This window comes from Vigna angularis, chromosome 2 (genome assembly GCF_016808095.1).
Source record: "Vigna angularis cultivar LongXiaoDou No.4 chromosome 2, ASM1680809v1, whole genome shotgun sequence".
Lineage (NCBI taxonomy): Eukaryota > Viridiplantae > Streptophyta > Magnoliopsida > Fabales > Fabaceae > Vigna > Vigna angularis.
In genome coordinates, this window is record NC_068971.1 from 40,934,473 (window position 1) to 41,056,368 (window position 121,896).

A 121,896-nucleotide genomic window follows, 5' to 3' on the forward strand; every position below is an offset into this window, starting at 1 on the left:
AGTAAATATAACGCGATGAAAAGACAATGTGAGGAAAAAAATAACCATACGAGAAAACGGATGAATATTTATTATTTTTTATTATGAGTTTTCTGTGCTTCTTGTCATAAATTCAGTAATACTGTTATTAGTGTAGTAAAACACACCTTTAATTCAAATAGATACTACTGATAGAATATCTCTTCAAATTTCCAACAGGTATTCGTCCTCCCCACCTATTCACAGAAAGCAAAGATATGTGTGGATTTCAACCAATACGCTCTCGGACTCTAGGTGATGTTACCAATATCATCACATAATATGAAATCATTGGGTTGAAATAAGTTAACTTAATTAGTAACCATGTTTATTCTATACTGTATAAAACACTAATAAAGTTATTTTATTTAGCAGAAATTGTTACTGAAGTGTCTCGGGATAATATCTCGAAGGATGATAATGTCGACGTGGAAGTTCCTAACCAGGTATGTTTCTCTATTTGATTTGCATCCATCACATTTTGACATCTGATATTGAAATATTTTTATAGGAGATACAGAAGAAAATAAAAATGGTAAAATTAATATTGGATTCGAAGGAAGATGGAGAAATAACAATATCAGCATATGACACGGCATGGGTTGGTCTGGTGAAAAATGTTGGGGACACGAATTCTCCTCAGTTCCCTTCCTGTCTTGAATGGATTGCGAATAATCAGCTGCATGATGGTTCCTGGGGAGATGCTGAATTATTCATTGCCCATGATCGTATTCTTAACACGTTAGCTTGTGTGGTAGCATTAAGATCATGGAACATGCACCCCCAGAAGTGTGAGAAGGGTAATTTTACCTTCATGAATTTCATTGTTGCTTTCTAGAATTTCCTTTTTTCCGACTATTTCACTGTTTTATTTAGAAAGAATAAAAAGGTGAGAGAAGTCTACAAAATATATATTCTGATTGCGACATTATGGTACAACATATGGATTCATATGTAACAGGAATGCAGTTTTTTAAGGAGAATTTGTACAAGCTTCAGGATGAAAATCCAGAACACATGCCAATCGGGTTTGAAGTTACTTTCCCTTCTCTTCTCGATTTAGCTAGATGTTTGGATGTTGAAGTGCCAGATGACTCTCCTATCTTGAAAAACATCCTTGCAATGAGAGACCTGAAGCTTAAAAAGTATAAATCAATTCTTCTGACCTTTGATGCAATATTGATGTTTTCTTATGCATTTTTTTTTTCTAGTTTTACTTGTATATGTAGAAGTAGTGATTTTGTTGTTAGTTGACTCTAATATTTTACTTGCATAAATGTGTGGGATAGAATACCAAGAGAGATTCTGCACAAAGTGCCTACAACACTGCTCCATAGTTTGGAGGGAATGCAAAACTTGGACTGGAAACAGCTACTGAAGTTGCAGTGCCAAGATGGGTCATTCTTATTCTCTCCATCCTCCACAGCTTATGCTCTCATACAAACTAAGAATGAAAGTGCTCACAAATACCTGGATAAAACACTCCAGAAGTTCAATGGGGGAGGTAAACTTTTCTTCTTTAATTATGAAAAAAAGAAAATTTTCATTTTGTTTTAACACTTTCTTTTTTAATACAGTAATTTCCAATGTTTACTTCTTTTTTTCCTCTAATTAAAAATATCAAAATAAGAATTCTTTTTATTAAGTTATCTTTATTAGTTAGATTGACAAGAAAAAGCAGAGAAAAATTAGCGAGTTAAGTCGAATAATCATAATATTTATGTGTTTTACATGCAGTTCCTAATGTCTACCCGGTGGATTTGTTTGAACACACATGGATCTTCGACAGACTTGATCGTCTTGGAATTTCAAGATATTTTCAGTCAGAAATCAAAGATTGTGTGACCTATGTTTCAAGGTGTGTGAGATGTATTAGTACCAGTATAATTAAGAAATTAAAATTAAACGGTATTTTACAATCGTGATATACTAAATATTGTGCTACAATAATTTATCATATTTAATTACTTATTTTTTATTTAGAATAAATAGGATAAATGTGAGGAAAAAAAAGGAGCTTTTTTTGTGCATAGTTAATCACAACACAAGTTTTCAGATACTGGAGTGAGAAGGGTATTTGCTGGGCAAGGAATTCAGAGGTTCAAGATATAGATGACACAGCAATGGGATTCAGACTTCTAAGGTTACATGGCCACCAAGTTTCATCCAGTGAGTTATTATTTCTGTACTACAAAGTCAAATATATCTCTTAGTATACCTTCAGTTTGCACCTATCTTTCTTATTCCCAACTACACTGCTTTAATTTTTGATTCAAATTTTGGTAGGTGTGTTTGAGCACTTCAAGAAAAATGGCGAATTCTTCTGTTTTTCTGGACAGTCAAACCAAGCTGTGACAGGGATGTTCAATCTCTACCGAGCATCTCAATTACTATTTCAAGGAGAGGAGATTCTTGAGGATGCCAAGAACTTCTCAACCAAATTTTTAACTGAGAAACGTGAAGCAAATCAGCTCCTAGATAAATGGATCATTACCAAAGATTTACCTGGCGAGGTGTGTTAGAAATATTTATTTCATGATTATATATGACCATATAAAGTAATTGTATATAATTATTTAATCATAAATGATTGTTTTATAATTTTAATAAATTTATTAGACATGTGGGTTATGCGATTACTTTTGCCCCCACAGGTGAGTTATGCTCTGGACGTCCCCTGGTATGCTAGTCTGCCAAGAATGGAGACAAGATTTTACCTTGAACAATATGGTGGTAGCAGTGACGTTTGGATTGGCAAGACCCTTTATAGGTAACAACCTTGTAATCCTATTATTCTATAGTCTTGTAATAATACTAATATAATTAAACAAAACATGCATCATTAAAAAAATATCAAATATAACTATCAATTTTGTTACCTTTTGGTCAAATGACTATGGTGTCTATGGTTAGGTACTAAATACTACTCATTTGTCAATAGTCAAGAGCATTGAATCCCACTATCACTTTCAGCAAATATAATCTTTAATGAACATGTTAATATACTTATTCTTATATCTTCCCTTTGCGTATACAAGAAAATTATGTATCTAATATTATCTTCTTCTTTTTTTATATATGTATATTGTTTATCGTTTCTTTCCCTTTTTCTCTTTTCAGTGTCTATTCTTCACATTTTATAATCTTTTTATTACATAAATGAAAATTTTCTTACCTTATAACCCAACCTTTTAATGTAGACATAAATAGTTTATGATAAAATAATATGCAGTCTTTAACAAGTGATCTAAAATTCCCATTTTTTAAGTCAAAAGTTGAATTTAAACACAATACTCTATGATTCAAACTGCTGTATTTTTATTCATAAACGAACGCACTTAAATGTGTCAAATACATAATTTTGTTGTTATATCATAAGTCATCATATCACTTTTATCTCTTAATTTCTCTTTTTCATACATCGTAAAACAGACCAAAAAAACATACGATAAATTCTAAGCCTGATACCTTAACATAACCAAACACAACAGACAAATTCATTCGTTTCAAATGATGAAATGAAAACCAACAAATCTGCAGATGGATTAATTAACTTCACCAGAGATTTGTTAGAAATTACTGTTCAAATGATCCCTCAAAAGTCAGCAATCATATTTGTCATCATGTCCATAAATAATTTTCTGAATTAAATGTCCGAGACAGTTTAAAGCATAACTTCTTCTTTAACAGGATGCCTTTCGTGAACAATGATGTTTATCTCGAGCTTGCAAAATTGGACTACAGCATCTGTCAAGCAGTGCATTGTGTAGAATGGGAAAAAATCCAAAGGTGAGTGTATAATCAACCAGAAAACACTCCATTACATTGTATTCTACTAATGAATTTGAAAAATTGAGATAACAGCCAAATGAATTCCAATATTTGCAACGGCATTGTATATTAGGTGGTACTCGGACGCAGGGCTAGAGAGATTTGGATTGAGCAAACAAAGTCTACTACTTGCTTACTTTATAGCAGCAGCCAGCATATTTGAACCTGAGAGGTCTCGAGAGAGATTTGCATGGGCTAAAACTGCAGCGTTGCTCGAGACACTTGGGTCCTTCATAAAGGATGAACAAACTAGGAATGCTTTTGTAGATTTGTTCAACAACAGCATAAACGGACGAAACTTCTCCAACAAGTAATTAACCAAACTTCTCATTCATTGTTTGTCCTATATATATATATATATATATATATATATATATATATATATATATATCACATAGTTATTGTGCATGCTCGTCCGCTATGTGTTTCATTAATTTTGTGTTCCTTATGTTGCGCACAACTTCGTGCTTGTTAGAAGATAAATATATGTTGGAATAATAAGGATGGTGATGTAACAAAACATGTGTTCAACGTGTGTTGCAGGAAGTTGAACAAGAAGAAGAAGAAAGAGGAAGAACTCCTGGAGATTTTGCTGACAAACCTTGATTACCTTGGGTTCGAAATGCTTCGTAGTCATGGTCGTGAATTATCACATTATTTGAATCAAGCAGTGAGTGGAAACCCTTTCTAATGCACTTTCTGACAAATATCAGAAAATGAAAACGAAGTGTAACATCATTACTGATAAAGTGGAATATGAAACAGAAAATGTTTTCTTAGATTAACAAATTATTTAAAATTTCTATGTTTTATAAAATGATCAGTGGCAGGGTTGGCTATCAAGTTGGCAGAATGAAGGGAACAGCTTGGAAAGAGAAGCTGAGCTGATTGTGCAAATCATAAATGTAATGGCTGGCTATTGGTCAGAAGAACTGCGGCTCAATCCACAGTACCAGAGGTTGCTCCAAACCACTAATAGAGTCTGCCATGGCCTCCGTAATTATCAAATCAGCAAGGTCAGTAACAAAAGTTGGAAATCATTTTGTATATTTGAATAATCTTATGCTCAGATTAGGTTCCAGACCCTGAATTTTCATACATCTGCAATCATTGTCAGGCACATGATAGTGGAAGCAACAAGAGGATAACCTGCATGACTACCCATCAAATAGAATCAGACATGCGAGAACTTGTGCAATTGGTGCTCCAAAATTCCTCAGATGGTGTGCACACCAATGTGAAGAATTCATTCCTCACAGTGGCCAAGGGCTTCTATTACGGAGCATATTGTGACCCAGAGACCATAAACTCTCACATCCAGAAAGTGCTCTTTGAAAAAGTGATGTAAATCAGTAAAAATATATATAGGAAGTGCCACTGTTCATAATGTTATTTTCCCTTTTAGCTCCCTTGGAATAAGTGTGCTGAAACTGCTGTCTTTTTGTTTATATATAGCTGAGAATGCAATGAAATCAAAGGGAAAAAGAATCCAGCGTTAAAAAATTTATCAGGTGCTGAATTTTCTATTTGATTTTGACACAACAAACATCTCTACAATTATCTAACTCTAACAGTATAACATGTTCGACGAATATGGCTTAAAAATGTTTGATGAATATATTAAGAAGATTCCATCTCCGAAATTCCTATTCAAAAAGAACTATTTAATAGAAAGAAATCCCAAGACAAGATTTTATACTATAGTTTGATCTACAAATTTGCATCCAGTTATCAACAACTTGAGCTGGATTTTTCCTAAAAATATCAATAGTTAAAATTACAAGATTTATCTATGTAATTTACACTCTAGGTATACAAAAGAACTTAAAAAACCATTCAAGATTTATAAATTAAGTTAATGCTACACACAATTATCCTAATTTATCACCAACAAGGTAAAAACAATACAAAAGAAAGTATTACAAGGAAAACACAACGAAAAAAAAAACCTAGTCCGTGAAAATTTTACAATGTCATATATAGTCAAGAAGGAAAAACTTCAAAACTTATAATCTTTTATCTTTTCTTGGAAGGACACCAATTCAGCATTGTTTGCTCTCAGAACCTCTCCAAACCCATTCTCAATTTTTTGTGATATAAAAAATCTATTTTAAAAGAGAAAAGATGCATGATTTTAAAGAGGAAATGTGATCTGAGTATATTAATTCATTACATAAATAGCTTAATTAATTAAAAACGTTCATATTTTAAATCCAAAAACAAAAACTAGTTGTTTTAATCAATTATGTAAGTGATTTAATAAGAAAAAAACAATATTTCAGTTTTGTTACTAGATTAATGGATTATGTTATGAATTTAATTGATTAATACAAACAAAGAAAAACAATATTTTTGTCCTGAATTAACCTAATTGATTTTGTTAATAATCTAATTAATTAAAATGATAGTTTTTACAATTATGTTTTAAAAGTGATCCATTACGTATCATAACTAACCTTAATTAACTATAGTGTAATTAATTTGTTTTTATGAAATTCTTAACATGATTTTACAAGTCAACTAAACACATACACCTAATCTATTTAAAATCTACCAAAACTTTACCATTCAATGTTTGTGGACATCATAAAAAATAACAACATAAATAATTGGAGCAACCAAGTCAACCCTTTTGATCTTTTCAATCGGTTAGTTCACTTTGATACCCTATCGAAAACCAAATACTAACTTAATTTAGAAATCTTACTATGTTTATAAATATTATTTACAAGGTGCGGTTTTCGAGAGAAAAAACTCAAACAGTATCATCTTAGTGAAAAAATCTTTTACATTATATTTTGGTTGTAGTTATCATTTTCAATTTTATACATGTGAGATTTCAGTGTACCAATGTTAAACTTCTTTACTTATTGAGAGAATTCTAGTTCCGTTGTTATCAAATTTGATAAAGAGGAGAAAATTGGAAATAAATTAATAGAGTAAAAGTATATAAAAAGTAAAGTAAAAATTAAAAAATTTTATTAGACAATAAGAGTGGTAGAAAGAGAAATAAATAAAAAATATAATAATGGAATTATATGTCTCACAAATTTTTAATTTTTTCTCTTCCATTAAACTATTTATATTACTTTCGTTTGCAGCCACCTTTTATTTTATGTCAAGCTTTTATATTCTTTATTAAAGATTAGCATAATTCCATTTTATAATAATTATACTAAATTAACAGAAACATGTGTACCAAGAGCATATTTTTATTACATTAAAATAATATAATTTAATATATATATATATATATATATATATATATATATATATATATATATATATATATATATATATATATATAATTGTATAAAAGTAATATTATAATAATATATGCAGAAATCATTTTTAAATAAAGAAATTGTGTAACTATTTCTAATAAAAAGTTATTCAATTATTTATTTTATTAATTAAAAATAATTTTTATTTATTAAATGTAGTTATCCGTATAATTTTTTTTTTCAAATTCTTGATTTTTTGTGCATAAAATTGAAGTATAATTTATATGCCAAAATTGTTTATTCACTGAAGAGATCGAAAGTGGATTTAAGCCTTCCTTTTATTTAAGAATCCACTCAAATCATAAATTAAACCGATTCAGGTTAAAGAAAGAGTAGGAGAACTAAAAAAAACTATCTTTACCTCTACAATTCTTCATGTTTTTGTGTCAAAACCAGAACTTTGAATGTTTCCTGATTGTGTGTGCTTATAATAGCAAATGGTAAATCTCAAAATTCTGAAATGTCGAGTGTCAAAACTGTAAACATAAATCTATTTATAGACCCTGAGTAAATCAAACTAAGCTTCCACCATGACTAGATTCATTTATAGACCCTGAGTAAATTTGTTACGATAATTGAGTAAAAACTCAGCTAGAAGGAGTTCCACCAATCATCTGTGTTCTACAGAACTTTATTTAATAGAGATTCAAAAGCAATTTTATAATAATAATAGCTTCTCATTAGAAAGGTGACACAATTTTCTATTCAAATGATTAAGTTTTAATGGGAATCTTCCAAACAAATTTCCTATTCAAATAATTAACTTAAAAGCTAAAGAATATTATTAATTGGAGACACTGTACAGTAAAAAAGCTTAAACTCAAAAGTGAGGATCAAATTTCCATTTTCACAACAAAACAAATCTAGGTCTAGTCAACCCACTTAGAAGATGCGTTATGATTTGTACGAGTTCAGAAAAGTCCTCTTTTACAAGATAGCTGATAGAAATATGAATAAATTCATATTGCAATCTTGAAGTTCCGGGTATGCATAAACTAAAAATTACTCAGAGCAGGGAATTAAAAAAGGTTCAGAATCCATGTTTTAAAGATGATTCCAAGCCTAAGATTCTACCTCTAGAGGTAAGAAGCCACGTTGTGCTCAATTTCTTCTTTGGCCTGTTTATCAAATGCTTCTTCACCACAATATAAATCTAAAATTGACTTACATAGGAGTTTACTCTTGATGCTTCCCACTTCCTGTCCATCAACTACAAGAAACAAGATAAATTAATGTCAAAAATTCAAGTACCAATGTAAGAAAAATATAGAGCATTTGCATTAATAACATAAAGTGACTGAAAGACCTAATGCTAGCCGCTAAAAATTTGCATTGAACATTTATAAAGCACACTGTTGTACCAGTTCCACTTTGAAAGGTCTCCCATGTTAAACGCTTAAAAATGGGCTCCAGAGAATGAACTCACCACCAAGGTGTATTGCATGAGATATCAGATAATTCAAAGTTTGAATATAAAAGTGAAACCTTTACTTGAGGTAGTTGTACTAGCTATTACAGAAACCCTGATAGGTCAGTTACTATCTGACACCAATGCTAATTTCTCAAAAGATTCATTTCAAGTATAAAATGAGAAAATACCTCATCCATGTTTCAACATTACCTGAATTGTTTGAAACAACCTTTTCTCATAATCCAACTGTCAGTTGCAGAACATAAAAGAGTAATAGTTGTTTCATTCCACCCATTTCCTTATGTATCAATAAAATATCATCATTTATTTTTATCTCTGTTTAATACATACATGAAACCAATTTGGTATGGTGTATAATGGGGTACCCAATAAGTTAGATTCAGTTCTAAATTGAAGAATGTAGTAGAGAGAAGAAACATATTCATGAGTTCTCAATCGAATCTTTAACACCAGATTTTTCCTAGTACAAAACACATGAAGCAGGAAAAATATTTTGCACTTTTATAATTCTGAAACTTGAGATAGAAATGCAGACAGAGAAAGATCACTTACTTGAGGTGTTAAGAACATGGCCCTTCTCTCTTGAGAGATGAATTACAGATCCACGAGGTAATTTTATTTCATCTCTAAACTGGGAAGTGAACCTACACCAAAGCATTATAGAGATATCTTTGAGTTGCATAGTATTGCGTTGGATAGATATAGAATAGAGAAAAAGGCTAAAAAACGGCTTCTTTAGTTCAAATACTTGGAGAAGATGATAAGGGGCCAAATTTTCTCCTTTCATTTTTTTTTCTCCTCCTCTCCAATAATGGGAGATTTGGAGGGAACAGACAGTAGTTAACACTTAGGTTATGTCGAACTAAATTATATTTAACTTGAACATTTGATTGTAACTGTCTTATTTATCTAAAGTGTGGGTATGATGGCAAATAGCTTTATTTTCCTTCCTCTCCCCCTTTGCAAACCAAACTAGGTGTCCTTTTTTTAAAATTATTTCGTTCCTTTGAAGCAGCAAACAGTGCACCAAAGCTAGAGAAGGAAAGGAAAAGCAAACGGAAAAAAACTTCAAATTTAATACCAACCAAAAGCAAACTTACCCAACACTAAAAAGAGTTCTGAAGTGTTACAACTATATGCACATACTTACCTTTTAGACAAACATTTTGTAAGTTTTTGTGTGTGAAAGGGAGGTTTCAATTATAAATCTGCAATTTCACAAGTTTTACAGAAGTAATGCGTGTTTGGTTTCCTGTTGCATAGCAGAAAATTCATACCTGCACCCCCGTCAAGTGAAAAGCTATATGTACAAGCTTCTGGTTTTTTCACGTCTTCTATCCACGTTACAGGATTCGAATATGGAATCAAACACATACATGTGATGACTAATTCTATAATACGAAAATGAGATTGACAGTTGAAGGAACTATTCACCTTTGAAGCAATTCTTTATTGTCTGATCCCCCAAATTTCTGCAGCCTACTTCCTACAGACTCTTCAAATGCACTACGCACAGAACGAATGCTCAATCTCCCATACACAATTTGAAGCCTAACTGTCATGGGTATATCATTGTCCATAAGATCGTCAATAAACTCCTTATTGCCCTGCAATTCAGACGCGGAGAACTTCCCATATTTATCAGAAAGATGAGTCTTTATGTCATCATCATCAGCATAAACACCTTCAACAAACAACACAAATTTCCAAATACAATAAAAGTTAGGATTGTCCCTTGATCACTATTCCATATACATTTCAAAACTAACATCTTCCTTTTCCTTTCTTTCCAAACCCAGATCAAAGTCGTAGCAATTTACTAAAGTTAAGTTACAAAAAACATGCCGATACGGTATCGGAAAGGGATTCTACGTAGATTCTTTTGCATCTGAGTTATTATTTCATAAGACCAAAGTATTATTATCCTAAATTGGGAAAAGATCCTTTTTTGTTGTCGTTTTTGCATTTAAATCCGTGAGGGTGACAGCGGTGGTGGAGGGAAAGTAAAATGGCATACCAAATGCGTATACATCAATGTTCTTCAAACCCAAGACGCTTTTTTTTCGCAACCCAATTCCGCAGAGTTTTTGAGAAGAGGCTAGAACCGAAGGGAAGGAAATTCCAGTCTTTGATTCAAGCACGGAAACCCCACTGTCGGCCAAGCTGAGTGAACCCCAGAGAGGCAACGAGTGGCCAGAAGAGAAGACGGAATTCAGGGCATTCCTGAGAAAGGGGCGGTCGGAGGAGGAGGAGACAGCCACGACGGCGGCGGAGGCACCGGCGATGGCAGCACCAACAGCAAATGCGGTGAAGGGGCGAGGGAATTGAGGCGGTTGGGGCTGAGGAAAAGAGAAAGGGAAGCGCATGGACGCCATCTTGGCTTCGTTAGTTCCACCGATTCAGAGTGCAGACAAGCAAGGCATCACCGCAAGGAAATAACCACACGCGCGCCCGTAATTATTGTTATATTATTAAATTAATTGTTCTTTCACATATTACACTACATTCTCTTTTGGTTACATATTAATCTAGTGCTTATTATTATTAATTCAGTATTTTACAAATACAGAAATAAAGATTTTTAGTTAAATATTATTTTTACAGTATTTAATATATTTATAGCAAACAAATATTCTTATTTTAGGTTGTGTGATGCTGCATGTGTGTCTATTCTGAATGAGAGTGGTCTAGTGAAAGAGCTGCATCCGGTTAAGTAAAGTGTATTTAATAAAGAACATATTATAGTAGAGTTTTATCTATTAGTAAGAAGACTCTCATATCATAAAAGATGTCTTCAAGATTGAACTGATAGAAGAATGTTTTGTATAACTAGTTACCTAATAATATCCAATGTCTTGAGTCTTGGTGAAATATTAAATGTTGGACATGTCACATTTTTTTTTTCATGATTCACATATATTTGTGTGAATAAAAATTTAGGAAAGATAGATTAATAAATAATAAGTTGTTACTTGGATTTATATTTTTTAAAGACTTTTTTATGTTTATAGGCAAAAATGTTTTTAATATTATGGATATGAGACATTTTTTTTATTAACGTAAATGAGTAAGTCGTGTAGTCTTTATAGACTTCAAATGAAGAAGTTATGCAAGGGGTATACGACTTTCACACTGACACAATAAAAAAGGAAAAATTGTGTATCACACACGTTTTCAGGCAGAAATAATCGATTACACAATACAATGTTATAGTCATTAAGGGAGCCACAATTTCACTTGTAATCAATTATACAACTACTGTAATCAATTATCAATGCTGAAATTCGAATAAAAGGACTTGGTAATCAATTATAGCAACACCGATTACCAAAGGAAAAAGGCTTAAAACTAAGTTAGTGGATGAACTACATTCATGAAAATTTGAATTACTAAAGGGATTTGTGGATAAAAAAGTTGTCATGTTTCCTTTCTGTTCAAATTGAAATTTAAATATTGTGCTTATGAATTTGGTGTGTTATTTTGTTAATTTATTTTCTTTCGTATTTTAATTTTTTTTTCATCTCATATATCGTAATAAACTTTGTTTCAATGTATAATGGCCTTCAAGAATCATTTTCTGGTACATATGTCTCTTTTACGTCTTCAAGACAAACACATTATAAAGGACATTTGGGAGGACAATGAAATAGTCCTTCGTCCAAGAAGAAATGGAATTTGGATGCTAAAACATGCAGACGAACTTGATGAAGGGGTCAGAAATTTTTTTAGTGTAACATGTTTTGCACATATTTTAAAATTACAAAATATGGACATCAACCACCTGTTAGTGACGGTTATGATGGAAAGGTGGAGAATTGAAACTCCTACGTTCCACTTGCTCCTCGGGGAAAGCATCATAACACTAGAGGACGTAGCATTGCAACTGGATCTTCCAATTGAAGGGGAGGTTGTTATTGGCATCAGTAATGGACCATTACTGATAAACTGTCAACAACTGTTGGGGATGTTCCACCTAAGACTTTCGTCAGAGATAACATAATCAAACTGTCTTGGTTGAACAATACATATCGACAGTTTCCAGATGATGTTATTACTCAATACGCACAAACGTATATATTAACAATAAAAACCGTATTTGATAATTTTTTTGACACTATGTTTTATATTTCTTTGAAATTAATAAACAACATATATTCCAGTATCCACCATATCATGACCCTCATAGGTCTTCTTATGATCAGTTACAGTATCCACCCTCATATTCACACTTGGAATAAAATGTCCCACTAATTTCATCATATCCCCAAGTTATAAGCTCTTACACTTATTTTTTACCAACAACAATGTTCATTGGAGGTCCTTCAGCATTTAGTGTAGGTCCTTCGACATTTAGTGTGGGTCCTTCACAGATGTTTGCCACATCGAGCATGATTCCATTATCTACATACCAAGAAGGTACTTCATCACACAATTTTTATCGATCGACCATGCATTTTCAAACACCAAAACACCAAAGTCAGTCGATTAAAACTCAAGATAGTGATGGAGAAGCCAGATTCCCCACCATAACAACAGAAACGAGGACAACAACAAAGAAGACAACCAACTTGTGACATAGGGGGCATCGATTAAAGCTATGATTATAAAACAATTGTTTCATAATTATGAGTTTTGTACTTTTAATATTATATATGAATATTATAGTATTGTTCATTAAGGCTTATTTGACTCCAATTTTAACTTTACCTTCAACATTACGGTGTCTCCACTCTAAATACCACCCAATGCATTGCATATCCTGACTCCAAAACTCTCCTATTATGCTACTTCCTTTCAACTAATTACTCCTTTTCACCCCATCTTCAAGTAATTGATGGTATACATCTTTGGCAGCACAAGATGAACAACTTTGACACTCATAAAATTTGCATAACAGCCACATAAAACCTATCTAATTCCTACCTCACTGCCTTATTTGAAGATAGAGAAATGAAAAATGATGAACATAGTGTGAAATTTCTCTGTTAGACTTTAAAATACAATCTCCTTAAGGAAAAAGTCTCTAGAGCTTCTCACATACCAACGAACACAACCATCAACAACTTGTATTTTTGTCGACCCATAATTAATGCAAGTCAAACCAAAATGTATGAAGGTGTTGAAATACAAACAAACTAAGATGTTTTAAAAATCATTAATTTTAAAGTTTCACTTCTCCATTAACACAAATATAGAATTGTATGTTATCTTGTTAAGATATATTGAAGAAATAATGTAACTGAATTTAAAATTCAGAAAACAAAAATAAAATTCAAAACTAAATTTTCAAAATCAATTTATGAAAATGTAGATCTGGATTTCAAAATAAGGGAAATTCAGAATTGGATTTCAAAATCCAAGAAAATATAAAACGAGATTTTGAAATCTAAATTGTAAAAATGAAAAATCAAATTTTAAAATCTGAAATTTCAGAATTGGATTTCAAAACCCGAGCAAATCTAGAACCAAACTTGAAACTTTGATAAAATCCAGAATCGGATTTCAAAATCTAGATTTTGTTTCAAAAATCAGATTTCAAAATTTGAGAAAATCCAAAATGGGAATTTGAAATAAAGGATATAAAAAAAATAAAATTCGAAAAATCCATAACCAGACTAAAAAAATTCGGTTTTTGAAATTTAAAACTGGATTTTGAAATCCAAGAAAATTCAGAATTAGATTTAAAAATTCAAGAAGACTAGATATCAAGATTTCGAAATTCAAAAAAATCGAAAACTAAATTTTTAAATCCAGTTCATGAAAATATAGAACTAGATTTTGAAATCAAAAAATTCCAAAACTAAATTTCGAAATATAAAAAAAGTCATAACCAAGTTTTAAAATCCGAAAAAATATAGAATCAAATTTTAAAATCCGAAAAACTCCAAAATTGGATTTCTAAATCCAAAAATTCATAGTCAGATTTCAAATATGAAAAAACTAAAATTGGATTTCAAAATTTGAAAACCAGAGAGTCAGATTTCGAAATATGATTTTAGAAAATGTGAATTGAATTTCGTAATTTATGAATATCAAGATTTGGATTTTGAAATTCAATAAATCCATAACTAGATTTTGAAATAAGAGAAAATTCAAAATTGGATTTCAAAATCCACAAAATTCTGAAACCGGATATTTAAATCCGTGAAATATAGATAATTTGTAAAGTTATAATGATTATCACAATGAAATTTAGGATTGCAAAAGAAAAACCCGAGGTGCAAGAAGAAAGCTCCAAATTAGATACAAGAAGCAATGACCCATTATTGTTTCACTTAAAGTCAAAATGGAGTGTAATAGCCCATGACTTCGGGCTCGGGTAATACACATGAGAGAGTTACTCCTTATACCACCTCATATGGCTCTCTACACCATCACATTTTTTAAATTTCAAAACTATATTTTATGTTTCAAAAAATCTTATACCTCCATTTATTTTCTTCAACGGAATTCGAAATTCGTTGAAGAAAAAATTCTTCAACAAATTTCGACATCAGGATTTTTCAAGTCTTAAACGAATTTCAAAATTCGTTAAAATTTTTAAAAAATCCTTCAATAGATTTCGAAATTTGTTGAAAAAAATTTTCTTCAACAGATGTCAAAATCCGTTAAGGAAGCTTTCGAAAACGGATTTTGAAATCCATTTAAGAAATTTTTAAAAATTTTAACGGGTTTCGAAATTTGTTGAAAAAGGACATTTTGGGAATGTAGTGGTGGAGGGAGCAATGTGGGATGATGTAGGGAGTAACCCTCTACACATGAGTTAAGAAACTAACTAAATAGTTTGTTCCTTTTGTACCTCCATTTTTTCTTTCTGTGTAAAATCTATAAATATTAAATTACCTTTCATTAAAATTGCAATTTCTCCTTCACCACCCATTACAGTATAGGTGAGGTGGGGTTGCATAGTTAGGAAAGAGTGTGAGTTGAGGATTGAAGAGTAAAAAGGACGGTGAAGTTGAAGAGAAAGGCTCAAATTTTATGGTTTGGGTGGTTTAGCTTTATGATCTTCATTTCAGCATTCACCATCCAATTTGTACCCTCGATTTCTACTTTTACCTGTGTCAAGTCCTACAATATACATAAACAACCTAACGATAAACCATTAAAACAAACTGTGATTAACGGAATACATAAAGTTGATCGTTGTACACGTCTTATGCACATTAAGTAAAAAATTACTGAAATGAACAGATTTAAAATTTACTACTGGTTATAGGTTAAGTCTTATGTCAACCATGACTTCTATTTGAAATTTGTGATATACGATCTTGGGATTGAATTTTGAAAAAGTGAATTCATGTTAAACGACTACAATTTCAGTGTATATGGGATCGTGCTGAAGTGGTGTTGTGGTCTAACAACTTCTAATTAAAATTTTTAAATTAAAAATTATGTACCAAAACTTGGAAAACAATTGTGGATACGATAAAGAACATTCCCTTTATGTATAGATATAAAAGTTTAAAACAACGTGGTCAAATTAAAAGAAATGATTAAATTTAAAGAATAATAAAATTGATAAAAGAATTATTTTGATTTTTAAAAATATTTAAAGGTTAAATTTGAAAAACAAAGGTGGACAACAAAAGGGATAATCCTCTTTATATATAGTAAAGATTCTAAACTTTTGTTGGATAAACCTTATTTTATAAATCCATCGTAAAATTGAATTAAATTTAAAGTTTTTAATTAAAATATATAAAAAGAAAATGATACGAAAAAATGTGCTAAAAATTTATTTATAATTTTTTTCCATAAAACTTGAAATATCAATAATGTGATCAATGAGTGAAAAAGTAGAAGAAAGATAGTTTACTGTGCAATTTATTATTTTAATGGTAAACTATAATGTGATTATCTTATTTTCCTAGCTTTTTGATTAAATTCACAAATGTCTCCACTATTATTAAAATTTGATGAAGAATAAAAATGAAAAGAAAATTTCAAAAATTTTAGAATGAATAAAATGCATTCTAAATAGATAAAAAAAAAATCATATACGTGTGTAAATAAAAAATTAGTGAATAGAGTTGCTTTGGATACATATGAATACACCTATTTCTCTAACTGATTCTTAATTTCTCTGAAACTAAGTCTTATCTTTTTTTCCACTTAATAAGGAGTTTTTTAAAAGTCTCAACTCAAGTGGAATGGGACAGAGTTAGAGTAAAGTTGGTCTTCCAAAACTAAATTAATTCATTTTCAATTATTACTTTCATTTGTTTTACAATCTTTATTCGACAATTTCTGCATGATATTTTACTAAGATCTTCTTCTTCACTCCAAACATCTCTGTACAATATTGAATACCCAAAAACAAATTATAGTATGAGGGTAATTTTTTATTATCTAATAAAAAAGATGTAGTTTTAATAGAAATTAGTATAATAATTATTTTATATAGATATTGAAAAATGAAAGTTAATCTATATTTGTTTTTACTCTACTATTTCTAAAGAATATATAAATATTGGTTTTATAAAAAATTATTCAAAATAACTTTTTAATTGTAATCATATTCTAAATACATAATTTTATTATTTTGAAAAAGTTGAAAATACAATATAGCGTTAAGTTTGTTTAAGTTTAAAGATAAGGTAACTTTGAAATAAATAAAACAATATCAAAATAAGTACCTTTTTATAAATTCATAAATTAGTTATATTTGGATACAATTGCAAAATCACAATTTTTTTAATTCTTTCTTGTGTTTTTGAAAGTTTTTATGAATTTATTTTGATAAATTATTTAAAAAAAATTATATATAAATAAGTTTTTAACTTTCGACATCTAAAATATAATAAATATATTTCACTTTTCGACATCTAAAATATAATAAATATGTTTCACTTTAACAAATAATGATTTTTTTCTTAAAAGAGTTATCATAAAAAACAAATAAGTTATTATTTTTATAAAATAATACTAATATAACAAACATTTTTGTATATCAGAATTAAATAAAAATACACACAAATTTATACTGTGAGACCCAGAAAATTAACTCTGCAAATTATCTGTCACATCACCATTAATACGCACGCCACGTCACTGCTCAGGGTAATTAAAACCCACTACTGCACTGAAAGACACGCCACGTCACTCCACTGAAACATTAAAATCGCACTTTGCACCGCATGCACGCACGCCACCTGTCGCGAGAGAAGCTTCCAATTCAGAAGTGGGTGTGCAGGTGTCGGCTTGAGAGACGTTCGTTCGAACGAACGTGGGTTTAACAAAACTGGGTTTTTGAAAAACTCTCTCTCACCTGCACCACTCATCTTCTTCCTCTGAACCCAACCTTTCGTTTTCTCCCGCTTCTCTCTAAAAACCTTCAACTTCTCTCTACTGTAGATCTCACGCCTCTCCTCCGATCACATTTCTGAACCGTAGGAACGTTCCCGGAGACGCGGACGTTATTTTGGACCGAACAGAATTAGAATCTAAGCTGGTAAGTCCTCTTCTCTAGTAGTTCGTCCATTAGGGTTTCATGTGAAACCAAGTTCTGGGTTCATGCATGGATTATATCTGAGTCATCTCTGATTTTGGTGTTTAGATCAAGTGAAAGTGTTTAGTAAAACTGAGGGTAGAACGCTGTTAGAGGACGCACCATACCCTTGCTTTAGGACGTTCGCATACTGATCCGGGTAAGGGAAGCTTATATATTTAATTTATACTTGCATGTTGTATGATTTGACTTGGATGTATGAAAAATATGCCGATTTAGCTGTTATGAACGATCACTGATATTGAATATGTTTTCTGTTGTTTGAAATGCATGTTGATTTGGATACGTATGAAAGGTGTATGATTATAGTATAGTTTGATTTATTAATATAATGAAATCTGTATAGTATGAGAATTGATAATGGATATGAATTTTCAAAGTAAGAATCACATGAGAAAGGTTGAGTTAACTTAGTTGAAAATCTGGATATGATAAATTCCCTATGATAAATTACGCTCGTCATCGTACGGTCTTATACCGTTCGGTTTCCCTGAAAATTACTTAGAGTAAAATTCTTTCATTTGGGAAGAATTCGATTTGAGAACGAGCGTCCTTATTTCGAATTACTATGTTTGAGCGTTCGGCTCAGCATAGAGATGTCGTACACCTTAAATTGAATAAAACTGAAATAAGTAACGTTCGGTCTTATACCAAGCGTTCGTCCTAAATAGCGCTCGGTCTTATACCAAGCGTTCGTCATAATTGATGCTCGGTCATCTACCTAGCGTTCGTCATAATCGGTGTTCGGTCACATACCAAGCGCTCGTAATATTGAATAATCACTTGGATAAAACAGCGTTTGTTCAAGTATTAAAATATTCATCTTCCTACGTTCGTTCAAATACTAGTATTGGTTTTTCATATGCAAACTTCTTCAAAGAAAATTTCTAAGTATTATTGAACATCCTTCTTATATTAAATCTGGTCCAAGATCTCTATTATGAAATTTTTCTAAGTATCAGTACACCTTCAATTGAGTCAGTTCATTTAACTGACCAAATAGATAGTCATGTTCGTCCATCCAGTGCCTTATTTGGACGTTCGTCCTAATGCTTCAAAGGACGGAACGTTCGTCTTTTTATACTCTTAAATCTAAAGATGAGAAGGATGATAATTTATAAGAAATTACAGTGTGAACACTATATTAAATGATTATACGATTATGGAATTTGAACGAGCGATCCAAGGAGGAACGTATCAGATATGTTAAATATTAAATTTGGTAAAGTATGACTGTGGATAAGTTAGGACTCGCTGTCCATCCTGATGTTCCGTGATACTCATCTTCATGTAGAGGAGGGTAGTCATGTGTGGGAACGGCAGGAGGTCCTTAGTCCATAAGTTAACATGGGCGACGTAAGAACGGACTAACTTCGAGTGGCAGCTGTTGAGTGTATCCCAGTTACTACACCACTCGGGTGCAAGGACGCTTGTAACTACACAGATTCATACAGTCCGGACGGTCGGTCTCTATATATATATATATATATATATGAATATGTTGGATGATGTTATATGTTGAGTTATGTGTTTGAATGAATTGAAATGTTAGTGAATGTGTTGACGTATGAATTAAATTACTTAAGCTTACCCTTTCGTTTTTCCTTGTGTTGTCTATTGTCTATGTACGTTCGTCCTGTCTTTGCAATGATCATCCGTGTGGATGTGAGCAGATGGAGGTGCGTCACTTGAAGAAGTGCTAGAAGAAGAAAATTTGGAAGACGCCAATCTGGTGAAAGTGGAAGTTAAAGCCGAGCCTTAGAGCGCTCGCGTGTTTGCTTTCTTAGTTCGTTAGTTTTATTTTTGGACGTTCGGTCATAGTTTTGTAAGACCATTCGTCTCTGAACTTTCTGTCTTTATCGCGTTCGTTATTTCTGTATGGTAAACCGTTCGTTTTTTTTTACCGCTCGTTCAGAATTGTAAAAACTGCACTGTTTTATTTGCTTAATGTAATTAATTCTGATTATGGTAATTACTATATTTTGGGATGTTACATATACAAATAAAAAATACTAGATGTTAATATAATTGAATAATTTGATTCAAGAACCCGTGATTAGTGAATATGATTAAGATACCACAATAATTAAACAAACATGCTAACCTAATTAGAATTTTTTAATATTATTAATAATAAAATAGTTAATATGTTAAAAGAAGGCATGTGGGCAAGTTCTAGCACATAAGGGTTCATGAACAGTATTATGGACTTTTTTAATAAAAGATTTTTTTCTCAACTTATGTGGGTTAGGGCCTAATAATGGGTGATTCATCCTATACTTCCAATTTTTTCAAAACTTTCATTTTAAATTTTAATAAATATTTTTTCATTTTTTTTCTTTCTTATTAAAAGCACTCTTCACCACCTTAATAATAATTTAATTTAATTTTAAAATTTAAATATTATTAATATAATTTTATATTTAAATAATTATTAAAATATGATTTATATTATAATAATAGTTATATTAAAAACATAAAAATAATATTAATAATAATAAAAAATAAATAATAATAATAATAAATTTGATTTAATATATTCAAATATATTAAATTATATTAAAATAAATTAAATAATTATTAAATTTTAAATGAAAACCAAATTTTAAAAACTTGTTTAAAATCCGTAAAATATGTTGACACTTTTTCTTTCTATTTAAAATTTAATAAATATTGAATTTAAATAAAAATTATAATACTATTTATTATATTTATGTTTTAATAATTATTAAAATATGATTTATATTTTTATAGAAGTTTTATTAAAAAAAATAAAAACAATAATAATTAAAATAAGAATAATAATAATGAAAATAAAAATAATATTTAAAATCACATTAAATATATTTAAATACATTAAATTAAATTAAAATATTAAATTAAAATTAATAATTATTAAAGTTTAAACAAAAACTAAATTTTGAAAAAAAATTTAATCAGACATCCGATAAGTTATCTTAGGATATCCACATCCGGTGAATAATTGTTTTTAAAATTTTATTAATTATTTAGTTTAATTTAATATTTTAATATAATTTAAATGTATTTAAATATTTTATTTAATATAATTTTATTTGATATTTGATTGTTTTTAAAATTTTGTTTTTATTTAAGTTTTAATAATGATTTAATTAATTAAATATATTTAAATATATTAATTAATATAATTTTTTTTATTTTAATTATTCTATTTTTATATTATTAGTATAACTATTATTATAATATAAATTATGTTTTAATAATTATTAAAATATAAAATTATATTAAATAATATTTGAATTTTAAATTTATTTATTATTAAGATGGTGCAGAGTGTTTTTAATAAGAAAAGAAAAAAAATAAAAGATAATTATTAAAGTTAAAAGTTAAATTTTAAAAAAAGTTGGAAATGCAAGATAAGGATAAATATGAGATGTTAGAAGGTTAAAAATGAAATTTTTGGAGGTACAGAATGAGATGTTGGAGGTGTAGGATGAAGCACCCCAAATCATTTAAGATGGACTAATTTGACAAATGTACTCCTATATACTAAGCTTCTCATTATTGTGTTGATGTAAGATTGAGCGAGCCATTGACTCTTAATATTTGGTAGTTCCATTCATACCTACTTTATGTAGCAGATTTCAAAATTTAGTTAAAGGAGTACTAGATTTGGGATGACTATGAAATTTCAAAATCTAATGAACTCCTTAACTAGATTTTGAAATCGAGTAATCACCAACCAGATTTCAAAATTTGGTGAAATCTTTAACCGGATTGCGAAATCCATACATTACCTTCAATACACATCTTTATCCTTTAGAAATTGGTTTGCCTCTCAATTTAAAAGGACACTCACATTTTCTTATGCCAAATATATCAGGATGAACATCATATTTGTTTTTCTTTTACTTTTCACCACTTTCATACCCTAACAATACCAATGTCTTTTTCTCATGTTGATCATTTGTTTTATCACATCTTATAATGCCAACAACAAAATCAAAATCAAAAGCAATATCTCGAATGCACTCAATTAATTGGTCACATGTGGAAAAAAATATGATCAATTGTAAAATTATTTATGTAGTCTCACTATCATATTTCATTTATAAAAGAAGATAAATCTAACATGAAACTGAAATTTAGTTATGAATCCATTAAATTTGGAGGATAATCTTTCATCTTAAATTATAACTACTTATAACATAACATTACCATTGAATATCTCACCTCTTAAATAATAATAATAATTAGAGATAAAAACATTAAAACAAAACAAGTAAAACAATTTAAAAAATAAAAATAAAAACAAAAAATGTAAATAAATAAATAAATAAAATCAATATCGGATTTCAAAATTGGATAAAAATAAATACTAAATTTGGAAATTTGAGTAAAGTGTTCACCAAATTTCAAAATCTAAGAAAAATGTTAACCCAGTTTCAAAAATTTGAGAGAATATAAAGTGTTCACAACATTTTGAAATTCAATAAGTTTTCTAATTTGAATTTCAATTCGAAATCTATATGTAAAATATACAAAAATTAATATAAACCAAAAAAATAAATATAAAATTTCAAACCAAACTTAACTAACAAAAAAACATGTATACCTAAAAGTTAAACGAGATGAAATAAAGGCAAAACAAATAAGACACACAAGCACGGTTGTTCATTAAATATATATGTTATATATGTTACATTAAATACGTTTGAACGGAATTTATTTTTATTTATACCTATGTACCAAGGTTAATGTGAAATTTAGAATTGCAAGAAGAAACCCTAATGGAGTTGGTTTGCGGGCTAGTTTTGGAACTCTTGGACTCCAAACACAGCTTATATTCTCCTTTGGTTCTTCCTAAAATGGGCTATGTTGTTTTTAGGTAATCCAAATTTTATATAGATAAGCAAAAGTTTTTGTTGAGTTTAGTGGATCGCTTATGACTCCTGGAGTCCAATAACATTATATATATATATATATATATATATATATATATATATATATATATATTATTGAGTTTTGAAACTGATAACTTGTTATGTACTTGTTATGTAGGATGAAATTAACCTTTTGTATTTAGTTCATTTATATTTGTAACTTAAAAGATAATATGATATTATAGGTTTATAAAAAAATAAACCCTATGATTTTATATATTTTAATAAAAAAAATTATTGGTCTAAATTTAAGTAATACTATAAAATGTTATAATCATATATCAATATATTAATTTTTTTTATAAGAAAAGATACTAAAATTATTTATATTTCCACAAGTAAATAAATTATAATATAAAATAAAGGAGAAAGAATTTAAAAATGAATTAATTTTAAATTATCTTTTATAATGTAACAAATATGGTATGTTTATATAAACTTGATTTTAAATTGTATAAATTTGACCATAGTGTAAGCATATATTATTGATTGTTACATTTCTCTTATTGTCAATAAATAATAACTGAATTTAACTTTTTTTTACATTAATTTATTTTATACTCAAAAAACATAAATTATGAAAAATTATAATGGTTGAGAATGCCTAAGTTAGGTTTGGTTAGTAAAAATACTTTAAATAACTTTCTTTATTATTATTTTAGAGATTATTTCACTTAAACCTTTAAATTTTAGTATATTAAATATTTTAATATGAGTAAATTAATTTTTTAATCAATTTTTATGTAATATTAAATTCTCACATATTTATAGGAATCTTTTTGTGAAAAAAATGACAAAAAAATCATCACCGTAGAACATTATTTATACGTTTTATGATTTAAATAAAAATATTCTGACTAAGCATTTCTCTTCTGTAAATAAGTATATAAAATAAAATAGTAAAGAATTATTTAATGGTACTCTACAACCATCAATAATGAAATTAAAAATTTATTCGGTGCACATTTTTTACCCTTTTTATCTTTTTGTATTGATTAATTAATTTTTCTAGTTTCCATTATTTAAAAAATATCTATAAGATTGAAAATATTTTATAATTTTAATTTTGATAAAAAAATAGTGATTAATTACTGCCATTATATAATTATAACATTACTAAAATTATTAAAAAAAGTACTTTACGATATTTTATGTACAAGATCTTTTATAAATTTAATATAAAATATTTTATTTAATTTTATTATAATAATAATTTTTTAAATTATAATTTTTTATTTTATTAGATACCTATATTTCCACTAGTTAATTATAAAAGATTGACAAATAATATAACAAAAGTTCAACCTATAAGAAAAGTTCGAAATACATTTCATAGAAATATATTTACTATAAAACTACATTTATGATTTTGGTATATAAAAAAAAGGTAAAGGATAAGTACAGATATGTATGCTGTGAAACTCTAAAACTTTTTTGCAGCATCCAATGCTACTTTCTGTCTGATGAACCAATCTAGAGACTCTGGGTTATGGTGGAAGATCTGCACCATAAAGCACTGATAAGGAACCAGTAATGTTGTTTTCTAGGTTAAAGCAAGGTTTGAACTTCAAAAAACCAGCAGCAGATTAATTTGTGTGACAGGCTGGGTGTGTAATTATGATGGTCCTTTCAATTTCCTGTGTTTTGGTTTCCCAAACAGACATGAACATCTTTTTCAATCTCACTATTAACTTTTTAATTACACCACCCTTTGAAAATCTCAGTAGAAATGGCACAAGCAAGTAGCATCTTATCAGGTAAATGATCTGATGTGATTCCAATGGCATGACCTCATACACCAATAATCTTTCATCTTGATCAGCACAATATCAAATTGCGTTCACTTGATTTTGACCGTGCAAGAGACTCAACATTGCAAGTTGAACAAGAAATTGTTAGACTGGTCATTTACAACCTCGGTTTTAGCAAACCTAAACAGATATAGACCTTCTAGTCTGTAACGCATTGATTAAGATTTGTGAATGCATTACTTTGGTGGGATTGGAAGTTGGGGTTTCATTACAGAGCTCTTGCATGCTTTTATTCAAAGACAAAATTTATGTTTTGTCCAACATAATCTCAAATTTATTCATATTTCTAGGAATTGATACAAAACTTTTCCACATTTTCATTTATGTCTACGTGCAGAGACTGCTCCCTTGTAGAGTGTGTGGGTGGTCCTGCATTTTCCCATAAAACCCCATGTAACGCATGCAAGATAGACAAGTCACTGATTTCACCCCTGAGAGAGGTTTCTCTTAAAATCAGCCACGTCTCAACAAATTATTGGAATAATTACAATTTATAGGGAAGCGGAAAGTAATAAGCAATTAAGCTTAACTCAGTAAATGACAACTTTGATTATACACAGAGAATCATATATGTAAGTCTAGGGTTTGACACTCATGATCTTTTAAATTTTTTAATTTCAGATAATTATTTCATAAAACGATTATTTAGTTATTTATTATACTTTTTTATAAAAATAATTGTATAGTTTTGTATAAACATAATTTCAGATAATTCTTTTTCTTTTGGAAAGAAAATATTTAAGCATCAAACAATTTTTTTGTTTACTATATTCGTACCAATCAATATCATACTGATTTAGAGAGCATAAATAATTGTCATCGATTAATTAATTTTTTATTAGATTTATTGTAATAATACAAAAATTAAAGATTTGCTTAATTATTTTTAACATTACAGGATGAAGATTTCATATGAGATTAACCTCTTTAATTTTGAAATATCAAGTAATAATTATCGTTATTACGATATGTGATATGTGTATATATCTTTTAAAAATATAACAACAGAAAAAAATATTAAAAAATTAATTTTTTAAAAATTTATTAAAATTAAAATTTAATTTATATTTAATTTAATTTAATTAAAAATAAAATAAAATAAATTTATATTATATATTATATATTTATAATTTTACTTCAATTATGTTTTAAAAATTTATAAAATATTTTTTTAAACATCTGCCGATGTTTGAAACTTTTTTAAACGGTAACATGTTATATATATATATATATATATATATTATCAGGATACATAGGGTCTTGTTTTCATTCATATTATCAATGTCTAATAAACCCCCACCCATAGTGTCCTGTTTCATCCACATTATCAATGTCTAATAAACCCCCACCAATAAAACATGATTACGGTCTGTTCTGACAATAAACAGCTCTGAGTGTGGTGTGGGAACATCTCTGATTTATTGTTGGTTTGGTATTATGTGAATGCATGCAATTCATCTTGAAATCCTCACCTCATCTTCACCGATAAATTGATTACATTGTTGAGTATTATTTCAGTGCATTATGCATGCAAGAGATTTCTCTAAATATGTATGGATTCAGTTGAGGTGATGGGAAAACACCACCAAATGTTGTTTTCACTTTATCTTTTCATACCAAAAGCATTTCACTAATTAACCACAGAGATTATACATAACATTATCGCAATTAAAACTCATTAAACTGAAACACAAGATGCTTATGCTATAATTACAATAAAATAAAAATAAGATCAAAGGAAGCCCTCTGCTTATACCAATTCTGATATAAGATTACATGTTTAAAATTAAGTATTGTTCAACAGAGTACTTAGTTTAATATAACCCACACATTCAGCATAAGGGCCTATAACCTTTTCTCTGAATAGGGAAACAATTGGGGTTGTTAAGGAATACAATGAATATAAGACTTCTTTTTCCAGAGCAGCAACTTTTCATATTCAAAGCATTATTAAAATGAGATTATACTGCCTTTTCATTGGAAAAATCCTAAGGTGGACTGAGAATAATGATGTCATTTTAAACAAATAAAATTGTATGGTTCAATGTTTCCACTTACTTCAAGGTATAGAGTTATATGCATGTATCATTTCTCCACATTTTATGAAATCTAAAAGTAATAATTACTTTCTCACATTACCTTTTACCTATAAAATCAAACAAAATCTTAGGTAGATATTTTAATATTTTAATTGAGGTTGGGATTAGAATTTGAACCTTGAGTGATGAATGGGACCCTAACAAACTCTCACACGATTGGATTTAACACCTAACGCAGGCCCAAGTTAATTGATAACCATCCATGAAGATGATCTACGCCGACAAGAGAGAACTAAGTGTGTTCCTAAACGAAAGTTTGACAATATCCTCACACTTGCTTGTTTTGGTTCTTTGCATAGTGGTTTTCTTTAGAATGAACCTTGTCGGCATCTCTTTAGTTTTTATACCGGACCAAAATCTATTTATCATATTCATTTTTTTTTTAAATAATCTTCATTGCCTTCTAATCAAAGATAATATTGGATTAATAAAACAAAAACACTTATGAAGATGAATGTAAGAAAAGATTGGGAAATGATGGGCACTTGGACAGGGTTAATCTGCATCCATGACTAATCAACAACAGACAATTTAACCTTTACTTGATGGGACTAGACAAAGGTTTGGGAAGTTCAGATTTTAGGCTGAATTACTTTAGGAGTATGGAGTATAATTAATTTGAAGAAACAATTTTTGTTCATAAATAAATAGACATTTTAATCTTTATTTTATTCTTAAATTTGATATAATTTCTCAATAAACACTGTAAACTTTAATTTCATTTTAATTGATAATTAAACTATGACATTTTTATTGATTGAACTTTATGTTTGTATAAATAAATACTTTAAGTTTTAATTTTAAATTTTAAATTTACACTCATTTAGAAATGTTTGTTTTTAAAAATATGAAGTTAGAGTTAAACTATACGAGTGTTAGATGAAAATTGTTCCTCGCAGATGTTTTTGAAGAGGTATTTTTTTTTCTTTAGAAAAAGAAAAACCCTGTGATATTTGCTCTCCACGAAGTTCACATGTTATAATAGTTCATCTTCTTGATAATAAATTATTTATTTTAGGTAATTTTACTAAAACAAAGTATTGGCAGGCTGATTCCATTCAACATATTAAATACTAATCAACACAATGCACATGGAGGTTGAAAATATTTTAGTTAATTTGTGCACACAAGTAGTTAGTTAAGATAATAAAGACCTATATAGATAAGTATACCTATTAATTAATCACTTATGTATGTTATTCAATAAACACGACATTATTTCCTTTCATTCAAGAATCATCACAGGTACATCACAGTTAAAATTAGATTCGTTTTTCTTTTACCAATAGGAAAAAAAATCTATACTTTAGAAGATGGTCAAACTCACATATATTAGAAAAAAAACAGAGTGATTATGACACTTTTATATGTTATGGGTGAAATAGATAAGTATTAAGGGAATTCATGTGTCCTTGCCTTTGTCTAGTGTATCTAACTTGTGCATGTCAGTCTGGCACGGAATCTTGAAATCATATTCGTAAAATACAAATTTCTGTTTTAGAATTACATGTGTTTTTTGGGTTAAAAATAAAATTCATATTGTTTAAAGGATCTTATCCAAAAACAACTATAAATATGTATTAAAGAGATATATCATCAATGTGTCATACAAAGTATAAGAATATTGTCTTTGTCTTTTATTGTTAATTAACCTAACACATGTTCTCCTATTAACTATATTCCCGTATCAAGTATCACTATAGTTATAGCATATAAGGATGAACAATTAATTTAAACAATCTAATCAACATAGTATACATATATCACAAAACATATATAAATTACACATAAGAATTGCATTCAGAAAAACAATTAGACACACGTTAGTTTTATCTAAGAACAATTAATATTTGTAATAAGTTTTCATTTTTGAACTAATGAAAACATATATTAGATAGAAATGTGAGTTGTTAGTGTGAAGTTAGAGAATGAAGGGAGGAATATTAGCCATTAAAGAAAAGATTGATCTATGAGGATATCCATTAACAGTAGTGAGTAGGGTTATTTTATTGAAGAAGTAAGGACAGCATATAAAGCAACAAGATTGTGATGCTGGTGAAGTGATGATATTGAGAGGAGACAATGTACATTCCGGCTTCTAGTGCTGCTTTCTAACCACGAATCTTAACCCGAACCACAGATTTGATGCTTCTCTTATCTCAGCAACAAAATTTTTCTATGTACTTCCTTCATCCAACTTGTCCACAACTCTAATAAATAATTAACTTTTGTCTTAGTCCTTCATGTACCATTACGTGCCACAATAATGTACATGCAGCTCCCACACTTAGACAACTTAGACATCTCATTTCATTCAAAAGTACTATGCCAATCATATGGGTTGCATATCAATCTCTCAGTCAATTTTCATTTCAGTATTTCTCATTTCTTGGTTAGATCAATGCAGATTTTTTTTTTCATTTCTCATTTGTTGGATTAAATTAAAAATTAGTATCATGTATTGGAGTTAAAAATAATATATTCATATTTATGTCAGAGGTATATCATAATTTGGCAATAAATTAAAAAATAACAATAATAATAATAAAATAAAATAAAATAAGATAAGATCTCATTTTAAATACAGTATATTTGGTTATGTTTAAGGATTGTTACAAGTTTTTTACATGTATTCTGCACATTTTTGTACTATTGATTAAAATTTATTGAAACCCAAATCATATTTAAAATTAATCATTAAAGAAATATAAACACAAATTTGTTAGGTGCCTGATGAATTAAAATATAAAAGCAAAAATGTTACATTGAAATTATGTTATATAAATTATAATAACTTTTTTTAAAAGTTAACATGAATACCTTAATAAAATTAGAATATATATGAAAACTTTTCTTTTAAATATTTAATATAATAATAATCATATATATATATATATATATATATATATATATATATATATATATATTAGTGTTATATTAAATTTTTAGATCATTGTGATATCATTGATTAATATCCTAGTTTAAAAAAACTCAAGAAAAATAAAGAATAAATTAACTTTAAATCAATAATTTAATGTTAAACTTTATGAAATTGTTCACCATTATATTAATTTACAATGTTTGGAAGATTATATTGAATTTAAATATTTGAGATTAAAATTAGCAAATGATCTAAATGAAAGACAATAGGAGATTATATTGTTTCTATTTTAAATTTAACTTTTTTTAACATAAATAACTCTACATTCATACCCAAATAGTTAAGATCATTGTTAACTTCTCCTATATTATTTGCTATAAAGTACAAAAACTTTAAAAAGGATAATAGAAAATGCTTTTATATATATATATATATATAAATGAGTGGTTTACAGTGTACTTAGTATATGTTTTAGATAATGTTATGTGTGCCTATATAATCTTCATATTACTTATCCATACAATATTTCATACCATAAATTACACAACTTAGAAAAAGAGATATAAAATGTAATAAATGATGAGAAAACATATGAATATTATCTTTTCTAAATGTATACAATAAAAAGTATATAGGGACGGGATAAAAAATATTATAATGTTTGTAAAATAATCTTTTAATGTTTCATGCTAATTTAAGTTTTACTTCAATTTATTTTAATTAATGATTTTATATTATTAGTTTATTACAAAACATAATATACAATATTAAAAATAGATATTAAGCTATTATATGTTCCATTCTAATTTAATTATGATGAAGCCAAAAATTGATGTCTTTTCAAGTCAAAATGCCAAACTGAATTTTAAATCATTGAAAATAATAGAATGCAAAAATCATCTAATATATAATGTATATAAAATTGGAATAGTAATTACACTGAATATTATAAGAATAATGTTTTATGAATACTAAAAAATAATTTGCATGGTGAGAGAAAAAAAATATCATTAATATACTTTTTGTTTTATTTTTTTTCCATGTCAATGTTGTGTATTTATGCAAAATTTCTATGGTTGCAAATGTTGTTACTTAAATATGACATGTACAAATTAATAATTAAAACCATAGGAAAAAAATTAATAATAATAATTATTAAACTTTGTGGATAATTAATAATAATAATATTAGTTATATTAATTATTATTAATAACACTAAAAATAATAATAATAATTATTATTAATATTATTTTATTTTATATTAATTTTAACCATAGAATTAAAACTATAATCTAATAATTTTATTTATTAAAATATTTTTTTATTCATCGTATCTATAAAATCATTCAAAAACTTTCATGATTTATTTTCAAATTATTTTATTTTTACTTTACATCCTTAAAAACGAATAATTTTACTTTTTTTTTTCTTTTATCTTCTTATTTTAATATGACATTGAAAATCTAATTTGAAACTTTAATATAATTTAGTATCTGAACTATAAAATTAAATGGGTATAATATGATAATATTAAATTTTTGTTAGTTCCCAATTCTTTATGAATAAAAAGATGGAAGAGAAAAGGAAAAAAAATGGTAATAAGAAGAGGACAGGAGTACCCTTAATTGTTTAGTTATAGATGATGCCATGCAACCATTAGCGGGAATCTCCTGGGAAACCATTTGTCTGCTTGCCTCTCCTTCGCCTTTTAAACTCTGCCTTTCTCTCCACAACCAAACATAAATTATTTTGAATCAACTCAAACACACCATGGCTTCTTCCTTCTCCACCCACTGCCACCTTCCTTCTTTCTCTTCTTCTAACCATTTCCTTTTTCCATCTCCATCATCTTCATCATCTTCTTCTTTTATTTCTCTTCACCTCTTCTCCAAATCCTCTCTTGGTAAGTCTCTTATGTATGCGCAATGATTTCTCCTATTCATTTCTTCTACCCACTTCTCTTTCTTGATTCCACTTGTCTCACCACAACAATGTTTTTGCTGATTTCTTAACTCACTCTTCTATTTTCTTTTTGTTTTGAGATTCTAATTGAGCTGTAAGTTTCTGTTGATGAGAAAAACATGCTCTATTACCTAAGAATGTGAAAGCAAAACAGTTTCAACTTGTCAAGTGGAAAACTATACAAGCCAAATGCTGCATAAACTTCATCAAATAATTATTACAATATTATTTTCTTTTAACCGTACTTATTTTCTTTCACTTTCTGGCATATGTGCATGGCTTCTTCCTGTGCTGATTAGGAGTTTAATATTTTTTAATAAATTTCGTTAAGAACATAGAGGTTCCGATTCAGTAACTTTCAGCTCAAGATTTCACTGTCATGCTGGCTAAAGTTGCTGGTTGAGTTGTCTCTTGTTTTCTGCTTGTCCACTCAAAAGAACAAAAAAGTATAAAAAGAAACCAAGAGAGGAATAGTTTTTTACTGCAACCTGAAGTAACACAGCACTTAATTCCAACCAACAAAAGTAATTTAGTGAAATATTTGTATCTTTTTGTATGTAGGTTCTGTGTTCTCTGATACCAGCGACAAACAAGAGATAAGATGCAGAGCTATATCCAAGTCACGAACGCAAGGTATGATTGAGTTTCTTAATTAACTTTTTATCGAACAGTTTAATATTAATTACTTTTTGTAAAGCTGGTTAAACCAATGTTATGTTGTTGGTTATGCAGAATATTCAGACATATTTCAGGGTGGTCTAACAGTGTTAAAGTTGCCTGATGTTAATGTGGAGGATGACATAGAAGAGGAGCAAGACACTGGGGTGCTTTAACTTTCTCACTTCTCTGTTTTGTGCTTTTCTTAATGACATTTTTTAATTATTCTTTTTACACATGCAATTTCTTTTTGCAAAAACAACATTGTTGAAAAAAGGTTTTGGTGGCAAAAGAGATCAAGAAGAGAGTGAACACTATCAAATCAATATTGAGTTCGTTGGAAGATGGAGAGATAACTGTGTCTGCTTATGACACTGCTTGGGTCGCTCTGGTAAAAGATGTTAATGGAAGTGGTGCTCCTCAGTTTCCAACGAGTCTAGAATGGATAGCAAAAAACCAACTTGAGGATGGATCATGGGGTGATCAGGAATTGTTTTCAGCCCATGATCGGATCATAAACACTTTAGCTTGTGTTATTGCATTAAAATCATGGAATATGCACCCTGAAAAGTGTGAGAAAGGTAGTACTAATACTGAACAATAACTCTGACTTAATAAACGTCAATTACTAACAAGTTTGATTAATGTTGCACAGGAATGACATTTTTTAAGGAGAATCTTAACAAGCTTGAGGATGAGAATGCGGAGCATATGCCAATTGGGTTTGAAGTAGCTTTCCCATCACTTCTTGACCTGGCTCGTGAGTTGGAGATCGATGTGCCTGAAAATTCCCCAATCCTGAACAAAATCTTTGCAATGAGAAACGTAAAACTCACAAGGTACCATAGTTGTGGTCATGATTATGCTTGCCAGCGAGCTGGTATGTGCCCATGTCTATTTTGATAATAGATTCAAAGCAACCTTATCTTGCAACTCTTTTTTCTGGGAAAGTATACAAATATAAGAGTCATAACTTTTTTAATTTATTACATGTACTGCAAAAACTCCCTTTAATCGTGTGTGTCATTATTGTGTGGGCCTTGGTGCGTGGGGAATAGAATACCAAGAGAGATGATGCATAAAGTGCCCACAAGTCTGCTTCATAGCTTGGAAGGGATGTCAGACCTGGACTGGAAATCACTTCTGAAACTTCAGTCTGAAGACGGGTCTTTCTTGTTTTCTCCTTCTTCCACCGCTTTTGCTCTCATGCAAACCAAAGATCAAAATTGCCATGGTTACTTGAATCAAATCGTCAAGAGGTTCAATGGTGGAGGTAACTCTCTTTTACCTCTTCCTCATCACATTTTCTTTTCACTTCTTACTCTCCTTTAAAGTTTTTTAAGCAAAATTTTTGCTTCGATTTTGTATGCTAACATTGAATTTTTAGGAGCATCCCGGAACCACAAGTTTACACACAATGCATTATATTTATCTACAATTTTCTCATGTATCATGACTTGTGGTCATAATTTCAAACCTTGATGTATTTTATATAGTATGATTGTTCTAGATATCTTTCTTTATAATTTGGTTTACCATTATTTACATCAATGTGGGTGAGTTTCAGTTTAATCTTCATTTCCGCTTTTGTTTACTAATTTAGTAGTTTATAATTGTTTCTTGTTTCTATACAGTTCCAAACGTGTATCCAGTGGATTTGTTTGAACATATTTGGGTGGTTGATAGGCTAGAACGCCTAGGAATATCTCGGTATTTTCAGCAAGAGATCAAAGACTGTATAAGCTATGTTTATAGGTAATTTAATAATGATCATAGTCCTCATATTAATATTTTATAATGCACTTTGGAAATAAATTAACCGACCATGAAACAGAGGTCTGTCATGTTCAATTCTAATTTATAGATGAAATTTCAGATATTGGACCGAGAAGGGTATTTGTTGGGCAAGAAATTCAGATGTTGAAGACATCGATGACACGGCAATGGGTTTCAGATTACTGAGATTACATGGCCATCAAGTTTCAGCTGGTAAGTGAAATGGATAATTATTATGATGAAAAATGAGAATTATTTTGCATAAAAATGTAAATACTGAAGAAGAAGAAGAAGCATGTTATTTAATTGAAGTGATTTTGACATTTGACAGATGTGTTCAAACACTTTGAGAAGAACGGTGAATTTTTCTGTTTTAAGGGACAAAGCACACAAGCTGTGACAGGAATGTTCAATCTGTTAAGGGCGAGTCAAGTAATGTTTCCTGGAGAGAAGATTCTAGAAGATGGGAAGAAGTTCTCCTCAAAATTTTTGAAGGAAAAGAGAGAAGCAAATGAGTTAGTAGATAAATGGATTATAATGAAAAACTTACCAGAAGAGGTAAAATAAATGATAGTGATTGGACTAACGAAGCTTGTGTTAGTGACATTGAAATTAAGTGTGTGATATTGTCAGGTGGCATACGCATTGGACGTGCCATGGTATGCAAGTATGCCTCGAGTGGAGACAAGATTCTACATTGATCAATACGGCGGTGAGAGTGACGTATGGATTGGCAAGACTCTTTACAGGTACTTTGCACTTTCCTTCATTCTTTCATCCATTTTCTTTTGTTAATATTTTACTCCATACTTTGTGTTCCCTGCAAAATAAATCACCAAATAATTATATATTTTCACTTTAAAATACATACATAATACTATTAATCAAATGATCAATTTTTTCAATGTATAATATTTTTTTAAAAATAAAATTTACCATGTAAGACTCATGTAAATTTTATAAATATTGAGGAACTTTATTGAATAGCTAATATAAAATAATTTTTACTACCATTAACAAATATTTACTAAAGGATGTGTTGGTTGAATTTTATAATAACTAACAAAAAAAACTAGTTTTTATTTAGTCGTTGCTATATAAAAGATTTTTTTTGAGTAATCGTGCATAAAATAACCTCAATAATTAAATGTTTTAAGAAGGACCTCTATTAGATGTCATCATTACTCACAAGTTTTTTTTTCTGCAAAAGATTAGGATGGAGACATTTTTATTAGAAAATAATTTAAGTTATCATCTAATTACTTAATTGTTCATAATAAATTTGTTGTCTTTTACATCAACTACCTTAAAATTAAAATATACTCTTTTTATTGTGATATGTGAAAATAATATTTTAGTAAAAACATTATATTTTAACTTGAGATCCTTCTTTCTTTATAATAGTTTATAGATCCAATCATCAAATTTTAGCATGTGGACAAAAGATATTATATTGGTGTTAAATTATAGTCAAGAATATTTGAAAGATATAAAGATAAGTATTGTTGGTCTTTTAAAAAGTTGATGTCAGAAAACAATTTTTTATAATTTATAATACTATTTTGGTTAAAAAAAGTAATGGTACAAAATTATTTGCCATTTATTTGTCAAATTAGAATAAAACAGTGACAAGGACTCACCCATTTATAATCTTGTTGGTTGTTGGATCATCAATTTCTTAGATTGAGACAAATAGATATAATAAAAAAAACCTCAAAATAGATTCACAAATAAAGTTTTTGCCTATGTACTTTGAATTTTTGGCAAATGTAAATTTATATTAAAAATAATAATTCATTAAATATATATTAGGGTTTGCAATGAATATTTATTAAATAAATTAAAAAATATATTTTCTAAAATAATTGTTTGATTGAAATCTGCATATTAGGATTTTTATGGTTAAAATTATAACATAATATTCTACATAATTATGATTTATTATTATAAGTGGGTCTTTAACCAAATCCTCCCTAACTACTTTTTGGATACAGGATGCCCTTTGTGAACAACAACAACTATCTGGAGCTTGCTAAATTAGATTACAACAATTGTCAAGCAATGCATCTAATGGAGTGGGGGAGGATTCAGAAGTAAGAACATCTAAACCATTCCACAGGCTAATGCTTCAATCAATTTCTTCATTCTTTATATAATGTAATTTATTCTCATATTGTGATGATATTTAATTATTCAGGTGGTACTCAGAATCTAGATTGGCAGAATTTGGAATGAACAGAAGAACTCTTCTGTTGGCTTATTTTCTGGCAGCAGCGAGCATATTTGAACCAGAAAAATCTCATGTGAGGCTTGCTTGGGCCAAAACCACAGTCTTACTTGAGACCATAACATCCTATGTTAGTGATGCAGAAATGAGAAAAACTTTCATGAAAGATTTCAGTGACTGCATTAGCAGGCGTGACTACTCGATTGGCTGGTAAATTATCTCATCCCAGTTCTTAAAAATATTGCAACATGTTATGTATTAATTAAAGTCTCAAACTTTTATTTATATATATCGAGATAGGGAGTGTGTATGTCTGATCTAGTAAGAGAACGAATGTGAGAATATTCCAACATTTAAAGTCAACCCTTCTATAGTTGGGATGACATATTTAAGGTTCACATCAATGTGAACAAGTGATAGAAATTCGTTTCTTTCTGAGAGTGTGAACTTTGATTGAAATCTTATATTAACTAATAATATGATTAAAATAGTGCAAGTAAAAGACAATTTTTACTTTAGTAGTTCCAAATTTAAATTTTATGAATTAAGATCCAGAATTATGTAATCATCTAGGTGTATTTAACCTATAAACTTGATGTTTAGTATGTTTAGTTTATTTTTACTCATGGACTAATTTGTTAGATACAATGGATTCAAACTCAAGTTCTTGAATATATTGAGTGAAATGTAAAATTTAGGAGATTGACTAAATTCTTTATTTTTATAAAGGAAAAGGATATTTAGGATCATGAGAGACTTATTTACCTTGGCCTATTTGATATGACCAAGTCATGTCCTAATGACAAACACTTATCTCTTTCTTTCTGTTAACCAATTATTTTGTAGACATCAAAATGCCTAGGCCACCCAGAGTGGTGGAGTTGCATTCTTGCTAACTTTCATTCTAAAATGAATTTATTATCTAAAATATCTGTTTCAGTACAAGTATACACTAAATTGATACATAATTAAACATGCTTATTTTATGTGTTTGGATGCACAGGAGGTTGAACAGGAACACAACAGGACATGGACTGGTGAAAACTTTGGTTACGACCATAGATCAAATATCATGGGATATACTTGTTTCTCAAGGTCATGAAATCGGATATGATATGCATCGCGCGGTGAGTCTATCATTTCAGTCAAACTTGATTTTTCTCAATAAATGAATTTACACTTCCAACTCTGCAAAAATACATGAACTTAATATTTTCTCTAATTATGTGATAGTAAATACTAAATAAAATAATAATATACCTTGCTAATATTTTTATGTATAAAATGAAATCTCATGTTGTCTCTATGAACAAAGTAGGGGTGTAAACTTTTTACTGGAATGACAATTCCCAATCTGACATGACACAGTGATTAAGAAATAAGAAATTTTAAAGATTTTGATGTTAAGGTTGTAACAAGTTTGTCAGGTTTTGAAAAGTAAAAGGTAAATAGTTAATCTGCACTGCAGCAGAATTCAGTTGAGGCTCCTTCACCTTTGACATTTCTCACACATATAATGATTTGAGTAGCCATTGAAAAGGAATGATGGGTTGGAAATTGGAATTCAAAACAAAAATGGAGAATCAAACATGAGTTGACCATTACAACCACGAAATCATAGTACTGGTTCGAATGCCTTAACCATTTTGAATTTTCTTTTGTGTAATGTTATTATAGTGGGAAAAGTGGCTTTCAAGTTGGCACGAGGAAGGAGACAAATGTGAAGGACAAGGAGAGCTTTTGGCGCAGATAATAAACCTATGTGGTGGGCATTGGATTTCAGAGGATCAAATGTTCGATCCTCAATATGAGACTCTCCTTCAACTCACTAACTCACTCTGCCATACACTCTATTGTCATCAAAAGGACAAGGTCAGTGACAGAGCAACCATTATTTTATATCCTATGACAAATGCTACCTACTTTCCAAACCTTCATCTTTTGGCTCTATTCCCTTAATGCATTTTTTTTTTCTTTCTCCACTTTCTCTCTTGAGCATAAAAAAGCATGCTAGTATTATTACACATGACCTTCTAGTGTGCCTAAAAAGCTGCATACTTTGGATTATTCTTACTAGGAAAGTGAACTCAACAGCTTTAAGGAAAAGGGTTTACGACAGAAAAAATAAATACCAAAAAGGGATCACCCCAATGGCCAATTGTCCACTGCATCAGATTTGGTTTTCTCAAAATAATCATAATTCAGACCCTATGAACAGAATGCATATACCATTTCATTTATGTATTGCATAATTGAAATTGTTCTTTATTTCAATAGCACCCAACACAAGACTTTGTCCTTTAGTGCAGTAGTGCACTGTGCACCATTTTTAGGTTTGGTGTTCATTTTTAAAATAATGTACATTAAGATTTTGTTAGTAACATTGTATTCTTTTGGAATAAAATCCATCAGGAATCGGAGAGCATGATATTCCCAGAAGTTGAGTTGCAAATGCAAGAACTGGTGCAATTGGTGTTCCAAAAATCTCCATCTGGCATAGATTTCAATATCAAGAACACTTTTCTCACTGTGGTGAAGACTTATTACTATGCAGCTTTCTGTGATTCAAGGACCACCAACTTCCACATTGCCAAAGTTCTGTTTGATAAAGTTATTTAAATGTTTATTTGAAGAATAGTTTCTAGACTTCTCCGTCATTGTGAATATTTTTCTTCCGTTATTTTCCAATGTTAGGAAAAGATTCAGATGTTGCGGCTCCATGAATAAGGTTTTATTCAGTTTTAATAATTAAGGTGCAGAGATCTATTTATTTTCTGTCCAGACATACTTCTTCATGAAATTTTATTTTTTAAGTACTTGTTTTTCTTTTTTTTCCGTATTATTCAAAACGAAAACTTGTCTATTAATAAACTTATTTAAATTATATTCATTTTTGTGTCATGCATTTATTAAAAGTATAAATATATATTGGGTTTAGTTATATTAAGATGTATTATTTATTACAACGATTAATCATAGTTTCAAAATTATCTATTTCATATTTTATTTCACTTTTATACTTTTAAATATTTTCATAGGAACACGATTAAAATAATTTAAAAATTATTTTCAATAATTCTTGAATATATATTTCAAGACAAAAATTAATATTATTATAGTTAATAGCAAAAAGATTGAAAACATTTATTTCTGTTTTAAAATCCAGCTGTTTTTGTCGTTTCAGTTCATGTTCATTTTTTTTATATTTTAATCTACACATTTAATTAAAAAATGGAGGTTTTCTAGCTACACAATTATCCATCAATAAGGAAAAAGTAATACTTTTTATAATTAAAAAAAACTTAAATTAAGTATTAAACAATATGTTCAAGAATAAAAAATGTATTTAAATAATTATTAAAAGGTATCAGACTTATAAAAAATAACAGTTTTCAAATATTATATAACTAACAAATTGATATTATTAACTTACATAATTCTAAGTTTTTTCAGGTTATAATTGTGCACATTTTACTCTCTCTCTCTTTTCCTTTGTAATTCAATTGTGTCAATTAGTAATCTTCTGTTTATTGCAATTATACTATTTTCCTAGTCAACTCATATTTCATGACAAATTTAATAGATTTTATAATGTAACACTAAATGGTGTGATATGCGTTATATGATAGTTTGAATTAATTACAAATTTGGTTCTTTTGAAATTATTTATAAGGGTGAAGGACAAATTTTTTTAACAATTTTATTGATTGTAACTCAATCATAAAGAGAATAAAATTTAGAAAAGAGTATGATGACTTTCAGAGTATATGGAAACATATGAATAATATAATGTTTAAGAATGTCATATTTAATGGAAAAGAAATCTTTAGCATGACTGAATTAAGAGTGTGGACTTAGATGAAGCAAGAAAATCTTCTCTTTTTTGGATCGGTGCATGAGTTTATTTAATGGATTAGATCTTTAACATAGCTAATCTTAAGAATCTTGGACTACAAATGCAAAATTAGTTGTTGGAAAGGTAGATAGATACATGGAGGGTGTGGGGAAAGAGGAATGAACTTAACATCTATATTCCAGATTTTGGCTTTGACTGCAGGTGTAAATAGTGTACACAAGGAATTGGAAGAAGGAGCAATGTGATATGTCTGGTGCAACAAGAGCAACTTTCACTTGGGTAGCATGGCAGATTACTAATAAGATATGATATCTTGGAGACACAACTAAGTCTAAGTGTTAAATGTTGAACTAATCACACCTGTTAGAGATATAACTATAAAGGGTGATTGGTCTACACCAGACTATAGGTTTTTCATTATCTTTCTTAAATATATATGTTCTCTCATGGTACTCTAACCATTATTTGATATGTTGTGTTGGATTTGCTGAATGTGTCAAAATTAACTCTAGATGGATATAAGACAACACATTTTATTATCAAATGTATAAGTTTCAATTATGAAAAACTTGAATCTATTAACAAAACATTATACACTTTGTATGTTGATTGAGACAACCCAAGTATTCGAATATATAAATAGTTATGCAATAAAAAAAACGAGAAAGATAAGTTACAATTATGTTAATTTAAGTGTGTCAATGAATATGTGAAATATTGATAAACTACTAAGCATGATTTCATTTTTTTTCTTATGATGGTATCATTAAGAAACCAATTTATTAAATAATAAATGGTTTTGAAACATTTTATCATGACTAGTTAAGCATTTCAAATACCATATCATGATAATGTTTATCTTAATTGTATGGTGTGGATATCTCTCAGGCCAGTGGACCGAGCATACAAACAGTTAACCGAACAGTAAAAACAACCATTAAGGTAATCAATAATAATAAATGTCATTGGTGGGGAGCTAATGAAAATAATTGTCATTTATTGACAACTAATAGAAATAATGTCATTTATTGGTGATTAATGAGTCAGACCTAATGGTAAGGTCATCATAATTTATAAATATTTGTCTGAGAGAAAAGACAAATAATTTTAACTCTGAACTAATCTTTATTACAAGATTATTATGCAAAGTCACTGAGTTGAGCGTTAGTTAGAGTGTCTTCTGCAGACATCCTCCCCGCGACTTAGACTAAGAGAAGAGAGAAGACAATGCAACTGAATGATGGAACAGACAACGTTGAATGCTTTGAGTTAGAGATCACGATCCTATCGAAACATTATTAAAACTTCTAAGATATTTTAAAATAAACTAATACTTTAAAAAAAAAATCAGTTGAATTTTTCTCTCTACGCTCTACTTTTACAAATTCCAATAAATATATATATATATATATATATTTATTTATTTATTGTGAGTGAGACTAAAATCTTATTTGTTACTCATCTGGTTATTCAAGTGAGTTAAACAATCTTTATGATTTGGAAGTGTGGTTTTAGTTTCAATAGAACTATGAAAAAAGCATAATAGTTAAAATGTTATATGTAGAGATAATTAAATAACACGTGGGGAATCTAGAAGTGAATGAAAAGATAATAGTTATATGATGTATTATAGTGGAACTTGGACTGTTTATTAAGAATTAAATTGAATATTAGTAAATAGAAAATGCACCAATACAAGCATTCTTTTTTTTTTATCTTATTTCTTTCTTTCTTGAAGAAAATTTTCAAGCACATTTTTTTAGAGAAAACAAATGTTTTCAACAACAATATCATCAAAAATCTATTTTTTGTGAAAATGTTTATAAAATTACACAATTTAACTTTTTTATAGTTTACCTTTATAATGTTCATGATGATTAATTATAGAGATGTTATATCTTTCTATTTGAGTTTTAGGTTAAAATTTACTAAGCTCGTTGTAACTTTTATAAATACTTTTACATTACTCATTTTTTTAATTTTGTTTTATCTTCACCTTGAAGATTCAACCTTTAAGAAAAGAGCTTTAAGATCTAATGACATCGTTATTGACCATCGCTACTCCAATTGTAATTGTTGAAATTATAGTTAAGGTTAGATAAGCAATAAGTTTAATATAGTTAATTGTTTTTTTTTGAGTAATTTATTGTTAATGTTTTCTCCTAATTAATATTTGCTAACAATGTTCTCTTCTCTAATCCTAACTTTCTGATTGATTCTTTCGTTACATTGTGCACAACCCTAAGCACCAAATTCAGCGTCTTAGTAGTCAGAGTAAATCCTTATTGCTTGTTCCATCATGAAAGATGAGTATAGAAAACCTTATGCAAGCACAACAAAGGTTCTTTGGTTGGGGTCTTTTTAAATAAGTTGTTTTGTAAATGTGAACGTGATGTCTCTCTCAAAACCTTTTCTTTCGTGTCAAAACTAAACATATAGTGGTTGACATTCTTCCTCAACGTGGATCAAAATGTACACCCGTGCATTGTTATAACCTTATAGTCTTATATTATGATTTATCTGGGTGAGAAATGTTCATGCAAAGAGACTCACATTTATATATTAATTTGAGAAAGCATGAGCGTAGATGCGCAAAGAAGTAGTCTAAAGTTATAAAAATATAAATTTAGTTTCTAAATATTACCGTCCATCACTTTGACGCTATTAAAACTGATTTAGTGTGGATTTTAACATGACAAAACAATATTCTTTTAAAGAAAAAAGTTAAAGATTATAAAAGAGTATAAAATTGTATTTAGCTTCCATGAACTTAAAATGTAGCATCAGTTAAGGATATTATTGAAAAAAACAAATTATTAAGTTTGTTTTGATAATATTGGGCTATAAATCCCCTACCACTAATGTGTTATTGTGTTACAAAATCTGTTCCTCACGTAATTGAATTTATGTTTTGACAGGTAAATAATAAAAGTAAAAAACGTAGTAATATTTTTATAATTAAATGGTTAATATTTATGTTTGATCAGTAAAGATTAAATGTAAAAAATATTTTTTATGTTTGATTCTTATAAGTCAAACGTAAATTTGTATTTAATTATAACCTTTATAAGTAATATATAAATTTATTTTTAAAAAAAACTTGTCGAGTCTATTTCTTTTTATTTATTTTTTCTCTGCTTGATGTTTTCTCCTAAATTGACTATAATTCACAAGTAATTTTAAATTTTGTATTAGTAATAACTCATTAATGATAAAATGTTATACATGTAATCTAACATATATAAAAAGTTAAAGTTTAATAATTTATTTTACAAAATTGATAAAAAAAATAATTTCCTAAAATAAGTGGGACTAGTTCAACTTCATTTAACTATAAACATGTATGCTTCAAAATTTATAATTAAAAATGAAAAACTTAAACTCAATAGCAATCACACTACAAAAATATAATTAATTAGGTTTCTTCAACCGCAACACTATTTATGTTGGTACACAAGTCTGTAAACTACCTTCCATCTTCTTTTTCGTTTTTGAATCACTCTTTTTTTATAAATTTAAACACCTTTCTCTCTCTAATTTGCATTCTCAACAACACATCCATTCTACTATGTCACCCTCAACTATATTACCTTTTGGCTCCTTTGCCATCAACTTCATCTTCTCCCATCACTTTGTAGTGTGCTACGTCATCAATGATTCTACCTTCACCTTCATCACTACGATGATCTATGTCAAACACAATTCAACTTCCACCTCAACACTTTTGATTCTGTCTTCTACAACTACCTTATCTCCCTTATGATCTTTCTTCCCATTTCTTACTTACTAGCCAAAGTGTCCATGTTATTTGTCACTCTTAAAAATACCTTAACAAAAATGTAAAAGTGACTTTAAAATCATATATATTAATGAATTTATTTCAACTATAAAGAAGTCATCACTATTTAAAATAGGGAAAAATAGCTTTTAGGCTAATAGGCTAAAATAACTCTTTATAGTAACACCAAACAAAACAATAAAAAACACTTTGTGGAGCAACATAGACGGTGGATCTGTAAATTTTTGTCAAAACTTGACACCTGAACTCTGCATCATTCAACAAATTTATCAATTGTTTTTGTCAAATAATATTATATTTCTTAATTAACTAGTGAAATGCCCATACTATTATTTAAATATAAAAATTAATGTATAGGGTATATTAAAACTAAAATAAATAATACTCATTGTCGGAAAAAAATCGAGATCAACTTTTAAAATGACATGTATTTATTTATGATGTGCGAAAACTAATGTAAGAAATATTACAGCGTTACTTCGGTGGTCTTTTAATATATTTTAATATAGGAGTTCTTTTTTTCTTTTCACATAAAAATATGCTATGTGGTATTATTTTAGTTGATGTTTAAACCAAGTCTAGTTATAGGAGATGAAGATATGGATGTCACCACCCACCACCACTATCTTACAATTACAACTACTTGTGTAACCTATCATTCAATCTACTATTGACTACTTAGTCCTTGTTAACTCGATTTTATCCTTTGCATTTCACTTCCATAACATTCTTCATTGTATGTTTTACTTTTGCATGTTTCTATGGTGCACCATCACACCTTTGTGCATCTTTATGTCTCTTTGTTGGAAGTCTCTTATCGACTAAAAATAAGGTCAATTTAGAATATATAAGTGGGTATCAACCTTACCTTACAAGCCAGTTTTGTGGGTTGAGTTTGGCTTAAAGTCCACTTCTTAACATGGTATCAGAATCACCCATTAATATCTAGTTTCACGTTCAAGATGTGTATACCTTAGCATGAGGAGGGTATGTTGGAAGTCCCACATTGACTAGAAATAAACTTCCTTTCTTAACACTCCATGCATCTCAGTGCCTCTTTGCTTATATGCATTGATTGAGCAAGACAACAAATCATAAGTATTTACTAGGTAATTATGTTGGGTCACTTGTTATGTTGAGCCTTAGTTATATGTTTGTGCAATAGTATTAGAAGACAATTGGAAAAGATTGGAAGTCATCAATAAGGATTAGGTGGTCGACGTAGGTTGAATGACATACCACACAATGTAGTTGCAAGGTGATGAAAAAGGTAAATAATAATACATAGTCTCTTCATGTCATATAACTGAATGAGGTTTGACTCAATTAAATAATGTCACGACATATTTTCATTATATTTATATACAAGTACACCAAAATCCTTCTTTTAACTAACATCAAAGAAATACTTTATATTAACTAAAAATTTCTCAATTATTAGCCTATTGTTAATATCTTTCAAAGATTCAAATACTGTTAATTTTGTAAGCACCTAAAAAGAAGTTAAGATTTAATTTGTGTGAGAAGTTTGATTTATTTTATTTATGATATTAGTTTTCTTTGTTGTTTGTAAGATCGTACCTTTGTTAGGAATAGGCAAAATAACCATTATATATGTTTAGTGCCGTGGCGACAATATCTTTATAGATAAAGGTAGACCGTAATTATTAATTTCAAATAGTGGAAAATAACAAGAAAAAAAGAAATTCGTAAGATATGAAAATTATATCAACTTTGACGAAGAAGATGGTGTACTAGAGCTGAGTGAGATACATGTCATCCCTTCAAGCCCTCTATTGGCAAGAAAATTATTATTGTAACAATGTGAATGATATAAATAAAAGAGATAATTTTATCTTATATATATATGTGATTAGAAAAAAAATTAAGAGATATAATAATTTGAAGTGAATTTTAGTATTATTAGAATGTTGAATAATGAAGATTAAATAGAAGATGGTTTGCAGAGATATTGGAAGTGGAATGTGATAGAGTGAAGCACGTTAAGGTGTTGTTTAGGGGTGTTTGTCCTATGATATCTTGATAAAGTAGGCAATAATAACAATGGCAGACAAGGAGGTGCGTGTGAACATGTGAGAAAGTTTGGTGGCTTGGTCTTTCTAATTCTCATCAATTGTGGTTCCCATCACACAAAAATATCTACCACCAAAATTCATCTGAACCCTAATTACACATTTTTCCTCATTTCTCTTTTTCAGATCTTATTCTCTCATTATCGTCGTAAAACCACTCAAGCATTCACCTCAAATAATATATTTTTTAAATAAATCAAATATATTTAAATTAATTTTAAAATTTAGAATATTAAGGCCAGGATAACATTCAAAACATACCTTTGCTCGAGGGATATATATATATATATATATATATATATATATATATATATATATATATATATATATATATATATATATATATATATATATATATATATATATATTGTAGTTACTATAAGAACCTGTCTAGTAGTTGAGTATTCACTTGAACAATATTTATGGGCATCATCATGAATATTACTTAAATATTTTTCTCAATGTTAGTTATTTGAAAATTATTCTCTACCATATAACCTAAATAAAAACTTAATCTTAAATTATTGCTCAAAAACTAAAATATTAGTATAAATGAAATTAAATTTTTAAACAATAAATTCAAATAGTTGCATTACAAAATTTAAATTTAAACGAAGTTAGTTTTAAAATAATTTTAATTGCATAAATATATAAAATTAAATTATAAATAATTATTCAATTGTTAATGTTTTTTCTCTTTAATAATTCTATTTCAGCAATTTAATTCTAAAAAGTATTTAAATAAAAAACTAACGAATGTAGTATATTTTACTGTAGATATCAACCTCTATAGTTTTTTTTTTCTCATCTTAAATGCAAAGGAAATGAAAAGAAAAGGTAGATATTAAAGTTCATCACTATGTGGAGAAAATCCAACATGATCAATTATTTGTATGACATAATTGATTATTTTGACTTTTCTTTTTACTCGTTTTATAGTTGAAAACATCCACCAATCAATTATGAGACTAATTTTTTTTTTACTTTAGTATAATAAGTAATTAAAAATAAAATGTTTTAATAATGATTAAACCATTTTCTTTATTTTTCCTCTCTCTCTATGTCTATCTATCTATTTATATATATATATATATATATATATATATATATATATATATATATATATATATATATATATATATATATATATATATATATTCTCAAATATCATTTAAGAAATAGCGTTAACTTCCACCACTAAAATCGATTATGAAATGTCAAGATGTCATAATACTGCAGAAGATGAGTGAATAAGGTGAAGGAATGTATGCTCACACATCACCCATTTATTATTGCCTTGTAACATGAATGTGTCTATATAATAATTCAACCAAATGCGTCAAGCAGAAGAAACTTCCAAACCTAAATTTTAAAATAGATAAAAAATAGAGTAAAGTTCAACTTATTTCTGCTAATTTTTTTTCTAATGCATGTAAATAAAGAGAAAGACTTCGTCATAGAGTGTAACTGAGTAACCAACCTAAAAAATGAGCGGATGACATTTTTATAAATAAATGAAATTATTAAACGTTGTTTAGAATTGTAAAAGGATATAAAATGTTGAATGACTTTTAAATTCGATGTCAAAAAGTTACTGAATTCAATAAAAATTTGAGCGGAAGATTGAAAATTCGTTCACTTTATCTTAGCGCACGATACCCTCTTCTCTTCTCAAACTTTTCTTGAACGAAATTTGACGAGCATCAAATGTAATTTTTCTTTCATTTGATACAAATGCATGTTAATTAATTACTTTATGTATGATTTTTGTTTGTTTTAACCGATTATTTTCGTGCCTTTGTTCATAGGCGCATTCTACTTTCTCTCTCACTGTGACGAAACTTTATTCCGACGAACCCACCTTTTGAAAGTTAGTTTTTATTTTCGTTTTTGTTTTGAAGAACTTATTTGTTGTTTTTTTTTTGTTGAACTTGTTTGTTATTGTTGTTTAGTTGAACTTGTTTGTTGTTGGTTATTATTGTTTGTTGTTGATACTACACTACACGTTTATAGTTTATGCTTTATAAAATACCAAAAAGTGAAATTTGTTGTTTTTTTTCTTTTTAAGTCTCGTAGAGTTGTAAAAAAGGATCACAATTAATTAAAAAAAACTGATTAACGTCGAATTTTTTAAATTCGACGTAAATTTAACGTCTCCTGATATGACATCGTTCGCGAATTCGCCATTAAAAGTCCAAATTATTCGACTTTGTACGCGATTTTTGTACTAGTGCATACCCAAAAGAAAGTCTTTATTTTTATTTGTTATTTATGATTTGGATTTGATTTTCTTCTTTTGATAGATAACATGTGACCTATACTACAAATTCTTTATAATATTGGTCTTTTACTACTTTCCTAAATCACTTTGGAACCTAAACCAAAATTTCACTATTAATCTTCATGGATATAAGTTGTATATGTAAAAATAAGCAAATTTCATGACAAAAAAATACAAAAAAAAGAATATAAATTTGTTTAAGTGTGATTCTAAATTTACGTTTAAAAAATAGAAAGTTTAAGACTATGTTCAAAGTTCTATATGGACTAGAGATAATGTCAATTTAGGGATTATATGTGGGTGTAAACATCACCTTATATACAAGTTAGCTTTGTAGGATTGAGTTAAGTTTAATATTCACTTTTTAACATGATCAGAATCATGAGTTAAAGCCTATCCTAACGAGATTTGTGTTTGTTAGGCATATGATTCTATTCGCTATTGGATCATCAATTACTGTTCAGTCTCACACACGAAATGTATATACCGCGACGTGAAGGAGTGGGTTAAAAATCTCACATGTATTAAATATAAGACCAATTTAGAAAATGTATGTGAATACAAACTTTACGTTACAAATTGATTTTGTGGGATTGAGTTAAACTAAAAGTAACTCAAACTTTTTTTTAATAAGTTATTTTTGTTAGAGATAAGAATAAAATTCATTTTTCATTGACATTGTGTCTTCTTTGTAAAACTTTCCTTGAAGATATTAGTGGTATTAAAATTATTAGCATGAGACACTTATCGTTAGCTTGAAAAGATATCCTAATGTGAAGAAACTTATATTAAAAAAAGAAATTGTTGGAAAGGAGTTATACTTTAGGAATACATATTTAGAAATGTGAGTCTAATTCTCATATTTGTAAAAATGAAAACATTAAACATCATAGAAAAAAAACTTATAAACTATAATGGACTTAATATTTTTCATCAAAGATAATATCAATTTCACTACAAGAAAAATTTATATTATTGACAATAAAAATCCATCGGTAATGCATAAAATCTGTCGATAAATTAAAATTAATCTGGTTTATCGAGAGTAAACAAATCTATCAGTAAAAGTGTTGTCAGTAAAATCTGTCGGTAATTATTGATCTAGTTTATTTCTTCATTGTTCTCTTTCTTTTTTTTACCAATTCAGAAGAAAAGTGAGGTTTGTGTTGAATTGGGGGAGTTTGGATTGGAAGATGAGATTGAAAGGTTAAGGAGAGACAAGACAATTGATTGCAAGTCAACAAAAAGAAACATAAACATATGATGACTTTTCTTACTAAGGCACTTAACAATAAAACCTTTATTCAGTAGTTCCTTTGTAAGAATGCTCAGAAGATAGAGTTGCTAGGTGCTAGAAGAAAGAGGAAACTAACTAATTCCCTAAGTGTGAAGAATTTGCAACAAGATTCTGCGTTTGATGCGACATTTTTTGTTTTTTTATCAACAGATTTATTGATGAATTTTTTCGTTATTAATGCATATTTCATTTATCGATAGATTTTTTTGTCAATAATATATATTTTATTATTGATAAAAAATTTGTCGATAAAATATGTTGATAATACAGATTTCATTTACCGATAAATTTAGTGTGTAAGTAAAATATACATTACCTATAAATTTTACCAACAGATATTTTCTTCAGTAAGTAAAATATACATTTTACTATAAATTTTTTCGTAAATAATGAGTTCCTTAATTTTGTTGTTAATTTTAAAATTTTTTGTAATGTTTCTTATTTAAATTAAATAATTAATTAGTCGTGTCTCTCTTACCTACTCTTCAAAAATTATATTGAAAATACTATTGATATTACCTATGATGATAAAAAAAAATTGAAAAGCTTTTATAAGATGTTATTCTATTAAAATTTTCAAAATGATTGGAGAAAGATTAGGAATTCAGTAATTGAAATTGATATTAAATTTGTTTACCGTACTATTTATTATATTTGTCCTAACATTATTGAAATGATAAGTTAAAATTAATTTATAACAATCAGTACTTACTGAAATTTATCACTTTTCTTAACCTATAATAACTATAATAACAATAATAATAATAATAAATCAAGGGTAAGAGACTTTTCTAACAGATATATGTTGTGAATGATTAAAATTATTTAAAAATATTTTTTTAAATCTCGCTTTTTATTTAATAACTCTTGGGAAATTGTTATAAAATATATGTGGTGAGTGTTTCTCTTGACTTAAAAGTTTTTATAGGCAATAAAGGAATCATAAGTATATATTGTGGTTAAATCTGAGCCTCTAAATTTGAGAAAATGATTTAATTTGTCAAAAAAAAAGTTAACGAAAGGAGGAGGGCAGTGGGCAGCAACCCCATCCTCTCCGGTGAGTTCCCCACTCCCTCATCTTGTCTCACTTCCCATCTTCTTCACCACTAACTCCCAGATGGATTAAAAGGATATCAAGAAGATCAATGCATGAGTAACTAATACATTTATATACAAAATTATAACACAATAATAAAAACGTAATAAAATTATTCTTATTATTATAGAGACAGTAAAATTAATAAAATAATTATTTTAATTTAAAAAACCTTTTACTTAATTAATCAATTTGAAAAATAACTATAGATACTAAAAATAAATATTTATATATAAGTAAGTATAAATTATTATTATTAAGAATTATAATAATAAATTATTATAAATTATAATCATAATATAAGAATTATAATTATAATAATTAAGAATTATAATAATAAAATATTTATATATAAAAAATCAATTATGAATTATATTATTAAGAATAATATATGTATGTATCTTCTTTATAGATATAGATAAGTTATATTTATAATGACATTCTTTTAACCCAAAAAAATGTAAACTTGTTCATATTTATGATGTCTATAAACTATGATGTCTATAAACCGTCATAGAAAATTCATTAAAATATACAAAATTTCATCTTTAATAGTAAATTTATGATAATAGCTAAAAGTGTATGTCAGTCTACACGCTCAGTCACCATGGCTCCCTCTACGAATACAAAAACAGTGAGTTATGCTCGCTCTGCTAGATATAGTTCTATTCGCTCAATGGCTACCACTTCTAAATGAAATTCTAAGCTACAAAGGACCTAACAAAAAGTATATAAACCAACCTAAACAAGTTTTAAATTGTTCTACCATAAGATTTTTACTTAAAAATCACTACAATTCCAGTTTATAAACTTAAATTCAATTATACTGATTTTAACTCATAAATAACCATACCAAAACTCTAACAAGTCATAAATGACTTAACAACATACTTCAAAACCTCCATTTTGACACAACATATATTTCAAACTTTTACTAGTCTAGATTCCCAAAATGAACTTAACAACCTTCTAAACTCGACTTATTGAATACTCACACCTCATATGATAGATTATTATCAAATAATTGTCCCAACAAGTATTAATTGATCACCAAATACCATATGTGACTAAGTTTTACCCTTTCAACTCCTAATTCAAAATCTCACCTATCAACACCTTCATTTTTGACTAAAAAGACCTATTGCTCCACCTGATCTTTCCTTCTCAATAGTTTAGCACTATTTAACACCAAAAACATCCAAAACACATAAAATTCATAATTAAAGCAAATCCAAACAGTATCATCACATTTCAGAGATATTATTCAAACCCTCAAACATCCAAAGATTAGTTAGAATCATTCCATTACCATTAGTAGTAAAACTGATATTTATCTTTCAACCAAATAAACATAATTTACTACCAATTCATAAATCATACAATTCACAACGATAAAATAGAAACAAAGAAAGGTCACTAGCTTCCCTTACCTTAAAAGAGAACTATCACAACTCTAGACAACTCACGAACCTCGCTTCTAGCTCAAGGAATCCTATAAAGGCCTGCAAAACACAAAAATGTGATCAAAGAGCGTCTTTAGAACCTCTAATCAACAAGAATTAGGAAAAGGGATCATACGAAACATGCGATAAGAAATCACTACGCATGATCTCAAACTAAAGTGAAAGGAAAAGGGAGTCGAAACTTACTTGCTTTAAACTAGAAATTGATCGGTAGAGAATGAAAGATTCACCGTCGTGATCTTTTAGGTATTTTTTGATCTCTTTGCCACCATTTCAAGAGTCAGATATCTTAGAGAGAAGAGAGAAACTCAAGGAACGAGTTTTTAGATAAATAGTTTGTGTTTTAGATAATGAGACGCGATATAAATTTTTGTTTATATTATAAAATCTTTATTATTAAAATAAGTCGGTCTCATTAAAATAAAACACACATATACTTTAAATACTCAAATTTCTACGTTATCACACACAATAACATAAGAGGTTGAAATCTTTGACTGATTAAACATACTTAATTTTGTTTAATTGACTAAACATATTTTTAAAATATATAATATAATCATTTAATTTTGTTGTGCAAAAAATTCATTTAAATCTGAATAAAAAAAATAAGATATCTCAATTTGAAAGTTTAGAATAATGAATTTATGAATAATAAATTTATGAATAATAAATTTATGAATTTTTTTATTGTATGTTGCTTATTTTTTTAATATATGACTTAAATTTATACTTAATTCTACCAGTTTTTTTATTTCTCTTTAATAATCTATATATATATATATATATATATATATATATTAACTATAAAAAAAATTAGTGTACATTTTATTAAAATTAATAAAATATTCTCACATTTTAGCAAAACTCCATTTCTTCTCTTGTATTTGAAATTTTATCACAATATACTACATTAAATGCTGTAAGTTTTCTTCTTTAAAAAATTGATAAAATTAATAAAGAATATAATTAATAATTATATTAAACTATATATTATATATTTTATTTAATAAAATAATAATAAATATGATATAAAGATATTAATTTAAATATAATAAAATTTTTACAACTATGTAATAAAATATATAATTTTATGCGTATATAAATAATATTATTTTTAAGTATTAATTAGAAGTCGTTAAACTCATCTTAATTATGATTTTAACTGACTTTAGAGAGGTTTTGAGGGTTAAATTTTTTTAGATTTCCACTTGAGGGAGACTTCCTAAAAATATTTAAGAATGGACTACGAAGGATTAAATTCATAACTCTATTCGTAATGATGCCGAGTTTGATGTCCGCATGAATTTTATAAAGAAAAAACAGATAATGAAATTCTATCTATAATCCAATTCCAATTGTAATGAATGCAACCTGTGTTTGATGATGAATATGTTTCCGGATTTTTCGTGAACATAACTGGAAATGTGGAAAGCAACGTGAGAAAGCAAAGGGAACATTATCAGTAGTTTCTTTGGTTTGTGATGTTAAGAAAACGAAGCAGGAACATGTTTCTGGAAGCGTCAACTTCTCCACCCATATAGCCACCTTGTTTTGAGAGTCGATGGTGGAGAAGAAAACGTAGAAAGCATATCGAAGTTGGATTATTTCAACGCTAACATCAGTAAAAAAATTCCGAATCCACCGCTGTATAGTAGCCGCAAATCCAGCCATGTTAAATTCTAGTCTTTGGCCATCAGATTTGCTACTCATAAAAGCACTCTTTCTCTTCTTCTCTCCACCACATCTTTGTCTTTTTCAAAAATGAAAACATAAATAGTTGGTCCAGGTAATTGAATATTTAATCTTTGATCATTCTCTCAAGGGTGTAATTTTTTTTTTATTTTTTTTTGTAAATTTAATGCCTTGTTTTCTTTTTATACATTTAAAATTCTTAGTGGTTTTGTTTAATGTTGATTGAAATTAATATTGTTTTTCTAAACAATTCTTAAAGAAGAAATATACTTAATCTACCTTAATTAATAAAAATAACGTTATTAGTTTATTGCAGTGGAAATAAAATATATCAATATTTATTACTAATTGTTTTGAAGAAAAAAAATGACTTAATAAAATTTATTATCAAAATAAAAAATTCCAATTGGCTAAAAATTAATTATAATAGCCGTAATGATTAAATTTACCATTAATAATTAATTTCAGATACATATTCATAGAAGGCAATAAAAAAGTCAAAAATATATAAGAAAATTATCTTTTGAAAACCCATTTTCATAACCTTTTACTATTTCATTTTAATAATAAAATATTATATTAAATCATCTAACAATTTTTTTAATTTTTCTTTAATATGCAATTGGGTGAGATAATTTTTTTTTCAATAAAGTAATAGTAAGTTATAACATTAAAAAACTTCTTCGAAGTGCTTAGAATTATTTATTGGTTTAATGTCACTTTATATCCTTATTTTCGTCCCAGAATCTCAGGTTTCTTTTTTTTTGGTGTCTAAATTGAATCCTTATTTTTATAAAATTGGATCAAATAAAGGTTTTTCGTCAAATTGACCAAACGTTGTTAAGGACGGTGATACGTGGCATGCTGACAGTGTAATTTTTTATTACGTGGCATTAAAAACGTGATTGAATTGTATTTTTTTTAATTTTTGAATTAAAAAATAAAGTGTAAAAAGTGGAAATAAGGGCAAAGTTGAAAATGAAATAAAATTAAGTGTTGAAAGCCCATTCTCCTCTGCAATTGCAAAATCAAAATGAAATTGGGGAAAATTGAGGTTTAAGGTTCGTGGGAGACGAGATACAGGGAACTTCCATTAGACAAATTGGTTCCCAGAAACCGCCGTCTTCCATCGGGACCACCGGGGACATGCTGGTGGCGAAACGCATACGAAATCGCTCCAGTACGACGAAAGTGCGTAAACGACATGATAACATGGTCCCACCGTGGCTCTCTCTGGCTGACCAGAATCATCACCGGTGACGCCCTCCGCACTGGAAGTGCCACCACACACCATCGTTCCAGCTTCTTTCTTTCCCCACACGAGCCACCATCAGAGCAAGAACGTGTCACCGCTGTCGCTTCTCCTTCAAACTTCTAGATCAGAGTGCAACAGAGAAACGTTGCTTCGTCTCTCCAAGTTTTGTTGGAACTCTTTCTTTACTTTGTTGTAAATCCAAGAGAGGATCCCCTTTCATTTTCTTCTTTAAAGTTTAGTTTCTGATTTGTATTATTGTTGTTTGGAAGTGATTAATTGTAGTTGTTATAGTGGACAATTGTAGAAAATTATTGGCGGGATGTGGTGTTTCATGTTGCCTGCGTGAGAAAAAAATTAAAGAAAGAAAATGAATTTTGCTTATGGGAGTTGAAGATGACGGTATTGTGTTCTGGAATTTGGGGTTTTTTTTGTAAATTTGGTGAAAGAAGATAAAGTTATGATGATGGATGATTGTTGTGTAGAGGTTTGAGAGTTTTACTTGAAAAGAAGAATGTTAATGGGATGAGGATTGGAAGATGAAATTGGAATCATGGAGAATTTCGGAAAAGCTGGTTTTGTAGGAATCATTGTACAAAAAGGGAAACATTTTTTTTTGAGGATTTTGGGTATGGTGGTGTCTACTGGACCTTGAAGGAGAAGAGATGCACTAAGAATAGTTAATCGAGGGGAAAAGAGAACACCCCCTTTCAGCATTTAATTTTATTTCATTTCTAATTTTACCCTTAATTTAAAATGTTTTTCCATTATTTATTTTTCATTTTTTAATTCAAAAATTAAAAAAACACAGTTCAATCATGTCAGTATACCACGTAACACCCTACTTAATGGTGTTTGATTAATTTGAGGAAAAATCTTTATTTGATTCAATTTCACAAAAATAAAGACTCGATTGAAACGCCGAAAAAGAAAGAGACCAATTTGAAATTCTAGTCAAAATTAAGAATCTAAAATGACATTTAAACCTTATTTATTTAAAGGAATATAGTGCTGTCGCTAAAACTATTAAAATTAGTTCGACTTAATAACTCAATAGGTCTAACAGCAAAATAGATTTTAAAATTATAATTTTTTGGCGAATTAAATTGGAAAAAAATCGTTTTGACCATGATGTTGCATCACTGCCAAGGTACTATTTGGCATCCGAGAGATGCGGAATGTGATATCTAATTTTACTTTTGGTCCAATGGATTTGAAATATGAAAAATAGTAGTCAAAGTAAAGTTTTCTTTGTTTCTAGGATTGAGTCCACATGGTGTATTCCACTCAATAAAAAGTGTTTTATGTCCGATGTTATGAGCTGGTAGGTAAATGTCTTGAATATGTAATATGTGAAGTAGTTGTAAATTTTTAAAACTAGGTAATAGTTAGGCTTAAATGCTTACTTCGTTCTCTGGTTAAGTTGTGAATTTCTGTTTAGTACCTAGTTTTAAAAATGAAGATATTGGGTTCCTATGTTATGAAAAATGTATGAATAAGGTCTTGTTAGTTAAGTTGACAGCAACAGCGTTAAGTTCATGCTGATGTGGCCATACTTTTTCTCTTCTCTCTTCTACTGTCCAGCTTTTTTTTTCTCTTGTTCAGCTTTTTCTTTGATGATTTGTTAAACTTATTATTTCTACCTGAATCTTATTCATATACTTTTCATAACATAGGGATTCAATGTTTTCATTTTTAAAACCCAATACTAAAGAGAAATTCACCTAATGAGAACGAACCAAACATTTAAACGTAATATAATCTTTTGAAAATATTGAACTGTTTTAAGCTTTGGATTCTGTACAAGTGTGTCTCATACAGTATCGAGTACCGCACCACCAGCAGCCTTTTGCTGCATGTGTGTGCGCGCAGAAGATCCTCGTATGCTCTTTCTCATGTGTCGTCGTCAGAGACAATTTTTAACTGATGCAAGGAACCAAATTCTCACCTACGCTTCCAGTGAGCACATAGCCAAAGTCATGAAGATCACTCACTTTGTGGTCTCTGACAAACCCTAGTCCACCTGCAGGAGAGGGAGGACAAAGGCCACGGAGAGAGAGAGAGAGAGAGAAAGAGTGGCTTATATATTAAAATAAAATGTGTGGAAACTTAATAAACATTTATCTATTCCTACTACTACACTCAAGTCATGACTTATTTTAGTACTACATGAGACGTACATTACAAGAGTTGTGGTTGAAACAAGATAATGAGATTCAGAAATTGACAGATGAGAGATACATCACTATCACGTTGCACTCAGAAGAATATAAATTTATTGCTGAAAAAGCTTTCAGTAATGTTTTAGCATTATATAAAAAATATATTTGAACATTATTTTAATCCAATTGCAATTGTGTTTGAATTTTAAAACTGAGTAATTAAAAGACAATAATATGAGCATCTTAACATCAGGGTACGAATAGAGTCTTTAAATTGCTATCGGTGGAAGGGTTAAAGGAATGATAATAATGCTAATGCTTCCATACCTAAACAATGTTTATTGTAATGTAGTTGTTGTTGCATGAGAGTGTGCGAAAGATAAAATAGGTGAAAAGGTATTCCCATAAAGGTTAGAGATTTTAGAAGAGATAAGTGAGTTGTGAAAGAGAGAAGCCAATGAAGCATGCCAAGATGTAGCACAGAGAGAACTCAGGGCTCCACTTGGTCGTCCATTCTAATCACTCACCTAAAGTGAAATGCCCTCGAAGGTGACAATATTGTGGGCTCAGTATCTTGATATGGCAAGCATATAGTTGTGCACACATCGATGTGAGGTCCCCATAATCCTTGTTCAAGTCTATCCCCAACTCGATCACACATGACACACACAGCAATTTATGGGTGGCATCATGAGGCCTGCATGTGTTTGCCATGGAAAATCAGTTGCCTGTAGAGAGATTGTGAAGAAGACAAGGAGATAGAGGTGGAGGTTTCAACCAGAGAAGAAGAAGAATCCTCAGATTTGACATCATATCAGTATCTAGATGGAAAAGTGGGGGAGTGATAGTGTTTGGAGTGTAACCCATTTTGGTAATGCCCCTCAACCCACACACCGTCACTTTCTTCAATCTTTGGTTTTGGTACAATATATCCCACGATGGACATAAGGCACGTGCCCACCACTACTTTTTTTTGAATGGTCAATTCACCACTACTCAGTTTAACCCTTCATTGTTCTCTCTTTTTAGTTTTTCCCAACACTTTTTTTCTACCTCATCTTTTCATTTATCTTCTCTTCTCCAACTCCTTTCTAGCCTGTTTATATGTTGTGTGAGCAGGAAACATACAGGCGGTAGTGACCCATCTTTGTCTATTGTTGGGTTCTCTCACTAGCTGGTCCAGCAATATCAGGCACCTTTTACTTAACCAATCTGAGGTACCTTGGTCCACCAACATCTGTGAATAGGAGGATACAGACATAAGGAAATTTTGGAGTTTTTTTTAATCCCTTTTGGATTCTTAAGCCATGAGATGAGTTAAAAGAAAAAGATGTCTACACTTCTACCTAAGAAGAACACGAAAAGGAGGGGGATTTTAGTGGACCACATAACCGATGAATTGTTTGATCCACTGAAGACTCATGCGAAACAAAACTTGTCTTCAGATGTAATTTAGACCACAGCTCCAACAGTACCACTACCTAGAGTATGAGCCCAATAATGTCTTTGAAGGAGGAAATCCCTATCTCATCCACCCATCTGAAAAAAAAGTTATTTTCTTGGATGAATAATACTTTGATCTTAAAAGATGAAAAATCTGGAAGGCATGACGCATCCAATTTGTTTATTATCAAGAGGCTGTGTATGATGGAACGGCTCAAATGTGTCCGGTCGATCGAACAAAGTAAAAGTGGACTCCACCAGTATGGCACAGTTTCACTGTTCATTGTAATCCTTTCGCATCTGTATAACACAGTTGGACAGGTTATTTGTCAATTGTCAAGAACCGTATGCACAATGAAACGACTAAAAACATGTCTTGTAGGCCTAAAATTGTAGCCTGGGTCACGTACATAGTACAGGGGTACTGTTCATCGTACATGCAATGCAATTGATTGGTCCGCCAATTAATTTCTGAGAAAAAAAGGAGTCACGGAAGATTAAATGAGTCTTTTCTGGGTATACCTTTTTTAATATACAACTTTAGTCGATGCTATTCCGTTGCACCATGTGAAAATCTAAATATCTGCCTTCAAACTCTGTTTTTCTGTTAATGTCAAAGATTGATGGTGCCCAGTATTTACTCGCCAATAACCATAAAAGGATGATGTCCTAGTGTTGCCTGTACCAATCATATGAAGAGCTTCAAGAAATTATTTCAGGCAGCTTAATCATTTTTACGCTTGTGACAATGAACAACGGATCTTGATGCTTCGAATTATCACCTAATCCAAGTAGGCATCTAGTTTTGTATATGGCCCACAAATAGCACTAAAGCCTGAACAGTAAGCCCACGAATGCAACTACTGCAAACGGCCAGGCTAAACAGTTTGACTTCAAATAGATTCATAGTATATATTCCTTTTCAATCGGCTTGTGTATGCAGGGGCATTACATTAGAATATTACCCACAAATGTGCATTTTAGGTCCTGAAATTTCCTGATCATTGTAATGTCACGATAGTCTTTCTAATATTCTTCATCCACTATCAGCAAATGCGTAATCAATATACTAGTCGAGCATAACCCAAGTGATAAGGATGTGATGGATCAAGATAAAGTATAGGTCATGGATCAATTCTATTTCAAACCAAGAATAAATGAGTGAGACTATCCAGTAGTGTCAACAGCAAAAGCAGACGTCGTAGATCATTTTCTTTCTAAATATGGATTGGATTCCGACTCTGCCAAAAGGACCCTTGAGGCAGGTACAGATGGAAAAACCAGAAAGCCACGAAGTCAAAAAATTCTAGAGAGAAGAACAGATGAAATTAGTCTCATTGATTTGATAATTTTAATCTAATGAAATTACATGTGCACGTGTTATTTAACTATAACATAAAGGATAATACGAGATTTCATTAAAAAAGAGAGTAAATGCAGCACCAACCAAAACTACCAAAGACTGATGACGTATAGGCCTACGAATCTTATTCGTGTTATAAGCTGGATTATCTTTCAGGATAGTTTTATAGTTTACTAAGCTTTCCAAGTTCCAATATTATTATGATCAATTCCTTTGAAGTTGACAAACTATCAAAGTAGAAACAGGGATTACTTCTAACATGTCAAAATTTTAGTAGAGCAAGATTAACTTTTAATAGATTACATCCCACTACCTCAATCTTGAAATATGTAACTGGTTATGAAGTCGGATGATTAAACAAATGTAAATCAATTAGCATAAATACTAAACCTATATAATTTACTTTAAGACACAATAAGCTCATGCAATACAGCTGCATGAAAGCACATTTAGTCATACTCTAACTCATCAGGAGTCACTGGCCGTTTAAGAGGGATAATGGACTTCTTTTCAACATCACGAGACAAAGCCTTCCTCATATCTAAAAACAAAGCATAAAATGATAATGGATACATAACAGCATGTGTTTTGTTAAAACAGAGTAGAAGCAAAAATAGAAACCAAGAACTTAAAAGCATACCTAAACCATCTTCTTCACCAGAATAGTACCGTAGCACCCGTCGATAAATCACATAGCCAAGCTATGATGTCAACCAGGAAAGTAGGTAGTTAGTAACTCTAATCTTAGACTGAAGAAATCCTACTGTAAGAAATAAACCCTATTCCAACATATGGGATGGCAATCCCCTGTCCCAAGATATAAACAAGACATCATATTTCTAATCTATTGATATAATTAATCAATATATCTCCTATAATGATATATATCACCCACTTTAGCATCACTTATATTAGGTCTATGCATGACACGTAGTATGATCTACAAGAGGTGAAAAGTGAAAACTTCAAGAGGCAAAACCAATCTTTCTTATGGAGATAGGATTACTTCGAAACTCAGCCTTAACCCCCTACGTTTTAATCTAGCTTTGGATGCCCGGGTCATTCAAAATATAATCCCTAATTGCATACCTTTTGTGGATGACACAATTTTGTTTTTTAATCTAATCTTGGACATTCAAAAGACTATCCCTAAATGCATGCTTTATGTAGATGATGTAGTTTTGATTGAGAAATCAAAAGGTCTTAATTTAAGTAGGATCATACATGACCTCCATTGTATCACCGTCAAAGATGGATCCCAGACTAGAATTTCAATAGGTATGTTGATATACTTGAAGAGGTGCTAAAGAAATATCTCAAGTTATCGCAGAGTCATTTGGTGGTGATGAAGGAAGTTTGGCGATGGTGGAAAAGTGACTATATATGTCGTCATTAGGATAAAATAGTTGTGTAATATGGAGTACATTCAAAGAAAGACGCCAAATTCCACAAAAACACATTTGAATTGATCGGGGAGAAAGTTTATCACATCCAAGTGTAAGGTTATGTAAAAACATGTAGGGAATGCATAAAAAAATAGAGTGGGTTGCCAAATCATTAAGTACGAATGATGGCATTCAATAATGAAATAAGGACAACATCTCCCCCAAAAGTGACAAGGGAAGATGACTAAAGAAGTGTTCGAGTAGTTTAATAAGATATTTGGTTTTGCATTCAACCACTCAATTTTGTTGAGAAATACGAGGAAAAAATTTGATGAAGGATATCACTAGATTCCATGATTTTCTGGATATACCATGAAAATCATGTATGGATACACCAAATTGTGCTTATATTTCTTATAAAAAAATTTGAAATGTAGAAAACACTTCCTATTGATTCTTCATTAAGCAAATCCAAAGACATCTATAATAATCATCAATAAAGGTAACAAAATATTCAAAACCATAAGGGGTGGCAATACAAGAAGGATCCCAAATATCAAAGTAAACTAAAGAAAAAGAAGATGAAGCTCATTTATGAAGACTATCAACAAAATAAAAATGAATATATTTTCTAACACGATTCAAAGTAGACAAACATTTGCAACTTAACACCATCTTTTGCAATTTTGTCAACCCAAGATGTCCTAATTATGCATGAATCATCATTGACGGATTATCAATGCACATACGAATGGTGATGGAGAGAGATAGTATCATGGGATTGGGTCAATCAGGTAATAACTATTAAATTAAATGGAGAATTATGAATATAAAAATCAGAGACAACAAGGGATGCGGGAGGTTAGGTAGTACTAATGTCACAAGCTTGTGTTTGTGAACCATTGGCAACAGTTATAAAAGGAAAATTGATGACAATAGTAAAGGAAGAGAAAAGAGAACGATTACTATACGGGATTAGTTGCACTAGAGTCAATGACCCAAGGACCAATGAGAGGAGATTGACATAGACAAACAGATGAATTACTAGTGCCATTGAAGCAGTGTTACCATTCGATTGGCATGTTGCCCACAATTAGATAGATTTTTAAATGTTGTCGAAGATAGATCAATCGATAGTGCAGGAGCAACAAGTAACTCAACAATATATGTTTGAGTAATATTGTGTGAACGAGAGGGTTTCCAATGGAACTTCCAACACATGTCAATTGTATATATCCTAGGCGGTGGCAATGTTCACATTCTCGACATCTTTTAGAATTACCTTTGTGAGAGTGTTCATAATTATTACTATGTGATGCAAAGGAACTGTTCTCCTCTATAGACAAAGTATGTGTTAGGTTCCTTTATTTTATTCACGAGCAGACAGAACACACTCTTCTCACAATAATAATTGAAACAGCAAAAGATGAAAGTATGTGTATGTACATTATTGAATCTGTAATGTATATCAAGAAGAAAATACAAGTAAATGTTTCCCAAGGAAGCCTCCCTTCCTCCACTGGCCAAGAGGTCCAGTCTAAACCAAAACAAAATATTTGATACCCTCCTCAGCCAACTCAGCCTTTATTTATACTCTCTCTTCCCCTAACAAACTAACAAATGTTCCCGCTATTTAATTCCCTAACATTAACTCTCTACCGTTCGGTATTATCACTTTATACCGTTCGGCCCTTCGCTCCTTCCTCCCTTGCAGCAACCGTTCAGTATTAATATATATACTGTTCGGCCCTTATTCCCTACCGTTCGGCCCTTACTTCCCTCCTCTTTTATTCCTCCTCTCATATACCTTTAGCTTCCTAACAGTATGTCTCTCCGTGTTTATTTTGTGAGAAACACATAGGAGCACAAATAATGCGGAAGTCATAGTAAGGTTTAATGGCAATCCTAAAATCTGATCACAGGGTAGCAACATATTCTTGTGACAAGCCATATAAGTCCAAGGTCATAAAGATCGTAATGTGGTTCTCAAGTTCCTTCTTCATATCTGCAGATGGTGGAGCTCACTAAAATCATGTAAGGCAACATGAATCCGCCCAAGAAAAGTAGACATATGACCCTCAAAATTTCGTGGGGCAAGAAGTGTCAAGAGATCTTGGCACACATCATATAGATGCCATGTGTTATTTGTACTTGTACAAAGGGCACGAACCTCACTCCAAATTGATGCACACGTCTCAAGACAAAAACTGCGCTTGAGTGAGGTATGAAGAGTGGATTTAATAACTCTAGAGTTGGGTATCAATTTTTATCCATTGTTCTCAATTTTTTGTAGGAATGGATTCAACAGTGATAATGAGATGGGATTTGTAAATTAAAACAGTCTGGTTAGGAAAGAAGGACAAACTTGTTCTAGAGGTTGATATAGTGTTGGAAGACATTCTTTTTCCTGAAAGTTGGAAAGAAAAAGAAAATAAGCTGAGAGGGAATAGTAGATCGGATCGGACCACCAAACGAGGATGAGTGGCACGCGTTGATGATTGATAGATTGGCATGGTGCAACCCCAAGCTTCTTGTATGTGGCGCCAAGTTAGTGAATGCAGACCTAGGAGAAAGGTTTGCATAAAGGAATCCACTAGAGATACGAGGTCTACTAGGTCAACGCAATTTTGAAAAAGGTTGTAGATATACCATGTTAAACTTTAAAAAAGAGAAAAACATTGTGTTGAAATTGTATTTTTGAGACAACACAAATGAATTATTTACAGTAAATATGAGGAGATTTAATATGCTCTAATAACAAAGATATGATATGGGAATACATAAAAATGTTTCTGATTATACATATATAAATCTGAATATTCTTGATTATATAGGAGATAGGTTCCTTAATTTTATAATTATAACTAAATAAAAGCTTAGTGTGCAATCATTTATTCCCTTATTTCAATTGTTTTATTTGTTAAAAGAAAAAAATAATATAGTGAGAGAGAAATAAGTGCATTAGGAACCATCCTACCAGCACATAAAACAAGTAAACAAGGAGTATAAAAGTAACAGCCAGAGAGATCTCCCTATCCTTCTATATATCTAAGAAACCACTTTAAAACAATTAAACACATAAGAAAGAAAGTGAGGGTCTAAGTTGTAAAACTAAATTCGCATAACCATTACCTTATCATACATCTTGATGGCTGGCGCATTTGATGCTCTCACAAAGAGATCAACAAAGTAAGCCTTGTCACTGCAAAATTCACATTCCTATTTAATACAAGGCAAGACATCCACACAAACATAATGTCATTAAGGATATTTCCAATACAATAGTCATAGCCAGGGTCTTAGGTTTAAGACTTAGATCTTATAAGAAATCTCCTTTGGGGCATGTAGAGGTGGCATGTAAAGGGTGTTAAATAAGATCTTGGGTCTTAGGACTAAAAATATTTTTCAATCTGAACAAAATGCAATAAATTAATCTTTAACTTGTAAAAAATTGAAGTGTAAATAAAAAATTATAAAAATGTGGATCTTATAAGAACCTTGCTTTAGAGCAAAATTTGCACAAAGGGCTTAGAATGACGTGGCAATGTAGGACCCAATTAAGTAAAACAAAACCTAGGTAAGGCCTCATGCATTGGAGATGGCCTAGTCTACTAAAACTAGTATCGCATCCATGAGTCTTATTACCCAGAGAGCAACCCCCACACACCAAAAACTACCCAATCACTGCTCCATTTTATCTTTTATAAAATATACAAATAAAAATAACTTATCAGTAAAGTCAAAACTATTCACGCAATGGGCAAAAAGAAAGTCACAATGATAGAGAAGTGGGAATTTTAGGATTTGAACTAAGAAATTTGCGATTTTAGCACTCAGAAAATATATAAATATAATCCTTATTGAATATGCAAATAAAAATAACTTATCCAGTCCAGTCAAAACTATAGATGTAATGGGCAAAAGAAAAGTCATATCTGAATTCATTACATATTGTATTTACACGGGGAATAAATACAGGTGCAATTTTCTAAGTGCGTGAATTTTAAAAATACAAGAAACTAAGCTTAAATGCAGTTATTTCCAATAGATTTACTACCAACAATCCCCCGAGTTGGAGCACATAGTTGAATGTTCCAAGCTCGGAACAAGTATATTGAATTTGAGATCCCCTTAAAGATTTTTGTCAACACAGATGCAGGTTGATCACTTGAAATAACAGGTTCAGTAATCATTTCTTGTCAGAACCTTTCCTCGAAAAGGAATATCAATTTCTATATCTGTCCTTTCATGAAACATAGGAAGCAATATGAACGACTGTTTGATTATCACATACTGATTTCTCAGCTAGATGTCACAAAAGTTAAATCCTTGAAGGAGTTAATCCAAAACAAAATCACAGGTTCTTGTAGATTGGATATATTGACTAACTAGTCCAACTGAAAATAAATTTGAGGTCTTTGAAACAGATGAACTTTTCAACCAATACCTTGATATCTCTCAAGATTTAAATAAGGCTAACCATGACCAGGTAACAATTTGTGATTTGCATCCATGGGAGTATCAATAGGTCTATTATCTAACATACCTCTACTCTAAGTATGTCTAATGTTTACATCTTTTCGGGAAACAGTGATTCCATCCCTTGATTGAGTCACTTTACTACGAAAAAAGTATTTTAAAATTTTGAAGATCTTTGGTTGTACTAGTGCTTTATCAGTTAAGAATTTTTTTATTCTGTCATAACATGCAATGACTATGTCATCAATATAAACAATAAAGTAAATGCAGTTGAAAGCTTAGGAGAAAATCAGTCGGTTCAAGTTACTCTGATGATGCACATATTTTATATATATTTGAGACTAAAATAGGTAGAAAACAATGAATAGGGTACAGCATAGACCTCTCTAGATACAGCAAAGATAAGCTTTATAAAAGCTGTCACAATAGATAATAAACAACTATCTTATTACTCCCCTCGAGCTGAAACATATATATCATTTGCATCAAGCTTGGAACAAATAAATTGAATTTAGGGTCCTCTCAAGGACTTCGTTAAAATATCTACACATTAATCACTAGAGTTAATGAGTTTAGTACAAATCTCCTTATATAAGAACTTCTCTTGAACAAAATAACAGTTCATATTTGTATGTTTTGTTCTCTCATGAAACACCTTGGAGGCAACATGGCTGCCTTATTATCACAATATAGTTTCGTTTGCTGAGTTTCACAAAATTTTACTCTTGAATGAGTTGTTTAATCCACACAAGTTCAAAAATAACTACGGCCATAATTCCATATATAGCTTTTGAGACCGAGCAACAACATTTTTCTTACTTACTCTTCCAAGAAATCGAATTTCCAATAATGGATACATAGTATCCAGCAGTAGAGTGTTTGTGATAGAATCCCGCCCAATTATCCAAAGATTTGATGGTCTCCCTTATCCTCGCAAAACAATCCTGATTTGGGAGCCTTTTTGATATATTTAAGAATGTGTATAACATTCCAATGGTAATAACGAGGGTCCTGTATAAATTGACTAACACCTCCAATAGCAAAGGAAAGAGCAGGTCTTGTGATTGTGAGTTAAATGAGTTTCCCCAGTAATCTTCTATGTCTCTCAAGATTTTGATTGACTTTTCCCAAATGAGTTTTCTGTTTTGACTTCAATGGAACATGGAGATGTCTAATAATCAAGATGTCCATTGAGGGAATTTCATAACCAGTTAGGAGTTGGTCAAATCTATCAAGTCTCTTTGTCAATCCTTCCAGAGTTAATAGAATCAGCACCTCACACAATATATCAAGTTTTTCTCTCATTCTTTCCAATGAATCATTCGTCCAAGAACATTCTTAACTCTTCAGGTGCAACATCAGCTTCAACAACAAACAAAATCATAATCAGGCCATCCATTGAAGGAATTTCATGACCAGTTAGGAGTTGGTCACAATCTATCAAGTTTCTTTCTTATTCCTTCCAAAGTTCATAGAATCAGAACCATGAACAATTTATAAATATTCTTTCTCATTCCTTCCAGTGAATCATCATCCAAGAATATTATTAACCCTTCCACCGCAGCTTGAGCTTTAACAAGAGAAACCATATCATGACTACCTTGTTTGAGAGAAGCTAACTTTTCAGCAACATCATACAAGCACTGAATGTCACTTGCATAGATGTTTTGAACCTTCTTCGAAAAAAAAATTTTGAAGGTTACTCGAGTTCCCAAAAAGAGAATAACTTCCAATTACCACTGCACTCAAAACACCTACAGTTTATAAATCATAACTCGTTTCCATCCCAACAAACATTTTTTGAACTGTGATAGAAGATATGAATGAGAAGTATGGAGGAGACATACAATGATGGCGTAAAAACTTTCATAGATAGGATGGAATGAGGATTTACGGTGGATCAAATACCTTTTCTAAGAGCATGTGGAGAATCAAAATTTGGATGAGGAAGTTCCGTGGCAGGTTGGTTGAATAGGACATGACCACTTGATTCTTCATGTAATGTTAGACCAACAACTCATTCTCAACAGTAGTACTATAGGTGGTTGGATGACTAAGTTTGAACATTGGTTGGAGAAACATAATGAAACTTTTCATGAATAGATGATACCTATACAAGGGACAATACTGGACCTGACTATGGAAAGGGAGCTGTTAGGTTTCTAGATAGAGGAAAACAGGAAAACCACTGCAAACACCTAAACTCACTGAATAGATCTCGTATTATTCATTCTAGGCAACAAGTACAGCATGAATGCATCCAAGGGACAATGTTCCCTTCACGCAGGATGGCAATGATCCTGTCAATAATTCTCCAAACATCCAAAAAGCGTCCCTGCATACGAAGACCCCCAACTATATATAGAAAGTCTCAATCTACCTAACAACTACTTTTTAATATGTTTCCTCCTAACATACACATTACATATCCCATCATGATACGCTGTTGTAGAAACAACCTTGTCCTCAAGGTTGAAGTCTAGAAACTAGTTCTTAATTGTTGCCACAACTTCCCACATGGCTGCCTCAAGGCTTCCTTTCTGCCCTTGGATTAACACTTGCTACAAGACTTGATCACCCATCAATAGATTCATCAGCTTTGGTGGCCTTCTTCCCATCACGTCTACCAAACAGCTTGGTAGGTAGAAGCAGGTACTTCACTTTTGCAGGATCGTCATGATAGACCTGAAGATTAGTAAGAATCCCTGCAATTGCACCAACATCCATGAGAAGTTTCTTCCTCAAAGTAACTTATGGTTAAGAAGGATTATCTCCATATGTTAAAATGGAATCCAGGTCTACAAAGAATATTTCTCAAAACAACTTGAAAATCCTCTGATGTTAAAACCTCTAAATCAGAATACTCAAACCCTGGACCGCAATTCCATATTTCCACTACAAGAAATTTTGCGTCAGCTTCTAACGTATCAGACACCTTCATGATACCCTCTGTTGATAGAAATATGAGATGTAAAAAACGGTATTATGTAGCACTGTCATTTTGAAGAATTTTAATTCCTTTTCCCAATTGAGTTTTGTTCTAATTATAAAAAATTAAATTGACAGAACTAATATTGTTCTTTCTATAACTTGAATATTTAGAGAGAAAGAGATTAAAACAAAACCTCTATTATTTCTTCTTATTTCCTAATACATCACTAATCATACTTATACAAACATAATCAACAGTGAAAGTAGGAACAGTGAAAACAAAGGAAAAACATAGAAGACTCCTAAAGAGTCTATATCTAAAACATATTACATTTCAACACTCCCCCTCAAGCTGGAGCATATAAATCATATGCACCAAGCTTGGAACATATGAATTGAATTCTAGGCCCCCTTAGAGATTTGGTCAGAATGTCTCCAAGTTGTTCATTAGAATTGACAAATTCAGTAACTAGTTCCTTGGATAATAACTTCTCCCTAATAAAATGACAGTCAATTTCTATGTGTTTCGTTCTCTCATGAAACACAGGATTGGAAGAAATGTGAAGAGCTGCTTGATTGTCACAGTACAGTTTCATTTGCTCATTTTCACAAAATTTCAATTCTTGAAGAAGTTGTCTAATCCACACAAGTTCGCATGTAGTTAGAGCCATAGATCGGTATTCAGCTTCAGCACTAGATCGGGCAACAACATTTTGTTTCTTACTTTTCCAAGATACAAGGTTCCCACCGAGTAAAACACAATATCCTGTAGTCGATCTTCGATCAATTGGACTACCAGCCCAATCTGCATCACAATATCCTTCGATTCGAGTGTTTCCCTTGTTCTCATACAATAGTCCCTGTCCTGGGCTTCCTTTTATGTATCTGAGAATGCGAAGCACTGCATTCCAATGATCAACATGTGGATTTTGCATAAATTGACTCACAATTCCAACTGAATAAGAAAGATCGGGTCTTGTTATGGTGAGATAGATGAGTTTTCCAACTAGCCTTCTATATCTCTCTGGGTCTGAGAAGAGTTCACCCTGATCTCTCATTAACTTTTGATTTGGATCCATAGGACTATCAATGGGCTTGCAATTTGTTAGACCTGTTTCTTCTAAAATGTCAAGAGCATATTTCCTTTGTGAAATGATGACACCATCTTTTGACTGTGCCACTTCAATACCAAGAAAATATTTTAGACGACCCAGATCTTTAGTTTGAAAGTGGTTGAACAGATGATTCTTTAACTGAGTAATTCTGGATATGTCATTTCCTGTAATAACAATATCATCAACATACACCATGAGATAAACACATTTGTCAGGAGAAGAGTGACCATAAAACACTGAATGATCTGCCTCACATCGTTTCAATCCAAACCTTTGCACTACCTGACTAAATTTACCAAACCAAGCTCGAGGTGATTGCTTCAAGCCATAGAGAGAACGACGTAACTTACAAACCAAGCCAGACTCCCCCTGAGCAATAAATCCAGGAGGTTGCTCCATGTATATTTCCTCTTCCAGATCACCATGAAGAAAGGCATTTTTAATGTCTAACTGATAAAGAGGCCATTGACGAATAGCAGCCATAGCAAGCAAAATACGAACTGTACTGGTTTTAGCCACAGGAGAGAAAGTATCACTATAGTCAAGGCCATAAACTTGAGTATAGCCCTTAGCTACTAGCCGAGCTTTAAGACGATCAATTTTACCAGTAGGACCAACTTTAATAGTATATATCCATCTACAACCAACAGCCTTCTTATCAGGAGGAAGAGGGACAAGATCCCAAGTGCTATTGTGTTCAAGAGCCATCATTTCATCAACCATGGCTTGTCGCCAACCAGAATGACCAAATGCCTCATGAATATTATTAGGAACTTTAGTGGAAGATAACGAGGAAACAAAAGAGAAATATGAAGGAGACAATTGATGATAACTCACAAAATTATAAATAGGATATGGATTACGAGTAGACCGAATACCTTTCCGAAGGGCAATGGGCCAGTTATCATCTGAATCAGTAGAAGGTGAAGAGGATGAAGGATCCATGGTATGGTGATCTGATGGAGGAGGAACTGAGTCTCGAGGATCTTCAGTGTTTGGAGTTGAAGATTGTGTCCGACGCTGATATGTGATAAGAGGTGGAGGAACAATGTCATTTGGATTTTGAGTTTGAGGTACAGAATCAGGAATAACTAAAGGATCAAATGTTGGCAAAGGAAACATTTGTTGAACATAAGAACGATCCTCCATGGAGGAAGAAAAAAATGGTTTATCCTCAAAGAATGTGACATCTGCTGACATATAATATCTCCCGGTGGAGGGAGAATAACATTTATACCCTTTCTGAAGACGAGAGTATCCTAAGAAAACACACTTGATAGCTTTTGCTGAGAGTTTATCAAGACCTGGAGAGACATTATGAACAAAACACGTACACCCAAATACTCGTGGGGAAACATGATACAAAGTGTCATTGGGAAAAATGACAGAGTGAGGAATTTTATTGTTAAGAGAGGAAGAAGGCATCCTATTGATAAGAAAACAGGCAATAAGGACTGCATCGCCCCAATGATGTACAGGAACATTAGTATTCAACATCAAGGAACGTGCAGTTTCAATGAGATGTCTATTCTTTCTCTCTGCAATGCCATTTTGTTGTGGAGTATGAGGACATGTTGACTGGTGTAAAATTCCTTGGGAAGATAAGAGAGAAGAAAATGCTGCAGAGAAATATTCCTTAGCATTATCACTTCGAAGAATTTTAATTGTCTTCCCAAATTGGTTCTTAATTTCATTAAGAAAAGACTTAAAAATAGACAAAAGTTCAGATCTCTCTTTCATTAAATAAACCCAAGTACACCGAGAGAATTCATCAATGAAAGTTACAAAATAATTAAAACCAAATGATGTAACACGACTAGGTCCCCAAATGTCTGAGTGAATAATTGAAAAAGGAGAATTACAATGTGTCTCAGATCTTTTAGGATAGGAAGATCTAACATGTTTTCCTAATTGACAAGACTCACAATCTAAGACTTGAATATTTCTGAGACTTGGAACCATCATCTTCAACTTGAGCAAACTTGGATGGCCTAAACGATCATGCAAAAGTTTTGGGGATGAAGAAGTAAAGCAGGAAACTGAAGAACAAGATTTTAAGAAATAAAGTCCTTGAGACTCATGTCCTTCTCCAATCAGACGACCTGTCCCATGTTCCTGTATAACAAAGGAATTAGCAGTAAAGGTTATGGAACAATTTAAGGAACGAGTCAGCTGACTCAAGGAGATTAAATTGTATGGACAATGGGGAACATATAAAACTGAATTTAAATTTAGTGAAGGAGATAAGGAAACTTTGCCAATTCCTTGAGATGTCACTTTCGATCCATCGGCAACAGTAATAAGATGGGGAATTTTTGGAGAAGACATAGAAGAAAATGAAGAAATGTTACCAGAGATATGGTCAGAGGCACCGGAGTCAAGAATCCATGGATTATGACCTTCCACAGATTTAGATAGATTGGTTGTAGGCACACTGGTCATGGCAGAAGATTGACCAGGATTAAATGATTTTCCAGACTTGTATCTGAGAAATTCTTCATATTCTTCATTTGAAATTCTGGATTCTAGATCACCAGCTTTAGAAACATGAGCAACTTTGTCTGGATATCCATGTAAAATATAACATTTGTCCCGAGTATGACCTATTTTGTTGCAATATGTGCATTGAGGACGTATACTACGACCACCACGTCCTCGGTTGCTTCTGCTTCCTCCTCTCCCTTGTGGCACTCCTCTTCCTTGGAGTATTGTCATGGCTGATGTTTCAATAACCTCAATTGGATTCTCATTTTTCACTGATGTAGGTACTCGAAGAAGTCGAGTAACTAAGCCATCCATTGATGGGATTTGATCACCAGCTAAAATCTGATCACGTACATGATCATAATCTGAGTGTAAACTTCTCAGAATTAGGACCATGTAAAACTTGTCAAGCTTCTTATTGATCCCTTCTAATGAATCAGCTATAAAGAAGTTCTTTAATTCTTCTACAGCAGCCCTAGCCTTTGCTATATGAGAAACCATGTCATGATTGACTTGCTTTAGAGATGCTGCTCTTTGAGTTGCATCAAAGAGACGTTGTACATCATTAGCAAATATGTCTTGTGCCCTTTTCCAAAAGGATGAACAAGTCTTATAGGGTCTTAATATATCTAGAACTTCTTGCTCAACTGACTGCCACAAAATTGCACATAACTGAAAATCCAATTTTTGCCATTGGGATTTTTCGTCGTCTTGAATCATAGAAATGTCTTGTTCAAGATGATCATGGTGTCCTTGACCAAGAAACCACAATTCCACAGCAGAAGACCATGATAAATAATTTCTCCAATTGAGCTTTGCAGAAGTGATGATCGGAGTAGCAGATAGAGAGGAATTAATTCCAATAGAAGATGCCATGACAGATCTGTAAGAAGAATCTGGAGTCCAGAATCAGAAATGAGATCTGGAAACAGTAAAAGATAAGAGCCAACTTGAGGGGGAAACCCTAGGTATCAATTACAGCCCCTGAAACAGTAAAATAAGAGCCAAAAGAAGCTCTGGAAAGTCAGACGAACAGGACGACAGTGGTCCGATGATCGTCCGGCAAGGATAAGGCGGCGCGTGAACAGTACGCGCTTGACGTCTGACGGAGGAAGGAGGCGCGTGGCGGCGCGTGCAGCGGAAACAGGGAAAGCGACCACCAGGGATGGGTCGCGCTCGAGCAGGCGCACAAAACCCCTAACTTCGCCTGAGAAAATGAGTCACCGGCGACGGCGGCGGCGGCAGCGGCGGCGGCAGCGGCGGCGGCGGCGGCGGCGGCGGGGCGGCGGCGGGGCGGCGGGGCGGCGGGGCGGCGGCGGATATCGGTAGTCAGACAGAGAGCCCCGGTGGTTGGCTCTGATGCCAACTTGAATATTTAGAGAGAAAGAGATTAAAACAAAACCTCTATTATTTCTTCTTATTTCCTAATACATCACTAATCATACTTATACAAACATAATCAACAGTGAAAGTAGGAACAGTGAAAACAAAGGAAAAACATAGAAGACTCCTAAAGAGTCTATATCTAAAACATATTACATTTCAACACTATAAAATCACCCAGATGCATTAAGAGAATTTATGAATAAAACTGGCAATGTTTGAGGTCAAGATACATGACTTGGTCCCCATATGTCTGGATGAAAAGTACAGAAAGCAGAATCGTGTCTGCTTTCAATTTGTTTTTGGAAAAGTTAACATGCTTGCCCATTTGGCATAAGTCAGTTTTAGGGGAGGGGATTCAAGACCTGGAACAAGTTTTTTTATATTTGAAAATTTTGGATAAACAAAACATGCTTGAAAATGCTTTGGTGATGCAGCAGCAGCACATGACACGGAAGGAGTTAATCGAAGATAGTAAAGGGCATGGGATTCATATTCTATGTCAATCATCCAACTCATACCATGTCCTCTTATAACAAAGAAATCAATATCCAATATTGCTAAATTTAGAAAGTGTGTTAATTAACTAAGAGGGATTAGATTAAAAGGATAGTGGGATATGAACAAAACAGATCTCAAACTTAATAGGGAAGAGGGAGCCACATGACAAATTCCTTAGGAAGCAACCTTATTGAAATGATGACATTTTGGAGAGCATGTGTAGGAGAATAATATGATTAGGGGCACTTGAATCAATTCTCCGTGGACTTTGACTATCATCAAAGTACTGTCAAAAGACAACTAAGACTGCTTAGGAGCCTTTAATTGAAGATATTTTTTTATACTCTTTCGCAAAATTTTGCTCAGGTTTTTAGACTTAGAGATGTTTAGTTCCTTCTCTCTAGGATATCATAAAGAAAGGGAGAAACACATAACTTGAGTGTGGCAAATTACAACCACTTCTTCCACCTAGCCCTCCATTTCTTGTGATTTCCACAACCTCAATCCCGAGAGGAGACAACATTGCATAAGACTCAACTAACTATTGAATTACCACCTCTTTTAAGTGATAAGTAGAAATTTGATTATTTGGAAGGACTAAAGTTTGTGAAATGTTGGCATATTTTATATATTTTACATTATTATTAGATACATTTATAAGCACATACACGGACTTCTGAATTGAATATATGTTATATTAACAAGAACAAATACCCAAGCAACTTCCTAAGTATATGAATCCAAAAAAATACATGAACCTAAGCTATAAATGCAGCTATTTCCAGTAGATTTCTTGCAGTTTCAACAAGGGCAAGAAAAAGATTACGCATCATGTATTACAGAGTACACACAATTTACCAGAAAACAACCAGGAAAAGAAAATTCAAATAAGATCGTGCAAAGAGGACGAGGAAAGTTCCAGAAACTTGAATATTAAAAGAAATCAAACATATGCATGGCTTACATATTGTCACTAATGTCTTCCAGCAGATTCATAAGTTTTTTGGCTAACTGCTGCCTGCGATACTCTGGAGCAACTGTTACTGCAGTTACATGACCATGCCAAGACTCTCCTTGCCCCTCTACTTTACCCATAACTACATAAGTAATACTAGCATTAGCATTCCATTGTCATGCGACTCGATCCATAATTAGGTACATTATTCAGACTAGTAAAGCAGACATAAACTATATTGAATTAGCGTGTGCAAGCAACAGAAGGCATATCTGAACTGTCATTATCGTGTTTTAGAACAACTGCAAAATGTGACTACACTGTCATTATCGAACCCATGCTAGTGCTTAAACCATCATTCTTGCCACCAATAAGCTAGTGAGAGCAACATTCATCACTCTGTGTCACTTTCATGCTTCAATTTTGTAAGATATTTCATTGTGAAAATGAAATCAACCTAGGTGGCTATTGCATATAGTGATTCAGGTGAGTGAGAAAGCAAAGGCAAAGACTCACTGTAACCCATGATTTGATTTCCAGGACCTTCAGCAACATGAAAATAGTCTGGCCATCTTGCAAGATAGGTCATGTAGAAGGACATGTTGAACTGAAACCAAAAAAACAATTAACCAAGGCACCAACAAATTCAGTATCCTATTGAATGGAAATGGACCGAAGAAACGCTTACGGTTTCCGTTAGATGGTCAAGATTGACGGAGGCATAGCGAAGAAGATCGTTGCAGCAGAATCTGCGTATCGTCGTCATCTTCGGAAACCCTGGCTAGAGGCTGATTGAGGAGTATCAGGTAAGTTACAAGGGAGATTACCAATGACAAAAATGTCGGGTGTGTTCAGTGAGAGGGAAAGGATAGATTTGAGAGCAAAGTCTGTTTTTTTAGGGATTTGAGAACGAAAGAGAATGAATTTGAAAATAAAATCTGTTAAAGTTTATATGGAATTGGATTGATATTTGTTTTAATAAATAAAAAATAAATATTATCAATAAAATGATATTTATAAATAAAATACTTTTTGGTAAAAATAATTTTAAATAGTAGAATAAAAAATTTAAAAGAATATTTTTTAGGAAATTATTATTTTTTCTTTAAATATTATCTTTTTAAGAATATAATTTAACCATATAAGTGGTATAATTGTTATTATTATTTATTACTAGTTAAAACATATGAGTAACTTTTTCATGTGAATGTATTACAAGTTACCTTTTCACATTAAATAAAATACTTTTAATTTCAAATTGATTACAACATGATTACATTTAGCATCAAAGTTGAAATTATAAAAAAAATAGAAAACTAGAAAGAATGAAAGAATATTGTGTGAAATTCTTTCAAATAAGAGTACATCAACTGTGATAAGAAAAATCATTTATCATGCAAATAAGTTATATGCATTGTTTCCAAACCCTTGTAAACTAATATGATTTAATTCTCTTTTGTCTCGTGAACAGAAAATTAAGTTGAAACGACACACTATTAATCAATAAATCATATTTTAAATAGGCGCAAACAACTATTAAATTTAAACTTAGAAATATAAATTGAAAATATAATGATATTCTTTGTATAATTATATAAGTTATATATCATTAATATAATATTAAATGAAGTTTATACCTTTAAATATCTTGTGTGGTTGAAAATCTTCGTATTAAAAACTCTTTCTTATTTTAAATTCTATAAAATTATATAAATAATTTATATTTTAAAATTATGAATAGAATATCGAAAATTATAATTTAAGTACGATAAGTCAACATTTTATCGATCCTAAACAACAAATAAATAATATCACCAAAGATAACACATGGTGAAAATTTTGAAAAAACTTCCTTACCTTCATAGTAAGAGAGACTAAAAGTGATGTCATCGTGATAAGTAGAGTTATCAATATTGATTAAAATCCATAAGTTAACTCGGTGGGTTAAAAAAAATTATAAATTTTACTACGGATAAAAAATGGACTTGGTCTATTAAAAAACCAGTTCACTCGGGTTGAATTTGTAGTGAGACAGGTTGGTTCACCAACTAGGACATAAAAAAATATGATGAATTAAATAAGTCTTTTATTTATTAAGTTGAGGCAAGAGAGAGAGAGAGAAATCTAAGAACACATGTTCCCTAAAATAAACATAAATTATTTAAATAACAAATAAACATTGGGGTAAGCTCATTATTCGCAAATGTATATAAATCATTTTTTAGAGTTCCATTGAAGCTAACTTGAACACATATTACCAAATAAACATACATATTGTAGCACGATATTATTATTAGTCATGCATATACATGATTTACCAAACATTCCAAATAATAACAAGTAATTACTTAAATCAATGTCATCTTATTTTTTATGAATTTATCCCATATCCATGTTGTGGATGGTAAAGAAAAGTGTGATCAAGATTCAATAGAATCATCTAACATAGTTTTACAAAGTGGAAATAGGGTTGAGAAAACGTAAAATGCAGGTATATGGATTGGCCCCGTCCCTTTGTAGGCCTGCATGGCCTATGAGTTATGCAGGGCGTGCCTAAGTGGGTTAGCATATTCAAAATCCTAACCTACCTCACTTTTATTTTATAGGTGTTGATTTTCTAATGCAATAATTTTTTTAGCAAGTATACTCGATAATTTGTAATACAACAAGTGTCATATCCACACGAATTTGATTTTATATATATATATATATATATATATATATATATATATATATATATATATATATAATGAATGTTTAAACTTGTTTGATTTGGATAAAACGATGTTTGGGTGTGACAATTATGTGAAACATATTTGTTATAAAAAGTTTAATAAAAATGTGTAAAAAATATATTCAATGAAAAAAGTTTATTACAATATGATAAATCTCTCTTGCATCATGTGGGACCTAGACTCTCCACCAATCACAAAATAAAAGCTAGGAAACCTTCTTATGGGCCAAGGGAAATTAAACAAGGGTCATGAAGCACACACTTTAACCACTAGGCCAAGGTTTCATTCACTGATAACATATTACAAAGAATGCTACTTAAACCTTCTTTCAAGCATTTTCGATAATTAAAATAAAAATCAATATTAATTAATTTTTATTCACTTTCTAAATCTTTTTTATACACCATAATTTATTATTTAATACCACAAAACAACATAATTAAAATAAAATATATTTCTATTTTATACGGGTCTTACACTCCCAACCTAAGTCATCATTTGCGCCGCTAGCGTCATTGGTTCCCTTCTGCTAGATCACATGAGAGTTCCCTTACTACAAGAAAAATGAGATTTACTGGTATTTACATATGGATTTTGATTCGTAGGTAACATAGGTATTATATATGGATTTTATATAAGAACATTTAAATGTAAGTTACATACAGATTTTACCTACCTATATTTTCGTAAGTAAAATACATATGTAAAATACAAAAGTAAAGTTGATGTGTTTGGACGAGAATTTTACCTAAGAATATTGTCCGTACATAAATATTTAAAATACGTATATAATCTAAAACAACATTACCTACTAATATTACATACAAATTTTCAAAGTTAATTATTAAAAATATAAGAAATAAAAGCTCACATTTTATTAGTTATTAAAAATACAAACTAAAAATTTTTATTCACGCCTTACCTTACATCACTCACACCCTTAAAATCAATCTATATCTTCGAAATCATTCACTTAAACCCTCATAATCCTAGCCTCCATCGTGCATGTCTCCTCCGCATTGGCCCTACCCCGAAACCCTAGCCTTCCCCGTGTGTTTCGTCTCCAGATTATGAGACCGTTAAATCCAAGGATTCCTTACTCAAAGACTTGTGTGGAGATGATTGGAACGGTAGTGGCGAGAGTGGCGTGGGATGCGGAGAGGAATCAGGTGGTTTGAGATGTGTTCCTTCCCCTGATGTTAGTTCTCAATTGGGGCTTCTTCACTATTGTCTTTTATGCTCTCTTCTAAATGGCATTGGATATAAAGGTTGGTTCTTTCCCTTTTAGAAACATTTTCGTGCTAGGGTAGTTGTTGTCACACCTTCTTTTTACTGTCATTCACGTGTCCAAATGCGAGTTTGAAAATAGTTCTCACCAAATCCTTTGACTTTTCTCCATAAACCACCACTAAAATCGAAGATAGGCCGCTTTGATAACATTGAAACGCACTTTCGATAGCCACTCATATCACCTCCACTTTAGTTTCTCACCTTTGTTAGAAACTTAGACTCATCGGTGACAATTGCTTCTCTTCCTTCCTTTGTTTCTCTTGGTTGATGAAGATATAGGGAAGGGATGGCAATAAAGATGAATGAAGTGTTATAAGTATTGCAAAATCCTTTTAGAAAAGGCTAAGACACGTTACTGGATGAGCATTTTCTCTTTCTCCTTCGTTAAATCTCTTTCCGCAATGCTCAGGAGATAGTTTGGGCATCCTTTTCTGTCCATTCTCCTCACGCAAGGCTCGGGAGTTAGTTTTGGGCAGCTTCATCCACAAGAACTTCACCTTCGAACATTCTTTTTCAACATCTATAAATAGAGGTTCATTTACTTTTCCAAAAACATGATTTTTACAACTCTTTTATCCTCTCATTTTATCATTTTCTCTTTTCATTGTTATAAAATCTTGGGTTTATTCTTTTACTCTTTTAGAGTTTCTTACTAATTCTAATATCCTCAAATTTTGTTGGGAAACTTCTATTGTATCTTGGGAGACTTGCACAACACAATGTGGATAAGTCTTTAAGTACAATGATTTACACGCCTCAGGAAATCTTTGTTTGTGCTTTTTGTTTCTTTTATCAACTTTTCTCCAACAGTCTTAAGGATTTATGGTTAACATCAACAACTTGATCCTGAAGAATCAGAACATTGTTTTTGGAACTCAAACGATCTTCGTAAAGTCTTTCTCAGATGTATCAAAAATTGAAGTCTTTTCTAGTTAAAATTCTTGACGCTAGCAAGAACGTGTGTTAAACTTTTTAGATTGAATTCATGCAAAACCCAACTTCAGTCTCCTTTCAAAATCAAAACAAGTTGAAGATTGAATTTATGCAATACTTTACTTAGTGCACTCTCTAACAATTTGTTTTATGTGTATTGTTCCTATAAGGAGGATAAAGACATTGGGATTCATTTACTCTCAATTACATTGTTGAAGGTATCGTCAGACAAAGATTCATTATTGAGAATTATTATCGTTGGGAAATGATTAAAGATAAGGACATAAAATCTCAAATCAATGAGTACTATAAGTTGCTCGAAGATATCAAAGTGGGGAACGTTCTTCTAACGGATGAATTTGTTTCAGAACTTCTAATCCATAAATTGCCACCGTCCTAGACTGCTTATAAATAATAGTTGAAACAAACACAAGCGAATATATGGTAGAAGACATACATGCTCCAAAAAGGTATGAACACAAATCTGATCACAATAAGAAACATAAGTTTCAAAAATCTCTTCCAAATAGATTTAACCCCACCTTTAAGCAGAAAGGAAACTGCTTTGTATGCGAAAAGTCGGGCCACATGCATCACAGTGCAGACGTAAAACAAGAAACGATAATCCTCCTAGGAAAAATATAGTCGAAGGAGATGATATTATTGTTGAGGTCGTTTCTAAAGTACATTTGATGACTAATGTGAGTAAGTGGGTGGTAGACGGTGGTGCTACCAAACATATATGTTCAAACAGAAGTGTCTTTACCTCTTACAATAATGTAGGGGATGAAGAAGAACATGTTTACCTCAGTGATTCCAAAAACACTCATGTTATGGGAAAGGGAATATTCTTCTCAAGCTCACACATGGAAAGACTTTGGTCGTTAGTTATGTGCTACATGTGCCATCAATCTGAAAAATGGGTATTAAGGTGTCATTCAAGTCTGACAAAATTGTAATGACAAAAAATAGTGTTTTTGTGGAGAAGGAACATTGTGGTCAAAATCTCTTTGTACTCAATATTTATGAAAATATTAATGAATCTTGTTCTTGTGTTTATATTGTTCCATATGATATGTTGCATGCTGAATTAGGACATGTGAATTATTCATACGTTATGAAATTACAACGATTGGGAATAATTAATATGCATGATAAACAAAGTAGTAAATGTGATATATGTGCATAATATAAAATAACAAAGAAAACATGTTATCTTGTTGATCGTCAAACATAATTGTTAGGGCTAATCCATATTGATATAGCTCATTTTAAACAAACCATGTCTAAAGGCGGTAAAAGTTATTTTGTAACTTTCATAGATGATTATTCTAGATACTCTAAAGTGTATTTATTCAAATAAAAATACGAAAATTTTGATGTGTTTCTAACCTATAAAGCAGAAGTGGAAAATCAACTAAATCAAAAAATTAAGAGGGTTAGATCAGATAGAGGTGGTAAATATGTATCGTTTAATAACTTTTGTGTTAGAGAATGTATTATCCACGAAGTAACATCACCATGTTAATTTGGGTCTAATGGAGTAGCCAAGAGAAAGAATAAAAATCTTAAGGAAACGATGAATGTCATGCTTATTAATTTTAGTGTCACCTGATAACCTTTGGGGAGAAACCCTACTTACTGCGTGTTTTTTACAAAATAAAAAACCTCGTAAGAAAATTGATTAAACTCCATATGAGATGTGGAGAGGTTATTAACCTAACCTTAAATATCTAAAAGTGAAGGGGTACGTAGCCAAGGTAATGTTACTCGACCCTAAGAAAAAGAATATAGGCTTTAAAACCTCTTATTGCATGTTCTTAAGCTATGTTGAACATAATGCCGCCTATAGTTTTCTAGTTCTTAACAGTGATATACTTGAAAGTAATTCTATAATGAATACAAAAAATGCCTATAGTTTTTAATGATCCAAGTAGCTTTGTACAAGCTATTAGTGTTTCTGATGCAAAACAATGAGATAAGGCCAATAGGACTAAAATTGAATCAATTCAAAAAAATAATACTTGGACCTTAGTAGATTTGCCTAAAGGGGCAAAACTCATTGGTTGTAAGTGAATCTTTAAAAAAAAGTATCACCTTGATGGATCTATAGGGAAAAGTATAAAGCAAAATTAGTAGCAAAAAGTTTTACTAAAAAACCTAACATAAATTATTTTAACATTTTTGCCCCTGTGACTAAGATTTTCTCTATTCGAGTATTGTTAGCCTAAAAAGTTATCCATAAGCTAGTGATACATCAAATGAATGTTAAAACTACCTTTTTGAATGGTGATTTGGAAGAGAAAATTTATATGACTTAACCTGAAGGGTGTGTTGTACCTAGTCAAGAGAATAAAATATGCAAACTTTTAAAATCTTTCTATGGATTGATACAAACACCAAAACAATGACATGAAAAACTTGATAATTTATTGCTATGTGATGGTTTTTCACTTAATGGTGTTGATAAATGTGTGTACTCTAAATCTGAAAATAGTGATTGTATCATTATATGCTTATATGTGGATGACATGTTAATTTTTGGTACATGCAATGAGATTGTCGCTAAAAGTAAACTGTTTCTAGGATCAAACTTTAAAATGAAAGACATGTGTGAAGCAATGTAATTTTAGGTGTTAGAATCATAAGGAATGGAGATAATATATCATTATTCCAAGAACAATACATTGACAAACTTCTTAAGAAGTCTGGTTATTATAACTTCAAACCTGTGAATACCCCTTATGATTCTAACTCTAAATTAGTGAAAAATAAAGAATAATTTATATCTCAGCCTCAATATGCCTAGATAATTGAGATCTTACTACATTTGATGAGCTTTTCTAGACTTCATATTGCATATGCATAGGTAAACTAAGTAGGTACACTCAATGTCCAAATTAGGAACATTAAGATGCACTTGCAAGGCTTATGAGATACTTAAGAGATTCAATGGTTTATTCCATTGAATATAGTGGATTTCCTGCTGTGCTAGAAGGATACAATGATGTTAACTAGATCTTTAATTCAAATGAGACAAAATTCACTAGTGGTCATGTATTCACACTTATAGGTGATGCGATTACATGTAGATCACCCAGACAAACAATTATTGTAAGATCAATAATGGAATATGAATTTATCGCTCTTGAGATGACTGGTAGTGAGGTTGAGTGGTTGAAAAACTTCTTAACGAACATTCTAATACGAATGAAACCAACCCCATTGGTGTCAATACACTATGATTGTCAATCGCCAATAACTATAGCTAAAAAGAAGAATTACAATGGAAAGAATAGACATATACAGTTGAGACACAATTTGGTGAAGCAATTGCTAAAGAGTGGAACTATTTCCATTGATTTTGTGAAGTCAGAACATAATCTAGCAGATTCTATAACTAAACCCTTGGGAATAAATGTGATTTTAAAAACATTGAAGGGAATGAGACTTAAGCCACTTGCAAACAAACAAGTGATGGTAACCCAACCTTTGTGATTGGAGATCCCATGAATAAGGTTCATTTGGGTAAAAATAAGTCACTCGTTAATTCAGATAACACTAATTGATTTTAAATCAAATATGTCCATTCCTATGGTGTGTGAGTGTGAAAGTGCTAGAGATTACATTATTGAGAGGTTGACTTTATAATTAAAATTATATGTGGTGAAATAATTTTAACTTAAACAAAGTTTTTAATGATCTTTATACCCCTTACGGGTGGTGTATGATTTGCACCATACACTTGATAAAGTCACTTATATGAGTATCAAGTAGGGCCGTTGCATGAGATCTTGGCATGGTCTCTTGAGCACTCATGGATATCGGACACACATGGCCTAGTAAGCGCATCACAATGATAACAATTAACACACTCAAGTGTCTTTGGTTCATATAGTTTGCTATACCAATTACATTGTTTATTAAGTTTCTCGATCTATGATTGATTCATATAGCTTGCTATACCAGCTCTGATGCATTTCATCTTATGAAATCCAAGATATTTCTTTTCTATTTCTTTAGTTAATGTTTGATCTTTTTCAATATTTGGGGGATTGATATATCAGTACTACAAAAGCCTTCCATAAAAGGCTAAGAAACTTTATTAGATGAACATTTTCTCTTCCTCTTTCGTCAAATCTCCTCCCACAAGGCTTGTGAGTTAGTTTGGGCAACCTCTTTCGTCAATTCTCCTCACGCAAGGCTCAAGAGTTAGTTTTGGGCAACTTCTTCTACAAGAATTTCACCTTGGATCATTCCTTTTTAGCATCTATAAATAGAGGTCCATTTACTTTTCTCTTTTCATTCTTATAAAATCCTAGGTTTATTTTTTTACTCTTTTAGAGTTTTTTACTAGTTCTAATATCCTTAGAAAATTCTGAAAAGTTCTTGTTGTATCTTGGAGGACTTGCGCAACACAACACAGATAAGTCCTTAAGGACAATGATCTACACGTCTCGGAAAATTTTTGTTTGTGGTTTTTATTTCTTTTGTTAGCTTTTCTCCAACATAAAGATGATTGTAGTGGGTGATGTTGATAAATCTAGAAATCCTCTCACGAGAGAATGTGTTTATTTAGCTTTCAAAGCAGTTTCGAGCTTACATGACCACATTTTTTGTGCCACAGTCGTTGGTGTTCTTAGAAATACACATTTTAAGCTGACAATTCTTTTGTGTTGATCTTTATAAAAGTTACCTTTTATGGTGAACAAATGTGTTTCTTCATTGTTGTATATGATATATTTAATTTTATTGAAGTATACATAGCAAACATGATTACATATGTTTAATAAGTTTCGATTCAAATCATCAACTATCAACTAAGAGGACAAATAGATAAAGAAGATTTGAGATTTACATGACCAATAGCTATTATTCTCTCCTATTGGTCTCCTCCAAATATTACATTTCCCTATTTCTTTAGTGGAATGTTTGGAATATAGATTTTTGTCCATCATATGACAGAAGTACTAACTCTCTAGATCCCTTGAGAGTAGTCTTCCTTGTTGAGTTGAAAATATATGCCATAGAAATTATTTATGTTCTATGTTCCTTGAGGGTTAGTTTCTTACATCCTTGATGGTTATTTTTCTTACATAAAGTTCTTCCTTTGTTAAAGCGAGTATTACTTTATATATTGGATATAATTTTCTTTACATATCTTATTTGTCTTCACTAACTTATTTAATGATTTTTCATATTTGTGGGACATATTTACGCATAACAATCAAGATAGAAAGATCTATCTCTTCCTCTTTATAATCACTAACTTATAATGTCTAAACTTCTTGCATTCAAAACATCAATTTTTTTTGTCCTAACCTTTAAAATTCCTATCCTTATTATAGTCTTACTTCTACATTTCTATTACTACCATAATTAAAAACAACTTTATAATGAGTTTGCATCATATAATCAAAATAAAAAAGATTTATCTATTTTTCATTATAATAATAGACTTATAATATCTAAACTTCTTATATTCATTCAAAAGCATCTAACTTTTTCTTCTTCTTACCTTTGAATTTTTTATCTTTATTATAGGCTAACTTCCACTTTTCTATTAGTACCATAATTAAAAATAAGTTTGTTTAATACAATCAAGATAAAAAAATCTATCTCTTTTTCATTATAATCATTAACTTATAATGTCAAAGTTTCTTGCAGTGAATTTTCTACTCTTTTTATAGTCTTTAAATTTCTTTTGTAAAGACATAATAATATCAACTTCTTTAAATTTTTCTTAAATTTTAATATAAAAAGAGACAATGCTTATTCATCTCATTCTTCATTAACTACTCTTCTTATTTATCTGTATTTTATTTCAATAAATTTTTTTAATATATTATATTATTATTTTTTAAAAACAATTATTATATCATAATATCTTAAAAATATTAAATAATTTTTTAAAATCTAACCGTTATTCCCTAACATCTTAACAATATAATAATAATTTTTTATAGAATAAAATATTAATTTATAAATATTTTAGAGACATTTTATAATATTTAAAAAATATATGAAAAAAACAATACATTATAACATAAGATATTATTTATAAATTTTAAAAGTATTTCGTAATATATGGAGAATATAATAAAATTTTCAAATCTCTAAATATTTTATTAGAAACTAATTTTTAAATCTCTAAAAATTATTAAAATTTTATAATCTTTAATTTTTACCGATTAAACTAATTTTTTAAATTTATTATATAAATTAAATCCTATACAAATTTTCACAAATTTTATTTTTAAATTCATTTTCAATTATCCATAAATCCACTTAAAAAAAATTATTCTTAAATTCACTTAAATACTGGACTAAATTAAAAATAACCGAACTTTCCACCACCGCAAACCCTAGATGGATCTTCTGAAACGAGAGCTTCTAAAGAAGCGTCAATCTCTGGCACAAGACACCGGCGGCAAGAGATTCTTCAAGCGCTCCGAGATCCAACAGAAGGAAATCCAAAAACTCCGCGAGCAAGAGAAGCGCGAATTGGAAGCGAAGTCGCAAAAGCGCCAAGCAACGTCCTCCGACCCCGCTACCGCCGCCCCCACCTCCTCGAACAGCGCCTCCGCATCATCCTCATCTGCCGTCGCTGCCGCCTCCACCTCCCTTACTGACGAACAAAACATCGACAACCTCGTCCTCCCGAAACCTGAGGTCATCCGCCGCCTCCGCTTCCTGAAGCAGCCAGTCACGCTCTTCGGGGAGGACGACGATGCCAGGCTGGACCGCCTGAAGCACGTTCTCAAGGCTGGCGTGTTTGAGGTGGACAGCGACATGACCGAGGGGCAGACCAACGACTTCCTGCGCGACATTGCTGAGCTCCGGAAGCGCCAGAAGACCGGGATCATGGGCGAGAGGAAGCGCCAGAAGCCCGACGACGGTGCCACCGAGGACCGAGAGGGTGGAGGTGGCGACGACGACTTGAGCGAGGGAGGCTCTAGCGGCGCTGATGCCGATAAAGATTTGAAGCGTATGAAGGCGAATTTTGAGGAGCTGTGCGACGAGGATAAGATTCTGGTGTTTTTTAAAAAGCTCCTGAACGAGTGGAAGCAGGAGTTGCACGAGAAGCCTGAGTCGGAGAAGCGCACGGCTAAGGGGAAGTCCATGGTTGCTACGTTTAAGCAGTGTGCGCGTTACTTGAATCCGCTGTTCAAGTTTTGTAGGAAGAAGGTGAGTTTTCTCTTTTCATGGCTTTTGTATGCTTTGGACTTTGTTGACTGGCGATCATTGGTCATCGTTTTGTGATTGGATGATATTGTTAACTGTTAAATGTTTGGCAGAATAAATCCACTAAATAGAACTTTCTGAAGTATAGTTTCAATGAAGAGAGACCGAAAGTATGCTATTGTCATCATGTCTTCGGTGAAGTATATACATGTAACCTAGGTGTAGGAGAGAGCATGGTGGTATTATCTTTTCTACTATGATTTTGTATTGGTTGGACTGTATGACTGGTAGGAGTGTAATGCCATTCCGAGGGCTGCACAGTAGCAGTGGCGCTACAATGGCCTAAAGGATTCAAATAATGGCTCAAATAGCATATTTTTGTGAGCTATGTTTTGGGTGGTGTAGGTTTCAAAACCCCAATTTTTAATCTGAAACAATGTTAAGATTTTATTTTGGGTAAAATTCTGATTTCTCCCCTATTTTCTATTGTCTTTTTAGCTCCAGAAACATAATAGGATTTGACACTCTTCTTCCTTGATCGTTCCACTCTTTTCTTAAATTGGGTCGGGTTCCTAATTCTTGTAAGATGAAGACTGTACCAAACATTATAGGCACAAGTTAGATCATAGTTATAGTCTATTAGGGATATCAACCCCTCTAGGCTGCAATTAGACTGGCGAGGAGTAACTGCAGTTAAGGTTGCTGTGACAGTTGCCTCTGTTTGAATTCTTTCTCTCACATCTTACAGAGCTCTTCTTTTTCCTGCATTCCATTCTTTCTTTTTTCTTTAGATTTCCTGCTTCATACACGGTTAATTTTGAACTAATTATTTATGTTCTTTGTCTACCAATTTAATTTAATTTCACCATCTTCTTTCATTTTCTGGACATCATTATATTACTGTCCAGCATAATAATTTTGGAGATTTCGTGATGAATATGGCTACTTGGGGTGCTAAGTAGTGGAAAATAAATATAGTTCACTACTTCTTAGAATTGATAAATCTTTTATGTATCAATTATAAGCATGTTTGGTGCATGTTTGAACAGCTTTTTTTAAGGAAATAGTCTATATTTTTCCCCAAAAATATTTTTTCAAAGAAGCTCATACGAGAAAAATTTATTTCCCCCAAAATAATCTGATCCAAACATTCTCCAAGGAGTAATCTAACGAGCTTGATAGATTAATGTAGCCAACTTAAGGATGTTTGTTATTGTTGAAAACTTGAAATTGGGAGAGGTAATGTGGTACAAAAATTGGTTGTGTAGGTGTAGTTATTCATGCCGAGGTACAAAATTTGTAGATCAGAAATGTTAACGAAACTGCATATCAGTTTATTATCCCACGCTTCCCTTCTCTCAGCAATCATGTTGTGAAACTTTAACGGTCATAGTTTAGCCAACCTTTTAGCTTGATTATAATATGGTTAGTTCTGAAAAATATGATATTGTGCTTAATCTTAGTCATTGTATAGGATGATGCTTAATCTGATCCTAAAAATGATAAGTTGTCTTGTAAGTAACAGTGTACACGAGTCATAGACTTTTGATTAGCTGCACGCCGCAGAAACAGCTTTAGATTAAGGTATATAATATATAACCAAGGGAAGAAACCTCAACAAGATCACACGGTAAAAGTTTCCTGGATCTATTGGGAGGCGTTTCCAACAAAATGTTCCCGGATCTATTAGCTGGATACCGTCTGTGAAAATATTGTGGGCCTTTTTTCCAAAGGAATTACACGTTTTGAAGGATCTAAGAGCGCTCAAAATATTAGGCTCTACTGATTGCCAAAGTGGAGAACAAAGCTGGAAATCAATTTTATCAATTTTTTTTCCACTGTTGAATTTGATCGAGTGGTGCTGAATTCCCATCTCCTAAATGATCATGGAAACCTTGCCAAGGAACCAAAGGCAAACTGAGATAAGTAGGTTTTTTATTTAATTTCTCTAAAGTTATGGAAGGGGCTTGGAAAAAGAGGACGTAGTCCTTGAAGACGTGTTGAACAAGGTAGAGGCAGGGGCCTAGTTCACGGAGAAAGAACAAAAGGCAACCTAGGGTTTCAAGAGAGAGAAACGGCAGTAGGGGAAGGTGAGTGACTAAATGACAATTCCTTTGCTAAGCAGACAAAGGCAAAGCGTGATTGATCCACTCTGATGCCAACTTGAGATAAATACAAAGGAATTAGAGTAAATTTGAGAGTGACTTTCCCTCTTTTAGAAATTCATATTATAATAACTTGGGATACATAAGATACAATGTATGAGAGGGAAAAGTAGAAAATATGAAAAGATATATCTAGGAACTAGGTATATCATAAAACACAACACCTTTACAAAAAATTCTATTTAAGACTATTTATTCTAAGAGGCCCAAACAGAATTTCTGTAATATTGTTTGCCATTTTGCACAGTGCAAGTTTACGAAGCACCCAATATTGACAGGGCAAGTGAGATATAATTGACTTTCACTTTACAATGCTTGTGTCCTTTCTAGAACGATATAGATTGTAAGTGGTTTCCTCTATTGGTTTTCCGTTGCATTAGAGAATAAAAGGATTTACTGAGCATGGCTATAACCGTTGAATATTTAGCATATCTTTGAGGTCTACGTTCCTTATCTTACTAGTACATACTGTTTAAGTAATGCATATTGATTGAACAGTAATCATAAATTTTTTTGTTGATAAGCATGAGTCAGTGCTGCATATTTTCTGAAGTATTTAACTATTGGAATGAATGCGGTGTATTTTCAGGTTCTTCCTGATGACATTCGACAGGCGCTGTTGGTGGTGGTTGAATGCTGTATGAAGCGAGATTATCTGGCTGCTATGGACCATTATATCAAGCTGGCCATCGGGAATGCACCCTGGCCTATTGGAGTCACTATGGTTGGTATTCATGAAAGATCTGCCCGTGAAAAGATCTACACTAACAGTGTTGCTCACATCATGAATGACGAGACCACTCGCAAGTACCTGCAATCAGTGAAGAGGTTAATGACATTTTGCCAACGGCGTTATCCGACATTGCCGTCTAAAGCAGTTGAGTTTAACAGTTTGGCAAATGGCAGTGATTTACAGTCACTTCTAGCAGAAGAGAGATTTAGTGGGGTCAACCAAACATCTGAGGAAAGGTTTAGGATAATGCCTGCTCCTAGAGACAGTTAGTTAAACCATGCTTTCTAAAACGACATATTCATATGATGTATACTATCTATGTCCAATTGCTACTTTACTTTGTACAATCGGTGTGTTATGAAACATGTAAAAATTCAGATGTTAGTATTTTATTAAATCAGCGTTTTTTAACTATATCAACGAGCATAGCCGTTGGGATGCTTATTCTTCCTCTTGGTAGCGTTTTCAGGTCTGCGGCTTGAATCTAGTTAATAAATAGTTTTTATTTGTCTGAAAGATTAATTCATTTATTTGGATAGTTATTGTGAAAAAGCAGAGACTAAATTATTAAGTAGTATCGCATAGAATAATTAAAAGTGTATTTTTATTATTTCTTTTCGAGCAGCCAATTGGTTTTTGAGTACCATAGAAGAATGACGGAATCAATTTGGCGTTTGTACAATATTATAAATTTTAAACCAGTGTCTTTTTTTAAACAGTTGTCAGGAAGCACAGAAGATTGTAGACGTAATAAAAAGAAAAAAATAATAGCACGTTCACTTTTGTATAATGCACCTGTCAGAGTTTGATTAGGAGGTGCGTAACCAAAAATTAATTCTGATTGGGCATGGGTAGTAAACAATGGGAGTGAAGTGACGTGGATTATATGTCATGTCGAAGGAGAGGAGGGTAAATAACAAAATAAAAAAAGGCTTGTCCGAGAAAGAACTAACAAAGAAGAGGAAAAGGTAATATAAGAAAAAAGAATTTAAAAATAATGGTTTAGAACAGATGGAGCGTCGTGAGCCATGTGATGATCCACGTGGCGCTAAGGCGACAGGCACCGGCACTGAAACGCATAGGATCTATCTGCGGTACATAGCCATAGGCACGGAATCAGAGAGGGTGAGGGTCGTGTGAATGTGAAGAAACCAAACCAAACAACTCACCACTCACTCACTCACTCTCGGTCCTGGGTATGGATTCCGTTGTCCTTCACAGTGTGAGTGCGTCATCAGCGGCGTCGTCGTCGTCTACGTCGTCAATGGCGAAGCGTCCGTGTCCGTCGCAAAACCCTAGAGTGGAGAACCTGAGCGATGTGGAGCGTCTTCTGGACGCGTTTCTCTCCCTCTCCGACCTCCCTTCTCTCTCCCTCGATCTCTCCTTCGAGAGGCTTCTCCAATCTGTCTCCTCTGACTCCGATCTTATCGATCGCGCCCTCAAAATGGGTTCTCTCCTTCTTGACGCCGCCAAACACTCCTCTAGGAAACGCGCTTCCAACCACAATTCCCTCGCCTGGCCCCTCCCTCCCGACCTCACCATCAAGGTCACTTTCGCTTCCCTTCCCTCTTCCGGAGTTCCTTTTCCTTTTCTTTTTATTTCAGTATTAATGTAATCATGCTGTGCTACACGTAAATGTTACTACCGTTCCTCTGTTTCCCTTTCTGTTGATTTTTGTTTTACCTTTCGTGTCGGTATGCTTATTGATTAAGTTGGTAGATGTGTTGCTAAAGAGTGCTGATTTTCGTTATTTCCCCCCCGCCACCCCCCCTTTTCTCGTAGGGAAGCTTTTTCTTTATATTTATTTATATATGTGTAGTTAGAGTGGAAATGATTTTTCCTGAATATAATTGGATCCGAGTTTTCTGAGTATATGAATACGAGGATTATGCATAAAAAGTACCTGGGGAGGAACATGTAGCACGAGATAACGGCCAAAATTTCAATTATTATTGAAACTAATCATTGTTTTGTTGGAAAGCCACTTTAATTTCGGTTACCCCTAACTCATCATAGTAGTGGTCTGTTTGGGGTTGCGAATTGCAGCATAATTGGGTAAGTATTAGTCTCATACTGAGAGATCGGCTTAACGAGAGCTTATAAATTTTTGGACAGTCCTCATTTTAGAAGCTGATTTATAGTGTTGAGTCCTAAGACCAATTTCTAAGAGTTTTGAATGTGTCCTTGAAGTAATTGGTAAGTTCTCTGAGTACTGATTTTGGGTCCAATACACAGGTGTTCTCAATGCTTGATACCCAGAGCCTGTGCTATGCATCAGCTACTTGTTCAATGTTTAGCAAATGTGCCAAAGATCCTCTGTGCTATACAAATCTTGATTTGACAACACTTGTTCCGAAGGTTAACAATGCAGTAGTTGCCACGATGATTCAGCGAGCTGGAAAGGCACTAAGGTTTGAAATGTCTTTTCCGTGCTATATATATTTTTTGCTCCGGAGGAAACTTCATTTTGCTGCCAACCGGTGGTTTTGGTGAATACTTTGTGACAGTGCAAAATGAATCGCCTACTTTGGCTGATCATTTCCCTACTGTACTTCACCTTTACTCATATTGGTAAAAGGAAAAAAAAGGAAAGGGTAGGGGCGCTATTTAGTTGCATATTGCTTATTTGTTTGGCTGGTCTGGCTCATCTGCTTTGGTGCTTACATTTCATTAATGCCTCTCATCTTTTATCAGGTCCTATTAGAACTTGTGCACTAGTTTCATCATTTTAAGTGAATTTTTACCATGTAAACTTTGTTAGCTTTCAACCATAAAGCATAACCGTTCTCATTATTTTACCTTGTGTTAACTTCTTGGTCCTGCATTACAATGATCTATCTTGTGTTATTATATTCTCACATATTATAATTTCTGTTAATAAGGTCTCTTAAGCTTGGCGTTGTCCCTGGCGCTACTACTTCACTTGGATCTTGTCCACCATTTGTTTGTACCATTAGAAATGCTATTGTAGAAGTATCAAACTTTTCATGGAATGATAAGAGGTCTCGACAAGGGAGGGAGTCATCCATTCTCACAAGATGCTGCTTAAGCCCTTTAAGTGGTGACGGTGGTACCCCAGGGTATTTTTTTTTTCATGGACGTATTCAGTGTGTTCAGGTGATCGATTTTATATGGGCTGTTATATTTTGTATTTGTAGGGCTCTTTTAAGAAAGTTACACTTGTATAATATTGAGAGAATGGATAATGCATCCCTTGGTGCAGCATTGTCTGCATGCCCATCTCTCCTTGATTTGGAAATTGTTGGGCTGTAAGTCTATTTCCTTCAACTCTTGTTCTTTCTCTTCTTTTTGTTATAAGCATTTTCTCACTGCTGGTGAATGATGCATATGAGAATGTTATTGGTTAAAATGTGTTAAATATGAAGAAAATGGATCTCTTTTTCTATGATCAGTGCACTTCCTTACAATCTAGTGTATGTACTATTTTAAATTCCATCTGCGATATGCCATATTCATGCTGGGTATTCTGGTTGAATTTGACCAGAGTTAGAACAAAAAATGATTAGAAGACAGTGAGAGACACTTTCAGTATACCTTTGAAGTGACCTATAGGTAGATAGTGGTACACTATGAAGAATTCTTATGTAGGTCATGTACGAGCAACTCGTCTTCCACATGAGCAGTGTGTCACAATTTAAAAAAATCCTTAGGTTTTGTCTGCAGTTGCCAATTGTCTGTCAGTACTTTGGGCAATGGCAGAGGATTATATGAGCCTGATACGGTCTTGTTCAACAAAATGAGATGAAATAGAGGATCGTGTGATATGGTCCATTGATTGACAGCTTTTCTCTTTCTTTGGCAGTGCAACAATATGCCGTGCAGAGCTTGATGTTATCCTTGTAGCAGTGTAGTGTAACATTAGCTTGGTGTTCATTATGTTTCAATTCATCCAAAATTGAGTCCCTTGTAGCAGAGTCTAGAGAGCTGGTTTACATGTCCATGTTTGAGGGGAATGTGCTCCCTATAAAAAGCAAGGCTGGTTTCCTTCCATACAAATCTCTAAAGGCATCATTTGTATTTAACCTACATTCATTCCAACTGAATGATTGTGGCCACTGCTTATACGTTGTGAAGTACCTCAAAAATCCAAACCTCCATTTATCTCCTTAAGGAGACTAAGCAAGCATAGCTGTTCTTGAGTTTAGTTCCAACTCGTTTTAATAATTTTGAAAATAGAAAGGCCTGAGCAAGATTTGTCCGTCCCTGTTTGATATAATGGAACTAGAGAACAATTGGTACTTTACTATTTCAGATATAAAAATCTGGGGTTTCTCTTTTGATTGGAAAGGATGACCTAAAGCATGGAGATGTCACTCTACATTTGGGTCTGAATAGGAAACAGTGCAGGAGACTGGTGGGGTACTGATTTTGATTCTTATTTCCCTTGTGTACTTTACATTTGACTATGAACTGCTGGAATCTTTCTTCATTCCTTCCCAATAAACTACCCCAGATATTCTCCTACATATTTTGTTAGGCCTATCATATTACTTGCTATGAGAGCACCCACAAATATCTAGTGCCACAGGATTTCCAGTCCTTGCAGTGATGGAGTGTATTAGAGATCCACATCAACTAGAGATGTGGCCAAATTGTAGTGTATAAATGATGCAAAGTTCACCTTGTAAGCTGATTTTGTGGGGTTGAGTTAGGTTTAAATCTATTTTTTAAGAATTTCTTTTCAAAGCCTTGTTGTGCCTAGAGACCAATCAAAATTTCAATTTTTTTCCAATAATTCTGTGAAGGAATTATTCCGTATTACTCCTAGAGTCCCATAATTTCTCATCAATTTTCTGTACTACTCCTAGAGTCCCAAAAATCACATGAACCTTTTGAAATTCCTTAAACATGAAGATTATGGCACTCAAATTTAATTTCTTATGATGTGGAATATGTAATATATTAAATTCCATCTGCCATAGTTAGGATGGGAATACTTTGTGCTGTAAGTCTGACTACAAACTTGGTCGATTTTATTGTTTTAGACTCTGGTGTGAACATGCGATAAGCATTTAATGTGTATATCTGTCTGTCTTTTATCACTAATTTGTTTCATTTGAAAGAGAAGGTCATTTCTATATAGTGTTTGTTAATGATCCATTTCTTTCCTTTTTCTTTTTTTCCTGACATGCTAGCCATGTTGAGCTGAGGCAAACATTAATGTCAGTAAGTGCAAACTGCCACTTGATAGAACGCTTGTTTTTTGAGTCTTCTAAAACAGGTAACTTACTTTCTCAGCTATATGTTACCTTTTAGGACTTTTTATATCTCTACTTATCTCTTTTTGATTTTCAGGTAGAGATGACAGCTTGAAAGCACAAACCTGTTTTGAGCTAGTAAACAATTGTCCTCATCTAACTTCTTTATCCCTTAGAGGGTTTAAGCTACATGATTGCAAAGTTCGTGTATTGGTTAAGGTATGTTTTCAGGAAAGTTGCAATTTTTAATGTACTAAGTTTGAAGTTCTTATTTTTAGCATATTTTACACTGTCCTGTGTGTCCCCATTTATTCTTGTTAACCCAGTAATTTTTTTATTAATTTTATTCATTAGAAGATTCATGTTTAACTCTATCTTTTGTATATTCAATTTCTGCATTTTACTTTTGTTGGAAATTGTAGACTTGACTTTTTCTTGTCTGCACTTTTTACACCCAAAAGCTATTTTGTGCCGAAGTTAGAGGTATTTTTGTGAACTTTTGCGGCCTGTAACTTATCTTTTATCATGTAGCATTGAGTATATGTTGATATTTTGCAATATGTATGAGCTTAAGTCTATCTATTTCATTGTAATTATCAACTCTGGTGAGAAAATTTGGTTTTCTGAATAATAATTTTGCAATATTAGGCGCTACATATTGGTAGTCATTTTGATAACTATAGGGAAAAATGGCGGCAGGATTATATGAATATTTTATTGATGTGTGATTTGAAGCTACCATTTTTGTTTTTGAATTTTGGACAATTAATTTTAAATTAAATAACATTATCCTAACTTTTCCTTTTCATGGAAGTTAAAGAAAAGCGGTATGTCGTCACAGTTATTAATTCTAAACTGAATGTGCAGGGATTTAGGAAATTGAAGTATGTTGACTTTTCCACGTCTTATTCAATCACTGGTAACTTCTTAAGGTCAGTTGTTTCTAACAAGGCTTTGCAAGAGTCTGTTACATTCTGTCCATCTAGTAGATTGATTAAAAGTACTAAAACCTTTATTTTTCAGAAACCTTGGAAGCTGCAATGGGGGAAATTTTCTTGAGGTCTTAATTTTAAGGGATTGCATGCATCTCAAAGAGGTAATGTCTGTAATACATTTCTACCTTTTTCTCTTTTTATTCATATGCCTCAGAAACATTAATACTTCATGTGCAGATGGAAGTCGCGAGGCTGTTGACTGCAATTCTTGCTGGAGATTTCAAATTTCTTGTACATCTTGTGGGTATATAGAAATAAGTTTTAGCTTCTTATAAAATAAGAGTGATGTTTCAGTTTGAATAAATTTTGATTCGTGTTGTCACATTTACCTTTAAACAGGATATATCCAATAGGGAAGGTTTAGCATCTGAGGCTGATTGGTATCACAGGTGCTACAACTCTAGGTAATGGTTAGCACATATGAGTTCCATGAATTACTTTGACCTTTTAAATGACCTTTTTTATTCGTTATTTATTTACAAACTTGGGGTTGCGTTCCAGTATTATGCCTATAAAAGAGGTTTTGGAAACGAGGCCTGATATGTGTCTGGTGGCTGAATATCCATCAGCAGAAGGAAGGTTAGATAGTTTTCAGTTTAAGTATTTTTGGATTCTGGTGCCCTTAATTTATTGCAAGTGGAGGGATTTTTTTATTTCATTCTATAATCGGCACCAGTTTTGTGTTTTCTGATTGTCCCGCAGTTATATGGAGACATTTGATGCTGATATGAATAGTGAGATAAGTCTGCCCTCACAATTGAGTAGCCACACGTCAGATGGATCAATTTTTATGAGTACATCTGAAAGCAGCTACAATAGTGATCAGGGAAGTGGCAATGAGGATGGTCAAGATGCCAACTACGTGATATACGAGGAAAGCTCAGATGAGATTGACTTTTTGTCCCTCTAGGGAATCCTCGTGGTGAGGCATCATTCAAGAAGGACAACAATCTGGTGAACTTGGTACTCTCTCTCTCTCTCCCCGTGTGTGTGTGTGTGTGTGCACCCATGTGTGTTGGAGTGGTGGGTTACTAGTGGATTTCTAATGCATAAAGGCAAACGTTACAGGTGCCTTGAGGACATTGTTGCAGAAAACAAAACTAGATAGTATTAATTGATATATGATGAATAAAAAAATTGTTTCATTCTTGTTTTTTGAAGGAATTTGAAATATTTAATTGGGGGTGATAAATGTTCCTTCCGGTGTCCTCAAGATACTTGCTTTACCTTTTAGTAGAAGCACTTACAAGAGTAGATTAGCTTGCTTTTAGGTTTTGACATTCCACAATTATGCACTGAGAACAACTTCGAAAGCTTACGCAGAATGATGTTTTGGTAATTGTCACGTGACAAGTTCTGTTGTCTAGGACTAGAATTCCCAGGAAATTGAGATACCTAATAATTTGTGTGTACAAAAAGTTTGTTACAATTTGATGTTTTGGAAGTTAGTGCCTATTGTTTGTTATCTTTCCAAATTCAATTCTTGTTGGACCCATTTCATTAGCTTTGTCCGCCTCTTGGCGTTTCCTAACATTGGGATTCGAATTTATGGACTAAGGGGGAGCTGTGGGGAAGAACGATGCCACAGGATGAGTGTCAACGACGGATCTGGATTTTTCAACTTTCAATTTGTCCTTCTCCCTAATTGATGTTCTTTATTGTGGAATTTTCAATCTGGAGGACAATTGGAGGCTGGTTGTTGTTTTAAAGTTGGCATTTGTTTCCATATTTGCAATATTGTCAATATATTGCTGCTTCATTCCGCAGGCTTCCCAAAAAAGAGGTTATTTTTCCTCGGCATCAATCCATGTAGTGCTGGAATTTATTTTTGGTTCTAATGTAGAAGACGTCTTCAATTATGTATTTTGTACCCCTTTTAGTTAATACGCAAATAAAATTAAGTAAACACTTCTTTGTTTACTTTCTAATAGTGATCGGTAATAGGAGATGAGCAGGTCATGGTGCTCTATATCATGAATGAACATGGCCAGTTGATCAAGCACATTCCTATTCATGAGAGGTGACATCCCTGAAAAAATGTATAACTCGCACGCATTTCGTGCAGCACACAAATTATGGAATTGTAATATTCTTCCCTGCCCACTCCCAAATATGACAATTATTGGAAGTTCCCGTGCACCTATATACCTGAGGGGCAAATATTTTATGTAATTTAAAGTTCTCCGATCTCGACTTTGGAATTCTTCGCGTTGCAATATTTCGGCTTGGCGGGAGTTAATTGAGCCGTTTTGGGTATTAAAAAAACATCGAGTTTGTTTTACATTTCAAACTTGCCTTTTGCTTTCTGCACCTACATAATTAGTTTTATCATGAGATATATATATATATATATATATATATATATATATATATATATATATATATATATATATATATATATATATATTTTAATTTAATTTTATGCTACATGGAAGGGTATCAAATTTAATTCATAGATGCTAATAAGATTCGTCTGGCACAAAAAGCTTGTGGTATAATGTTTCTTTTGAAGGATGTATATGATACAAACAAAGAGAAGACTTGTAATTAATGACAATAATGTGAGATGAATATATATATGGATATCCTAATTGATTATCGGAACCAAACAAATACCATTGTAAACAAAAAAAAAAATATTGTCATGGTAGTCGGAATACCTCAAAGAAATCTTTTGGGGAAAAGGGTAGTGTGACCAAACCCAAATACTACAAAATCAATGTTGACCAAATTAAAGTGAATGCCATTTTTTGAAAGAAGGAATCAAACCTCACTAGGTATGATAAGATCTATGATAAGGTTTGTTGATCTTGTATTAAACTTATAGGAATATGTTTTAAAAGTAACAACTTACTTGCAACTTAAAGTTTCTACAACATCTTGTGAGATATGCAAAGAATAAGTCAAATATCAAACACATAAAGTTATGTTGTATGTGATTGTTATTCTTGTGAAAATATATATAACTTGATAAAATCTTGAAACAAGTTGATAATTTAAATTCATTGGTTTTCCTTAAAAGATAATGAGATATTATTTTTACCAACCTCCTAACCTTGAAGTATTTGTGGTAAGAAGACCACCTTTTTGGAAAGGAAATTCCTGATATAAGGAAGTCACGATAAAAAAATTGAGTTTGATTAAAGTTAGTTAGTAAATGAATCAATTCAAGAACATGACACAAATTTTGATATTTTAAAGTCAACTTAAAGGTCTTCATCTCTAACATTTGTCAATAACCTATGAACCTAATGCAAGATGATACATCAAATGAGGTTTATCATGATGATGATTACTTCAAAAACTGTTAAGATTTATGCAAGCTACACATGTCTTTCTATAGTTTCAAGTAATCTCCTTATGTTTGATTTAGAGACATTGTTCAAACTTTTAGAATGAAATGCACTGAGATAATTTTTTATCGTTATATCTCTTGTAACAATGTTAGATTATTGCAAAAGAAAAACGTTGGATTGCAACGTTCAAAACTTTAATTGCCAATAACGTTTAAATTCATTTTATTAAGTGCTCCAACGGTAAAATATTTAATGACTTTTATTATTTTTTATTGATTTTATTCTTTCCCAGCTCTATAAATAGAGAATTTTTCCTTGTTCCAAATACACACCAAAAGCAGTTTTCTCTTTTTCTCTTTTCTTCTTTTCCTCTTCTAAAATTATTTTGGGTTTATTTTATACTTTTTTGGATCCTTGCTAGTTCTGAGATTCTCAGAGATATTCTGGGAAGTTCCTGTTGTATCCTAGAGGACTTGCGCAATACATCGCGGATAAGTCCTTAAGGATAGTGAATCTACACGCCTCAGGAAATACTACGCAATACAACAATCTTAAGGACTTATGGCTGACATCTATTGAGATGCTAAACTTTGTCATTAAAATTCTATATGGTCATAGAATTTTATCTTAAAACAAAGTTTTAATGATTTTCATATCCCTTATGGGTGATGTATGATTTGATGAAATCACCTATATGAGTGTCAAGTGGGGCCGCTTGCATGAGATCTTGGCATGATCTCTAGAGCACTCATGAATATCGGGCATGTGCATGGCCTAGTAAGCGCAACACAGCGATAACAACAAGGATTGTGGGGGTGTATTGTGATTGATAAACCTCTAACACACGTCAAGTGTCTTTGGTTCGTATAGCTTGTTATACCAATTACACTGTGTGTTAAGTTTCTAAATCTAAGAGTGGTTCATATAGCTTTCTATACCAACTCTGATGTACATCCTTTGAGACCTAGAATAAAAGTTTCTTATTTTTCTTTTGCAATAAGTGGGAGATTGTTGTAATAATGTTAGATTATTGCAAAAGAAAAACGTTGGATTGCAACGTTCAAAACTTTAATTGTCAATAATATTTAAATTCATTTTATTAAGTGCTCCAACGGTAAAATATTTAATGGCTTTTATTGTTTTTTATTGATTTTATTCTTTCCTAGCTCTATAAATAAAGAGCTTTTCCTCCATTCTAAATACACACCAAAAGTATTCTTCTCTCCTTATCATTTGTTTTCCTCTTCTAAAATTATTCTGAGTTTATTTTATACTCTTTTTAGAGATCCTTGCTAGTTCTGAAATCCTCAGAGATATTCTGGGAATTTGTCAGCTTTTATACAACAATATCTCACTTGTAAAATGTGTTTACTTAATTGTGACATAATTATTATAGAAAATAATGTCATTATAATCTCCCAACTAAAAGAACACCTATGAAATCAATTTTGAAAAAAAAAATCTTGAAATTCTTAAATATTTTCTAGACATTGAAGTGGATGAATGCATTATATTTTCTAAAAGAAATATGTTTTAGATATATTAAAAGAAAAAAGTATGGTTGATTGTAAATCGATAGATAACCATGTGAATCCAAATAAAAAATTAATAGCATGTCAAGGTAAACCTCTCTTTGATATAGTTCTTGAGAGATGTATAAGAAATTTAATTTTCTCATTATTAATAAATCTGATCTATATTTTTTGGTGAGTGTTTTAATCAGTTTATGTAAAATCCTTGTACTTGGAATGTTATCATTTGCATCTTAAGATACCTAAATAGAACTCTAGGGTAAAGTCTATTGTATAAAGATAAAGAAAATCCCAACTTTTAGATATTGTAATACTATTTAGACAGGATGTCTTATAAATAAACATTCTACTACAAGGCATTATATTCTCATTGGAAGAAATATTATATCTTGATAAAAATAAAAAACAAAATGTAGTTATCAAATCTAGTACTGAAATCGAATATAAAGTAATGACTTGTAAACTTGTATGTGAAATAACTTTTTCAAGCATTAAATTTTTGGTGAGATTGAACAAATAAACATGTATTATAATAAATAAATTGTTCTCCATATTACATAAAAGGACTAAATACTCACGAAAAGTTATTATCCACAAAAATTTATACGAGTTTATTGAATCCAATAATTAACTTGTAAATGTATTAAAAGACCTAAGACTGAATTTATTTATTTATTTCAAGTTTGATAATCATTAAAATCAATATTTAAAGTAGGTAGTTAATAGCTGTATTGAAAAATTGATATTGTAGCTATGAACTTATAACATTAATTACCTGGATATTTTTAATATAATTATTTTTTATAAATAATGAAGATAAATTAAAAATAATATTTTTAATCTCTTTTATTCTTATTTTTTGTTTTAAGTCTTTTAAATTAAAATATAACAGATAAATTCTTAATTATGATGATTTTATATTAAAGAATATTTATTTTTTTCTTAGTTTTTTAATTAATATTGTAAGACAATATTTATATTTATTATATATAAAGAAGATTTTCCTTTTTAGTGTCCATATTTTTTTTTAATTTTATCCTTTAAATAACCTTTTAAATCAAAATAATTATTTTACCAATTTTATCTTTTAAGTGAGTGTTTTTATAAATTTAACTTTTTTTTAATTTAACCCTTTTTTTTAAAACTTAACTATTTTTTAAATTAAAAAATTATGTACAAAAGAAATAAAAATTATTTATAATAAAATTATAAGATTATTTATATTTAATTTTATAAATATAATAATAACTTTATTATTGTATAAAAAATAATATCCATATACACAGCACACACACGAGATTAAGTTAATACTGCCAATTATGTACTAACAAAATGAAGTAAAATACATCACATTTTTTAAATTGAAAACCCAACTTAAAATAAGAGGACTGAACAGAGATTTTTATACAAATATAAGAATCATATGAGAATTTTAATCTTACTTATAATAATTTTTATTTTAATAACTAAAATTTATTTTATCTAAAATTATATTCATAATTATATATATAAATTATACACACATTGATTTTTTAATTTTATTCTTTTAGTTACCAATTTTAAAATTAAATAATTTATAAAGAAAAATCTCCCTCTAGTTATGTGTGTGAATTGGATTATAAAGACATCTCACCACAATAAAATACTTTTATCTTAAGCTTTATTACCATGTTGCAATATAACAAATAATTATTAGGCTAAATATGTTTTTTTCTATGTAAAAAATAAAATTAATTTTTTTAAAAAACTTTAGATTAATTTAATCTCTCATTATTTTTAGAATTAATTTAGTCTATTTAACTAAATTTTATTAAATTTATTTAATATATTTTTTAACTAACATTGAAATGAAAATATATCAAATAATATAAAAAACTCTATTGAAATGTTTTTTAAACATTAAACAAATTTAATAAAATTTAGTTAAAAAAATTAAATTCACATATTTCTAAAATTAAGAGACTAAATTAAATCAAAATTTTGAAAAAAAACTTATTCTAATTTTTATTAAAAATTTAAAAAAAACTAAAGAAATATTTATCCATAATTTTATTTCTCATTGTTCAAAAACAGCATTGAAGTTTCTTTATTAATTGAGAATTTCTTATAAGTCTTAACAAATAAGAGTACATTTATTGATGCTGGCTGTGTTTTTCAACCTAAAGGTTTTCTAGTTAACTTTTTATTATTATTTTAATAGGCATCTAAGTCAGGATTAATTGAGATAGGTGATTTTGATGGCTCTAAGATAATTTAATTAATTAAATTTTATTAGAAACTATGTACAAATAAAATAGTAATGATAATATTCCCAAAGAAAAAAAGAAACTGAATAAATTGGCAAATCCAATGTCCTTTTATTTACAGGGTTTGCAGTTGCAGACAGTAGTAACTGGTGTTCCTTGAAACGATGATAGTACTCATGTCGGTGTTGCCATTTCCACTCTCCAATAGACTATCCACACAAACCCACAATCTGAATTCGCATAACCGTTTTCCTTCTTCCTTCACTTTCCACACATCGTTCCCCAACAAAACCGTAGTCTTTGGTATCAATCCCAGCGACTCCAAAGACCCTTCTTTCTTCGACGAAAATGGCGTCGTCAACGACATGGAGGGTTACCTCAACCACCTCTCCCTCGAATACGATTCTGTTTGGGACACCAAACCCTCTTGGTTGGTCACCTTCTCCAATTATTTCTATAAAATGCCCTTTTAATCCCTAATTTCTTTTTTAAAGTAAGTATTTTGGTCTACCGAATTGTTGTAATTGTACATTGATATTGGAATTTTGAAAGCATAATTTAACATTTTTTTTGGTGTTTAGTGACACTTCGTCATTGGTGGTTGATTGTTTATCCTTTTTTATATTTTGTTTAGGTGTCAACCCTGGACAATAGCGCTCACGGGGCTTGCAGTTATTGCCATTAGTTGGTTGATTTTGAATTCTCTCTTAGTCACTTCCTTTGTATCGTCGCTAATATTTGCATGGTGGTACATTTTCCTCTATTCTTATCCCAAGGTTCGTAAGCACTACGTTATTTCTTTTTTTATCTTTTTCTCTTGTTTTTCATAACATGGTTCTTTATGTGCTTATTCTGGTTTAGGGTATAAAACTATAAGGGAACACATGCTTGACCTTGTTTTTCTACAGTAATTTCTACTTCTAGGGAGAAAAATAAGACAAAACAACATTAAGTGAATTTTTCTACAATTGGGAGAAATTAATTATAATTTTTCTTTTTATTTTCTTTCCAAAAATGTTTTTGAAGAACTTCATCTAGACGTTAAATTAGCTTGACGTCAGGTGAAGTTTTCTTGCAAGGGATATACTCCATTCTTTTTTTTTAAAACAAATAAAGAAAGTTAATGTAATATATGCAAATATCAGTGTAGTCTTTTTCATATACTTGAAAGCAATTAGTGTGTGATAAAAGAATTAAAAGGCTTGTGACATCTCACAAAACTTCTGAAAGTGCTCTTTAGATATTGCGTTAACATAAAAGTGCACATGTGGTTAGCGTTAGAGTCTGAGCTTATGAATCTTCGATTCAGTGGGAATTTGAGATTACCTTAAAATTTTTCTTTTGTTGATGGAGCACTTGTAGTGATTAAAATTTCATGTCGTTTTACGCCCTCATAGGTACCTGCCAGATTTTAGTCAGAGGTTTTCGGCATGCTTAGGGAATGAAGCATCAATTTTGGTTTATGTAGTGATTTGTTCAGGTCTTGTTTCCTTAATAGAAATTGATGTTGATATGGTTCGTGTCTTTCTTGAAACTAGAGAGAATGATATTAGATATATTATCAATAAATGAACATGTTTGGATGAGTTTTTCCATAAATTTATTCTTGCAAAGAAAAATAAGAAATAAATTGGAATATTTTATAGGCTAAAATTAGTTTGTACATGAACTAATGTAGAGGAGGTTTCCTATATAACTTTTCTATTTTTTTTTAACTTTTACACTAGCTAATTTTAGCTTGTGTAGAAGTGAACTAATTTTTTTGTTATTTTCCTTTTTCCTAGAAGGACTTACGGAAAAACTCATCCAAACACACTACATGTTCTACATGGTATTAGAGTTTGCAGTTGAGAAAGTTATGTGGAGTGTGGAATCATGCATGTGCTTACATTCAGTACCCCTTTTATTTCAGAAGTTAAATTCATCTCTTTTTGTTAAATTATCATTACACTTAAAGTGATTGTTTGTAAAGTAAAGGACTTATTACATAAGTTGCTTAAGTAAGCAACTACAGGTTATTTAAGCTTTAAAAAGGAATCAATTTTTCATGTCAAAATGAGGGTTCTCTCTTGTGTGTTAGTTGAGAAATAAAATAGAACTCTGTTAAAAATAAGTAAAGAATTCAGTTGTGTTCTTAATTGAAGATTAATAGCTCTAAATTCTATCCGATAACAAGACATTTATTAAAAGAGAATTAAGAATCTAGATTGAGTTCTCGTGTTTTCAAATGCTTTTGCAGTAATTTTCAGCAAGAATTTTGTTTGTTGTCAGGCATATTCAGAGATGATTGCTGAGCGCAGAGAAAGAGTTACAAATGGTGTTGAAGACACATTTGGTCAAGGGAAGAATCAGTGATTCGTATTATTCTTACCCCAACTGTATCCATCTTTTACGCCTTCTTTTCTTGCTCTGTGTATCTGCTTGTATTTGTATATTCAATTACTGAGTAGTCGTTGTGTTACTGCCAATTGGCTTGGAGATAACAGAGTGATGTACAAGTCTTGAAAACTAACACTCTGTATAATAAATATTTGACCTTGTCTTCTCACACTGGACGCGCATGCGTATGGAACTTATGATTTGGTTTGGTTGAATTGAATTAGAGGATTGTTCCCTCAATCTTTGAAAATATCTTTCTGTCACAACTAAGAAGCATTTATATTTTCAAAAGCTTCGGTCAGAGCTACGAAGCAGTAGTTATCGTTAAAAAATGCGTTGTTAGCTTTTGTATTGTACAAAAAGTCGTCCATAATTTATTCAGACGTATTCAGAATTTAGAAGAGGAATAAAAGACGGATAATTCACCAAATTAAAGTTTCGTAAGATGTTCTTTATCTAACGAAAGCTTAAAAGCGAAAGAAGTGGGAAGGACTTTTCATAGGGAAAAAATAGCGAAACAATCTGCTGCAGAGTCCACCATCATGAGCATTAAGTATCACCATCAATTAAGTCGAAGGCAAAATAATTTTCAAGCAAAATAGTTGAAAATTACAAACACATAGAACACTGAAATTAAAGTTATCCCTTTGTATATCAAAGGCTCATAGCTTGGTCATTTACCTCACTTGACATTAGAATGAATATATGTATGCACACACACATATACATATGTTCAATTTAGGACATTTACCCTAACCATTTGGAGAGAATAAAATAAGTTTGGCACATTCTTTTCCTCCCCGGTATGAATAGAAAAAGATTCTAAAAAGGTTGATGGAAACCTGGCCAATATCCTTTCAGGTTGTGAAAGTTAAGCTATCAGCAAGAACTTAGTCCTGTTCAAAAGGTCAAAAGTCGTGCTGTTGCTTTAGGGTGGTTGTTGAAAATGGAAATCAAAATAAAAACTTTGAAGCCTGAGCTTAAAGTTATACGTCGGAACTGAAAGTCCATCAAAACTGTCAAAATCGTGCTTTTGTTTCTGGGTGATCGTTGAAAATGGAAAACATTTGAAGCTTAAGGTTTAAGTTAAACGTCAAGGCGAAAGTCAATCAAAGCTTCTCTATACCGTGCTTGTTATTTTCCTTATAAGCAGAAATTCCTTGACAACAGTGAACCCACCAAAAAGCTTTTGTTCTACGCATCTTTCATCTCTCAGTAAACCATATATCTAATGACTAATTTCAGCAAGAAATTGATTCAGGGATTTATAAACCACAAGAAGGTTATTCCAGAAGTTCTAATGGAAGGAATATGAAGGGCTAGTTGTATATATATACGTGCAATTGAATTAAAGAGAAGAAAAAAAGAGAGAAAGTACTAAGGCAAAAAGAAAAAAGACGAGTTTATGAGTTTCATGTAATTTGATCACATGATTGCTGAAAACTGTGTGGCTGGCATTACCTGTTTAGCACTCAAGAATAAGATTTCATAACTTATCTCCTATACTGACTACTCATTTCTCCAAGCATACAAAATGAGAGAGAATCCAAGACCTTGCAACTGGGAATCCCTGAACTGCTGAGAGTAAGCCCATGTGAGAACAGAAGGATCAGAAACAGATTGGCTTGCGAACATCTTCTCAGTTGAAATGCAAGTTTGGAACATAAAGACTGCATTTCCCAGAGCATTTCCAAAGAGCCAGTTATGTACATCCCAAAACACTTCCACTGGTAGGCCATCCACCAAAATAGTGTGATTGCCCCGGAACTTCCACTTGAGTTGCTTCACCTGCATCACCGTCTTGCTATCAATTCGGATCACAAGGCATGGATCATTACGCCCAAGTGTGTCACACTCAATTCTCACATCATGCACTTGGCCCTTGTCACAAAACTGAGCCTTTGCACCATAAAACTTCTTGCCAAAAATGTGCTCTCTCTTTGCAATAAAAACGGCTTCCGAGTTAGCACAAGCATAGTCACTATCAATCTTCTTGCATGCCTCCTTTTTCAGATCCCCAAGGAGTAAGACCATCTCTTGGTTGAACACAACAACCAAGTAAAATCCCTCCAATGGTTCAGGCCCGGAACCAAATTTAGCACAGCTCAAGTCCCAAAGTATATCGATTTTGCTAGACTCAACCTCCAAATTCTTTGACCCTTTTCTTTTTGAGAACAACCATGGCTTTATATCAACCTTGCAGAGACAATGATTACCCAACTCATCGATTCCCACACTCAAGCCTTGTCCCATCAAATATTTGGTCCAAGAGACAGTAATCAAGAACGAACGGCCTCCTAATTTACACCGATAGACACAAGTAACAACATTTTGAGCTCCCCTTGTTGTACTTGAATAGGAGGAATCAACAACCTGAACACCATTTTCTCCAAAACAAGAAGGAAACTCCTTCATGGCAGCTATTATTCTGAACTTGTTTCCTAAAATCTGATCTTTTATCACTTTATGAGAAGGAAAAGATCATGCCTAAATTTCCTCAAGATCAGCTCAAAAACTGTTCATTTTTCATCTGAGTCAGTATTTGTTTAGAATGGGACAGCAGAAGAAAGAAAGACAGAGAGCAAGAGAGAGAGATTTGCTTTAGCTGCTAATTGTACGCCAAACTACTAAAGTAGAAGCCAAAATGTCTGATTTGAGAAATGGAAGGAACAGAATGGAAGGCTAAGTAAAAGAGAATTTGCTTTTAGCACATGGGGTAACAAGAAAAGTGACGGAATGGATAAAGCATTAAAACCTGGAATATAATAAAGAGAGATTTACACCAAAAATTAAAAAAAGAATAGAGAGTTGGTCAAAGCATTAAGTGTGGCAACTGGGTATGTATGTGCTCAAGAGAGTCGTTTTTGTTTTATACATGCTCTCTCTCAATTTCCTTTAAATAAAATATATATATATATATATATATATATATATAAAATGATGCCAGCTCAATTTTTCAAAATTATAATTATGTCCCTGCTGGGAAGCAGAGACAATATTCGAACTGTTTAAAATAATTGCCATAAAATAAAATGATTGAAATCATTAGTTATAAACGTAACATTTAAGAATGACATTCCATGTATCACTTCAAAGTCTCAATGAGCTGGTATAATTAGAGTGAGTACGAAAAATGATGAGATTAATTTAATTAAATGATAGAATACATAAATATGAAATGATACATTAAAGCGAAAAAATAAGACTACTTAATATTTAATAGTTATCCATTCCTATTAAAAATAATCCGAATTATCAAAGTATTTGGTCAATGCATTTGTCATACGAACAATTGAGTTTTTAAATATTTAGGAATAGTTTATCGAAAATAACAGATGGGACTCATAGAGGGTATATGATGAGGATGAAAAAAAAAATGATAAATGATAGAAGATATGAGAATGAGTCAATACAGTATATTTTGGAATGAAGATCAGAGAAGTGAAATGTATTAATTAAGTGGGCACCTTCTCAATTCAACCATTAATTGAGAACTAAGTATTCCAACCCCCCAAAACGTGGCTTTTTTTTTCCACAATTAGTGGGAACAACTGTGTTTAGACATCCAAATTCGATTTTAACAACAGTTATAACCTATAACTTTACTTATTCATTGGGTAATAACACTCTTAAGCCTCTAATTTAAACAAACCATTTTGTTTTCTTATATGCTTAATTACACAAATCATTGTCGCTTCACCAAGGAATTTATTAAAAAATAAACTTTAATACTAATTTAATTTTATAAAATTGAGTTGTGAATGAAATTTCCATTTTTTATATATTGTAAATTAATTTTTTATGTGATCAATGTAAAATTTTCAACATTTTCTATTTTCACCATTTTCTTACTTCAAGGTATAATATTAATGAGTTCTCTGATAATAATATTATAATATTATAACATTATATCTAATAAATAATAAATTTTGTTAAAATAAACTTTAATTTATAGTTTCAATAGTTTTAATATTATATTTTCTTGTTGGTTTTAATTAGGTGGGGGAGGAAGAGACTTTTTGTAAGTGTTCCGATGGAAATTGCACTATATATCATCTTCAACAATTAATTTGATGACATGATGTGGATCATCTTGATCTTGCGTTAACCAAACCAGGGATTAGGTGCCCCCACCAAGGAACACTTTAGATTATGGACCAGCCAACTGCTTCCAACTGTAGCCATTCAATTTCTTATAAATTGTTTAATGTATTCGGACCAGCTCATGCTTCCATTTAATACATTACGTGATACACATTCAAGATTTTTAATTTATGAAAAATGTTATAAAAACCTCATATTGTTCAGAGATCTGGAGTTTGTGTGAGGAAAACATATAGATAAGAGACAATATTTGTTTTTTGAACTGCTTTTTTAGATTAAATTAAGCATAAACTTAAATTCTAAATACACACTTAATCATGTGATTTTTTTTTTGATAATACGATATGTTTTCTTATAATGACTTTGTTCACTTGAATTTAGAGGAGATTGATTGAATGTATTTGAGAGATTTGAAGGTAAACTTGTTGTTTATTTGAGTGAATTTTGGAGGTAAGTGAGAGTGATTTTGGAAGTAAATTTTTTTAATCTGTCACATCAATCAAATTCTACATTAATTCTCACCAACTTTACTTTCAAATCCACTTTCACTTACCTCCAAAGTCCACTCAAATAAACAACAAAACATTTACCTTCAAATCCTTTTAAATTCATTCAATCACTTTTTCCCAAATTCATTTAAGTGAGTATTCAGTCATTTTTCTTTCCTCAAACAAGGTGCGGAGGAAAGGTTACCTAGCTGTCTCAATAATGGTGTAGGGAGGGGCTCTCTTGCAATTCACACAGTCTTTTGTTTTAGTTTTTTTGTTTTAGTTATTTTTATTAATATTAAAAATTTAAGTTTGAGTTTAAATTTTATATTATATAAAAAAAATTGAGTTTTACATAAAAAATATATTTTATTATCTTAAATTTTTGAATAAGAGATAATATTAATCCTTTATTTAAATTAGTCTCATATTTCATTATTTTTACATTTCTTGATTAAGTCAAAAGACTCATCAAATTGGCTATTTGAGTTTGTCACTTATTTAATTTTCTTATTCCAAAATATCATTGAACAGCTGGAAATATAATTTATTTTTATCAGCAGCTGGAAATTTATATAATATATGGTTAAGTAACATTTTTATCTAGAAGTTTAATTTTTTATTGTCATTGATGTAAAATATCACGATGACTAGTTCTTTAGAAATTTGACTGATTATCTTTAATTAATCTTTTCTAGTAATAATCATAACTTTTGAACTTCAGTTCTTGTTTAGAAAACATTAAGTCTAATTATTTATTTATTTATTTATATATGAGAAAGGATCGTGATTTGTTGTATATATACTACCAAAAGTCTTTGCAGGCTAGATGTTGTGCATGACATGTGTTGCTCCTCCTTTTTGCCCCTTTGTTTTGTTCCTTCATAAATGGATAACCACGAAATTGAAAAGAGCGACGGAATACGTACACATACACACGTATGTCCACCCACACGTATATATATATATATATATATATATATATATATATATAAAATATACTTTATTTATTTATTTATTGATGAGTAGAAGGTTATGATGGTGGCGGTCCTGATCCTCATCTGACATGAAGAATGTGCAGTGATGGTGGACTTTGTGTTACCAAATGGCAACTTCAAGCACAGAAGCAATATGGATTCCATGGATTTAGTCACGCTTTTGCTAAGACAAAAGTCCACACAGATTAGGATTGTTAAATCAGGATTATGCCACTCACTTTCCATGTCAAATTAAATTATTAAGATTTTCATTTTTTTTTCCTCAATTTTCTTTATAATTTTATTTTAGTCCTTGGTTGTAGTTTTATCTATTTTAGTCCTGTTCCCTTTTATAATTTTTTTTATCTCTCCTGTCATGTAACAATGATATTATATGGTGACATTAATTTTATCTATCGATTTTTTTTATCTCTCCTGTCCTAATATTCAAGACATGTTTACTTAGATTTTTTTTTAAATATTAACTTTTTTTTTCAAATTGTTAATATCTATCAATCAAGTTTATTCGATTGATTTTTTAGAAATAAAATTAATTATTAGAATGTTCACAGATAAGGTGAAACAACCATTGAAAAATATACTAATGCAAATAAATTTATATTCCTAAGTACATCACATTTTTTTAGTGAGAAAATAAGTTGTGATAAAGAACACAAAAATATGAAAACAGAAAAGGTGGAAAAGAATGATAACAATCAAGTTCAAGATCTGCATCACCAGACAAATATATATAAGGAAAAAAATAGACCAATGAATCAAACAAGTATACTTACTCTAGTGAAAGAAAGAATTGGGTAGGCTTTCTCTCGTTGTTCAAGAGCTACTACGTACGGTTACTGGAATATCTCATTTTCCAAGTAAATCTCAATCTCTCTTTCTTGGAGCGAAGTCGTTTGGTGATTCCAAACAGGCTGACAATAATCTTTACCAAATTGAAATTTAGCAGAGGATTTATGAGTACTATAAAATCACTTCTCTTCTTCGTTGTTGGAATCCCTAATTCATAAACGTGATTAATTTTTTTTCAAAACCCTAATCCCAAATTTTCACATATGAAAGCCCTTATGAATTAAATGTCAGAAAACAAATGCCACCACACAACAAAATTCTCACTACATCATGCCCAATAAGTCAACATTAACTATTTAGAGACATGAACAAAAATGGACTTGATTGATGCATATTACCAAACTCAATTTAATGAAACTTCTATATTTACCTACACCTCCTCTCGTTTCATTCACTCTTTCTCATTGCACTTCACTTCTTTTTCTTTGTTCTTTCACTGTGGTCTTGGTTGTGTATTTTGTGTGTGGTCCTTTTGTGTCATTGGTGGTCTCTACGTGTTCATCTAGTGGTCATCTAGTGGTCCTACATTGTTGTTGTGTGAGGTGCTTGAGGTATGGAAGCTCACAGTTTAGGTAAGTGCACTAAGAACCCCTTTATTTATGGAATTCGAAAATCATTGAACCCTTAAATAGATTTCAAAATCTGGTTAAGAACTCGTTAGTTTTGGAAAGCCAATTAAGGGTGTGACGACTTTCAAAAATCGTTTGTACCTTAACTGACTTTCAAAATCCAACGATCTCTTAACCAGATCTCGAAAGTCAATTAAGGGACTAACGATTTTTTAAAGTCGCCAAACCCTTAACTGACTTTCAAAAGTCAACAAGCTCTTAACCGAATTTTGAAACCCAGTTAAGGGTTCAATGGATTTCAAAGTTTGTAAACCCTTAATTGGCTTTCAAAACTTGGTAAGCTCTTAATCGAATTTCGAAAGTCGGTTAAGAGTTCAAAAAATTTTGAAATCCGTCAAACTTTACGCGATGAGTTAATTGAATAGGTTCGAAGGATTACATTTGATCTTGGATTTGTTGTGATTATTAACGATAACTGAAGAATCCGGAAGAAAGACATTTGTGTTGTTAGGTTGTGAAAGGATGATAAGTACAAGAAGTACAAACTTGATGTTCATTCGAGTGTATTCGGCATAAGAAAATGTGAGTGTCCCTTTAAGTTGAGAACCAAATTTATTTATTTTTCGATCCTACATAACAACAAAATATATAAAACAATAAATCAAACTACTCCTTAACCGTTAAAATTCAAGTTATGTACTAACTCGGCCCTACCATAAGACATATGCAACATGCTCCGTGTAATAAGTAAAGAGTGATATGTCTTTTGAATTTCTTGAAAATCCACTTATTTCCGGTTCTTGTTGAGCAACATCCTCGAAACAACAACATATTCCTCTGGTTCACTAACATCATGCCCTCGTGAGCAAGATCAAGTTCTTCCATCAATTCTTTACGAACTAATGTCGTAAATACAAAAAAATATACATTTGAAATATACTAACAATAATTAAATATACTAACCAAAATATACATACAAAAAAATTCATCAAAAAATTAAATATACTAACAATAATAAATAATAAATTATTTATATATTTGAAAAAAATACATTAAAAAATAAATAAACCTAACAACCTATTTGCAAAAATAAATTAACAAAACATAAAAAACAAAAATAATTTTAAAAATAACAACAAAATGTAACAAAAAATTAAAATAATTTGAAGAAAAAACAACAAAATATAAATAAAAATAAATAATAAACCTAAAAACCTATTCGCAAGACAAAGTTAAAAAAAATAAAAAAATTTAAAAAAAATAAAAAAATTAAAAAGTATAACATAAAATTACAAAATAAGAAAAAAATACAAAATATAACAAAAAGAAATAATAAACCTAAAAACCTATTCGCAACCTATAAATTAAAAAAAAACAAAATTTTTGAAATACATAAATTAAGAAAATAAAACAAAAACAAAAATAAAATTAAAAAAAATAATTTGAATTCCAAATATCATAAATTATTTAAAAACATTTTGAAATTCGATAAAATCTTAATAATTTTTCGAAAACTGATTAAGATTTTGTCAGATTTCAAAATTTATTTAAATTTTCGTCTCACTTTCAAAATCTAGTTAAGATTTTATCAACTTTTAAAACAAGAACTCGACATATTTTAAAATGGTTCTTAACTAATTTTTGAAATCTAAAAGAATCTTAACTGAAGGTAAGAGAAAAAAAAAATAAAAAAACAATTATTTTAGTGAAATTTGTTTTAACTGAAGGTTATATTTACCATTTTAAAATTTTTTGGAAAAAATTAGAAGTGTATGAAAAAGTTATATAAGTGTAACGAGAATGATTCTTGTCTCATCTCTATTTATTATTATTTTTTCTATAAATTATTAAAATACATTAATTTTTAGATAATTTCAAAAATTCGTATTAACATTTCTTTATGCATTATAACCTTTGATATTTTTTTATATCTTTTTTATAATTATTTTAATTTTAATTAATTATTATTTGATCTTTTCATATTTATACAATTATTTTTCTTTCTTGATATTTAATATATATTTTTATATTTTGGAATACTTAGTAATATTAAATTTTATTTATTATAATTTTTACTTGTTATATAAAAAAGATTTAATTAATATTTAAAATAGTAAGGTAATGGATATAAATAGATATACATATATATTATTTCTAATAAATATGAATATGAAATAAAATTTTATTATGCATTAAATATAATGATGTCGATGATAAAATTTTAATCTAGAATTTTGCTTTTTCACTTCAATCTCCAACAAAAGAAGATTAGGTGGTGAGTGTGTTCAAATATACTTCCATGTTCACTTAACTCAGTTAACTTTCTAAATAACTTTTTCGTAAGTCAACAACTTCATAATTAGATTATTGGTTAATGCGGTTAATCGACAACAAAAGTTAAAAAATTAATCATTTTTTTTCCCACAAAGTATGACTAGTTAAATTTTTTGTTAGGATAGTAAAAACAAAACTTTTATAAAAGCTTAGATACCAACAGGACAGTAAACCCAATTACTAAACCTAATTAAAATATTAAAACAATCCATATCTTCATCCAAGTGTGAGTGAAACTTTTAATTTATTCAGAAGTATTTATAAGGGAAAAAAGAATAATTAAGTTTTTAAATTTAAAATAAATTTATATGTTTAATTTATATGTTTCTTATTTTGCAAAAAAAAAAAGTAAAATACGTAAGCAGACTTTAAATTATAACAGAAAGTTCACAGTCAATGCTAGGTGAGTGTTTTTCCTTTAAGATAGCAAATTTGAATAGAAGTGATAAAAAACAAATTTTGTCTTTTGTCCTACGTTAAAAATTTACACTAAGTTTTGTAACAAATTTGTTTTGAATTATAAAAATGTGAACGTAAATCAGTTTATTTTGAAATTTATTTTATAAAATTAATTTTGCATAGTACAGGTGTTTTATTCTATAGACATTTAACATTTATATAATTTGATCAAAGATAATGAATTAAAATAATCCTACCTAAATAATCTAAGTCAGATTGGGTGGAATAAAGAATTAAATATGTGGTCTCCATTATTGAAATTATATTCTTTGCAGCTAAGAATATTTGCAGAGTTGATTAAAAGAGAAAAGGCAAGATAATATATATTAAAAATTGTATTTGCAAAGAGAAGGAAGAAAAAGAGGAGTGTAGTGGAATGATTAAAGGAGATGGAATAATGGTAAAGTTTGAGAGAAAAGATTGCTTAGAAATAGAGGTTAATTTATCCCTTATTATGTAGTGTCAGTGTATCACAGTATGAGAAAAAAAGGTGTAGACTTTAAAGCATGCACTGCCAGGAGATGATAAATTGTCCTGCTGTCTCCCACCTTCTCTGTAATAAAAGCATCTACATACTTACAATCAATTCCTCTCAATAAGATCAATCATGGATTTTATGCTTTTTCTTTCATTCCATGCTTTTCTCAATTTTTTGCACTCTAATACAGACTCATTTTTAAAACTCTGTTAATATTTTCAGTCATATATATAATATTTAAATCTATTAGGATTATTATTTGTTTAGTTTAAGTTATAATTAGGTCTACGATTAAGAGTATAATTATTTTAAAAAGTTATTGTGTATATATTATAAAGTCATATTTTGATTTGATTTGGAGTTAAATTAAAATTATTAAAATTTAAAATGTAAAAAATGAATTAGGGTTTTGTGGGGAGAGTAATATTATGTTTTTATTATATTATTTTTTCTTCTTCTCATAAGAAAACAAAAGTTAAAATTTTGTTATATTTGAGAGATATTTTTAGAAATTTAAGTGTGAGGGTAAGTTTTATATTGGACAATAACATATCATAAATTTATTGTTTTAAAATTTTAAATTGAAAGTAATTTAAATTTCTTATAACATTTGAATTCAAGTTTAATTAGTATTGGATATATGATAAGCATAAAATCAAGTTAATTAATAGAATTTATATATCAAATATAGTATATATAATATAAAGTAGTTGTTAATCCACTTATATATTTAACTTATTTTCTTTAATCTTAAGTAAGAATATATAAATGAAAATTATCTTTATTTTTGTTTTCTAAAGTTTACTTAAAAACGATTAATATAGATATAAAAAAATATTAGTAACATAAATTTGTAAACAAAAATTGACATTGAGACATTTTATCGCCAAGTCCTGCCAACCTAACATGTCCTTGTGACGAAAAGTTTCAAATGCTTCCAAATCAGTTGTCAAAAACTAAGGTCTGTTAACATAAACATGTCATGTGGAAATTGTTTTGGCATCCAAATTCTGCGGAATGTGGTCATGGGTTCTTCATACATATTGGCCTTAAATTATAAATCTTAATGTTGCATTGAATCTTTTTGTGTACTGTAGTGGGCCAAAATTGCTTTCATTAGAGAGAGACGTTCAATTTTTGAAGAACACAATAGAGGATCTTTGTCGGAAAGATGCAATTGAGAACTAACTTATTTTTGGAGGAAGTGAATACTTTTTATAATGATAGCTGTATCGTATAATTGTCTGGTCAACATTAGATCGTTAAATATGTCATAAAAACAAGGTTTAATAGGTTCGGAGGTCCTTATATTTGTGGGTTCGTTTCAATTGGGTCCTCCAATTTTGAAAGTGATCAATTTGGTCCCTAATTTAACAAAATTGAGTCAATAATACCCTTTCCGTTAAATATAATGGACGACGTTAACTTTTTAAACATGTGGCATGTTGAGGCATCCTTTTATTTGCAGGTGGCACAATTTTATTTGAAGGATGCTTCAACATACCACATGTTTAAAAAGTTAATGAAGTCCATTGCATTTAACGGAAAGGGTATTATTGACTCAATTTTGTTAAATTAGGGACCAAATTGATCACTTTCAAAATTGAAGGACCCAATTGAAACGAACCCACAAATATAGGGACCTCCGAACCTATTAAACCTAAAAACAACCATAAATTATTATTGAGATCGAATGACTGTGATCCATAAACCAAATGATTATCCCATAATGTGATTATATATAACATTGATTAACTTATAACAAAATATAATTATTATCAATTGGATTATAATTAGGTCATTATTAATTCGAAACTCATTTTGAAATCTATAAATACATGTTTGAGATAAAGAAGTAAATGATAACATTTAACAATACTTGAGTAATCAAATATTTACTAACTTTGATATCAAAATATTTTTTTACAGATAATCTTCAAACATAAATGAACGAACGGTGATATGAGAACAAACATTCGAACCTTAAACAACTTGTAACAATAAAACATTGAACTCGATTTCACCCCAAAACAATAGATAAAAATCATGTATTAGAGATTTAAAATCATGTTAACAAACACTCTCGAGCCTTCTGTGCAGGGAAATAGTGGTTCTTACGAATTTAACATTGAGAAAATACGATTTCTTGGTTAAAGGCAATTTGTTGATGAAAACTTCAACTTTAATTTGTAAAGAACTATTGGGATAAATTGTGTTAAACGGCTTATATTTGCTTAACAATTTATATTTAAGTTGTTCCAAATTTCAAAAAACAAATCATGTAAATAGATTTTCGAAAGTAAAAAGAGATTCTCGAAACAAAGGAACTTGTGTGAGCAAGAAGGTCAAGACAAGACCTACTGATATGTATGAAATTTTTTGAAAACAAAACAAATTTCCCAAATCATCTATGATCTTCATGAATGCCTTCTCCTTTGTCTCTATGGTCCCGATTTTTTTGAAACCTTTTAAATTTATACGTATTGTATTTATTTCTATTCTCACATGTTTTTTTTTTATTTAAAAAAAGAAATTAGATACAAACTCGTTATTTTTACTCTCATTTATCATTTATTTTCCTTCCTTCATATAACTCTTTCTTGTTTTATTTGATAATAAAATATTAGTTTAATAGTTATTATTATTGTTCTTTTTAATCTTTTGAGCTTTTGTATATTCAGTTTTTATAAATATAAGAGAAAAAATAATGTAATATGTGTCTTTCAATAACTAGTTTTTAATTGTGACTTGATTCTTATAGATTTTTTATAGTAATGTATCTGAATTTTTGATTAAGTTATGATAAATTATTTTTTAAACTTTTGTAGTGAGCAAGAGAAGACTAGTTTAAAATTTTAACTCCAACATTTTATTATTGATGCTCATAACCATTCAGATTTGAAGAAATTATTAACCAGAATTATATCAATCTTTGACAAAAGTTAATGATATTTTACTTGATTGATCGTCTAATTCCTCTTATTTTTTAACTGTTCTTGTTTATACAGTTAAAAGATCATTTTCTGCAATAAAAATTATCAAAACAAGATTATGAAATAAAAAAAATGAATTTCTTGTTCACAACATGATTATTTACATTGACAAAAAAGAACGGAAAATTTTAGTTCCAATTCAATTATCAATGAATTCAAAAATTTTAAAATAACAATCTTTTAAATATATGTGATTTCTTTCGTAATTACAATTATAATAAATTATGTATTAATTTTTATTATATTAATGACAATAATTAAATATATAAATTTGGAATATGTTATTTTAATTTTTCGAAATTAATAGTAAAAAATCGTCACTAAATATATACTTGATAATGTAGTTATAGTTTGTCTATGCTATTTGTTAGTAATTCAATGCAGAAATTCATGGCAACAGATTCTACATGGATTATTATTATTAGAGTGGAGAGTAAAAGAGATTTTTATCTTGTATGAAATTGTCATAATGATAGTTGAGAAGGTGAATAAAATGTTGATTCTTGGTTTATGTTACAGGTTTCACAGTAACACAAAACCATTAATGTTGTTTGGAGAGTTGGTATATTATATGAGGTCTGGCAATGGATGAAAGATAGCATTAGCAAATCAATGGAACTTTATTTAAATATAACTGTTTAGAGTTAACGATTAATATATATTTTTTCTTTTCTAACAAATCTACCAACATTTTAGAATACTTTGGTCATAAACCATTTTTGACATGTACAGATTTGATAGATATTTTAATTGTCAAATTTTTTATTTGTAGTGATTTTTAATCACTAAAATTTGTAATTTAACCATCACAAATATAATGTATTTTTGTAATAATTTAATTAATTACTTATCATACATTTGAATCTTAAAATGTATTTTTTATTAAACACTGAAGGTATATATGTTTAATAATAAAAATTATAATCTATTTGTTAATGGATCAATAATATACATTAATATAGATAATAATTAAATATTCTTGGTAATTGATTTTTAATTTTCATAACTCGGACATGTTTTAACAGTATAAAATATTTTTTATATTTCAATCAAACCAACGTGAATTCAGGATGGATCATTATAAATATATGTATAAAAGTTCTATTACTTAAATAGACATGATTGTGAAATTACATAATATTCAACTGGATATACCATTCTCGTTTATCATTAATTGCAATTAATTATATTTCAAAATAATGTAAAATATTCAATTCCATTCACGTTAGAAATTGGACAACATAAAAAGTTAGATTATATATTTAGGAGTGAGTTGATAATGAAAAATATATCATACCTTGCAAATTTATTTAATATATTAATACAAGTTTAATTTAATAAATTTTATACAATCAATTTGTAAAGTAAAATTTATTCTTAAATATATATATATATATATATATATATATATATATATATATATATATATATATATTATATTTATATTTCTATGTTAGGTTAGATATTTTATGTATGTAAGATCTTACAAGAAAATGATATGTTATCGATGGATTCAATTTATTACTAATAGTAAAAATATATTATAATTTGAATTTATTGACAAATTTAAAAAATTCATCAATAAATAAATTAATTATTTGTTATTAATAAATTTTATCAATAAATAACGAAATTTATTAGTAATTATTAATAATCATAAATTCATCAATAATTATTTATAAATTTAGAAATTAAATAACTCCTACGTCACACAACTCAAACATTAAATAACTTTTAAATTTACAATCCCATAATATTTTTAATATTTTAAATTTTATAATCTGAACAAAAAATTAAGAAAATAAATTTTTAAATTGTATAATCTAGAAATCATTTTTTTATTTTCAATTCAAAAAGCTTTCGAATTACCCAATCTAAAAGTTATTTTTTTAAGAAGAAAAACAAAATGAGATGTTTTCAATATGGGAGCGCAAGAAAAAAACTTATGGAAGTATAGGAAAAAAAAAGAGCCCAATAATCCCAGTGGAAAGCCCATCTAGGTAAGCATGGAACTTCAAGGCTTATACCCATAAGAGAAATCATTTAAGATGTTAAATTTTAGCTAAGGATACGTAATAATGGTACTAACAGGAAATGTTTGATATCAATGAGTAAATTATTGCAAAATAAGTGAGTAGTTAATCAGATGTATGTAATTTTTCATCGATTACAAAACCCAAGTAACTTAAGGTTTAATTACCCTACATGATGAAAACCTATTACATTTTTTACAAATAATATAAGATTAATTAATATTGCAAGTTATAAAAAAAACTTTTGCACGTGTATCATTAGAGTAGTAGTATAAGAAATGTTTTTTAATTATAAACAAATGTTTTTTTATAACAAATAGGTTTAATCCTCTCGGACATTTCTATTTGTGCATGGTTATCTCAATTAGGTCATCGTATTGTAAATATTCTTAATTAAGTCCTTATTTCTGTAAAATTGAGTCAATTAGAGTCTTGCCGT

At 30.6% G+C, this 121,896-nt stretch overlaps 8 protein-coding genes across 11 annotated transcripts in view; 5 read left to right on the forward strand and 3 right to left on the reverse strand.

The window, feature by feature from the left end:
* The window catches only part of LOC108347925 (ent-copalyl diphosphate synthase 1), a 5,794-nt gene extending 456 nt beyond the window's left edge, over window positions 1–5,338 (forward strand). The window contains exons 2-15 of the mRNA XM_017587385.2: window positions 199–273; window positions 394–464; window positions 536–818; window positions 980–1,163; window positions 1,308–1,522; window positions 1,756–1,876; window positions 2,075–2,187; window positions 2,305–2,531; window positions 2,673–2,788; window positions 3,709–3,807; window positions 3,923–4,159; window positions 4,393–4,519; window positions 4,674–4,865; window positions 4,967–5,338. Of these exons, the coding sequence (XP_017442874.1) occupies window positions 199–273; window positions 394–464; window positions 536–818; window positions 980–1,163; window positions 1,308–1,522; window positions 1,756–1,876; window positions 2,075–2,187; window positions 2,305–2,531; window positions 2,673–2,788; window positions 3,709–3,807; window positions 3,923–4,159; window positions 4,393–4,519; window positions 4,674–4,865; window positions 4,967–5,197 (2,291 nt within the window). The 3' untranslated portion in view covers window positions 5,198–5,338. The remainder of the gene's footprint in view (window positions 1–198; window positions 274–393; window positions 465–535; window positions 819–979; window positions 1,164–1,307; window positions 1,523–1,755; window positions 1,877–2,074; window positions 2,188–2,304; window positions 2,532–2,672; window positions 2,789–3,708; window positions 3,808–3,922; window positions 4,160–4,392; window positions 4,520–4,673; window positions 4,866–4,966) is intronic.
* A 2,639-nt stretch (window positions 5,339–7,977) lies between these two features.
* LOC108347943 (fatty-acid-binding protein 1) lies at window positions 7,978–11,020 on the reverse strand. Its single transcript, XM_017587406.2, has 4 exons — window positions 10,583–11,020; window positions 10,000–10,249; window positions 9,118–9,209; window positions 7,978–8,343 (listed from the first exon to the last, which is right to left on the reverse strand). Exons 1-4 carry the CDS (start codon window positions 10,938–10,940, stop codon window positions 8,210–8,212), a joined length of 834 nt encoding a protein of 277 aa, XP_017442895.2. The 5' UTR covers window positions 10,941–11,020; the 3' UTR covers window positions 7,978–8,209.
* Window positions 11,021–31,447: 20,427 nt separating this feature from the next.
* Window positions 31,448–39,194, forward strand: LOC108347906 (ent-copalyl diphosphate synthase, chloroplastic). The gene is made up of 15 exons (XM_017587366.2): window positions 31,448–31,692; window positions 32,313–32,384; window positions 32,484–32,575; window positions 32,686–32,989; window positions 33,064–33,247; window positions 33,467–33,681; window positions 34,043–34,163; window positions 34,285–34,397; window positions 34,516–34,742; window positions 34,818–34,933; window positions 36,179–36,277; window positions 36,382–36,621; window positions 37,415–37,538; window positions 38,089–38,283; window positions 38,824–39,194. Exons 1-15 carry the CDS (start codon window positions 31,560–31,562, stop codon window positions 39,028–39,030), a joined length of 2,442 nt encoding a protein of 813 aa, XP_017442855.1. The 5' UTR covers window positions 31,448–31,559; the 3' UTR covers window positions 39,031–39,194.
* A 21,285-nt stretch (window positions 39,195–60,479) lies between these two features.
* LOC108347997 (N-terminal acetyltransferase B complex catalytic subunit NAA20) lies at window positions 60,480–76,368 on the reverse strand. Its single transcript, XM_017587490.2, has 6 exons — window positions 76,133–76,368; window positions 75,961–76,051; window positions 75,454–75,586; window positions 64,729–64,798; window positions 60,852–60,912; window positions 60,480–60,752 (listed from the first exon to the last, which is right to left on the reverse strand). The coding sequence occupies exons 1-6, from the start codon at window positions 76,208–76,210 to the stop codon at window positions 60,661–60,663; spliced, it is 525 nt and encodes a 174-aa protein (XP_017442979.1). The 5' UTR covers window positions 76,211–76,368; the 3' UTR covers window positions 60,480–60,660.
* Window positions 76,369–86,723: 10,355 nt separating this feature from the next.
* On the forward strand, window positions 86,724–90,899 carry LOC108347987 (uncharacterized). The gene is made up of 2 exons (XM_017587476.2): window positions 86,724–87,590; window positions 90,342–90,899. The coding sequence occupies exons 1-2, from the start codon at window positions 86,772–86,774 to the stop codon at window positions 90,753–90,755; spliced, it is 1,233 nt and encodes a 410-aa protein (XP_017442965.1). The 5' UTR covers window positions 86,724–86,771; the 3' UTR covers window positions 90,756–90,899.
* A 679-nt stretch (window positions 90,900–91,578) lies between these two features.
* On the forward strand, window positions 91,579–98,911 carry LOC108347982 (F-box protein At4g02760). Of its 3 annotated transcripts, none has more exons than XR_008246854.1 (13): window positions 91,579–92,031; window positions 92,721–92,896; window positions 93,368–93,565; window positions 93,644–93,754; window positions 95,642–95,727; window positions 95,802–95,923; window positions 96,572–96,636; window positions 96,728–96,800; window positions 96,877–96,939; window positions 97,039–97,103; window positions 97,201–97,278; window positions 97,376–97,662; window positions 98,258–98,911. XR_008246854.1 is itself a non-coding variant. In XM_052872782.1 (12 exons), exons 1-12 carry the CDS (start codon window positions 91,684–91,686, stop codon window positions 97,607–97,609), a joined length of 1,593 nt encoding a protein of 530 aa, XP_052728742.1. In that variant the 5' UTR covers window positions 91,581–91,683; the 3' UTR covers window positions 97,610–98,911. The 3 variants fall into 3 exon arrangements, 1 of the variants encoding a protein (XP_052728742.1); XR_008246853.1 differs by having other exon boundaries at window positions 91,582–92,031; window positions 97,402–97,662; XM_052872782.1 differs by having other exon boundaries at window positions 91,581–92,031; window positions 97,402–98,911.
* Window positions 98,912–103,879: 4,968 nt separating this feature from the next.
* Window positions 103,880–106,404, forward strand: LOC108347953 (uncharacterized). 2 transcript variants are annotated; one of them, XM_052873972.1, is made up of 4 exons: window positions 103,880–104,203; window positions 104,408–104,549; window positions 105,558–105,604; window positions 106,045–106,404. In XM_052873972.1, exons 1-4 carry the CDS (start codon window positions 103,938–103,940, stop codon window positions 106,058–106,060), a joined length of 471 nt encoding a protein of 156 aa, XP_052729932.1. In that variant the 5' UTR covers window positions 103,880–103,937; the 3' UTR covers window positions 106,061–106,404. The 2 variants fall into 2 exon arrangements, with proteins under 2 accessions (XP_052729932.1, XP_017442906.1); XM_017587417.2 differs by lacking the exon at window positions 105,558–105,604 and having other exon boundaries at window positions 103,881–104,203.
* A 1,052-nt stretch (window positions 106,405–107,456) lies between these two features.
* Window positions 107,457–108,987, reverse strand: LOC108347951 (uncharacterized). The gene has a single exon (XM_017587415.2). The coding sequence runs from the start codon at window positions 108,565–108,567 to the stop codon at window positions 107,662–107,664; it is 906 nt and encodes a 301-aa protein (XP_017442904.1). The 5' UTR covers window positions 108,568–108,987; the 3' UTR covers window positions 107,457–107,661.
* Window positions 108,988–121,896: the final 12,909 nt, after the last annotated feature.

Coding starts and splice junctions, on each gene's coding strand:
- LOC108347943 (XM_017587406.2), bottom strand. CDS start 10,940: ATGGCGTCCATGCGCTTCCCTTTCTCTTTTCCTCAGCCCCAACCGCCT. Junction 9,210..9,999: donor AATAAAGAATTGCTTCAAAG/GTGAATAGTTCC, acceptor GCTTTGGTGTAG/GTTCACTTCCCAGTTTAGAG. Junction 8,344..9,117: donor CCATGTTCTTAACACCTCAA/GTAAGTGATCTT, acceptor TGTTTCTTGTAG/TTGATGGACAGGAAGTGGGA.
- LOC108347906 (XM_017587366.2), top strand. CDS start 31,560: ATGGCTTCTTCCTTCTCCACCCACTGCCACCTTCCTTCTTTCTCTTCT. Junction 34,164..34,284: donor TGTATAAGCTATGTTTATAG/GTAATTTAATAA, acceptor ATGAAATTTCAG/ATATTGGACCGAGAAGGGTA. Junction 38,284..38,823: donor ATTGTCATCAAAAGGACAAG/GTCAGTGACAGA, acceptor AAAATCCATCAG/GAATCGGAGAGCATGATATT.
- LOC108347997 (XM_017587490.2), bottom strand. CDS start 76,210: ATGACGACGATACGCAGATTCTGCTGCAACGATCTTCTTCGCTATGCC. Junction 75,587..75,960: donor AAATCAAATCATGGGTTACA/GTGAGTCTTTGC, acceptor TTACTTATGTAG/TTATGGGTAAAGTAGAGGGG. Junction 60,753..60,851: donor TGGTGAAGAAGATGGTTTAG/GTATGCTTTTAA, acceptor CTTTGTTTTTAG/ATATGAGGAAGGCTTTGTCT.
- LOC108347987 (XM_017587476.2), top strand. CDS start 86,772: ATGGATCTTCTGAAACGAGAGCTTCTAAAGAAGCGTCAATCTCTGGCA. Junction 87,591..90,341: donor TCAAGTTTTGTAGGAAGAAG/GTGAGTTTTCTC, acceptor GTGTATTTTCAG/GTTCTTCCTGATGACATTCG.
- LOC108347982 (XM_052872782.1), top strand. CDS start 91,684: ATGGATTCCGTTGTCCTTCACAGTGTGAGTGCGTCATCAGCGGCGTCG. Junction 92,897..93,367: donor CGAGCTGGAAAGGCACTAAG/GTTTGAAATGTC, acceptor TCTGTTAATAAG/GTCTCTTAAGCTTGGCGTTG. Junction 97,104..97,200: donor CACAGGTGCTACAACTCTAG/GTAATGGTTAGC, acceptor GTTGCGTTCCAG/TATTATGCCTATAAAAGAGG.
- LOC108347953 (XM_017587417.2), top strand. CDS start 103,938: ATGATAGTACTCATGTCGGTGTTGCCATTTCCACTCTCCAATAGACTA. Junction 104,204..104,407: donor TGGGACACCAAACCCTCTTG/GTTGGTCACCTT, acceptor TATTTTGTTTAG/GTGTCAACCCTGGACAATAG. Junction 104,550..106,044: donor TCCTCTATTCTTATCCCAAG/GTTCGTAAGCAC, acceptor GTTTGTTGTCAG/GCATATTCAGAGATGATTGC.
- LOC108347951 (XM_017587415.2), bottom strand. CDS start 108,567: ATGAAGGAGTTTCCTTCTTGTTTTGGAGAAAATGGTGTTCAGGTTGTT.